Source organism: Siniperca chuatsi, linkage group LG1, assembly GCF_020085105.1.
Source record: "Siniperca chuatsi isolate FFG_IHB_CAS linkage group LG1, ASM2008510v1, whole genome shotgun sequence".
Classification (NCBI taxonomy): domain Eukaryota; kingdom Metazoa; phylum Chordata; class Actinopteri; order Centrarchiformes; family Sinipercidae; genus Siniperca; species Siniperca chuatsi.
The window spans coordinates 19511358-19655536 of NC_058042.1; positions in this window are offsets into that span (position 1 = coordinate 19511358).

A 144179-nucleotide genomic window follows, 5' to 3' on the forward strand; every position below is an offset into this window, starting at 1 on the left:
GTTGTGAGTTTGCTTTCTTCTCTCTTGCACTATAAATTGACCCAAGTTTCTGATGAACTGATCACATTTAGTACTTTAACAGTGAAGTCAAATCTTTCAACACAATGTGATCAAAACTACTTTTTATTGCAATAAATTTAAAAACACCTGCGATACCTTGGTGGTCCTTATTGAGAGATTCTTTTTTATGCCTCCAGGCAGGTCGGAGGAGCTACACTGTGAGTGTGAAGGGATTATTTTTGTTGCTCAAGATTACTCACTTAAACAGACAACTTTTTCTTGTTGGGCAGCACTTGCCATACTCAAAGCATCCTGTGTGTCGTCATCATCACAGTTTTTGGAACAATACAAAGGGACTTTACAAAATATACATTAAACCTAATACAGACTGTCTTGTTTGGCCTAAATCATTTGGACTACTGGGATTTTAGTCTCTGTAAAAATCCCTAAATTGAATATAATTACCCAAATTAAAATGTAACATATGACACATAGCTCTGCATCCTTGGAAGAGGAAAGACACGTTTAAGCGTAGTGTCCAATAGAGGGCAGACAAGTGCTACAAATTTAAATCACAGAGTGTTTCACTTTGCTCATCCACTTATACAGACTACATTGTTTTCATGAGATGAATTCAGCTTTGGATATCCAGTAATTGTGTATATATGTTTAGCTTCAAGAACACTGTGTGTGGATATTTCCATTCACTGTAATTTTATTAATTGGTATCTTGTGGTCTTGAGAGCCTAATTGTCTACTTAAGCATGACCTTAACTGGAATAGGAAATATTGTGATTGTCCAATCAACACAATGATCCTAAATCCAATTAGTCACCATTCTACTGTGCAAGAGTTCAACTCTGCCACATCCAGCTCACCTTTTCAGGTCCCTGTACTCCAGAACAGTAAGGATTAATTATTCAGCTACAATTAGCGTGATGTCAATAGTAATTGCCACCAGTGCAGTGCTCCTCTGACATTGAGGCGGCCTGTTGTGAGACTGAGATTGCACTTCTCTCATGTTAAAAATCCCCATTTCAATCAAGTTACTGTATGTGTTCAAGCTCTTACGTGCAAACACACTCAGACACACACGCACACAGAGACAAATCCCCACACCCACCCAGGGGCAGGCATGCATGACTGCACTCAAATAACTACACTAATGCACACATAGGTACACACACAGAATACACACACAAGTACGTTAAGTTAAATTTGAGGAAAATGACTGTAAAACATAGATAAGTGTTGCTCATTTTTCGTTTAACATTTTTAATGTTTATTAATGGACACATATTTACTAGACTGCTTGCTGACGTGTGGTAATTGCCCAGAGTCCTTCCCATTACAAACAGGAGATTGAGGAGGTTTATTCACAGACTAAAATATGCTACTGCTGTTATTGACATGAATTGAAATTACATGCCAAGAAACTCAAAAAATCCCAGTTACATTATACATTTAAACTAAAATAACCCTTCTGCAGGGTTGCAGTAGACAGGCCTTACATGCACTGCTAACTTGTTGAGATTGCTTTATATTGGAGAGAGCAGCATCAGTATTCAGTAGTAGTAATTTGAATGATTAAAACATTGACAATGTTACAAAACTATAAGTAATATTGAAAGTGAACATTTTTAACATCAAGAAATGTTCTTCCCTAAATTGGGTTATTGGGGTTTTCTTTCTCAAGGAAAAAATAATCTATTTTAATTCTAATAAAATGCATTTGATATTGAAATAGAACATCTACCATAAGTGTCTGTAAGGAAAAACATTACCTTAAGTGAAACATAGAAATACTGTGTTATTGTACGTGTCCACAGGGGCATTTTTGGACGCTTGATGGGCGTGTCTCTGGCGGTGTCATGATAGATGATTGGCAGGTGCTCTCCTTCCCTGAAACAGGAAACACTTCCTGGCTGCACCTGATTGGATGAACCCTTTCACTCGTGGGCTGTCTGCTCCCGGATTTCAAACCAGACCAACAAGGTGGCTTGTTTGGAAACTTTCTCTTATATTATATTATATAAATAGTTCCCCGAAATGTGTTTCTGAAAACATTTGAGGCAAGAAATTAGCTATGCAGTTGCTGAATCTGTTTTTATCTTAGATTGACGACAGTTAGTTAAAAGAAATTTCGGGAGTTTCCAGATGCGGTGAGTCACGCTGGACGCCCCTGATTTGCATAAAGTACCCTAGACCTCAACTTCATACAAATGAGGAGCTGCCATCATGACGACCCATCTCTCGAAAACGCACCGCAGCGCTACCAGAATGCATTGAACAACTGTGTGGAAATGACGGATCCTGTGGAAATGTACCATTACAGTGTTGGCAGTTCATGACAAATGTACAAGACAAATCTCACTTCCACTTCGCAGTCTGGCAAAGGCTTTTGGGGAAATTAATGCTTGCCATTGTGCAAGAAAAACTGCATCAATAATATCTTTGTGACTACCACCTCTGGTCAGGAATCCACAACCACAAGTGTCACATTTTAATATGCTTTGAAACATATACCTCTGTATGTACATACACTGAAAGTGTACTCAAGGTAAAATCTGACCTTGGAGTTACAAAATGGGCTACAATTGTCTGTAATATTGATGAATGCAGTTGATACTAGTGTTGAGACAATATAGTACCCACTTAAGTGTCTGTATTATGGACTGAATGTTTGCTGTGATTAGAGTTTTGCCTTAATTTCAACTCTCTTGCCTCATAATCATCATCTCTGAGTAGAAGTTTAGTTTAACTGTCTTGATTTAGAGAAAATATTTAAGGTCTTGAAGAGTGTACAGAGATGAAAATGAGAAAGAGCCCAAAAGAATAATGGTGGTTAGTGAGTGGTAAAGATTAATAAAAATACCCATTTTCAAAATAGGAAGAATATATTCTTACACTAAAAATAAAATGTCATTACACACAGTACAGTAGTGTACAACCCAGTACAGATATAGAGATGTCTTCTTCCCTGCTACTTTTTATTATCTCACCCTCTTTTTCCATTGTCCTTCTGTGTGACTTAATTTCACCACTTCTACATGTTTAATCTATTAGACTTGGTGAAATAGGAACTACTGCATTGTTTCCATTGATTTCAAACTGAATTTCGTTTTGAGTTAGAGGATTATGAATCTCATTACACATTTCACGCATGCTTGGTTAGTCAAACTATTGGACTTCTGTTATAACAGTCAAGTTTGTGCATCCTGACAGAAAAAAATTATATCCCAGGCTGAGCAGAGTAGGTCTGGAGAAGTAACTACTACTTATAAATGCAGTGTCATCATGTTGATTTTGTTAAATTGATAATACATTAACTAAGTTAAACTTCTATTGCTTCAGGTCTGTGTCCAACTAACACTAATGCTGTGTGTGTTGAAGATTTGTGGGCCAAGCTTATGGTGTTTGTGCCTTGTCTGGACGGGGGGTTGAAACATCTCACCATGGGGCCAGGAGTATTGATGGCGGTGATAAAGACATGTAATAATGTCATAAAGCCAGGGAAGACAAAGAGCTGTAAGTGGAGATTGGCTGAACGGTGTAACCAGTAATCAGTCAGTGGGGTGAAAAATGACAGGGCCAATGTGTGTGGACAGAAATGGGGAATAAAACATTGGGCTCATGAAGGCTGAACAGCCCAAAACAGGAAGAGGGCGGGGGAGTAGAGGTGACCTGCTCTTGGAGGGGACAGGCCTGTCGCATTTCCTGATTACAACCAATAGGTCTCAATTTCAAATGACAACACCAACTACTCATTTGGGGCAGCGTCTGTATTATAGAGCTTGGAGGAGAGAGGGAAGGTGGGGTTAATGTCCTAGTGGGTTTGTAATACCTTCCTAAAAGAGTAACCTCTATGGTGAAGAATATTTTTTGTGCCAGCACTTTTCTGACTGTTCTCCTCCTCCGTCTTTTAGCTCATTTCAAGCTGGTTGGAATGCAGCTTGGATTTGGACATAGTTCATTTTTGTTTTTTCATTTAGATGTCTTTTCTATTGCAAATTACTACTTAATTATTCTTTATGAGGTTAATAGGAGTGGTGACTAAATTAAGTTGAGTTCACTCACTGGAATTTTCACCTATTTTCACTGACAGCTTTTGATGCAATGTGACAACATGGTCTGTGGTTTGAGGGTGGTAAACAATGGAATTTATCAATGCAAAAGGTCTGCAAATGGTTCTAGCTGGTGCTACTGCTAATGGACTATAAAGGTGATTAAAAGTAATTGGCTACAATAGGTTTTCTGTGTACCAGCTTTAGACTATAAGCTGCTGATAGTGATATCACAGCTAAACATAATATTTCAGATGTACTGTCTAGCACACAAAATTACTTGAAGATGCAATCACCTTTCACCATTTCACCCTTGAATGAAATAAAATAAAACTAAAATATATCACCTACATGGCTGGCCTTCTCTTTGCAGATCTCTAGACAAAAGTCCGGGGGGCATCACACTACCACCACCATATTTTATAGTTGGTATGATCATTTTCTGAAATGCGGTGTTACTTTTACGCCAGATGTAATGGGACACACACTTTCCAAAAAGTTCAACTTTTGTCTTGTCTGTTCACAGAGTATTTTCCAAAAGGTCTTGGGGATCATCAAGACTTTTTGGAAAATACTCTGTGGACAAAAATGTTACTTTTCGGAAGGTGTGTGCCCCATTACATCTGGCGTAAAAGTAACTCCGCATTTCAGAAAAAGAACATCATACCAACAGTAAAATATGGTGGTGGTAGTGTGATGGTCTGGGGCTGTTTTGCTGCTTCAGGACCTGGAAGACTTGCTGTGATAAATGGAACCATGAATTCTGCTGTCTACCAAAAAACTCCTGAAGGAGAATGTCTGGCCATCTGTTCGTGACCTCAAGCTGAAGCGAACTTGGGTTCTGCAGCAGGACAATGATCCAAAACACACTAGCAAGTCCACCTCTGAATGGCTGAAGAACAAAATGAAGACTTTGGAGTGGCCTAGTCAAAGTCCTGACCTGAATCCTATTGAGATGCTGTGGCATGACCAGTTCATGCTCGAAAACCCTCCAATGTGGCTGAATTACAACAATTCTGCAAAGATGAGTGGGCCAAAATTCCTCCACAGCGCTGTAAAAGACTCATTGCAAGTTATTGCAAACGCTTGATTGCAGTTGTTGCTGCTAAGGGCGGCCCAACCAGTTATTAGGTTTAGCAATCACTTTTTCACACAGGGCCATGTAGGTTTGGATTTTGTTTTCCCTTAATAATAACAACCTTAATTTAAAAATTGTATTTTGTGTTTACTTGTGTTATCTTTGACTAATATTTAAATTTGTTTAATGATCTGAAACATTTAAGTGTGACAAACATGCAAAAAAATAAGAAATCAGGAAGGGGGCAAACACTTTTTCACACCACTGTAACTTCAGAAATGCAAATAGGAACTACTAATAGCTAATTCAACATACTTTTAATGGTGACAATTTGGCAAAATGTAAAACAAATATAGGCTAAAAAATGGGACTGAACTTGTAGCCCACGGCGTAACTATGGGGTGTTTGTTGCACCTCTGCAAATTAAACAGAAACTACCTGTATGGCTTTGTGCTATTAGTGGTGACTGAGAAAATGTTTTTGTGATTTAAGTGGACCCTTTAAGATTGTATTGATTATTCTTCAAGCTGGAGTGCGGAACTTTTGTCTCCCCCTTCTGGCAGTGAGAGTAATTACACAAACACTGTTGACGCATGCTTATGATATATGCCTACAGTGAGTTCGCACTAGGCTCGTGTTCAGAAATAGTTACAAAAATACAGAGACATTTCCCCAGTTCCAAAACAGTAATCTATTATTTAGGTAGAGTAAATGTAATAGCTACATAGCCTACTCCAGATATTTTACTAACCTGTCCAAGAGCAGTAACGTGACATCTATGTCTGCCCTCAGTCCCTTCTCTCAGCACTCTCTAACACGGAAAAGCTAAAGCTACACCAATGGTTATCCGTGTTTGTCCTCGCTGTCGATCGCTTTCTTTTTTTGTCTGTAATCCTTCCTCTGAACGCTAAGTGTCTTTTGTTATCTGGAGCATCAGAAACGTTTCTTGGACACTTCTTAGGTTATACTCCTAGTTGCTATAGCCTACTCTGTTGCTATGGTTGCTCCAGAGCCATGTAGAGAGAGAATTGCATCATCTATGTTCAATTTTAATTCAAGTGGCTTTATTGGCATGACTGCATACAATACAACGTTGCCAAAGCATTTTAACACAATCATAATAAACAATAAACAATTCTCAATCATAAACATTTTCTCCATTGGACCTTTTTTTTTTTGCTGCAGCAGCAGCAATGGCGGATCGTGGTGCTCTCTACATGGCTCTGGGTTGCTCCCTGCTTCCGCTTTGGCAAACCAATCATTGCTGATTGGCGCAAAATGCATCATTACTGGTGCACCAGTTTGGGAATGTCACCACAGATACCAGATGAACTTGTTTGGCAAGGGCTTAAATGTAACAGATGTTCATATATATGTAAAAGTCCTGCATTCTAGCTTTAAGGTTATACGCAGCACCAATTTCAAGTTAGACATTGCATGTTATGAATCACAGTGCAGCTGAGATCTCCAGATAGGCCTCCCTGGTTGTTTCAACAACTTGCCTGATAACTAAGGGTCAGTCCCTTTTACTTTTGATCCTTTCATGCCAGTCCCTACCACACCTGATGAAAAGGGGCTCAGCTTTGGCCTAAGCTTCTCAGGCTGGCCAGGTTAGTTTCATCTTTTAAATCACTTCTTAAAACTCACTTATATTTGAAGCCCTTGTCCAACATTTATCAGGTCTTTTAATTGTTTTTTTTTACTCTCTTTCTTTTGTCTTTGTAATCTTGTTATTTATCACATTATATTACCCTCTGTTTTACTGTCCTTTTTATTTTAAAGCACTTTGTTATTCTGTTTAGAGGAACTAGTTTGATTTCTGGCATCTATGAGCAAAGACATCTGTTACCAGTGATATTGCTTATTTTTTGCTGCTACACATTCACTACTATTGCATTGTGTACTGTTTAGCTGCTACCAGTTTGGTTGAATCAGTTATATTACTTAGCTAAATTATGTCTTAAACTTAAGTCTGATTGATGCATTGAGGAGTAGGTTTGCACTTGTTCTTCCTGGGAAAATGCTCTTAATTCAATCATCTTAAATTCATGTTTTGGAAGTTGGATTATTAGTGAACTTCACAGGCAATTTCACTGACACCACTCTTTCTACACTTGTTCCCCCCACCCCCCACCTCAAGTTTTATGCAGATAAGACTGAAGGCTTTTCCCTCCCAGAGCTGGGCGGGTGCCCAGTATGCAGGAGTTTATCTGGCACACATGTCCCTCCCTCCATATTTCACTTCTGGTTCTACTCTCTCTTTCTGATAGCTTTATCACTGCGGAGGGGTCAGATGCTGACACCAGCATAAGGGCCGCTTAAATCGCTCTAAACAACATCTATCATGGACCCTATAAAATAAGCTTCATGGCACGCACAATACCCTGGCCTCGTGCTTGGAAATGCTCGTCTATCATATGGCTGCTTGACACCAGGAAGCCTTTTTTTTTGATGATATGTACAGGATTCAGAGGAGGAAGGTTCTGATTTGGCCGTAATCAGTCTTTATGAGTAATTTTAGATTACAGACTGCATTGGAGATCTATCACTCATCAGGAGAGGCAGGTAGGCTATTTTGGAGGTGATAAATGGCACTAGCCTACAGTTCTATTTATTGATCAGGAAGAAGCTTGATATCAGTAAAAACCCCTTTGAATAGCTAAAAAATGTCATAAAAAGGTAGTAACGGTTGTTCTGAAGCTTCAAAGGCATGGCAGGGGGAAGGCAGAGGGACTAGGTGCAGAAGGGAGGGGAGGCGGATATTAATTGACTTTGATTATTGTCCTAATATTATGACATGCTGACAGGTTGCTTATAACTTCTTGGAAAAACTGAAACAAATGGAATGCAGGTGCAGGAATGCAGAGAGAGAAGACTGTGTTCTGGCCCTTAAATCACAACAATCCTGCCGGCTGTTCAGCAACCACTAGATTAATAGCTGGATGCTAACAGATTGCAGCAAATTGTTAGTTCTCTGAGGTCAAAAAAAGAAAAGAAAAATGAACATGTAATAAAAAGAAAAAGCTTTCTGTGATGTGACCAATTTTCCTGTTTTGACAGTCTCAGTGTGTTAAACAAATCTGAGCTATTTTGACTGGCTTAAATAATTAAACATTTTAGATACCATAACAGCTGCTTGTTTCTGTTTTCTGTTTCTATGAAGGGGGTATTTAGGTTTGTATAGTCCCGTGGCAATAGTGTTTTAAGATTTGTAGCGTGAAGTGACAATTCTGTGGAACAGCCTATCACTTTAAAGATTAAACACAGGCATTAGCAGGATACAAGTGCTACTCATGACAGAAATATATCATTCAAATCAAGAGTGAAAATCTCCAGAATTTGATGGATAGGTGTATCTACATATTCAGATTGTGATTTAATGTGATTGATGTTAAACATTTTTATCTTGATAGATGTGACTGTAAAATGACAGAAACTGTGTGCATTTAATAGAATTGTGTCTGATATTAACTTATATCTCTGTACATAGCATAGATGTAAACATTTAATATTTGTGTTATTTAGTGAACAAGTGGACATAATAAATACACGTCTACACTTGTGCTCTAGATGGTGTTAGTCTCCCTTCTTTTGTAGTTTCTTTAGTGACTATCTCTTCCACCTACAAATAGTGCTAAATGGCAAAATCTACCCACAGAAATACCTATTTTAATTTACTGTAGTTATCTATTATTTTTCTTGAACAATTACAGTGGTTGAGTGAATTACTTGTCTCTGAAACAAAGTAAGAAATCCAAAGAAATTTAAGTTCTTGGTAAATAAGTAACAACTGTGACAGCTCAGCCTCATGGATTGCTTTACTGCCTTGACTGGTTTGAGGTTATAGGGATAAGACAAGAGTCCCGGAATGCAAATCTTAAGTAGAGGAGCAAAATGGGTCTGGATGAGCCAAAAAAGAGAACAATCAATGATCCAGAAAAGAGAAATTATTGTCCAAGCCCATCACTTAATTTCTTTAAAAGCTTATTGAGAAGTCAGAACCGCTCAATGTGCATCCACTAAAGTTAACACTCTCTGTATGCCATACAATTTAATTATTAGGACATGATTCATTCAGTGAGTGGTCACCCATTCGATGGGACCATTTATGGGCCAGCGTATTCTTTACAGCTCAAGAATCCTCCTTTTGGTCAGTAATCACTGAACTGTACAAATGTAATTTAGATACTTGATTGAGGAAGAGATTTTGCTAATTAAGAGTTTTTGTAGAGTGCATAATCATTTTGGCTGGCTATTCATCAGGAACAATGTGATGATTAGCCCTTGTGGCAGTCTAAGTGCTGCTTATCTGCTGGAAAGAAAGTTAAGTCTCTCATCTTAAAGGATCCTTTAGTATATACAATAAATAAGGGTTTGTAAGCCCAAGGAGTGTTTTTTTTTTTTGGCAAGCTGCATAATGAAATCATATCAAAAACATAACATAGTTTTAATTGAACATACGACTCTTCCAAACATCTGGGCCAGATGTATAAATGATTCATATGCACAAAAACATGCATACACTATTTCCACACATAAATTGGTATTAATAAAAACGATAACATGTGGTGAGAATGTGCACAACTCACGCATACTTCATACTGTACGTACACATGCATAGGCACATTCTAGAGTGAGCTAAGTGTGATATGGAAAAGACACACTACTGTACTTTTATGGTCTCTGTAAGGCTAGGGTGGGAACTTGCAATAATATTATGGTGAATCCCATGTAGAACGTCTCATTGGAGGAGGTGGTGCAAGTTCAGCCCTCCAATTCTCTGAAGTGAGTGGTGGGCATTATGTTTCATTCATTTGGCAGATGCTTTTGTACATTAAGTCCATTCAAACTCAAAAGGAACAAGAGCTAGATGTCATCAAGAATTGGAAGCCCAACCCTTCCAAATAAATAGCTAAAAGCGTGGTAAAGAACTACATTGCAGGTGCCTTTTTTAAACTTTTTTTTAATTATGAAGTGAGATGTGAAATGGATGTGCTAGTGTGGGGTGTTGAGGTGCAGTCTGCAAAGGTGGTTTTCAGCCTGCAGGGAAAGCTGGGCAGTGACTCTGCTGTCCCGACTTCAGTGGGGAGTTCATTCCACGGCAACCTTCGGGTCTGAAAAGTGAAGCCAAGGCGGAAGTGCCCTAAACTTGCATTATTTCTAATGACCAGCAGGGGGCGATTCCACTGGAAGATGTCCGATTGTATAGAAGTCTATGAGAAAATGACCCTACTTGATTTAATACCTCAGTAAACACTTTCATAATGAGTTAATGGTCTCAATTAGGGCTGCAGCTATCAATTATTTTAGCAAGATTATCCCATCGATTAATCAGATAAGAAATACTTTTGCTTTATTAAAGAGCAATAGTAAATATGCAAAATAGAAAATAAGGCAGGTCTCTTAAAATGAACAACTAATTGGTTTCCTTAAAAATCTACGTTTTTATTGCTTAAATTGCATACAATATTATCTATCAAAACTAAACCAGTTCAGTGCATTTAAGTGGCATATTACATTCTGGGTTTTTAATGAAAAATCCTGAAATGCAAAAACAAACAACTTTTGCTTTGAAAAAGGTATATATACTTAAGTTTCAGAACTACAAGTTTCAACCTAACCACAGCTCAGGCATAACATAACCCTTTACTGTCTTCTTTGTGGCATTTGTAGGAGGCAAAAAACGAGTGGACAGGAACAGTGACTATCATCATAATAACATGAATAAAGCTCAGGCTTTCACAAATTGGCCGCAGCATTTTATTTTCTGTGGTTATTTTCTTGAGCAAATCCTAGCTAAATTAGGGAGATCATAACTAGCCACCAATTTGATTGATGTTTTTAACTAGCCATTACATATAGCCATAATTACTGTAGCCTACATTCTTTACTAGCCTTCATATACCTTGAGTTGGGTCTGCTCTGTGGACTAGATGCATAGACTACGTTATGCTTTCTGCTGAGATGCTGAAGCATAGACGTCGTGCTACTGTGGTAGGCTTGTTCAGTTTTACAGTAGACACACTATACAGAGTTTTCGTGGACACTTTCTGTCGCTTTCTCTGGCCTGTCTCTTCTCTGTGCCACTCGCTATTTATTTTCGTCTTCCTCTTTGTAATCTGCGCTGTCAAATCACACCAAAGACGCTCTGAACCATATCTGATCACACACAGTGTATGCTTTAGGGCGTGGCTACCTTGTGATTGACAAGTCGCTACCACGGGGACCTGTCAGTCAGGATAGAGATGATGCCTATCAACTGCACTGTGTACATTTAACTAGCCATGAACTTGTTTTTGGGAGCTGTCGGTGTTTTCGTTCAAGAATTTGGACCCTTTCACAGCGTGTTTTCAGTTCATGAAAGGTAATTGTAACATTTCGGTCGTCTAAAAATGTCTTCAGTGTTCGCTTGTACTAAAAGACACTCTAGGAGTCAGTTGTTAATTTTTTCCGGTAAGTACATACGGTAGTATTTGCTAGCCAAAATTAGCATCCCAATTAATATCACAGTTAACGTGAATTACAGATGCACCTTGCTAACCTAGCTAGTGCTAGCGTTAGCTGATAGCTTAGCGTTTGCTATGCTCCCCAGCTCCACCCCCTCGTCCAGATATGGTCACTTCCAGTTACTGGTTGCAAAAAAACAAGATGGCGATGGCCATCTCGAGGCTTCAAAACCTGTGTGAAATAAAACAGTAGCTAAATATTGTAACTGTAGTGCTATGATTGAAAATAGAGAGCAGATGAAGAGCAGGGTTGATGCTGGCATTTAAAAGGGCAGCCCCATAGGGTAATATGTGGTCATCCTTATTGACTGAGCATTCATATGCAAATCGTCAGTGCACAGATATGCAAATATTAGGGGCTGAGCATATACATTTCTACATACATTTTTTGCCGTGTAATGACAAGCGTTCATATTAATGGTGTAGAGAATTGGCACAATCAAGTTAGTTTGCAATCGAATGAAGTACTGCAGAATTTCAGGCATAGTAACTGAAATTAGCTAAGACGTCAAAGTAATTTTCAATAACAGACTTTTAAGGGCTGATGGCATTTCAGTACTTTGATGAAACTTTGTGTTGATACTTTTGAACAGTTATTATAGATTTGTTCCACATTTTTATGGATTTTTTTTTTTATTCAGTGTTGTGCCTAAAATGTTTACTTACATCAGCTGGTTTAGAAAGGTTTCTGCCAGACAGTTCAGAAATGGGCAACCTAACATATACTTGACATAAGCTTCTACAATCACTAGTGACTTAAACAGACTCTCTGGGACCAAGTGGTAGATTGAGCTGCTTTCCCTGCTTGTAAGCATAATAGGCAATGAAGTAGCATTATTTTACACAACTTGCTAACTTGTTTAAAATGTTCAACCCAAATCAATCAATCAATAAGTCACACTTTATTTATATAGCACCTTTCAGACAAATCAAATGCAAAGTGCTTTACAAGGGACTGACAAAATTTAGGATATAAAAAAAATGGATTTAGGGACTAATGCACACCAAAACAATAAAAAACAAAAAGTTAAATGAATAAAACAACAATAAAAGATATAGTATATAGTTAAGATAATACAAAATCAATATGATAATAAAATATTAATAAAAAAATAAATAGATAAGGTTAAAATATGTATAAATAATATAACCAAAAAATTAGAAAAATACTCACACATGAGCCTCAAAATTGAAATTAGAGTCAAAAATCAAAAAAGTAAATCCTAGGTTTCTTGCTTCATGGCTTGGGTTGAGTCCTAGTGTATTTAGTTTGGAGGCCAGTTTCTCTCTCTGAGCCTTTGAATCAATGATCAGTACGTCTGTTTTATCCTGGTTGAGCTGTAAGAAATTCTGTGACATCCTGGCCTTAATATCTAAAATACAGTTAAAAAGTGAGTCAATCGGCCCAGTGTCATCAGGAAACATGGCCATATAGAGCTGAGTGTCATCAGCATAGTTGTGGAAAGACATATAGTGCCTCCTGATGAAACTGCCCAGGGTTAGCATGTACAAGTTAAAAAGTAACAGTCCTAAAATTGATCCTTGTGGTACCCCACAGGTAACCTCATAGTGTTTGGAGGAGTGGTCATCTATAGATACAAAAACATTTCTTCTATAAAGATATGAGGTAAACCAGTTAAAAGCAATTCCAGACAGGCCAACATGCTCACTTAATCTATTTAAAAGAATCTGGTGGTCCACAGTATCAAAGGCAGCACTCAGGTCAAGTAGCACTGGAACTGAAGGCTTGTTGTTGTCAAGATTTATTCTGATATCGTTTACTACTTTTAGCAGGGCTGTCTCTGTGCTGTGATGCGTCCTAAAACCTGATTAAAACATTTCCAATTTAGTGTCTGAGTTTAAAAATGTACTTTAAAATTTAGCTTAAAAATGTGAGATTTGAAATTGGTCTAAAATTGCTGGGTGTTAAAATATCCAGGTTCCCTTTCTTTAAAAGAGGTTTTACTAAATAAGTGGGGAAGACACCAAGATGTAGGGAGTGATTTACTATTGCAAGGATGTCTTCAGATACTGAATTAAAAATAGGTTTAAAAAGGGAGGTAGGAATCAGGTTGGGAACACGTGGAGGGCTTCAGTTCTGTTACTATTTTCAGCATGAACCAGGTCAAAACCATCCAACTTGACATCACTCTGTACACAGGATATAGGTAAAAGTGCAGTGTGCTTGTTCTGCTGGCAGATACCAGATCTAATGATGATTATTTTCTCCCTGAAGTAGCCAGCAAACTCTTCACATTTAGAACCTGGAAGCTCAATACTATAGTTAGTTGTGGGATTTACCAAAGAATCTGTTGTACTAAAAAGCAGTCTGGGATTGTGAATGTTGGTGTTTATCAGTTTTAAGAAGTATGCATGCTGTGATTTTCAAATTGCCTTGTTGTAATTTTTCAGTTTTTCTGTATATTGTGATGTTTTACTAATTTGGTTTTTCGCCATCGGCGCTCAGCAATTCTGCAGACTCTTTTTAGTTCCATGGGGCAACCTTTTCTGTATTTGTTTTCAGGGTTTTAATTGGAACGACTATCAAGCACTTTTCATTTTATCATTAAAATCATAAAGTCTTTACAAGACGTTATTTTTGTTAGTTGCAATATGTGATGTGAGAGTTGTGGCTACTTCAGGGTTAATGTAGCATTTTCTGACAATATGTTCTTTGGTACTTGGCAGAAAAAGATCAAAACTTTAAAGCCATACATTCCAACAATTCAAAAAGCTCTTTGGCTCTAGTATCTGCCAGATTATCAACATGTATGTTAAAATCACCAATTAAAATGCAGGTATCATAGCTCATGTGAGTGACAGATAGTAGGTCTGAAGAGTTCACCAGTGGTTTTCCTCCTGATGTGATTCAATGAACTGTAGATTTACCCTTTAAATATCTGCAAAGCAGATTAGTGAAGGAGGTCCCAGGACCCACCACTCTGAATCCTTAGCCAACCAGGACTCTGATCCTCTTTCATATTGCCTTTCATAGGAAAATATTTAAAGAATCAACAGTCATGTTCAGGACCCCACAGTGATATTAGTTGGGACAATATAGCAGGTTGTTTTTTACTTTCTCAGTTTGTGTTTTCATTTCACGGTAGTCCCTCTACTTCGGATAGGCCCAACACAAATTTTGTGGTAAGGACATGGTTGAGACTTTCATTTGTTCCACATGGGGCTGTTAACAGGCCATTCTTTTTTTATTTTTGAGTAAAGCCAGACCTCTGCCAAACTGGGAAGATTTTCTCTGATGATTACTTCCACATGTAAACTATAATGAACAAATAGAACTGGGCATAAAAAATTAATTTGCACCACATAACTGAAAAAAAAAATCCCCTTAGGAGTATCCTGCAATGAAAAGCTGTTAATACTAGTGTTCATGAATGTTTTCAGGATAAATCCTTCATGTACATTGGGTTACGTTATTTTACCTTTACCTATTTTATTTTTAATGCAGCTCATCCCTATGTAGTGATTGTGTTAACATGGACTATATAGGCAGTCAAAGTTTTATTCACCTATACTGTTGCATAAAAGGATGTCCCTTGATTAATATGTACCATCTAATTGCCAAAACAATGGCCAGAGATATATACTACCTTGATCACATTAGTAAAATAGGATCAACAGCTGTCCACTTCCACCATCTCATTTCCAGCCACTAATCTGACATGTGAGAACTAGGATTATGAGAAGAGAATGGGATACCATCCTAGAAGTAGTGAAGCACTGGGAGGCAGTCAGAAATCAAGTGCTAAAATAAATGGAGCCGAGTTCTTAAGATTGAAATCTTTATGCATTATGCATATTTAAGCATTTCTGTCTTGACATTGATACCAGCTAGGGCTGCAACGAACGATTGTTTTCAGTGTTGATTAATCTGCCAATTATTTTCATCGGCATCAAATTGCTTTATTTATTCGACCAATAGTCCAAAACCCACAGATATTCAGTTCGCTATCATATATGACAAAGAAAAGCAGCAAATCCTCACATTTGAGAAGCTGGAACTTCAGAGTGTTTGGCATTTGTGCTTGAAAGGTTACTTAAATGATTAATTGGTTGTAAAAAGAGTTGGCAGTTAATTTTGTGATGATTGACTAATTGTTTAATCAAGTAATTGTTTCTATTACCAACATTGTGTTTTGTTACAGAAGAGGGTACTTATTAAGTCTCTGTGTTTGGTTATTGTGAAAGAAATGTTTGACATTGTGAATATAAGGGGCTGCCCAGTGTACGTAAGTTATACCTTAGAAGGGAAGCCCTCTGAATTCACTACACCAGTTGAGAAAAAGGAGAGAGAGAGTGAAGACTTGAAAAAGGAGAGTGTGTCTTGGCACCAGACCTCTGATTCTATTTACGGCTTTTAACAGAAATCTGATTAACGGAGGCATTTTAAGCAGAGTGACCTGGAGGAGGAGTGAGGAATGGGGGAGAGGAACAGACGCTTTCATTAAATCAGCAATCGATGCCAGCACTCCTCTGAGACCAGCGCACAGGAATAAAGGAATAAAATAAAATGAAATAAAGGAGCCATTTCCCACATTTATCTAGACTGTTTGGGTTTGAAGTGCACTGTGGATGCAAAATTGCTTTACAGTAGGGAGTTTTTCTGTCTCTTTCTTTGATCTTGTCTGCTTACACTGTCTCTCGTTGTTTTGTACTGTAGTAGTGACAAGATTATATAAATTACAAGATAACCACAAGATGTCTATTTTTCCATTATAAGCAGGAATCATTTTAAGGATGAACAAAGCTGATGATCCGGGATGTCAAACAGCCAGCTAACTGCTGAAAAGACATAATGCTATGGCTCAGTAATCAAAACAAGCCATTTATGAGTGGAAATTATGAAACACTTGAGATTTTCCTCTGAAATGGACCTGAGGCGATGGCCTAAGGGGCTGCTGAGGGCTGTCTCTCCCCAGCAGATAGAGCCATTCAACCCTGCATTATAGCCCCATTAGACATGGCTATTGCGCAGAATGGTTTGCCTACCACTGACGCAGTTTCTTATTACGGCCGTACAAAAGCAAGGAGACATATCAATTTCCAGGATTAGAGCTCATTATATGATGCCTCAAAAAACAAACACATACAGTAGAGCTAGTATTGCAAGGTACATCTATTTTTAAGGGCACTTGCTGATCATTAAAGGTTAGTGACGGGTTAGTGGTTTGAATTCAGCCTACTAGCTCAATGGACAGATGCACTTGAGTATCGTGAAGTTCCACAGTGTAATTCACCTGCTTCAGCACTTTAGTGTTGAGGAGTGAAGAAGGAAGAATGGTAATGATAACAATGCTGATTAAACAATACACGTGTGGGTCCAAAATTACCAAACCTCTGAGGCAGCAGCTCTGAGGAGTCTGTATAATGCATCATAATGAGACAATTTTGTCTGTTTCAGAATGTCCCATTACGCTGGTTTCTAACTTTTCCCCATATTCTCTTTTCAGTACGATACAGTGGTAATGGTAAGGAAGGGAGGCGATTACTTGTACACACCACAATCATTCATTTACTTTAACATATCATGCATAATTACTCTTGATCTTAATACCACTTTGGAAAAGTAAAAAAGAAATTCTGCAAACTGTAGTGGAGCACAGTACCTTTATCCCTGTGACTAACGCCATTGTAACGCAGACAAATTGCCCCCTGGAGAGGGTAAGTCTGGTGAAAATAATCTGTCTCGCACTTTGTGTGTGTGTTGGAAAATCTGCCACAGGGGAGCAGCGTCAGTGATACACAGTAGCAGCAGGAATCACTCTTTGAGCTCTGACAAGGATTTAGCTGTTGGCTCCCCACATGATGAATGGAGCGTAGAAATCACCTCACTATTGCAAGGATGAGGCACGGAGATGGACATGGAGGAGCAGGGGAACCACCAGTGGTTACTGTTGACCAAACAATGACGTGTTTTTAGATAGTATTTGTGATTTTTGATGGTCTGTTTCATCCTGAGGAAAACCTAGTGACTTTCTTAGGAAGCAGTAGTGATTGGATAACAGTGTGGTTTCCATGTCATTCTAAAGTGTTTGGTCAGACCTTCATTGACACAAATGTTCTATACAATGGGAATGCCCTTTACAAATAGTAACAAACAGGCATAGCTTTTAAAGTTGGTGTGGTTCAACATAATCCAAAGTGCAATGAAAGTCAAATAGCAACACTCAAGTGGTGTCCAACCCTATATATTAATTTGTCCTCTCGGCCAGCTGGAGAAGTAATTTTTGGCTTACTTCAGCTATACTGCTCGTCCTGATTCATGCATCTGATTTGCTTTGTGTGGGCTGATAGCACTGCCGTGAATGAATGCTTGAATGGAGAGGAGGCAGGGTGAGGAGTGACAAGTCGAGTGGCTGCTACACTGATAAATTGCCTTGGTTTTATTTAGCTTCATCTGTTTAAGAGAGGCTCAGTACTGCCTTCCTTTCAGCTTAAGAGTCCCAGGGAGATTCTTATCCCTGGGCAGGTGGGCTTGGTACACAGTTCTCCTCTTTGGGTAAGCACCTCTCCTTTTAGCCACACGCCTAATGATCCTAGCCAGCATCTGGCGCAGGTGGCCTCAGTGATTCTTTATACTGGAAGAGGAATTGACAGCAAGACACTGCTTCCTCTCTCTCCTTTCCTTTTACTCCTCCTTCCACTGTCACTTTTTTGTGCCTTTTTTCTTTCATTGTTTCCTAATTTCTCCTGCTATCTGTCTTACCCCCAGTCTCAGTGTGTTCTTCCTATCCCCTGTCTGTACCTAACCTTGAACACCACTTTTGAGTTTTGCCAGCCAATGGGATTTTAGAGTTAAGACAAAAAAAGATATTTACGTCATTAGTTCCTTTACAATAGAAGTGCTGTTCCTCTTGTTTGGATGAGTATGCAGGTGCAACTCTGGTCTGTACTGAGACCTCCATAAACTCTGGTGGAGCATTAAAGGAGCAGATGTGCTCCTAAGGGGAGAGCAAGGCAGCTCGGAGCCATGCCAGGTAACAGGTTGAGGAGATTGCACATATCAAAAGAGCTGGATGGCTTGGGTATCTGTAGCATACTATTGTGGTGCAGTCTGCAAATAGTCACAAATTAACCCCTCCTTTCCTCAGGGGCGGAGAGAGTAGGATAGATTAGGAAGCTACAAAATGTTTGGCTGTCTATGGTAAAACAAGACAACCTAAACAGAATGATAGACCATTCAATCACATGTCCAAATGCCTGTTGAATCACCCAGTGTTTTGCAGAGTCCATTAATTTGGTCCCCTATCACCTGTCAGGAAAGAGGCTTCGGGATTCCTGAGAGAGTTGTTCTTGCTCACAGTGTACACTGAGCTGTGTGAGATAATAGTTATAGCATCTGTAAATTAGGTTTATAGGATACTCCCACAGCACCTGATACCCTATATTTTTGGCCAATTAGCACAAATACAATGTGCAACAACAGTGGTACAAGGAAAAAGTCTCAGTGATGCCTTCATCATATTACCCCATAACTAACCCAAATGTCACCAGTTATCATCCTTCTCCCACTGTTGTCATTGTAGAACAGCTCATCATTCCCACCAGCAGACAGTCAGGCATCGTGTGATAGTAGTGCAGCTGCCGTGCAACCTTTCATGGGAACAAATCACTCCAGCTGTTATCTTTGTATGACTCCTAATCTCACCTCATGTCTTGAGAGTTTTTCCCTTGTGTTACCTTCTATCAAACAAGAAATAATCTCCCCCCCAAAAAAACTTGTAATTTTGTATGTAAAATGTATTAATGTGTATATTGTAGGTAAGGTAGATTTCTTCACAGTACACATGGAGCTAATAAAGTCACAGAAACTAAACTATTTTCCAAAACAATCATATGGTAAGATGAACTTGCAATGAAAATCTTTTAACTTCTCTCTTGCTGCACTGATGTAGAAGTGTACTCCAGGATGTGTCAGTACACCCTGACATAACTGTTGGATGTTGTTACAGTGCAACAGAGCACACTTCTGACCATGCCCAGCATCACTCGTTGGTGTGTGGAGGTGAAACTGTCGTAATGTACGATCTTCAAACCCACAGATGCAGAACACAAATGGAAAAGTTTAATGACAGAGTCAGTCTTTATTTGAATATATGTAGTTTCAGTGGGAAGGGGTGTAGCTCTCCTGAGTGGTGACTTCGGCACCGTTCGTAGCAGCTCCGGGGAAGCAGCGATGGTTCAGGACCGGAGACTGCGCAGAGCAGGCGGTGGAGTGTCGGCCTTGCCTGGCAGCAGATCCGCGGTGATGTGTGGATCCAGACAGACAGCAGGCCCCGAGGCGAGGAGCAGGTTGTGCGGTGTAAACCTGCACTGGCAGTGGATCCGTTGGCGGAGAGGTGGCGGCAAGGCAGTGTGTAGAAATCCGAAAGGAGACTGGAGCTGCGATCACCGGCACAGGATAATCCTGAGGCAGAAGTAGAGCAGGATCAACAAACAACGTAACGAGCAATACTAGCAAAAGGTACTTAACTTTCTCAAATGAGGAGCCTTAACATAGTGGTCGTACAAGTGTATGAAGACGATCAGCGCTGGTGGTGTGGGAGAGCCTGGTATTTGAGCTTTGGAGACTGATGATTGACTGGTTGATTGAGGACAGGTGTGCTGGTGATCAGCAGCAGGCGGGAAACCATAGAGACAGACCAGAAGAGAGACACACACACATACACGTTTAGAGACGAGTTGAGGACACACAAGGGAAGCGCTGCTTCAACATCAAGTGCAGCTGCAACAACTTAAATTGAAATAATTCTTGTGGATAAACTGGATAAAATGATATTGATGGGGAAGTACTTTGGCTACTTAAAGTCTGACATAAAACATATTGGGGATGTACTGTAAATTGTAGACTCCTTGCCAACAAAGACATGAAATACTACAAAATTTGTTCAACACCCAAATCTTTGGCATCAGCATGCAGAGAGCAGCCCCTTACAGTCTCTTACAGCACCATCTACCTTTCCCAACATTGCACCCCAAGACAAAAAATGAATTTACTTTTTAAAATTTTAATTTTAAAATGCTTTTTTAATTGCAAAATATGGTTCTGATATGTATTGTCAAAAATTGGGGATTCACTGTGATGAAAGGAACTGACCCAAGATATGAGCTTCCTGTCTGCAAACTATGCTCAATTGGTACTAAGTGGCCCAAAGTGTGCCAAGAAAATATCCCCCACACCCAGGGTCCACAATTAATATTAATTAACATCCGCAAAGCGCCATATGCGGATTGATTTTCCGTTTGGCGAGTAAGTCTCAGAAGGCTATCCGCCACACTGGCGGGTAAATGTTTGTACCAAAATAGTCATGTAATAAACTAGCTAGGAGTCTCTACCAAGTTTTGGTGTCATTTACAGGCACGATGCTTCTGTCCTCTGCTGTCTGTCGGAGTTTGACACATGCACACTACCATATGTGTTTTTATACGTGTCTAAACAGTGCCGTGAAACTGACTGTCTCAAGTGCTCCTATTTTCATGTCACTGTTTACTGTACTGGACATCTGCTACTCCTCTAATATCACGATGTTGGCCAACAGGGAACAGGAAAGGACCCAAATGCAGACAGAGGAAGTAGCACAATGATTTAAGTGATTTTAATAGAGCTTACTGGCAGGTACAGGTAACAGGCAGATATAAGTCCAAACATCAGAGAAGCCAAAACTAACATAGCAACTGGGACGAATTGACAAAGAACAGCGGAATCACCAAGACTATATATACTGGTGAGGGCAGGACAACTAGACACAGGTGAACTTAATTAGGGCTGGACAAACAATCCAAACTGGCTGGAAAAGCAATCAAAGACAGGAAGTAAAACTATCAGACACATGAGGCAAGCAGAATATTTCAAAATAAAACAGGAAATAACCAAACACAGACCCTCAAACCATGACAGCTAAACTATCACTTGCCGCCGGTCTGCTGCTGCAACCCGGTATTACGCCAAAGCGTGTAATACACATGGCACTCCACCGTGACAGTGTCACGTTTTGCCTCATCTAGGCATGGCAGTGTCACGTTTTCAACATGTTCTCATTCCGTGGTCAAGGTAGCAATAATAAATATGCAACGTCCCATTAGTCTTTCAAAATAAAGCTTGCCTAGAAACATTTCAGGTAGGTCTGGGCAATTTCTTGAAGATATTTGATATATCCAAATATTAATTAATGTGCGATATAGCAGATGACCATATCGTCATATTCAAGTTTTCTGTGTTTCTGCTGGTCGCCACTGAGGGGTAGTTACGTGACTTTAGTCAGCCATAAAGTGTGTAGATAAGCTCCGGTTGCAATATAATAGTTACTGAAAGGCTGTGTGTTGTTTGCTGGCACAGAAAATAAGTAAACAGTCCCTGTTTATCTAACATTACTACGCCGTCTTCTACTCTTTGCAGCATTTGGTCCAGACTGTGAACAGCTAACTAGCTAGTTAGCAGCTAACTTCATTACGACAATAGAAAACATGATCAATCATCTTATCGCTGTGATTACTCTACCCAGCTCTGCAGCTCCAAAATGTATTTGGGAGACCTCTGGTTTTAGGCTATTTTAATTGATGTTAGCCTGATTCAAAGCTGCAAATTAGCTAACTGTTCAGTCTGTAGCAACTGTAAAATAAGACACCGTAGCACAGTTACATAAACAGAGACTTTTTATTAATTTTCTGTGGCAGCAAACACAACATACAGCCGTCCAGTAAATATTATACTGCAACCTTAGCTCATCTACAGACTGGCTGACTGAAGTAACAAAAGGGAAAGGCTCACTTTCCCAACAACACCACTGGTTACCCACAAGGCTACCTTCCTTAAAGGGGAAGGCTCGGCCGGTAATGCAGGTGCAGTTAGACTGTGGGTGTGCTAACCAGAGGTGGAAGAAGTATTCAGGTCCATTACTTAAGTAAAAGTACTAATACCAACTTTGAAAATACTCCATTACTAGTAAAGGTTCTGCATTTTAAACCTTACTAAGGTAAAAGTATGTAATTATTATAGCAAAATTTACTTAATTACCTAATTAAAATGGTCCCTGTTAAGTGTTTTACTATTATATATGATGTTTCTGTATGTGTGTGTTGCATTTTACTGCTGTAGATGTTTGAGGTTGAGCTAATTTTGACTACTTTATATACTTTTGGGTACAGCAATGCATCATATTCTACAAGATCATCATATGTTTGCACTATTTGAGAATTTACAGTATGTTACTTTAAAGAAAATGTGTATCGAGATATATATCGTATATTGCAGCATAGCCTAAAAATATCGAGATATTATTTATAAGCCATATCGACCAGCCCTAATTTCAGGTGACGCTCGTAGTTTGGTTAGGTTTAGGCACCAAAACTACTTGGTTAGGTTTAGGAAAAGATCATGGTTTGGGTTAGAATAACTACTTCCTTAAAACAATCAATGTTGACTATCGGTTTCACATGGGAAATGAACCCTGGTCCTGTGTTTGACCCATTACTTTTATGTTTGATCCTTAAGTACATTTAATAGCAAATACATCAGTAGAATTTTGAGATCAAGACTTCTTGAGTTGCATTCAAGCTGGAATTGTCGTATGGTCCCTGTATAGTGATAAGTGGACCCAAAAGCAGATGACGAGGAAGTGGATAAGTTACCGGCTAGCAGAGGTGAAAGCAGGGGCGTGAATCCAAGGTGAAAAAACAGTACACAAGGGAGCAGGCAAAATCCAAAAATCCAAAATCCAAACAAGGTCCACGGGAGAACAAAGAATCCAATACAAACTCACGGTAAACACGCTTGGCAGGAACAACACCATGTGTACAACGATGATCCCAGCTAAACTACCACAGGAATTGATTAACCTTTGATTAATATATTAAAATAATTGTGCTTCAAATTTTGCTCTGGCAAAAGTTTGAATTCAACATAATACCTTATCTCAATGAAATGTACTAAAACGAATGTATATGTGACACAAAAAGCCAATTTATAATTTTGGCCTGTAAAAAATATGCTTGGCCGGTGGATTCTTTCATCCACCAGTTCCCTTGGCTGGTGAGTTAAAAAGTTAATTTCAGACCATTCACACCATTACACCACCAGCCTGAACCTTTGATACAAGGCAGGATGGATCCATGCTTTCATGTTGTTTATGCCAAATTCTGACCCTAACATCTGAATTTTGCAGAAGAAATCGAGACTCAGACCAGGCAATGTTTTTTTCCAATCTACTCAGGGATAGATGCTAATATTTTTAAGCACTGGCCCCATGGGCCACCAAGCCCTAAATTTGGTGGCCAAAGTACATTTAACTGACACTTGTTTATAATAATTTATTTTTAATTGAAAACTCAAGTTATTTGTAAACATATACACACAGTCTAGCCCCCCATGCCTCCGCTTCTGCCTTATACACGCTCTCTCTTGCTCGCTCTCTCCCTCCTTCTCCGTGTTATGAGCCAATCGTGTCTGCAAAAAAAAGTGGCTAAATAGCCATGGAGGTGAAGTCATCTAGTTAGTTAGCTAGCTGCTCTACTTACTAACATCAGCAGTATGTTAATTTGCATCTATCTACCTCCTGCTCATATGAACCTAACCAGCTAGCTAACATTAGCTTCCTCACACCTCCATAACGTTAGCTAGCAGGTTAGGTTTATATGAGCAGGAGGTAGATAGCTGCAAATTAACGTAACGTTACTGCTAATGCTAGTAAACAGAGCAGCAAGCTAGCTAACAAGATTATAAGGAAACCAACCCACCTTGCCGTGGCGCTGCGTATTCGTCCACCATGAAAAACAAGCTAGACTTCTCGGCTACTTGAGGAAACTGGCGGCACACACCGCAGTAAGTTACATTATGTTCTTAGATATGTCATATTCTAGCCACTTAAACTCATGCTTCCATTTACTCCTACATTTTCGTTGCCATTTAGTTTTTTCATAGTCCACCTTTTGTGTTTCTCTTTCTTCTGTAAGAATCGCGTTAGCACTTTAAGTAGGCTTAGTAAACCCATACTTTAGTAAACCCTGCATAGCTCGCTAGCAGGCCAGCAACAACTGTTCGCTGGCTACTGCTCAATGCAGATAGAATAATAGAATGTTGAACTAAAAGGCATGAAGAAATCAGGATGCTTGTGGAACTGTAACGTTATATTGGAGAAGGCTTGTAGTGTAGGGATAAAACTCGGTGGCCACAGGTGGACACCTACATGGAGTATTTGGTGGCCACAGAGTAACTTTTTGTGGCCACGGGCCATTGGGCCATGGTTAATGTTGAACCCTGCTACTATTGTCCAATTTTGGTGAGCCCGTGCCAATTTTAGCCTCAGTTTCCTGTTCTTAGCTGACAGGAGTAACACCAGGTGGGGTCTTCTGCTGCAAGGTTTGACGTGTTCTGAGATGCTCTAATTATTATTTGAGTTACTGTGGCCTTTCTATCAGCTTGAATTCATTCTCCTCTCTCCTCTGCCATCAACAAGGCATTTTTGCCCAGAGAATTGCCGCTCACTGGATATTTTCTCTTTTTCAGACCATTATCTGTAAACCCTAGAGATGGTTGTGTGTGAAAATCCCAGCAGACCAGCAGTGTCTGAAATACTCAAACCAGCCCGTCTGTCACCAACAACCACGTTCAAAGTCACTTAACTTACCTTTCTTCCCCGTTCTGATGCTTGGTTTGAACTTCAGCAGATGGTCTTGACCATGTCTACATGCCTAAATGCATTGAGTTGCTGCCAAGTGATTGGCTGATTAGATATTTGCATTAACAAGCAGCTGAACAGGTGTACCCAATGACGTGATTGGTGAGTGTATGTCTCCATTGACAGGGAAAAAATGACTGTGATAACATTTTTTGCCATATTGCCCAGCCCTTACACTCAACTCTGTCAGAGTTCTTAAGCACTTTACTCTGTGTCAGTCTTCTCCAAGAATTCTGGGCACTTTAGACAAAATTTTGAGTTCATGTTGTCATTTATGACTGTAATTCCCCCCCAACCCTGTCCAATTTACCCCTATCTCTCCCTCAGCTTAGTTTGATATGTGTAAAGAATGCAAATTAGCCACTTAGTAACCACATCAATTACCCACCTGGCCTCTTATCAGCCCCTTTGTGTTGTTTGCAAAACACTCGTTACGGTCCTGTGGTGATGAAGGCGGACAGTCGTTGGTGGAGTCCGTGTTATGGTTCGCCCTGGAACCAATTAGTACTCAATGCCCACTGTCCTCTGAGACCAGTAAAACAGAGCAAGAGGCCGAGGCTTAAAACCATAATGTGCAACCAGGCCAAACCTATATAATATGTGTATGTAAGTATATTGTTAAACAAGGATCATGGTCAACACTACTAGACTTTATCAACACACATTTAACAGATTTGTACAGATCACATTTGTATACTGTATGTATCACACTATGGAGATGGGTCGCATGGAGAAAAACAGTCAACAAAAAGCATACAGAGACAGAGAGATATAATAAGGGAGGTTGGAGAACAGAAGCCATATTTCAATTTTATTTTTAGACCCAGTAATCTACTCGCTACTTCTCCCCTGTGTCCCCTGCTCTCGATAAGGTGACGTCAGCAAACAGGAGTCTTTTTCCGGCCCTCCTCTATTTCTAGAGGGATGATTGGCCTGGTATGATCCGGTTTTGCACTAAGATAGGCCTGGGTATAGGTTCTGTATCTCAGAATGGCAGAGCAGAGAGATGGGAAGACTTAACAAGGGAAGGAAGAGGATGGAGGTGAAACTGATCTGTCTCTCATTATGTCCTCTGTCTTTGTCAGATAACCCAGGAAACATCTCAGACTCATATGCAGCTTTTAGAAGCTTGATTTAGATTCCCTCTGCTTCACAACCTTGCTCGATGAAACAAAAGAATTATGGTGGTATTGTTAGACACAGGAACTTGTGTGCAAAGTATGTGAGTATCAATGAGAGGGAGCCATGTGTCTGCACCTGTGTGTGCATGTCATACAATCTGCTATGGAAGCTGTTTCTATCCTATGAAAGGAACATAGCCTCGGTGAGCCCTCAAGAGGTCTAATGTAACCTCTGGTGTCAAACTCCCATCCCATGACTTCTACTTCCCTGTGTGACCACCTTCATGCAATGCGCACAAAAGGTGAATGCTTATAGTGTGTGTGCAACTGTCAGTGTATTTGTAATAACAGGCTGATAGCCTTTCAAAACACCAACCTTACCTTTGGTGATATACAGCTGTACGTAATAGCAACATCCACCAGCTGATTATAAGATACAGTCAACTTTCCTTAAAATTGTCTGATACAAGTCTATAAAATTTGTATAATTAAAGGTTATAATGACATCACCAGTAACCATGCATTAATGCATGTCAGCGTAGCATCAGTTGTCCCCTGCAGGGCTCCAGACTGCGACCATTTAGTTGCATTTTGTGACCATTTTTGGAGACAGTGCTACTAAATTTTATAACTAGGAGCACCAGTGCGACTTGCAAATATTACCCCGTTTTTGTTTTGCTTTTTAAAATCATCATTGTATATCATGTGAAACACCAGAGGGAGGGAGAATTGGTGTGTGAGCGTGTATTACTCATGTTGTGGAGACATAATCTGTTTACACAGTCACATTGTGGGGACTCGCCTTCATTGTGTGTGTGTGTGTGTGTGTGTGTGTGTAGCTACCTCTGTCAGGTCCGTAAGGGCCCTCGCTTGGCCCTTTGGTGGCAATGAAACAAACTATCGATTAATTTTTCAAAAGAAAAGATTATTCAGACCCTCCCATAATCGGACTGGCCATCGCGAGCACTGGGAGAAATCCTGGTGGGCCGGTCACGCTATGGGCTTGAGCAGCCCATTATACAAAAACAAGATCGAGAGAGATGTGTCGTTGGCCAACTTTGATTATGCACCAGCCCACATCCTCCTCCAATATCAGTTCAACTGTTTTGCAGCTGAAGCCGTAAGACCGAAGACAACGGGGTTGATAGCAACATTTGGGTTTGGTTAGTTGGCTATTTAGCTATATCGGGTGCCTTTTGTTGAAACATGTTCAACTTTTCATAAAGTTGATGGGCTCGTCAATGTCACTTTTCGTGAACCGACCAATCACAGCCTGGATGGGGTGGGACATTATAAAGAGGCTGAGGTGCTACAGTCAACTTTAATTGTTGAACTCATTGTTATGCATGAATGGTTATGGTTATTGACAAGGTAGTACTTAGCATTAACAAATTAGAGAATAACCACCAACCATTTTTCTTGCACAAGGATTTAATGAAAGAACAAAAACTACAAAAATTATTAACGTTGGTTGTGTGTTTCTTAAACTGCTGTATTGTCCAATTGGAATTTAATACTAGTGGTAGGCTATATAGTATACTATTATAATGAATATACTAACATTATATAATTTTTATATTTATATAATATTGACATTATACTATTATATTATACATTGATTAAATATAATGTTATTATACTAATACTATACTGATACACAAATTTATACTTACTCATCCAGGTTGTGGAAAGTGCATCTGCAGTGGACAGTAGATTTAGCCAGAGCCAGAATGCCAGTGCCATTGTGCCAATATGTGTGCTCCTTCTAGCCAGCCGCCTTCCCCTTGTTATATTTTACATCTATTTTACTGAGTTATTGTTATAAATATTGTTCAGTAATCTTGATTAGGCTACATGAAGTGTGGCGTGGGTTGTGTGGGTGGTGGTATATCGGCGGGTTATATGTATGACCGAAGCATTTATCTATAATACATTTAAGATGGGAAAAAATAGAATGTGTTGCGAAGTGGTGCTCCTAAATTTTGTGCTGGTACTCCTATAATTTTCTGTAGTGAGCGTTACTATTAGTGGAAAAAGTTAGTCTGGAGCCCTGCCCTACCAGTTTGCATTAATATATGCCAGTGTAGCATCAGTTGTCCCCTGCCAAATTTATATATTCAATGCAAACATTTGAGGAGGTGAGGAGTTTCTGTATTTATGACCTGTTTTTTCCCCAAAGCCTGCTGTGTTAGAGTCATGGCATTGGAAACATTATTTTTCAAACATATTTTTTTAAATACACACAATTACATAACAGTGAAATTTCTGTCTCTAATAAAAATCATATACCTTTTTAACTACCTAACTGGTTAATAATAATAATAAAAGAACATTTTGATTTTTGAACAATCTTGATTTCGTTTTTATAGATTCGGCAATAGGGCTGCAACTAACAATTAATTTCACCATTGCTTAATCTGCCGATTATTTTCTTGATTAATTGATTTATTGTTTGGTCTATAAAATATCAGAAAACTGTGAAATATTCCCTTCACAGTATCCTAGAGCAAAAGGTGACATCATAAAATGTCTTGTTTTGTTTGACCAACACTCCAAACCCCAACCGCCAGCCAGTGCATCGCCTTTGGCTTCCCATTTCAACTGCACAGTCGTCAGACAAGGCGTCAGATGAGTTGTCATGACGTACACTAAGCATGTGATTTATTTGTAACCCAAGCTGTGTGGACTGATGAGGAGACTGTAACTTTCCTCAAATTAATACATGGAGTAAACATAAATGCCATATTCATCCATCACGATTTTTACATGGTTTTGACAGGCGCTCTCTTCTTCTGCCATGGTGTAATGGCACCAAGTCCGAGTGGAGAATTAGCTCCACTAGCTATGTATTTCAATGCACTCAATTGAATATTCACTTAATGGTAGTGGATGGAAATGCACGTAAATTTGCAATTTTGTATTTTTTGGAAGAATTTGTGCTACATTTGGATGGAAACCTGACTATTGCAACATGGGGCAAATCTGGTTGAACCCAACCACAACATCACCTACCACCTCTGACTGCTGCCAAAATAGTAGAGGGTGGATACAGGAGCCCATTGCACATGCATGTCGCTCCCTGCCCACCAAGGCTTCAGGTATATACGCTGTATCCTGGGAAAGACTACCATATGCACAAGAAGCCCGCTTTCATGTGGTAGTAAGCTAATCAGCCAATAATCAGCTCTCTTCTATATGTAGCAATTAGCGTTTGCAATGGTTAGAAGAAAATCTTTTCGGGACCCCACTAGAAGATCTGTACTACTTTGTTGAACTACACCCATGAATGTTCAGTTTATTTAGAGATACTTACTCTGTACCAAATATCAGCAAAAGATTTGACCTTTCCAGCACTACTGCCACTAAGGGGGTCAAAGTTGTGAAGCTACAGAGAAGCAGCCATCACTGGAAGAGTGAGAGAGCGCTTTATTTCCCACTTTTAAGTCAACATTGTCAGATGAGGGCTGGAGAAAGCTTCAAACGGAAACAGGAGCGGTAGAGTCGGAAGGGGAAACTTGATGCCATCGTCCTGAACACTTGCAGCACACATCACAGGCAGTAAGACCAGCAATACTATGAAACCAGGGCAGCAGGGTCAGTGCAGCATCAGAGTGGAGAGACTGAAGTTAAGTCTGATTTGTCGTGCTGAGAAAAAGAGTATCCTGGGTTAGGGTACAATGGACTTTATACAGCTGAGAGAGATTGCTGGTACTATCCTGATTGGCCAAACAAGGATATGCATATTTCACTGCCCTGCTCCAGAGGAGTGGGTGGGCAAGCAAGTGTTTAGAACCTGTGAGAGGGCCAAGCCTGTGCAAAATAGACAGGATGGCTCCTGTTCAAAACAATGATGATTTAAGATGTGATGAAGTTAGTCAGAATAAATACCACTGCCACCAAGAAATACCATATTACAAAAAACCATTGGCTGAATACAGCCAAGATATTTCCCAGCCAGCAATTTGATGGCTAATACACAGAGCTTTGGCAAGAAAGTTTTTTTTCTCTCACTCTTGGCTTGTTAAAAAGTGAAAAATGTTGACCTGCTACTGTACATTTCCCCTTACCTTTCCTACAACTTCGTTAGCTGCACCTGTACATTGGAAGTCACACTCCATTCAGCCTCCTTTTTTCTTTTCCGCTTATGCTTCAAATAAAACACAGTTTCAAAGACCATGCCATATGTGTATTTTCCACACTTTGGAATATGTAATATATTTAGTTTGGTGGTAATCACTCACACATTGGGACAACAGAGGCAAAGTACTGACTGAGAGAACGGAGCGAGGAGAGTCGCTGATGTTTTAAAACATGTATGGATGATTAATTACCTGGAGCTGCTGGAGGAAAATACAGGTTTTCGAGAACACAGAGAGAGACCGCCACAAAACGAGTGTGTTTCCTCTCCATTGGAATAATTGAAATTTGATTAAAAGGGAAACCAGAACCTTCTTTTGCCTGGTAAGCAGAATATCCAGTGAAATGCAAAAGTATCCTTTCCCCCTTCAATATGGTAAAGTGTCCATCAGTTTGTACAGGGTCATTTGCCAAAGGACAAGAAGGGAAGTCATTACTGCCTTTCCCTTTACCTGTAACCTCCAACAAATGCATATTACATTGAGTGAGGCACAGTCAATCAATTGCGACCATACCATTACAATCTATCAACAAGGCTGTCAGGTTGAGCAGATCCCCAGGCTTGAGTTGGTAATGATGAGTTCAAACACCTGAAACAGGTCTTTCAAGTCCCTTGTACTTTGTGTGTGTGTGTGTGTGTGTGTGTGTGTGTGTGTGTGTGTGTGTGTGTGTGTGTGTGTGTGTGTGTGTGTGTGCGGAGTGTGTGTGTGTGAGAGAGAGAGAGAGGAGAAAGAGAGAAGGCTCGTGTGAAGGGAAGTAGGAAACAGAAAGGGTGTGACAGATACAGTCCCCTTAGTTAGCCTTTTTCCTTGCCTCCCCATGCATTGACAAAGGCCCCCGTGCATTTCAGTAATGAAAGAAAGGTCTGAGCAGCTGCTGTCCAGCCAATAAACCTCAGCTTTCTGTAGTGTAAATAATTTGGTGATTCATCCTCAGACAGGTTTTTCCTTCTATGATTGTCTTCTTTTGTCTGAGAAGTGCTGTGGAACAAATAACATACATCATCCACTGAAGACAGACAAAAGATGAGCCTTCTTCACCGCAGAGAACACGTGACTGGCTGCGTTTCATTAGTCGTTCAACATGCTCTCGTTGACTTCCCCCTTGGGGGAAGCCCCGCCGCCATGACAAGTGTTGTTCCAATATTCTGGAAAACTGAAGTGAACTTTGTGAGATCGACCCTTGGAGGGCTGAGGGAGCGAGTCAACAACAATGTTCACTCAGAAGTGTATCACTCACAATACATTGCAGTTATGCATTTGGTGCAAGAAAATACATCCATGGTTACGTGGCAGTGATGTAGGACCTATATAAAACCCTAGTTGCCAAGTTAGCAGATAGTTTCTTAAGAAAATCTCATTGATAGCTTGATATTTTACTGAAAACTGTTCTAACTAACTGCAGTTAATATTTACCTGGATTGTTGTTCAGCTTGTGTGATTTCTTTATTCCCAACATTATTTGTAAACGCATGGAAAAATTGCCATTTTGCAAGATATCACAAAACCGTGGCAACAATAGTTATTGAAATGAGTCTGCAGGTATTTCTGAAGCAGTATAGGTCTACAGCTGGCAGTCGATCCATGATAGTTTGCTCTAAAGTGTACAAGGGCAGGTGCGTCCCATTTAAATCCTTCGCTCCTTCCCCGCCCCCTCTGCTCTCCAAGTGGCCTCTGTACGACGTAGGCTGTTACGTAATATCAAGGGCTGAGGGGAAGTGGAGCTACTAATGAAACACAGCCACTATAAACATACTAGTCATTTAACATCGATCATGTGTTCATTTCCTTGCAGCTGACACGCCATGAACTTCCCAAAATGCACTTTTTTATATATTACAAAGTGGAATACATGAGATGATTTGCTTTCATTCTGTGTGTCTATCATATTTATTTGAAGTGTTTTTGTGTTTGGAATGGATGTTTTTCTATCAGTCTTAAGATCTTTTCAGAAAGAAAGATATATACCATTTGAGACAGAGCCTCCACTCTATGTGCTGTGGATGTGGACTTAACAGTATATGTTTCTGGGGTGTAGGCGGAATTTTCTAACTTTGGAATAACAACACCCCACCTAACCCTGGCATGTCTTGAAGCAAATTCCACTCCATTTGTAAATCTTTATTTCCTGTCACAAACCCACAAGAACATATCAGACACTCCACTAGAGACCCTACGTTTGAAACCAGGCTCCACAAAATCCCAAATTAGTTTTTGCAATGGCCCAAACTGCACAGGATAGCAATGCTAAATAAATAAATGTCTGACCTAGGCAATTGGTGGGGTAGGGCTTCAGGAAATGGTTTACTTTGGGGTGTGAGTGCTTCCAGGTTGACATTCCCTGTGATGGATCAGTGTGTCTTGGATTGTTCAAGTGGTGATCTGAAGTGTAGCACTAGTTTCAGATGGGGCAATAATAATAGACAGGATTGGGCCCAACTGTAACCATGCCCACATGGCCTTAATCATTGGAGCTCTGTGCATGCTATATCAAATCACTGGACCCCACCTATGGATTAAAGGGTGTGACCATAGACTTGCTAATGGTTGTCCGTTTTTTCACTAAGAACTTGAAAAGATTGTTGTATAAGCAGAAACATCAACAAGGCTGTTCCCTCAATCAACCCTTGTAAACATTACATTATTTACCACTTCTTTAATATTACTTGGCATCTTCCCCTAACACCTTGCATATGACACATCTCCCCCAGAGGTCATATGATTATACAATAAATGAAAAGAAAACTGTTATCTTAGGATTGTCACAGTCTTTGAGAAATAGTAATAGAATGTTGAATAAACTTTCGCTTCTTAAAAAGCAGCTCAATTCCATCCAAACTGGAACATCAATTTGTGTATTTCTGCTACAAAATAAGCAATATTATAGTAAATCTGTCTAATTATGGCCTGAGGGTAAAATCAATACAGAAACAGAGTCAGAAAATATTATTCTCTCAGGCGAGTGTCTTATTTAAGAGGTTGTAAAGTTAACATCTTGTTAACACCTGCAGTGATTCCACATTAATTCTGACTGTACATTACCTTACAGAGTGAAAGAAAGACTGAATGAGCTAATGTAAAAACAGGTATAGACTTAATATACCTGATGCTTATAGATGTAAACTGCCTCAGGCAAAGTCATCACTGTGTGTGTGTGTGTGTGTGTGTGTGTGTTTTTCAATACTTGAGCTTTTCTGCCTGTAATATCATGGGAAGGTGTTTTTAAAGACTTTATGAGCTACTGTATTAGCATACATATTTACTGTTGCAGACTGAAGGAGACGCTCTGCCATAAGAATCAGAAAAAAAACTCTATGTATCACCCAGCTTACAAGTTAATCCACATTTTATTATGGCTGCTGAGCCGGCGAGGGGTAGATTAAAAACAACATGTTTTTGAGCAGGTTCGTGAATCAACTATATTAAAGGGGAGATTAGTTTTTCTTAGAGATTAAGTGTGGATTCACCACAGTATCATCTGCAGATTTAAATGTGTGCAGGGCGAGTTCGACCTAATGTTTCTGCTTCCTAAAGCATAGTTATATCTCTTCATGTAGAAACCATATCTGTGAACAGATTTTCTGGCTCACTCTAGCGTGATCACTTTCCTTTAGACAATGTTATGCATGCCCATCAATTAGGGGTGGGCGGCATACCGGTTTCGTCACCATCACTGGTGTCACGTTCTGCCACGACATAAATTTTGCAATACTGTCATTACCGTGCTAAATCTTTTAGTATATTAAAACAAATGTGCTATACTGTGGTTGCAATAACATGCAGGTAGAGGGCTACGCACATACTCATAGAACTGGAATTACATCCAGGAACTACTATTTTGCTTTTTGTGGAACTTCATACTGCAACGCTAGCTAGCTCAGCTGGCTTTGTTGTTGCATGAAAGACACCTCTGCTCTCACTATGTTATACTGGTTTTCAAACTAACTGGTTCCTGTACATGTGCATGTGTTGTGTTAACCTAATAGCAGATTACATTTATTTTTTTTGTAGGTTGCTGTGATGTAGTGCTCACTTATACAATCATATTTGCCACAGTAGATGAGATGACGAGATGCGACTTGAAAATTGCTAGTAATATTTTGCGAATGTTTGACGAATCTGGTGACAGAGGCAGACCACAAGTGCTGCTGTATGTTGTCTGTTGCTGCTGTATGATAGACATGACTATTGTACTTTTATAATATATTTTGGGTTTTCTGCCAAATAAATGCTGTTGATATGCCTAATCCTACCCCTGGTCTAACTCTGACAATGAATCACATTATATTTACTAATTAACCTACATTATGGGGCAGGCTACTCCTCCCAAAACACATGTAGGCCTATACCTTATTTTCATTCCTATTTGGTGCCAATTTTAAAATAATATTTTCTGTCTTAAGATATGTTCTCTTACATGCCCAATTGAGTGAAAAGAGGTAGAGCCAAAAAATACTGTGATATAAATTTTGGGTAATATCACCCACTCTACCATCCACTCAAACAAGGCTGCAGGCCCCGATGGTGTTTGCCCCAGGGTGCTAAAAGCCTGTGCCCCCCAGCTATGTGGAGTCCTTCGCCATGTCTTTAACCTGAGTTTGAGTCTTCAAAGGGTCCCTGTTCTGTGGAAGACATCTTGCCTCATTCCTGTGCCAAAGACGCTGCGTCCCAGTGGCTCCAAGGACTACAGACCGGTGGCACTGACCTCCCACATAATGAAGACCCTGGAGAGACTGGTGCTGGATCAGCTGCGGCCCATGGTCAGACCCCTCCTGGACCCCCTTCAGTTCGCCTACCAGCCCCGGCTGGGAGTTGAGGATGCCATCATCTTCCTGCTGAACTGCATCCACACCCACCTGGACAAGCTGGCAAGCACAGTGAGGATCATGTTTTTGGACTTCTCCAGTGCTTTCAACACCATCCAGCCAGCCCTGCTGCGGGAGAAGATGGCACCAATGCAGGTGGATGCCCCCTTTGTGTCCTGGATTGTTGACTACCTGACTGGCAGAACACAGCATGTGTGTCTGCAGCACAGTGTGTCAGACAGCGTGGTCAGCAACACTGGGGCCCCTCAGGGGACTGTCCTCTCTCCCTTCCTCTTCACCATCTACACCACAGACTTCAGTTACCACACGGAGTCCTGCCACCTTCAGAAGTTTTCTGATGACTCTGCTGTGGTGGGATGTATCAGCGGTGGTGATGAGACTGAGTACAGAGCTGTGGTAGGTAACTTTGTCTCATGGTGTGAGCAGAACCATCTACAGCTCAATGTGACAAAGTCAAAGGAGCTGGTTGTAGATCTACGAAGGGCCAAAGCACCAGTGACCCCTGTTTCCATCCAGGGGGTCAGTGTGGACATTGTTGAGGACTACAAGTACCTGGGAGTACACATGGACAATAAACTGGAATGGGCTAAGAACACTCAAGCTGTTTTCAGGAAGGGCCAGAGCCACCTCTATTTTCTGAGAAGGCTGAGGTCTTTCAACTGCCGGACAATGCTGAGGATGTTTTATGCGTCTGTGTTGGCCAGTGCTATCCTGTATGCTGTTGCATGCTGGAGCAGCAGGTTGAGGGTAGCGGACGCCAACAGACTCAATAAACTGATCCGTAAGGCCAGTGACATTGTGGGGGTGGAGCTGGACTCGTCGTTGGTGTCAGAGAGGAGGATGCTGGCCAAACTACATGCCATCTTGGACAGTGTCTCCCACCCACTCCTTGACGTGCTGGTCAAACAAAGGAGTACCTTCAGCGGAAGACTCATCCCCCCAAAATGCACCACAGAGCGCCACAGGAAGTCATTCCTGCCTGTGGCCATCAAACTTTTTAACTCCTCCCTCTAACATCACTGCAATACTTGAAATATTGTGCAATATTCTCAGTTTAATACTCCTGTGCAATATACTCTGTTTTCAGTTTAATATTCCCTATTTATTGATATTTATTAATACTTACATTACTGCTGTGCAATATCCACTGTCTAATAAGCTGGTTAATCTGCTACACTTAACTTGACAGCACTCATTATTGCATTATTAATTATTACTTATATTATTACATTGTATTATACTGTACATACTTATCAACCTGTAAATCTACTTTTGTACTTAGACTTATTTTAGCTTTTATACTTTATATCCACTTTGTACTTGTATTTATCTTAGCTGTATTATAGTGTATTATATTTTGATTTTCTTAGTACTTCTATTCCTGTGTGCATTGATGTGATAGTGAGCAGCTGTAACAAAAGAGTTTCCCCTCGGGGATCAATAAAGTATTTCTGATTCTGATTCTGAATAAATATGCTGCATCCAGTACCCTCAATACAAGGGAAAGCAGGACTCAAGATACACCCAACTAACTCAACTCATGGAGGACGTAACACACGCCCAATGAGGTGGAAAAGAACTACTTTCCTTAGTTTGGAGGCTTAGCGAGTGTTGACACAGCACAAGTCTGGAGGTCAGCTTCACCAAGGCAAGAGGAGGAGATCCTGTCCACGGCAATGCGAGGACCAGAGAAGATCCAGTCCACGGCGAGGCGAGACAGAAGTAGCTTTCAGCAGCTCGGAGAACATCCAACCAGATTTTTTTCCCGCTCTAAGAAATCTGACGTCTTTATTGGGAGTGGGATCAGCAGCTGGCGAATGAGATTGCTGATGTAATAGGGTTCAGCCGGTGCGTCACTTAGCAACATGTGCCTTTGTTTTGACAGTTCGTGAAAGACAGGTAAACAACGTGCCCACTATGCCACAGCAAACAATTCAATCATTTGTCAATTGCTCCCATAGTGCACAGCAACGTTATTAAAAATCACACCATTAAATATTATACAAAATTCACAATATAAAGTTTACCATAAGTCACACTGCTTAAACACAGTGGTGTTCTGCACTCTATGACACTCCTCCCCCCTTTAACAGTTGTTGTCCCGACAAAGTCCTAATATCCATACCTGGATGTCTGCTGGTCTGTGTGCTTTATAAAATGATGATTTCTTGACAAGAAAAAAAAAAAGGAATTCGGATTTTATCTACCTGGTCTTGATCTACCTGAGCGGGCCGCCCAAGTAGATCCTATATATGGGAAACGATGCACCAAGTGCAGGTGTAGATCATCTTGTAGCATCAAGTTCAGAAAGTCTTGATTCTGGTAGTGGTAATGGTGATAGCACAGTATAGACCTAGCCTGAAGTCTCTGTTTTGGAATTTACTTTATAAACTGGCAGTTGAGCCATCTGGCGGGTACAGTGTGTATCTAAGCACTGTTTGCTGTTTAAACAGTCACTGTGTAGCACCTCTGCAATAACAGTCCACACACTTTCATCGCTGTGACTGCTGCTTTAGGAGCCCAGCCAAAATTATAACAATCCAAAGCAGGCCAGCACATGGACAAACCACTGTATGTGTGTGTTTTCTGCAGACTTTGTCTTCGTAAAAAGAAAAAAATATTAGGCACATTAGCTTAGAAGAACTTTTCAACTATGATGATGTCCGTCAGGAGAAATGGATATTAAATCTTCTACAGTTAGAAAAAGTCTGGAATGCTTCCCCTGAAGCATGTGCAGACCGAAACCCACACACACTGGAACGTGCACATTTCCACCTCTCTCTCTCCCAAACCAACCCTAAACAAACCTGCTCTAACACCTCTCTGGGGGACTTGTCGGTTGGCAGCTTATGGACCACACACAGGCATATACACACACACTCACAGACTCGCACAAACACAAGTGCACACACAAGCAAATCCACACACTCTAATTTAATATCCATAACAACATAACCTTGAAGGATAAAATGCAGGACTCATTTAAATGCTAATTTGTTTGTTAACATAACATCAAGATTCCGCGCGGGACAGGTTACGGAACTAGGCTGTCACTTGATATGTATATTTTATTCTACTTTGTTATTTTTATTGGAACTTTGATTATGATAATACAAAACACTAAATAAAACATTAATATAAACAGGAAGGACTTGAGCAACATCTTTTATGTATTCAGGTGCTTATTACCAGGCGGGAAATAAGGATAGAGAGAAAGAAAGAGAAGAGAAAGTGTGTGTGTGTGTGTGTGTGGGGGGGGGGGGAATTCTGTGGATATGTCAATATTGAGACTGATGGGCCAAATCATATTTATTTGTTTGGTATCTCATATGCACACACTTTAACCTGAGTTTATGAACAAGCACACAGTTCCATCAACTCCTTTGGTGGATGAGCATGGAAAATGAAGAGAATACAGAGCAAGCTATGATGATGGTAATGCATATTCCATCTATTTAGTACAAATGGGGCTTATGCAAGTATCTCAGCGTAGTTTTTCTTAATCCTCTTTCCCAGCACTTGTTCTCATTTATGCTATTTCATTCTTCACTAATTTATAGCAGGGGGGAATTTCCCAGTAGGACAGGAAACCAACTTAGTCCCTAGTACCAACCTGCTCAACTCAATTGATGACTACGCAGTCATTGATACTGGTGTAAGCACAACTCATGTCTTTAATCTCTCTCTCTCTTTAATCAAAAACATTTTGGGTTTTTCTGCAGTGTGTAAAGGTACCCTGTGGAGTTTTTTGATCACTAGTAGCTCTATGGGGCAATGGTTTCATGATGAGGTCCCTATTTTGTTTTTATCTCACTCACATGCACAGGGACGCACAAGCACACAGTAAATGCAGTACATATTCCTGCCTATAATTCATCTCTATTCTACTGTTCAACATTTAGTGGTGGTAACACAGCAGGAAACATAGCAATGCTGCAACAAAAGTAGGGAAGAAGATTGTCAGCTAGCAAACATGGGTGTAAACAATGCAGGTCTCAATGTTTTATGAGGAAGGAAATGCATTCAACACACTTGTTAGGCCTCAGGGATACACATGAACTTTGGTGAGAAATATAAAATTTCTTCAATATAATTTACCTCAGAATGTTTTGGGGATTTGATCTCACATTTCCATGTTTTCATGCAGAGGCAAAAGTCTTGACCACTGAAGTGGTGATCAACCCTCACAATCAGGGAAAGTAGAAGTTTCATCGCTAATTTAACTGGTTAATCTAAAAGAAGTGTGGCCCCTGTGGCTTAAGTGTTTCTGGGCCCCTCTTTCCAAAAAATAATCTTAAGGCTAAAATAATGGTAGAATCAGTTTTTTTTAGATTATCGTAGATTACCAAGTGCTCCCAGTCCTCTTGTCGAAGGCTGAGAGCTTCTTCAGAAGGTCAATCTCTTGCGTGAGTCACTGTGCGTGTATGTCTTTTGTGTAGACTTTGTTTTTGTTCATTCCAGATTTTTGTGGTAGTTTAGGTGTATCACTTCCTGGTTTATTTTGTAGTAGTCTCCTTCCCTTGTGTGTCCTGTGTTTTTAGTTCCTGTCTGTGTTTTCCCTCCAGTTTTGATTGTTGGTCCTCCCTTGATTGTTGGCACCTGTGTCTTGTTATCTCACCTCCCCTAGGGTCTTTAGTCTTTTCTTTGTTCTGTGTCGGATCATTGTTGTACTCATGGTGTTGTTCCTTGCCAAGCCCTTGACTGTGATTGTGTTATCTTGGATTCTTTGTTCTCCTGTGGACCTTGTTTGGATTTCGGATTCTGGATTCTGGATTTTGCCTGCTCCCTTGTGTACTGTTTTTCTTCCTTGGACTCACGCCACTGCTTTCACCCATGCTATCCGGTACTCATCTGCATTTTGTCTGCTCATTACCTGTCTGCTCACCTCTGCCTGTTGTTGCCTGCATTCCACCCCACAATAAAAACGGTAGTCATCCGGCTACTTCACCCTAAGACCGCTTCCTCATCATCTGCTTTTGGGTCCACATACCGCCATATAGCACCTCGCCTTACGACAGAATGATCCGACCAAACATGGACCCAGCAGGTAAAGACCCGGAGGTAGCACATTACCACTTAACGCTAGCTAAGTGAGATTCTGCTAGGAAAGCATGAACAATTACTCCGGACTCTGACAGACAGCAAACATGCCATGGTTTCCCAAATCGCACAGCTAACCCAGCAGGTCTCTCGACTCACCACCCAGCTCTCGACAACCGGCACCACCTCCCCTACAGATTCTGGTCACTCTCCACCACTCCGTGTCTCCGCTGGATGGCAGCAGCCATCGCTCCCTGTCGCCGCTGGATGGCAGCAGCCATCACTCCCTGTCGCCGCTGGATCGCAGCCGCACCCTGTCCTCGCCTCCGCCGCTGGATCGCAGCCGCACCCTGTCCTCGCCTCCGCCGCTGGATCGCAGCCGCACCCTCTCCTCGCCTCCGCCGCTGGATCGCAGCAGCCTGCGCTCACTGCCTTTGCCGAACCGCAGCCGCACCCTGTCCTCGCCTCCGCCGCTGGATCGCATCAGCCTGCGCTCACTGCCTTTGCCGGACCGCAGCCGCACCCTGTCCTCACCGCCGCTGGATCACAGCAGCTTGCGCTCACCGCCTTTGCCAGACCTCAGCAGCTCCCTGAACTCTCTGCTGGATCGCAGCCGACTCGTTTCCCGGCTGGATCGCAGCAGTTCCCTGAACTCTCTGCTGGATCGCAGCCGACTCGTTTCCCGGCTGGATCGCAGCAGCTCCTTACTCCCAGCCCTGAGGTTCCGAAAACGGCGCCATGTCCGGAGGTCCAGTCGCCAGTGCCATGTCCTGCTGCCACGCCAGCTCCAGTCCCTGCTGGGTCGCAGCAGCCCCTTGCTCCAGTCCCTGCTGGATCGCAGCAGCTCCTTGTCCCAAGCCCTGAAGTTCCGAAGCCGGCTCCCAGTCTAGCGGTCCCGTCGCTAGCTCCAGTCCCTACTGGATCACAGCAGCTCCTTGGTCCGGCTCCGGCTCCCCGTCTTGCTGTCCAGACGCCGGCTCCATGTCCAGCCGCCTTGCTACCGGCTCCAGGCCCAACCGCCTCGCCGCCCTGCCTTGATGTCCCGCCGTTGCTGGCTCCCGGCTCTGCCGCCTCGCTGCCCTGTCTTGATGTCCCGCCGTCGCAGGCTCCCCGTCCTGACGTCTCATTGCCAGTTCCCGGCCCCGCTGTACCGCCATTGGTCCCTGAGTGGATGGGCAGGCCTCCCGGAAGGTTCAGCGTCCGCCGCCGGCCTCCAGAGACTCTTGGTCTTCGCCACCGGCCTCCCGGAGGGTTCAGCGTCCGTCGCCGGCCTCCAGTGACTCTCTGTCTTCGTCGCCGGCCTCCAGAAGGGCTCCGCCTTCGTCGCCGGCCTCCTGTGACACTCAGTGTTCGCCGCCGGTCTTCTGTCTGGTCTTTGGATGGTGTCAGTCTCCATCACAGACCTCGGGAGATCAGCTCCGAGGTCCCCAGCTCCGCACCTGTCCAGCCCCCGGGCCGTCCGCCCCAAGTCTCTCACCTGGCCCTTGTGTACTGTTTTTCTTCCTTGGACTCACGCCACTGCTTTCACCCATGCTATCCGGTACTCATCTGCATTTTGTCTGCTCATTACCTGTCTGCTCACCTCTGCCTGTTGTTGCCTGCATTCCACCCCACAATAAAAACGGTAGTCATCCGGCTACTTCACCCTAAGACCGCTTCCTCATCATCTGCTTTTGGGTCCACATACCGCCATATAGCACCTCGCCTTACGACAATTTTAGCCTATAGTTTTTTCATGCCTATCAGCATTAGAAACAAATGCAACCTCTTGACTCAAAACTGTTTTGTGAAAGATTGGCCAAATCATTGTAGCACCTGTGATTGTGGTCCTTGTATGTGCAGGGCATACTGTGTGTTTTGTACTGTGTGTTTTAGGGCAAAAAGAGATATCTCTCAGTTTTGGAAACGATATTGCTTCCAGCCGGTATGGGTGGTGTCAGTTGGGACAAAATTGGTGTCAATGAAATGGCCTACAAGGAACAAAACTATAATGAAAAAACACAGGTTGGTATTTTTTTCTTTTACAAAATTGCCCATCTACTTTATTGTCTCAAAATTAAGCCAGTGTATCACAGCCTTTCATGGTTGTAGTCTCTCAGTGAGTTATGGGGCATCCGATGCATTGGTGGCAGAAATCATTTGGGGTATTGTGTGTATGTGTGTGTGTGTGTGTGTTTGCCAGTGAGAGCTTATCCAATCTATGTTCACCCCTCTGTCTGTCTGTCTGTCTACTCCTCTGTCTGTTTAAAATGCTCTAGTGACACAAAGCCGTCCAGTGTGCTCTCATCAAAGATGGACAGCTTTGGTTGGTGGCAGTATAAACTCCACTCCTGCCTCCAGTAGCAACGATACCGCTGTTGTGAGTGTCAACAGGATGAACACTTTAGCGGGAGACTGGTGGTGGTAATGGGGAGGGGGTTGATCTGGCAGGGGCATGACTCCTCATTACCAGTCTCTGCCTTCAGAAATGGAATCTGTTTATTTGGCTGAGTCTCCCCTAAGGGCGTTGAGCTGGCAGGGCAATATGGGCAAGTGTTCTGGCAAACGCGTGTGATTATTATATCACTTACCACAGCTGATCAAAGAGACATCACTTCTGAAAGCGTTTAACTAGCGCACCCAGCTGTGGAAAATATTGAGGCTCGTTTGCTCTCTCTGTTGCTGGAAGGGGATACAGCAACAGTGTAGGCCTGTGGTTGTCATTTTGTGTTGTTTGGGTGTTAAAATGTGTCTAAGTGAGCGCATGTGTGTGTTTATGCATGTGTGGATGTTAATGCGCATGTAGATGTTTATGTATGTGTGCATGATTATTTTTGTGTGCATGTGTGTGGTCTAAGTAAGAAGTACTGGCCCACCCTTCTGCTCCTATGTCTGTATGAGTTTCATACCACACACATAATTGCACTCAAACTCCAAAGCCGTTTCTCTTTTTTTTCATTTCTGACTGAATGGGCTCACTTCAGGAGCGCGTACAGGCTGAGGGAGAGCTCTCTGTCTCTGATGATCTATAGAGTAAGTGGTTTGGATGAGCCTCCTCTTGATGTGAGCCCCACTCCAACTTGACTCGCAGTTCGTCAATGTCGGCTGCAATACACTGAACCATATGTCGGCTCATGGGTCTGTTACACTGAATCAAAGACTGCCTTGTCACAGTGGCAGAACATTTTCATCATTATACATTAGGAGGATCTCCCTGTGTCATCGTATACAATGGGAGTACGGGGGGATTTTCACGCAAGGTGATTTGTCCCTGTTGCCATATATTGTGCCTGAGGTGTTAAGTTGTTGGCAAGTAGGACTATGAATCATGTGACTACCTGAGAGGACAGTGATATAGTGAAGTTCTTTTCTATTCTGTAGCCAAGCTCTCTGGCTCTATAGCCCTTTTCGGACATGGAATATGCAACATTGCTGTCTTCATCTGTCTGTTAAAGTTTTGTAATTCAGACATAATTATCCTTTACGTTAATGTCCCTAACGGCTACATTCAGACATTACCAGACATTTATGGAGAGAGCCACGTGCTTGCATGATATTTTGAACCTGGTGTTATGAGGAAGGAGTGTCACAGTGGTAAGATGAAAAGTTATAATATGAAGGAAGAAGAGTGTTGGTATCTCAATTTCATCATTTAACATTATTAGCAAATTCTGCTGGCTATTTTTAAAGTCAGACACTGCACAAGCATAGAATGACAAGACAGTGATTTGAAACTATTTTTGCTTGTATGCTATATTTTAAGCATTTTGCTGGATATTCATTAATTCATCCATGCAGTTGGCATGAATTAACGTTGAAATATAGAGAGGGAGTACTCATTTGATCATTGTTGTGGTTGTACGAAAGTTCTTTTTTTACTCTCTGTTTCCCGCACCATGAGTGGAAAAATTATTTTTATAGATTGATCTGACATGGTAAGAATCTCCTGGGCAACTTAAAATTGGCACATTCGCAGGGTTTTGTGGCTTATTAAACAGAATTTATTTTCTTTGTCCATAAACGATAATAATTACATATTATATACATTTAATATTATATACATTAAATGTTACAGCGCTCTTCATAAGGAAGAACAAGACGCACATTTAATCGTTGTCTGTGCATATTTAACCTTATGCTGCAGCAGTCTTTATGTTAATCCAATGGCATTAAATTCAGACTTGTTCCGTGTTTTCAGAGTTACAGAGATATTACTAAGTCGGACCTGCCTAGTGAGATTGCCGTCATGACTTTTACATAAAAGTGAGTCAGGTGCTTAGTCAGACATGAGACTAACCTGACACAGTTACGTAACCAGATGCACGTGTGAAAGGAGCTTATGAGTGTAATTACTACATTTATACAGTCTGGTGTAAATATTCAGACTGTGGCATGGTTAGATTTTTCAGGCAGTGGTGGGCAAAGATCAAGGCTGGGAGTGAGGGCATGAAATAACAGGAGTAGTGCATCCTGCCAATGTTATCAGTTTCAAGTCTGTATGCACAGTCACGCCAAAGTTACAATAGGAATACCTTGGCAGACCCACATTTACATGCATCTATGCGTTAAGCACACAAGCGCACACATACATGTGTTTTAAATGAAGCAGACAGGCAGGAGTATAATAGTAAGTGGCAGGAATGGGGTTAGGTTTCCCATAGGTCCGGCTGCACCATGGTGGGCAATGGGTTTAGAAGTGGGTCCAGGAGTGTGTATGTGTGTATTTACACATGGGTCTGCCAGAGTGAGAGTGTGTTTGAGATTGGGTTGTTTTCACAGTAATGCGGGTGGAAGGAGCAGGACCCACCCTGTTACGAACAGAGGACTGATTGTGCTGCAGACAGAGTGGGCTGGATGGCCCGAGCCAGCTTTGGGGAGAACGTAGGTCAGAATGTTTCCCTTAAAGCTGCACCGTGACAGGTGGCAGAGAGACTGCTGTCACATTATATCCCTCCCTACCTCTCAAACCGAAACCACCAAAGATAAAATCATATAGAAATAAACATAGATGTTGATATCTTCATTTTTTCAATATGTAACTGCTCGCTTCAATTAGTGATGCTATAAGGAGTATCATGTTTGGAAGTATAGTCGTGAAAACTGAAAAATTTACCCTGCTCTTGTGGTTCCGTGATCTAAACTGCCATCTTTCATCGGCTATGCTCAAAATCACATCTCTCCCTCCTCACCTCTCAGGCCTGAAGTGTAATTTCCCAGCTCTAAATCCAGAAGTGCTACCTGGGGACACGTTGGGTAGATTACGAGGTTAAGGCTTCATTTTGTCCCTGAGCTGTGGAGAAAACGAAAAGCAACAAACTTGAGTGTGACCTGTGCTGGTTTGTGGTTCCAGGGAGAGCCCAGAGCAGCCCCAAGGCCCTGAGGTGTCTGAACCACCTTCACTCACTTCTCTCACAGCCTCAAACTGTTATTGAGCTGGGGGCCTGGAGGGGCTGGCTGGAAATATTGTTTAATGTTTTTGAACAGAGAAAGGCAAGATGCAGTACAGCTGCACAGGGCCAAAAGCCACAACCCTGATCGTACAAGGTAATGAATGCAATTCACACTTTGTGTGTGTGTGTGAGAGAGATCCATACATGGGCCACTGAGCAAAACTGAAACTAAACATTGATCAACAGTTATTTCCCTTAGACTCTCTATTATTATATAGACTCTCTCTATTCAAAGGAACTCTTTTCCTATGTAGCTGTTAAACAGAGTACATTGCTTTCAAGTCAGGTTAAGTGAACTTATTCTAACTTTGGTTTCTATGAAAATGACTTTTCACGGTTTGTGGAAACAGACCATATCAGAAACAGATATGTTGACCACATCAGGAGAGAAAAACAGAGTGGTTTTATAGTGTATCTGCTGAGACGATCTTTGAAAAATGTTGTTACTGGCGCCATGCAATCTCTGTTAAAAAAATCAAACGGAGATTTTTAGTAGTAGTAGTAGGAAAGGATATTAGTAGTAGAAGTAGGTTTATTTTCTTTTATTTTTAAATCTTTTCTTCGTAAAATAGCAAGACACTAACTACTATTTTTCTATCAATTAATATATTGACTATTTTAGTGATTTAATCTAAACAATTAATTTTCCTCCAATAAATCAAATAGACCATTTAATTTGACTTAATTTTATTTTGATAAATATGTATAATGCATAAAACAAAATGTAAACAAAGGTTTACATATTAAAGTTCAAAACTGTAGGTTTAAACTGCAACTCCAACATGATAAAAATAAACACACACACACTGGCACTCAATTAACGTAAATTAAGCTCAGATTCTAACCTAAACATTTTCTGAAACACGTATTCAATTGAATTTCTAAGGTAGCAGGCAGATTATTTTATGGCTTTAAATTAATCAGCTACACGGACAAGATATATTAAAAACTCTTCTTACTAATGAATAGACAACACTGGTTTCAGAAATGCAACCCGTCACGCTGCGGTGGCCAATCTGGCCATCATCTACGTCTATGCTGAAAAATAGTGATATCACGAAGCATTCTTTGGTTTGTGTTTGTTCGTGTGTGTGTGTGTGTGAGACAGAGTGTGAGTGAGTGAGCTAGCTAGCTAGCTGTGGTCGAGCGACATAAAGATGGAGAGGGAGAGCTGTTAGGAGAAAGCCGGTGAATCAGAGAAATAAAACATTATTTTCTGAATATTTCACAGTGGTACTAAAGCACAAAAACATGCCTGCACTGGCGCGCTGTCATCATGATGCAGCAATTACTTAGTGATATTGAAGAAAAACCATGAAAAACCACGTGTCGGTTAAAAATATTGATGTTGACGCATTTTCAGCGTCAACGTCATTGATTATGTCGACTACTTGCGGCAGCCCTAAAAGGAATAGATCAGGTATCAAGAATCAAATCGACAGGTAAAAAAAAGAATTGTCAGCAATAAAAATATAAATACAATGAATAATCAGTCAGCAGAAATGTATCAATCTGCATAAAACAAATTCAAAGCTAAACATTGTATTGAAAAATGATGTGCAAGACTTAATTTTGGAGAATCCTGACGAATACAACACAGTGGAATGACAATGAAACTATAAGAAAGCATTTTGATAAAAATGTATTTTCAGAAGTGATTTAACGAAGACAACCCTGAGTTCCTCAGGCAGGGCAGGTTGGTCTAGAGCTGGAACAGGAAAGCTTCAGTCCTGTTTAGTCTTCGACCTTATCATGGGAACAGCCAGCAGGTTACTGCCTCAGGACATCAGGCTGTGTACAGTTTGGTAGAGGGGAATAAATCACAAATATAACCAGGGGTGAGGCAATTAAGTGCTAACGCTAATGAGTAAATCTTAAAATCTTACAACAAATAGCCAAAATAAAAACATTACATGTTTTTGTTAGGAGTCGAGCTGCTTTGTGTGTAAAATGTTTCATTTTTTTCTGATTTACTCCTAATAGGAGGACCCCTACAGTAGTTACAGTGTAAGGAAATGAAAGCGTTAATGATAGTTAAGTTAAGCTTACCTTGCCTTGTTTTGACCCCAGTGCATACGCTATGCTATCTTGGCTGCAGGATTTCACAGAGCTTTAGAACGATGTCATATTACTATCTCTTTTGCATAAGGAATTAATTTTCCTTAAGTAAAGGCCCTGTTGACAACCCTAAGCAGTCTGTTTAACTGTATTACCTATCCTGTGTTCGTCTGATCAAGTGTAATCATATCTAGCCTGCCATGGCCCTATTTGCTAAAACTTCTTAGCACTACTTTCATCATTGCTGCAATTGGCATTGTTCAGTTGGATGCATCACTAAGGACAAATGAACCAAATGATTCAGAGGAATCATGCATCATAAATGAGATTCAAAACGATTTCCACCCTTAACAGTGTTTTGTATAGAGTTAAAGAGAAAACTGTTACTGACAGCAGGACATTACACACCAATTCCCCTGGTCTCTCCCTAGCCTTCCCCTGCATTCATAAATATCCCCTCGCCTGCTTCCCCTAATTACCTAGCATGAGCATGGCTGTTTCCACTTCCATCTCACACATAATAGAAACTGCTTTTTAATATCCAGGCATCATAAAATGTCATGCTGACTTAACAGACATGAGGAGTAGGAGTAGCAATAACAGAAGGGGAGGCAGGCCGGGGGGTGGGGGGCAGAATGGGCACTGTTAAGTGTTGCGATACGTGTCAAGCAGGGTAGCAGGAGAAACAGGGGATTGGACCCAAACGCAGACGCAGAGGCAGAGCAGGTACAGTTCAATGATTTAATGAAACAAAATGGCTTACACAGTTTTCAGACAGGCAGTGGCCAAAATCAGGGAAGTAGTTCAGCCAAGGCAAACAATCCAACAGGTAGCAGGCAAACTCCAAAATCCATGTAAGGTCCAAGGGAAACAGAAGATAATTCCAACAGAACACACAGGTAATCAAGGCCGGGATAATTGACAAACGACAAAAACGATCTGGCAAAGACACAAGGGAAGCACACAGACTAAATACAGTCAAGTGAAGGGAGATAACGATACGAGACACAGGTGAAACACAGGGTGGAGCAAACAATCAAAACTGGCGGGAAAGGCAAAGAAAGACAGGAAAAGAGCATTTCAAAATAAAACAGGAAATACTATACATAAACCCTCAAACCATGACAGAGTGGATGGAGTAGATGTTCTAGATCCTGAAGTTAACTCTCCATACTTTCTTTCTTCCTTGCATCTTCTGTCATTCCTTCATCTGTTTTTCTTTTCTTTTGTAATGTGTTACTTCAGTCATTCCTTTCCTTTTACTTTTAATACTAAAATGTTAGGAAACAGATGGAAGGACCAGTAATGTTAACTTTTTCTTCCAGTGGAATAAAAAGAACTTAGGAAAAGTAGCTATTGTACCGGGGTTTGATAGCATTTAATCCAATCCGAATCCAGTATCCAATCCATTTATCAAATCTGAATCCTTTCAAATCTCGTTAAGTTTAGCTTTCATCATTTGCAAGTAACTAAAGTTATAAATAACTACAACTCAGAGATTCAGTTTAGATCTGTGATCACCTATTGTTTGGTAAGAAGCCAGAAATACTCCAGTCTTTAGTGGTAGCTACTAAATTAATCAACATTAACATTATTTAAGGTATTCAATTTTCACAACCTGTAGCTACAGTCTGAAAATGAGATGAGCAGCAGAAGATATGAAATGTTGATTGTTGATCTATCTATCTATCTATCTATCTATCTATCTATCTATCTATCTATCTATCTATCTATCTATCTATCTATCTATCTATCTATCTATCTATCTATCTATCTATCTATCTATCTATCTATCTCTAAAATACTAGAGGTCCTGATTTACAACTATGAGGTTAATGAGCTCGAAATATTAATTTGATATGCATAAAATGTTTAACTGGAACTCTCCTATAACCTGCCACAATGAGCTATATCATTTCTCTAGAGAAGAGTTGCCACTCTGTTGAACAACAAAAACACAGTTCACTCACGTAGAGAGTGATGTTACAGAGTGATGTCTCTTTTCACTCACAAACAATGTTTGGTGAGTACAGTCAGCGGCTTGGAGAGAGCACATTAACCAGCAGACAAAGTTTCAGTGTAGCTGTTACGGAATTAACATTATTAATCTACCTCCGGTGACGTTGGTCATTTCAACCGGTGAAAGCAACGTTCAGCACCGGCTATAAATGAGAAACCTGCTAACATTTTGTGCATTATGTGTGTGTGTGTGTTTCTTTGCTAATAAGAAATAACAAGGAGAGATAAAAGGTTTGATAAAAGATTTATTTGCGTCTGAGCTTAATTAATCTAGGTATTTTGCCGACTAGGAACCTGTTCCAAAATGGAACATGCTATCGGGACCCAACCGTACCGTTAACTTCTTATTTGTAGTTTCAGTTTGCTTAATTTTGAGGGATTTTTTTTCTCATCATCAACGGACCACTAAATAAGGGCCAAGATCCAAGATCCCTCTCTAACCTTAGCCTCCATATTTTTATGACATTTCCTTATTCTAAAACTTTAGCAGCTCTCATCAATCCAAAACAGTCAGTAGATTTCAGATTAGTTGACTTTATAGTCAGCTTAGCTTTTATAGCTTGTCATTACTCAGACATCTGAAGCATTTCAACAAGACCATTAGTCAACCTGTAGCCAGCACCACCCACTGGGACAACAGAGACGAATGACCTGCCAGTTTTGGCTGCATTTTTCACCATCCTAAGGAAAGACAGAGATGGCTTTCAGAAGTGAGAAAAATCAAGTTGCACCCCATGTTAGACCTTGTTTGGACTGAAATGATATGAAGTCATAATTTAAAAGAGCACCTGCTTGTTACCTGCTCTGATTCTGACATGTATTTTCACTGAGTCTGTCAGTTCTCAGGTGCTCTGGTCTTGTTTGGCATAAAGGGCATAAGTGGGACATTGTGATGGCTGTTGAATTTCACTTTTTAAAAGATAAAGTATAATAATATCCACTCTTCCCGTTGGCTAGGCCCAGCCTCCTTCCTGCCTCTGTGGGCTTTCAGTAATTTTTCACTGGGCAGTGTGTGATGGATAGGTTGTATTTATTCACTTCTGGGCGTCTGCTATGTGAATATGACTCATTCTGGGCCATTACGTATTCATGGCTTGGGATAGGCTGTATACAGGAAGTTATAATTAATGTGTCACAGTAGGAGGTGTTGGTAGAAGGCAGGTTTGTTGGAGGGCGTTGTGGAGCATAATGTGATTTACAGTACAAACAACTGGGAGGATGTTTGTCTGCTGTCCAAAAAATGAAAGGCAGTGCTTCCATCTCAATTCAGTCCCTGATAGGTCTTTCAGCTTAATAATGTCCTGCAGAACACAACCCGCACTGAAAACACTACAAAGGATCTTGAATGTCGATAATATGATTCTTTGTGCAAGTGTCAGGAATTACTGGAGTGTTATGTCTCTCCATAATTTGTTCTTTTACCGATCATTATTGGGGGAGGTTCATGGAATCAACTATATCCTGCATAAATGGCCACAAGTCAAGCAGCTGTTTCACATATCCAAGATTTTTCTCCTCTTGGCAGACACATTCTGTGGGCATTCACAAGCAATTTCAGCTAGGCCAGGCAGAGGCCTGGTACTCACGCGAGGAATTATATTGTTTGATTGTCTTCATCCGTGGTGATGGTAGAACTAACCTCAGTGAGCTTTATGCTCTTCCTTTAATGTGTATTGAAGATCACATATTGTAGTCTAGACCTTCTTTTAGACACGTCTAATATTTGATTCTCACAGATTTATAAGTATATTTATGTATTTGTTCTTTATTTTTTCAATTCAAGTTTAGCATATTTATTTTATTTACATGTTTTATTTGCATTTTCCTAATTATTTTTAGAAAAATTTCCAGTCAAGTTTACTGTTTAAAATGTATTACCTTTTTCTGTCATCTTTGTTTATAAGGTTTAATTTAATGATTATTGTCATTATTGATTTTTCTTTTATTAATCAATTCATTGTTTGGTCATAAAACTGTAAAAATTGCCCAGCACAAGGAGCACCAAATCCTCACATTTGATAAGCTGCAACCAGAGAATGGTTGGAGTTTTTGCTTGACTAAAATGACTTAAATGATTAAGCGATTACCCATCAACCCATTCATTTTATTACTATTATTTATTATCACAACTTTTTAATAACCATAGTTGAACTTGAGTTGTGTTTATGTTAAAGAAAAAAAAAAAAAAAAAAAAAACCCTAAATATTCCGATCACTGTCAGCCTCAAATATCCAGTATTGGTCAGTATTAGTCACCATCCTCCCCTGACCAACAGGGGAGTTGGCAGTGCCAGGGACATACGGCAAACAGCGACAATAAAAAGCAAATTTCCAGTAATGGATGTGTTATGAAACATCAGCATCATATCTTGTACAAAAAAGCACGGGGTTACCTGTGTTCATGTAAGTGTGTACCTCTGAGGTCCACTTCAATTCTACCAATGAAATATTTTACGGTGTCAGTCTGGGTGTGCTTCCCAACACCTGTGTTTATAGTACTCTGTGTGTGTGTGTGTGTGTGTGTGTGTGTGTGTTTCTCTGGTCTTTAGTTTTTTTGAGTTGGGTTTGGCTCTTTGCTTATATTAATAATTCGTCCCTCCTGATAATGTATGTAGTCCATCCCTCCTCTCCCAGCGCACAGTGCTCCCTATCTCCACCTCCGTCTGGCTCTGGTGTGGGCCAAGGTCCTGAGTAATAGCCAACCTTAATCACAAACCATTTGTTAGTGTTTGTGGCTCTGACCATTTCCAGGTGCATGACCTGATTTTCCTGCTGGGTAGGTGGTCCTGAGGAGGCACGGGACCGTTTATCACAGAGCAATAGTCCATTAGAGGGAAGACCTGTGTGAATGTGTGTATTTACTGGAGTAATTTATTTTCTAATGCAAAATGTCAGACACAGTTATGGTTGTCCTTTCTATCTTTTTCATTCACTCATTCTTCTGCACAGCTCTCTGCTGTAAAGGGTTCTTTCCTTCTCTGCGCCAGTTTGTGTAAATATGACTGCTGCCCTGTATTTGTGGATGTCAGCAGATCTAGATCCCTCCACTGAGCATTATAACCTTGTAGGCAGAAGCAGGTTTCAGGCCAAGGCAAACATGGTAAAACCAGTGTGAGACCAGTGCTGAAGTTAAATGGCAACATAATCAACAGTTGAAGCACAAATTGGCATTTAACAGGGTCAAGATCATTTTAAAACCATTTGGAAAGCAGGTTATGCAATAGGAACACCCAGATTTGTTAATTATTTAACATTTTTATGGACACTGCAATGGACATTTGCAGGACAAAGGTCATTTGGTCACCAGACAGCTTATTGTTCGGCTTCAGCTGAGACTTGAGGAATGTTTCAGAGACCCACAAAATAAACGCACTGCTGTTTGAAGCCACAACCCAGCACTCAGCCATGGGCCAGAAGGAATTAGCCCTGATCCACAGTTTGGAAAACTTGTAGTCCTTCACAAGTCTTGACCCTCTATTCATGCTTTCTTTTGAGTGTTTGAAAGTTGTAAAGGTACCCCACCTATCTCTCTCAGTCTTTCCTCCTCCCTCTCTCCCCCATGTCTCCATCCTTCTTCTCGCCAACATATTTTCACTGGCCATAATCCTATTAGCCGCATTTATGCCGTTTATTGTCTGACAGGATTCGATTTGGAGAGGAATAATAAGAAGAGGTTGAGATTCTGAATGGGGTCTCTGTCCCTCCTGTTAGCTTTAACCAGATTTGTTATTGTATTATGTTATATAATCATATCTGTTTCCATATCGTGCAGTAGTTTTGCTTAAGCTGCTAAGGAGACATTGGTTTTACTGTAAATCGGCTCTGGTACAGATGGTGGTTAGTTGACATAGATTTTGGGTCTTAGTAACAGTTTGTTTTGGGGATTTTGCAGAGGCTACACCATATGTGAACCTCAATTTGATAACTAGTAAAATATTACATTAGGGGTGAGCTAAAAGGATTTCTAAGCATTCTGGGTCCTGTATTGAGAACACTGCTTGAGAAATACCTTCTCTTTGTGGTTCAAAGCTGTTTCCTGTTTACTTCTTCTATGAATACATTCACTTTGAACACCTACAGTGATATTGTGGAAGCTGTGATGCTAATCTTGTTTTCTTTCTCCTCCTTACTTCAATTCGTTTGAGTGAATTGTAGAGCAAAAACAAGCTGCAAAGATGTAATAAAATGTGTGCTATGTTACATAAGCTGTGGTGTTAATTGAAAGGGAAGATTATGACAATTGTCATATAATAAGTTTTAGATAGTAGGGATAGGAGTGAGTTGATTCCTTTTACAGTCAATTTACATTTACATCTCAATTACTTTCATGTTAATATATATACATTTTTAAAATTCCTGTTGACATTAGTCTTTGCAGTCATTATTATTGCAGTTGTTACCTCCCTCACAACTCCAGATATATAGAAAATCAATGCAAAATATTAAGATATTAAAAACAAGAGAAAAAAGAAAACTTTTGATTTCAAGAACTGTAAATTCTGAGGAATTTAGTGCCTTCTTCTTTCTTTCAAATGCAAAACAGCTTGTTATTTTGGGGAGATTTTTAAATGCATTCTGCCCAACGAATCTTAAAGGCTCAGCAGTGCCCTTTTAGGTTATATGTTTAAAGATTTCTGTAGTGTTTATGGTGTGTGAAATGCACTTTTGGAAAATGTCCAGTTTGCTCAGGCAGAGCGCACGTTTTAATTTAATTCCAACACATTTCAGAGGCTCCTCAAAACTCAGCCTCAAATGTAATGTGAAAGCCAGATGCTGCATTGAGCGTGTGCTGTGTTGGTTTGAGTTATAGGCAAACGCAGATAGACTCTGGTCCAACAGGCTCGGTTATTGCTCAAGTCAAACACAATCAAAGTGACTTCAAACAAAATATGTGCTGGACTATAATGAGATGCTGAGTTGGTGAATGCTATACATGTTGTGATAATTATCTACAGTTATGTGGTTCACTTGCTTGTTTTAAGCTGCCAGGCACTTTCAAGTCGCCTTTTTCACCCGTTTCTTTTCCTGTTCTGTGCATTTACTCTGTTTTTTCCTTTATGTGCTTGAAAAATATATATGCATTCACTCTCTTCCCACCACACACACACACACACACACATGCACGCATGCATGCAGGCACACACACACATACATACATACACACACCTTGAAACAAAATAAAGCGAAATAGGTATTTTGATGCTGTCTCATAATCTACACTAAAACGTTGCCCTGATTGCTATTGCAAGATTTTTTTACGATTCATATTTACATTTAAAAATTGTCTATGATAATGCCAGTTAAGTCCTTAACTGTTTTGAGTCTGTCTGAGTTTGCCATCACAAACTTTTGTGGCTTACCATCACATTGTTTGTGACCTTGAAACCTCACAATACTTTCAGTATCGGCAGTGTAGGCATTATTGTGTACATATAAACATAGCTAGGAATAACTGAATATAACCCTTTCAGTCCCTTACTGTAAGTAAAACAAGTAAGAGCCAACTGCCAAAGTCAGCTCTACAGGATCTGCACGAGGTACTGTGTGAATAATTGCCCTCTGTCATAAAACAGCAAAATAGCCCTCTGACATCTTGCTGACACGGGACATCATTATACAGTATGTCCTTGACATGATAGTTGGGGTAGTGTAGAACTGGTTTCGCTGGGAATCAGATAGTGACTTGATTATCAGCTTATACTTTCGAAGTTTCTCCCATAGCACAACCCTATATTGGTGTTACATACTTCTAAATAGTTTCCTTTAGACTACAATGACTAAATGCTAGGAAACAAAGAAGCTTGGGTTTAACTCAAATTGTAATATTTTGCGCAGATAATAAGGTGACAAAATAAATAGATATTGCTTGATGCTCTGGCTTTTTCAAAAAAATAGTTTAATGACAGTAGCGGCAGTGAGGAGAAAATTACACTGGTCTAGGCTTGTGCACCCTATGTCACTTGTAAAACCACCTTCTACAACAAGCCTTATACTTTTTAATTTATTTTCTAATCCAACCCTGGTAACAACACCCCTGTGCTAGCACCTGTGGTGCAATTATACCAAATCTTTGTTGGATACGCAAACTCACTGATGTTGTCGACCTACTGTAGCTCCTGTGCTTGCATGTTGATTCACAAAAAATAGGAATCTTCACCTTGAGCCAAGCAGTAACTGATTAGTAGCCATATAGTCTCGTAATACTGATTGATTATTTTGCATGAGAAAGTGGCTTTTGCCTTCTCACACTGCAGAGGTGAATCAATCGATCAATCAATTGGTTGTACAGGTAGTCACATCAGAAAATGTACACATACAGTGGTGTGAAAAAGTGTTTGCCCCCTTCCTGATTTTCTTTTTTTTTTTGTTTGTCACACTTAAATGTTTCAGATCATCAAACAAATTTAAATATTAGTCAAAGATAACACAAGTAAACACAAAATGCAGTTTTTAAATGAAGGTTGTTATTATTAAGGGAAAACAAAATCCAAACCTACATGGCCCTGTGTGAAAAAGTGATTGCCCCACCTGTTAAAACATAACTTAACTGTGATTTATTACACCTGAGTTAACTTTATCCAGCCACACCCAGGCCTGATTACTGCCACACCTGTTCTCAATCAAGAAATCACTTAAATAGGACTTGCCTGACAAAGTGAAGTAAACCAAAAGATCTTCAAAAGCTAGACATCATGTTACAAATACAGTTGGAAAGAGTGTACATGCTGTTAGCATAGTTTCTCCTTTTGGTCGTATCAAAGCTAAAGAGAGGCGATCAACAGCCTGTATAACTAGATGCAGTTTAACTGGCTTTGATGTCCTGTTTTGAAACACAACATATGACAAGTTGCTTTGTGTGACACTTTCTGTATAATATTCTAAAAATATAAAATGTAATATTGTTTATTTTCTTAGTTTAATTTTGTGAATGTTCTGGTACTTAATTGTAATCAGTCATATATCAACATTTTTCATTAAAGTTTTCATTAAAGTAATATCTTGTTTTGCACTCTTTTGAATAAATCTTAATTCTGTTTGCACAAAAATATCACGCAGGATGGCAAAGATTTGAGAATTGTCATTTTTGGCTTTTACTGAAATATCTTGAAAACTGCTAGTTGGATTGCCATGACATTTGGTACAGACATTCATAGTCCCCAGAGGATGAATCTTAAAGACTTTGGTGATCCTCTGACTTTTCTTCTATCACCACCATGAGGATTGCAATGAAATTTGGTACACACATTCATGTCCCCCTGACTTTTCATCTCGTACCATCTTCTGGTCAAAATTCCAATGTGTCAGATACTTTGGTTTATGACCAAAGCATCAGCTCTACTTTGTGTTTATTGCTAATTTGCAAATCTTAGCATGCTAACATGCCAAACTAAGTTTATGATCATGGTAAACATCATACCAGCTTAACATCAGCATGTTAGCCTTGTCATTGTGTGCATGTTAGCATACTACATTAGCATTTAGCTCAGAGCTCAGCCTCACAATGCAGCTAGCATGGCTGTAGACTCTCACTCTTGTTATTTGTACACAGAAATGTACAGTTTATGTATATTTCCTTTCCTTTCATAAAGGATGCTAAGGCATTTCATAGGCTAAAGGATATAGGGAATGAAGCACTTAGAGAATTCTTCTGACTACTGCACAAATTAGGAACCTTCCTAATCATGCATAAGATCATAAATGCCATAGGCCAAATTAATTTTTTTAGTCACATGTCTTGCCAAAGTTAGCATGAGAATGATACTCAACCTGTTCACATGCTGTCAGGCACTCTAGTTGAAACTGTCGTTTGCCTTTAAATGTAAATGGCCTTACATGCAATTATAATAAGAATGGAGTTCCAATTTTGTAAAACTGATATTTCCCTTTTTTTTATCACCCATACTTATCAATGAATATGAAATTTATGTCAGTTTCACCTTTCACAAATATCCTAAATATGGTGCTAAACCTCAAGCTAAATCCCTTGCCCCTCCTTTTCCCATGTCATCTTAAATCATATATAGTAGTTTAACTCTCCATCATTAATCACAGGTGCTTTGAGTTCTCCTGTTTCTGAGTGGACAGGCTGCTGGGAGAAATACAGTACTCGTATTTCTCTCTGGCTGGAGCACAGCACACTACAGACCTGATGTGGATGATGCAGCCGGCAGGATTAATTGGGCCCAGTTACAGAGGATCAGCAAATTTGGTGCTCTTCACATGCTGCTCCTCCATATGGCAGCACAGAAGTCACACACTATGATTAATAGTTCAGGTAAGAATGTTTCAGATTGTGGCAATCATAATTGAAAACTTTTCAGATAACAGGTTTTTATTCTTACACAGAAATGCTTAAGCTCAAATTCACATAAGTAAGACTTTACTGGTGATTTCACCAGTTAAGCAGATATGCAAAGCATTCATTTACAAGTGGAACATGTAAGCTACTTTGCAACATTGTCAAGGCCAACTCTATCAAAGTTGCTCCAAGAAAAGGTAGCCTTGACATTAAGTTAACTCCTAACACCCAGCTCCAATTTTAGTTCAGAAAACAAAATTTGGCCTCATTAGTTTTGGTATTTATCATATTTTTATTTTACATGACTTGGCCTAAAAGTGTGTCTCCTAGCAAAAGGGTCTGCAAATTGCCCCAGGTCTTATTTGCCTCAGTGGGCCCGTGGAGGCGTTAGTGTTGTGGTCAGCACTCCTCAGATTCTTTGAATTGCAAATCACCTCCGTAAACTCAAAAGTAATGCAGCGGGGAACGTCACCTCCTGTCATTTTTCTGCATTTGGGTGCATGGGGGCACCATTGTAGAGGAAGTGCAGTTATTGTTTCTGTCTCTGGTGTGACTCTTCCTTATTGTAGGAATGACTAGGGCCTGCTCTCTCAAACTCCACATCTCTAATGTTCCAGATGGCTCCCTTAGCTGTAATATTGCCCGTCTGCAAGCATTACAGCTTTGTGCAGCGGGACTTCTTCCTGATTAAAGGAAAAAGAAGCATAGAACTGATGCTTTGGCCTAGTACACACCAACAGCAACAAAACTTTCTGTAGCACAGTATGTGCACTAAAAGTTCAGTAGAGCTTCCATTGAGTTTGTCATACTAAGTGTCTTTGAACTAACCATTTGTGTATTTAGTTAATGTGTCAAGGGGAGGGGGAGATGTGTAGTTAATCAAACTGTTAAAATATAGCCACATGACACTGTTTAGACATTTTAATGTATTATATATTTTGCTTAGTGTATTATTTATTGAATGTCTTTAATCCAATAATATACTTTCATTTATATGTTATCAGATAGAGGGATAGATGTGATATTATCAGGAGAAAAGCCATATAAAACAAAAAAAATGTATAAGCAACATGAGACATGAGATTAGGCTATGCATTTAATACCCTACATTGTATGGTATAAGAAACATTGTAAACTATAGACATCAGTTCTTGGTATCTGAAAAGATTTTACATTCTATTCCAAATCTAAGCTTAAATATTACAGTAGGTAGGAAAATACAGTAATATAGGCACACTCTGCATTTGTCAGTAAATTTATCAATCTATTTTCTGTCAGAGACTATTCCAGCTCCAGCTAGTGTCACCTTTGAACTCCATATGGATGTGTAAGCACCAAATGGATTACCAGCTTTTATTATCACCCTCTGCTCCACTGGTGATGTTATTATAGATGTGTGTGTGTGTGTGTGTGTGTGTGTGTGTGTTTGTGTGTGTGTATGTGTGTATAAAATCATATTGTTTGTTTATGTATGCTATTCTTTAATGAAAAAATGCTTACTTTATAGTCACAATGTACTCCAACACAGACCACGAAATACAAAAATAAAACTGAAAAAATATAACTTAAATCTACAGTCAGAATGAAGTGGGGTTTTTTATAAGGTGTGCTCATATTTAGGCAGTGACTGTACACCATTTCCACTTTTAATTCAGGGGTTTGTCTGATGGAAGATACTAAGCAATCTGAACTGGTATTTCTTAATTAGTGACACTGCTGATTGTGTGGCTGGCAGAGAGGTGGAGGGAGAAAACCACTGAGGGGTCAATACAAGGTGCCTCTCTATTTGCCAGGCTAATTAATTCACCATGTCTTTCCTCTCATTGCCTGCAGCCCATTTTGACTTTAACACTGTGAAGCTCCTTGGATTTGAAATAGAAATTATTGTCTCACCATTTTGGGTTTTTTCTCCACAAATGTATCCACTCCAAAACACCTTGTTTTTTTTCCACCAAATGAAATAACCAGAGATAAGACAAGCACATGCATTCATACAAGCAATGTTTTTTGGAACATGATATGGTTCAAAATAAGGGGTGTCTTTGCATTTTGAATGCGGTCTAATCCGTTCATAATTACACAGTAAGGAAGTGAAATAGTGGTCCGACTGTTTGAATGTGTAATCTCCTTCATGTGCATAAACATGAGCACATTTCATCAATGGGGCTGGACTAAGACGTCTGGATAATTACCTGGGGCAAGGAGTATTTCGATAGACCTTCCCTACCCCCCTTTTTCTCTGTAAATAATGCATACAAAGTTGAAATCAGAGAGGCCTAGGCAATGTAAAATTACCTTCAAAGGCTAGCGTAAAATTGGGCAGCTCATCCGTGTAGACAGGAAATAAACCAATGTTTCTATTGTGAAAGAACAAGAGCATAGATTCCATATCTCTAAACGACAACCTCAGTGAAAGCTGTCAGATAGGATTTATTTATCTCTAATGATACTGCATGCCTACTTAACAAGTTCTATTAAATATAGAGGAGAGGCAACCCTTGGTGTTTCTCATAAGCATGGACTGAGGGACTTCCACACAGCTCCATGGACAACAGTATTGTTGCCTATTATGTGCCCTTGCCCACACACATATAAACCCCCTTGTCTTGATATATTTTTTAATTGAATTCCACAGTCTACCCCATGACAATCATATTGAGGAGCAAGCTTGTTATAGATCCATATTCCTCAAGTATGTTACAATCTATTTATAATTTTGTCATCATGATTGTCCATACGATAATTTCATTATGTTGGTCTATTCTGTACACACGACATCTATAGCATGTCTGTCCGTCCTGGGAGAGAGACCCCTCCTCTGTTGCTCTTCCTGAGGTTCCTTCCATTTTTTCCCCTCTTCAAAATGTTTTTTGGGGGAGTTTTTCCTTATCCAAATCGAGGGTCTAAGGACAGAGGGTGTTGTATGCTCTACAGATTGTAACGCCCCCTGAGGCAAATTTATAATTTGTGATATTGGTCTATATAAATAAAATTGACTGTAGAGGCCATTTCTTGTGTTGCAGTGGAGCCTTGAATTCAACAATGGAGATGAAGAACTGTGTCCTCCCTCAACAGCTCTCACTTGATACACTACTTCTCCTGTCAGAAAACATTGACATCGATTTATTTTTGTAAATTGCTGTTATTATGTTATTGAAACCTTGCACAAATTAGACAATTAGATCAAATTTTCAAATGACTATCGTGAAAATATACCAAATGTGCAAAGGTAATGTATTATTATCTTGTACAACCAGTCAATACTGGCACATAGTCACACATATTGTTGCCAAAAGACATACTCTAATACTCTGTTTTCTTAAGCTTTAGGCCAACAGAGGCCTATGCTGATTTTCAGTGAAACCATCATGGTGGTGGTACTTCTTATGTTAATAATACCTTTCTGCTAACTTTTGAAATTACACAATTGTCATTTAAACTTTTCCCCAATCCCATTTTTTTGCAAGACAAGGGAAAAATAACATGTGTTTATACCTTTTTAACTGTGCTGGAGAATTATTTTGTATCTTTACAAATTGGAGCATTACAGTTAAATGTCTTTGCTGAATTGCATAATGAGGCCTACATAATTGTTTGAGATCTAAAAGCTTACTTTGCAGCACAGATACATCCTAAGATAACATTATGAGTGCCACCATTAAACTATCCTTGGAGAAGGTAGGTAGTCTGTGAAACTGCAAAAATATGCATTATTTGCAAATATAAAATAAGCAGTGAGTTCAATAATTTCCACCTTTTATAATAAAACAAAACCTAGGACAACTGTGTTTGAATTGTTTTGGTGTTAGTTTTGTTGTTAGTGGCATACAATGGAAAATGTGGAGGAAACTGTTGGTATATGAAGTTCATTATGACTAATGGAGTGCAAGTTATTGTAGATTGATGACAGTCAGGAAGAGACTTGATACTAAAAGCAATATTTATGAAGCTTCCAATTCTTCCTCGTGTAATCAACACGTAAATGACCCTCTGTACGGAGCAGAATACTCCTAGTCTTAGCCCATGTGTAATAAGCTCAATAAGGTCTCTCATAAATCACTCTAATTGAAAGGATTCCTCCCTGGCCGCTCCTTACAAGACAACTCACAGACACAGACAGGGTGAACAATCCCTCATTCTCCATTTGAACTCCAGATGAACTGGATACTAAAACCTCCTCTGGCTGAATGAAACAGAAATGACACAACAGAAAGATGAGTTTAGAGATGTCACATGCAGAGAAATTCTAATTTGTAATAATTTCATCTCAGGGTACTGATTGTGCTTAAATGCAGCTACTTGAACATGGAACTAAAAGAATTGGCTCACTGAACCCACACACTGAAAGCTTTTGCAGCTTTTGCTCAATATTTTGCAGGTGTATATTCTCCAGTTCACCAGATTCAGTCAGACATCTGACCTCAGGTTACAGCACGAAATGACTGAGCTTTTATAGCAAGTGTTCTGCTTGGAGGTAATTCTGGTAAAAACTGATTTAACAGGTGGGCTTGGTAGTTTAAATGTCTGGGTAGTGCCAGTGAAATCACACTAGGCTGAAACAATTAGTTTAATTGATTAGGCAATCAGCAGAAGATACATTTTTTGAAAACCTGTTAACTGTCTAAGTCATTTATTGAAGATCCCCTTCAGACATGTTATAAAAATAATTTGTGTCAGTTTTTTCCACAAAAATGACCTCAATACAAATTCTTGAAATCTACTCCTTTTCCCTCAGTAAAAATACTGAATCTATGAATATGCAAATATTTTTCATTTCACAAGTTTAGCTGCTGAACACAAGATGTCTCCTACTTCACTAAAAGTCCATTTTCAGTGTATGTGCACTGGAGGCTTCAGGTTTCCACATCAGACTGGTGTAAGTTGCATATTGGACCACGATTGGCTTCCAAACTAGTTTTGATGTACTTTCTATCTGGCATCTCTGGGCAGGTAGACAGAAACACAACAAAATACAATAGATACAATGTGCAATGTACAACGAATAATCATACACTATCTTAAAGGGTCCACTTAAATCACAAAAACATATTTTCTCAATCACCACTAACAGCACAAAGCCATACAGGTAGTTTCTGTTTAATTTGCAGAGGTGCAACGAAACCCCATACATATGCTGTGGGCTACAAGTTCAGTCCCATTTTTTAAGCCTGTATTTGTTTTACATTTTGCCAGATTGTCACTATTAAAAGTATGTAGAATTAGCTATTAGCAGTTCCTGTTGGCATTGTACCCATGGATGTACAGACAACTACAATTGGATCACTTTGATGCTTAAGAAATATTTAAAAATCGTGATTCTGATGCATTTCTCTGTATTTTGTTACTATTTCTGATCGCGAGCCTGGAACAAGCTCACTGTAGGCATACATCATAAGCACACGTCAACAGTGTTTGTGTAATTTCCTTCACAGACAGAAGGGAGAGACAAAAGTTCTGCACTCCAGCTTTAAGGTGATCACATACATCATTGTGCACAGTGAAGGTCAAACATCCAAATGAAGTAACAATAAAAAAAAAACAATTTTGAGTGGATGGGAACTTTAAGAAAGTGGGAAAATGTGCTTGTTTTGTATCATTGTAAAGCCTTGACTTAAAGCAACAACAGTAACTTCTGATGGGCGCGTGTTGCTATTTTTGACACTTTATAGGCTAAACAATATAAATAATCATTAGTTTCAGCCCTAAACCACACTGCATTGTCTAGAGGTATGCTGACCCTGATTATACAAGGTCTCCAGCTAGCCCATGAGGTGGCAGGAGGTTTTGATCACATAATGGTAGCTTTCCCTGGAGCCTTAAGGAGAGGTGAGAGACCCCAGCATTAAGTCACTACATTAAATCTGTCTCACACCAGTCCCATTAAAGACCATTTTATCACCATTAAGCAGGTCATAGTGTCTCTCCTTGCTCATTTGAGTGAAAAGAGTGGGTCTCAGCTTGGCTGCTCTTAATTTGATTGAGTTCTATGGTGAAGCTTGACATGAGACAAGGTGAAAGCAAGTGTGGGTCTGAATTTTCAGTCAATACCATGATAGTTGTGCACCTCTCTTTTTCCTCTCTTCATTGTTCTGAGTTTTCAGTGCATTTTAAGCCCCTTGAACACTCAAGAAGCTCCAAAGGTAGTTTTTAACTTGAACTTTCATACTGTCTTTATTAGTACCCACTTCAACACATTCCAGTTCAGATAATATTGTACATTTTCAGAATAATGAATTGAAAAGAGACTCCTTCATACCAGAAACATATTAGAGATACTCTTCAGATGCAACACTTGCAGTACAGAGAACAAATACATATTAAAACAGTGTATATATCATCTTCAACATTTTCCAGCTTCAGGCAAATTAAAAGCATGCATCCTGTCCAAAAATCAATCCATTAATGTGGAATCCATTCAAATCCACAAACCATACAATATGAAATATCACTGCATCCATTTGCATTTTTAGTGTTTTTACTTTGGTGTCTCCATATTCACCACATATGAAGGCGTGTTCCAAAGTGACTTGTGGTCTACACTGAGTCACAGTATTTCCATGACCTGTGTGTACTGCTGAAGCTGCTGTGTTAAGAGTGAGACACCTGTGAGGCTGTCCTCATCCTGGGAATGCTCAGAGATTTATTACCTATTGATACACACCCTCGCTGAACACACCCCCAAAGACACCCACAGTACATTGTTGACTCATGAGTTGCACAGCCTCGAGCCCATGAATCATTTTCTTAAAAAGAATATTTCCCCCCTTTCTCCACTCTCCTCTTCTGTGATTTCACATCCTCTGTCAAATAGATAAAGTACTCCTTACTCGCAGCCAAATAAAGAAACTGTGTTTTTCCCCGCCATCATGTGTTTCTCTTGTTGGGAGAGAAAGGGAATAAAATGATGGTGGATGTTCTTTTGCCACTGCTTGTACGCTTGGCCTTCGTAGTCTTGTTTCGGTATTCAGTCAGTCATTGGGTATACAGAAGACTTTGTTTTGTCTCAATTCAACATGGGTCTTCCAGAGCGTCGTACATATTTAAAACTACTCTATTTGTATATTAACCTTACATTTCTCTATTTCATTCTCCTCTGCTTCCTAACATCTCATCCCTCAGTGTTGTCTTTGAGAAAATACAACAGAAATTGGCTATATTCATTGATGTGATTCCTTTGATCAAGACTTATTCTATGCAACATTCTGAGATGCAAGGGATGATATAGAATATTTTCTGAAAGCATGATGTTTGTAGCAACCAAAAGATATAATGGAAGCTCTACACAGTCTTCAGTGTGATTCAAGACTACTTTCTTGTTGTGGTATAGCATATAAAGTGTATGTGTGTTTGCTGTGGAGACATTGCAAAGGTACGATGACAGACGTAATAAAAATAAACTTGCCTGTCGGGGCGCGCTTCTACATTCATCAACCCATCTGAGTGAGCCTTCTGGGCTGGTTCAGCCTGGGAAACTCCATTTGTCACCTGCTAAATGCTGCCAGTGTGCACGGAGTTCCCACTGCCTGTGTCCTTTTAGTAGAAAGTAGATGCAGGTTTTATATATGTCTTTGGGAATATACACAAGTATAAGTGTGGAGAAATGGGGCAGTGCTGAAACAATGAGTTGATTGATTGATAACTAACTCTGATTTTCTGTGTGTTATATCATTGTGTGTTAAATAGCTTTACATTTTGGACTTTTGGTCAAGCAAAACAAGTCATTGTAACAATTTAAATATTTTTTTAACATTTTATAGAGTAAACGAATAATCACTTCATTGAAGAAAATTGTCAGATTAATAGATAATGAAAAGTAATTGCAGCTTTAATTTCATCTGTATGTAGGGATTTCCTGATTTATCTATCATCATCTCTTCCCTTGTAAAGGACAAAGGTATTCTTGTAGGTACAATTTATCATAGATTTAGTCAGGGGAACATTAGGGTTGATAAGTAGTCAGCGAGTTCAACAAGTGAGCATAATGGTACTGTCACAGACACGCCAGGCTCCACGATCACCCAATCACAGTGCACTCCCTCACCAGAGTTCTAACCACACACCTGTTCCCTATCACGCACACCTACTCCCCATCAGCACCTCATCACCAGCAGTATAAAGCACCCTACACACCTCAGCCAGTTGTCTGGTCTTGTTTGTACTAAGGACTCTCCCCATCGATGAAAAGATGGTGTTTGGATTCCTTCCCTACGCAGGTGTGCGCTTCCACTCCAGTCTTTCTTCCTCCAGTTGAGTGTTCACCAGTCTCCAGTGTATGTGTGTGGCTCCAGCTCCCAATCTCCAACCCCATTCTACAAAAGATGGTATCAGTACTCCACTCACTAGTCTAGACTGCTCCATCACTTACCACTTACTGTGTTCTCATTGCTGTGTTGAATAAAAACCACCTCTGTCTCCACCTCGGTGTCTCCTGCCCTTCTGTCCGTAACAGGTACCTCAGTGCATGAAATATAAAATAAACTTTGGCATCTTATAAACATCTATCTATCCCCCATCTGAGCTTTATCTGAGCACTGTTAGTCTGTCCATCTCCTCAATCCCTTGCCTTACATTTCCTTAAACACATTACACCTATGTGTATAAAAAGAGTCTGTGCAGTGTTACTTTATGATAAGATTCTTAGGTATAGAAAAGTTAACGTTGGGACAGGCAAAACCACATTGTCTGGCTCTAAGTACAATAAAAGAGAAGTAGATTTTCCCAAATGAAAAAAAGAGGAAAACAAAAACCTTACAAAGCATTATAATTGTCAGAGCAAGAAATAAGAGGCACTCTTACATTTTTTTTCAATAGTGCAGTCATGCATTATTTATCTGGAGAGTTTATATCAGATCACAGATACTGAGGCTGAGCAGAGCAGCCATTTTACATCCCAGTCCCTTCCCTGTGTTTTATGATAAATGTTCTCAAAGTGCTCTGCATTTTGCCCAGAGTGCACATAAACTACAGGCTAGCTAAAGCCATAACTCTGCTAGACCCACTCTCACGATTGCAAGCACCACTCCACAGATTCTTATTCAGAGTCCCAAAACATCTTCAAAGTTAGTCTCAGTTTTCCTCCTTTTAAAAAGAATCCAAACTGCATTATAAACCTCATCAGGGGTAATAATACTACTGACATTATACTGTATTCTTTTCCTTCAAGTGATACAAATTAATAAATTAATATGACAACCACTTACTCACACTTTGCTTAATTTTCTAATGTTCGAAACACATAGTATGTAAAATTATCCTGCAGTATATTTTACAGAGTTGGGACAAGCCTTCCCATTGCAGCAGTTTGTATAAAGTTCCATAGGAGGATAATGTAATGTGCTGAGCTTGTTTAGACAGTTACTGTAGATTGCTGCATTATTTGCTTTTGTGCTTCTGTACAACATAACAAGGATGTAGTTAGTTGTTGGATGTAGTTAGCTCATGTTCAGTGAATCTGTCCACTTTCAAAAAATAAGTTTTTACTGGTTAGTAGTGATTGCTAAATAGATTCTTCAACAACTATACAAAATGAAATGGACTTGATCCATAGAGGACTGAAGAGGCACCTATAAAAAATGTACGGACCCTCAAGTGCTCCATGTTGAACTTTGAGAATGTATATACATGCAGAACCAGGTATAACTCCATACTATGCAGGGGGTTTAAGGTTGTATCTGACCGAAGAGAAACTTTGAGTGTTTTTTGCTGAAGCCTTTGTAGGGACTACAGAAGTAACCTGTACTAAACTGCCTGATGTTGCACAGGATGTTGATTAATGCCACTGAGAAGTTTCCAAGGCTAATGTTTTAAAGGGTCCTCCAACGATGATAAGTAAAAAAAAAAACAAATAAAATCTTTTCCCCTGCTTTAGGGGAAAAGAGTGCAAGTGCACTCAGCCCAGGTTCAGAACTGTGCTTTGGTCATTTGAACCATGTTACAGTTTTAATAATACAGTTCTCAGTGGGTTTTTTCTAGAAAATTTTGCTTCTCTCTTTCTCACTCAGACACACACACACACACACACACACACACACACACACACACACACACACACACACACACACACTAAAATGATGCATTTCAATAAACAACAGAGGCTTAAAATACTTTTATTAGTCACAGTGGACATTGTACATGGCCATTGTGACCAATATGAGAGGTTTGATAGTGACAGAGGCCAAGGGTCTGCTCTCACTATTATCATGTAGGGATGTAGGGTCAGAGTTCATCTGACCTGCAGCTGCAAAATAATCACATCAAACTGGTGTCTAGAGGATCTTTGACTATTCCATAAACCCGCACTTAAGCCAATCAAGACGAAACCTTGATTAAGGTTTGTTGTCTCTCTCTTTTAATGAGAGAGGGAGAGAAAAAGAGAGGGAGAGGTCGCTCTCACTCTATGAAAAAAACCTTTATTAACTTCCCTAGCTTCCAAATCCATGCAGAGACCAGTGCATAAATCATAATAAGCCACAATTAGCTCCGCTATCTATATCCATGGGCAGAAAATTAAAAACAAAGAAAAAGCCAAAATGCAAACAATGGATAAGAAATTTAAACGTTAACAAGTACCATCTGAAAACGTATACAGTACATAACAGTTCCAGTGCTCCATGTGAACATTATCTCAACTCGTTTTCCACCAGTCTACCAGGTTTCCACTCACTTACCAGTGCATTTTGTGATAGATGAAGGCCTAAACAATAGCCACTTTCATTAAATGTATGCAATTTATTAGGCGAAGTAGTGCCTCTGCTTTTTTTTGTAATGTTTTATGCTGTAAAAATGTATTCATTTGTTTGATGTAATCAGTGGTGCTTTTTGTTTTGAAGGAGTTAGACCACCTCTGCTATAAAACACTGTGGGAGGAATGGTTACCATATCATATAGATGAGCTAAGTGAGACCCAGAGAGTTTGCATTAGGTTTTAGGTCTAGCTTGGTTATGTGCAGATTATTATTTTTTTTATATAAAAAAGATATTGAGATCTGTAGCTCATCACTCAAATTTTCATCTTCACTTCCAGATTATTTTTACAGGAACTGAACCATTTGGTGAAGGGCATTTAAAAAAACAACTGAAACTTACCTTTGTTTGTATAACTAGTATAAGGCTGGAGGATGTAACATGGAAAAGGTACACAGTACAGTATATGTATTAATGCTGTATAGTGTTTGACCAATATGGAGTAAGAAACTAGAGCCTTCTGTCATGTATAGCTTGTTCTGTCTGGGCATGTTTGCTCAGCTGGAAGTAATGTTTGCCCACAGGATGACCGGGTAAGAGTGTTTCTCATCTGCATACATGTTTGACAGGGGACTTTGAAGGGATTGTTTTGACAAAAATGTGTGGGAAATTTTAATGGAGGATGAAAGTGCAACTTCTGTCCAAACATTGGAGCCTAAGAAGAAAGCACCTCCTTCACGTTCTGTGTGACTGTTCTGCTGTGCATGTTAACAGATTTTTACAAATGGAATTGGTGGTATAGAGAAGCGAACATGTTTTTTAAGGAATAGATTATTTCAAAGAAGTAAAATTGGTCTACACAGTTTTTATCTGTTGTCCAGTTATTCAATGGCAAAAGTTTGCAGCATGTGAATTAATTATAAAAAGTATTTTTGATGGTTGTGAGTGACAACAGTTTGTTTTAAAATAAATCAGGAAAAAAATTCCAGTTGAAGACTTGGCTGAATGGCAAACCTTATTTTATAAAAGGACGCCTGTAGCTAGGGAGCAGATAATTAAATCTGAACTTGGAAAAATGTTTCTCCATAGGTTCAGTGAAAATGCTTGTATTTCAAGGCTTTTCATTGTGAGTGAAAGGGATGGTCTGAGTGGCCACCGTGACTTTCCATGGATGCAGTTACACTGTAATTTTCAGGGATTAGTGGCAGAGCTGAATTCAGACAGGGATATTCTGGCAACGAGTGTTGCTGTGCCACTACTGAGCAGCTGTTTAAAAAGTAGTTGAAATGAACTTCAAATTGGCTATTGCGCAATAGCAAAAAGACAGGCATCTGGTCACTTTGACAGCCCCAACTGGCTTCATCACAGGGCATTCTCCGACGTTGGAGAATGGACAGAAGGACATGCGGGTAGAGCTTGTGGATGTGCTAATGATAGATGTTGGTTACACTGACGTCACATGGTCACACGCCTGGAATTCTGTCTGGCTTAGCTCTTACCGCCATTTCCTGGTGGTTTGTAGATGGCTAGTCAACATCATGAGGGGATCCAGAGGCTGCTGGTCCTCCTGGCAGTGGTCCCAGTGTACTCTGTTCTCTGCCTTGGTCCTCTACTGAACCTGTGGGAGCACCTCAACTGTACTGGCCCCAGGCACCCCCATACTGGAGTCAAAGCCCTGGGTCTCATTTATAGTCAACAACTGAATGTACTGTGCAGACATCTTCATCCCACAACACCCCCACTCCTTGTTTGCCATCATTACTACATCTGTCTGTCTTGTTTTTTTTCTCTTCCTGGTGGTCAGACTTTCATATTGAGTCTTTATTTCAGAATTTCAGTCTCCTCTGAGATTAGAAACTCTGCCTGCCTCACTCGTGAAAGTCACACTGTTTGCCAAGAGTGGTGGAGCACTGGAAATCTAATGTGCTGCTTTTTGTTTCAGGGAGACAGATTGAGGGAAGGATGGGAGGGAGTGATGAGCAAATGAGGGATTTAGGGAGAGAAAGGGCTGAGGTTGAAGGATTGGAATACTTGTTTTTACCTCCTGCCCTGACTTTGTGGTCTATGGAGAGCTAGGCTGGACAAATATACCAATATGCTTTACCATCTGTCCCTTTAGAGATGTACAAGTCACCCTGAATTTAAAGGAAAGCATTTTTAATTGGTATTTGGATGATACATCACTTGGGATCCAAATAGATTGAGCATAATGACTAATACTTAAATCCAAAACACAGGTAATTTTTAGATAGGCCATATGTGACCTTTTCTATGACACAGATGACCCAAAAAGGTTGGTCCTTTAACCTTGCTGGGAGGTCAGAAAATCTAACCTGCAGGCAATTGGTTCATTCTCAAGAGTTGTAAAGAAATATGATTGATTATTAGGTTTTTAATGAGCTGGTGAGAAATTTCCAGCATATGTCGGTGACACTTTCTGCATGTTTAATTAACACAGCAAGGTAGATCAGCATAAGGATGAACATCTGAGGCTCACACTGTATCTGTGGAAAAAAAAACATAACAAAAGTATACAAGCCCAAGAATAATCTCAGTCTTTCTGCTCTCACTCCCACATATCCTTGTTCTATGTCTCCTCTGTCTATCCATGCCCTCGCTATATGCCCTCTCCTGGGGCCTGAGGGAGCCTTTTGATATGCCCCCTCTCTCTTGGCAAGGTTGTATTTCTTCATTAGGCCCTCTGGGGGCTGCCAGAGTCCCAGAGGATGTCAGAGTACATTAATTCTCATCAGGACATGGGTCCTCTCAGGTGTGAATGGCAGCCAGCAGCTGTCGACAGGGCTCTCTCAATCCTACTGCAACTCATATATCACCCACTGCATGCACACACAGATGTATACACACACACCCACACACACACACACACACACACACACACACAAACGTAGATAACAGAGTATGTAAAATGAAATGCCAGAAGCACATGCAAGTTTGCTGTTGAAAGAATCATCACAGACAGAGGAAGATTTACACTGAAATCACTGGTATATGAACATATCTCAATTTAGGACCTGACCCATGATAATTACAAAAGCAGCCATATATCTTAAAGTCTTTAGGGGGACAGAATGCCGTCTCTGCTTAATTTTCCATGTGAGTAAATTTGCCGGGTGCATTTGAAGAGCTTTTGTGATTGCCTCATAGCCTCTCCACAGAGCACCCTAACCACCACAGGGATAGATCACTTAATCTCTCTCTCGCTTTCTTTCTCTCTCTGTCTCCTCCTCTGTTTTTCTCTTTCATAGCATGACATAGCCTTGCATGTGTCTTACCAAGATATTTTCTCAAGTAATTACATAAAGTAATTCTTCCCAGTGCGGTTGTTATGGCTCCCAGCAGACGTGTATACAAATTACTCATATTTGCTCTGTGGTCAAAGCCGTGAGCTGTCCCACAAGACTATGGGTTTACATTATGAAGGTCTGCCTATTAAAGCCATTTGTTAAGGTCTTCACTCCTGGGAAGAGGCAGCTTCGAAGGACATTGAATGAAAGAGGTTAGCCTTAGAAGTGAGCTGTTAATTACTTCAGTTTGTTAGAGAAGGCTCCACATTGGATTCTGACTCGACAGCCAAACCTTAATCCTCATGTAAACCCAGACAGTGCTCCAAAGCAGTGGAAATTGCTCCTTCTGCTTATGGCAGTTTGTACATGTTAAAAGATATGATGGGGGTAAATCTAGGGGGCTTTAAGGTCTGTTCAGGATGATTCCTCTTTCCTATTATTATTTTGTCATCCTGTGATTATTTTGTCATCGTGGGGTCATATTTTCCAATGTCTAAGGTTGTTCCATGAATTAGTTATCTGTACTCTTCATTACTGGACTCAGTGTTACTGTATCGCTGTGAGCTGTAGCGCTTTCTCACTTCCAAGCCGCTTCCTGTGGTCTCTTAGCACCCTTTATTCAGTAATTGTCTCTTTATTAGGGAATGGCTGGATTGGAATAAGGATTTATCCAGTTGAGGCTGAAGGACTCAGAAGTAGCATGTTCAGTCTTCATAGCTAGAAGATCAAGAATTTTATATTAAACACACACAATTTTATATTTGTCATATGATTATTACTGTAAAAGCGGAGTTAAATCCTTGCAGAAAAAACACATGAAAAGTCTTGCTCTCTGATGGCCTCAAGTCCATCTTTTACAGGGGGCTGGGTTGAAGTTCCTCCTCTTCACCCCCACATTTGCTGTTGTCCTTGGAGCTGTGTGCCTCCCCAATTTCTGACAGGGACTTTGTTTTGCCAGTGGTCTGGTGAAGAGTAAGAGGAGACTCTCTGCCCAGATGCAACCACTCTCTTACAGAGTTAAACATAAGGAACTCTAATATGTGGCTATTCTCAATACTTTGTTCATGTCAGGAAAAATAATCCTTGTCAGAATGAGTTAAATGATATTTATTACCAAAAGGAACTGAGTATCCCTGATAGGCATTGTTGTGCTGTTCTCTATGCTTACTTGCTCCTAGATGTTGAACACAGTGCTGGAGCAGGATGACAGGATTGAAGGCATAAAGACACAGTAGGAGTAAGGACACTAGCCTCATTCATCGAAACAGCCCTGGTTTGGGCAGCTTGTAATTTCTCTGAAGCTCTTGTGTTGATGGTGGCTTGGCAAAGCTTTCATTCCCTAGACAGAGGGAGGGAAAAGATGGTTTAGGGAGTAGAGCAGGAACGAAAGAGGAGCGCTGTCTCACTCAAGGTCACTCTTCAAATCAAGCAAACCATACATGGAAGCCAAGTGAGGGTGTACTGGCTCAGAGCACCCAATCACACTGGAGCCCAGCTAGCACACCCCATCACTCTCTCCACTGCACCCACCAGGGAAACCAGGCTTTGGGTTACAAATGAGCAATTACCGTGGTCTGAGTTACGCTCCTTTTACCCCTTTTCATTTAACTTTGTTTATCTTGTATCTCACAGTTTGCTTTAAGAGTGAACTGCCTTTCCCAGCCAAAAACAATCTGTTACTCAATACAGTCGTGATATGAGGGAGAAGTGGAGGACCGTTAAACAATAGCTCTTGTTATGAATTTTTGATAGTTATAGTAAAATGTGTTATGTATTTTGCCTAACCTGTCTGGAACAGAAAAAACACAGTGTCTGTCTTTTTTAAAGAATGGTGCGTCAAGGCTCAGCACTGTGGTGCCACACCTTAACCTTCATCATTCCCAGCTGTCAGTGAACCTGCACTGGGCCGCCCAGTCACCTCATGCATTTCATCTGTTCACTGGAGCTCAGCATTCTGCGTTTAGACTCAGGAAAGGGAAAATCAAAGTGGCCAAATTAGCCATCTACATGCCCACACTTTAAATAGTTGTGTAATTGTTTGAGCGTGTGGCACCATGATTATATTTGGTGGTTAAAATTCCAGCTTGCATAGTGTACCGTTCCTGTTTGTTTTTCTGTTCACACTAAGTCACTTTTTGCGGCGTAATGAATGAAAATATTGTTTAAAGAAGATACTGTTTGTTATTTAACAAAATTTACTCTGTGGCAAAGGCATTCAAGTAGAGAACAAGCACAGTGGCTACAACGGAAATGTGTTTGATTACATCCAGCCTCTCTGGTTACATAGGCCATCTTACTGGTAACAGTTGTATTGTACGGTAAAGTGCTGTCTCACCTGCAGTTTATTTTAAAGACTAATTGCCTAAGTCTAATTGTATTATTCACACAGAGTGTAAGTGAGGAATTGAGTTTTGGGAAGTGTCTTAGTGAAGCAGCTGTATGATCCTCACCTTCTTCTTGTTACTTTAGTGCAGTGTCAGTAATGCTTTGGACCATGGCCCAGACACCCATGCAATGTGACAGGGTAGTCCCATTAAGGTTTCCTAATCAAGTCTCCTCTCCTACTCCCTTCCTATCCCCCTTGTTTTCTGCCTTCACAGAGAACTAGTGTTTTGGCAGAGAGCTCTGTGCTAAGGATTCAAGGCTGTGTTTGTGTTGGATATGGGCCAATAGCCTCTTCTATCTGCCCTCCTTCCCCATATGGGATGGTTGCTGCACAGCAGCTAAATCAGGGGCAGTGATTACCTTGCCTCAAAGAGACTTCTCCGTCTTTCCATCACTTCATCATCACTGTCGGAGATAGAGAAAGATATTGCAGATATGCAGAAAATTAAAGGATATAAAAAGGAATACTATTTAAGGACCATACTCATCATACTCACAGATTTAAAAGGAGCACATGGGTTTAACTTGATTTTGACTACTTGATTTTATGTCCCCATACATGCAAAAGTTGTTGTTGACTGTTACGAGACAACACCGTTTACTGATGTTTACAGAAAATGAGGTGTGAACAGCTCACAATACAATGTATCTATACTTTAAAATGGGGAGTGGCTGATTATGCACCAAAGAATTGGATAAATAAACAAATATGCACATACAGAATGGTATTTTTATTATTTTTATTTATTTTCTTATTTCTGATTGTTTTCATCCAAATTTTCATTAAAAGTTCTTTATATTCAAAATAAACAAGGATTACGGCTTTATGTTAAGGAGTAACTTGGACTGATCTTTGAAACTGTGTGAAAAAGTATGAATGCACAAGCACTAACACTAATTTAACAAACCAGTCATTACTAAGGTTATAGTTGTCAGAGCAGCTGGTTAGAGCCCTTATCCAGGCCTTCGCCTGTAGTTTCAGCTTTGGTCCAGGCTCAGAGTTGCAGCCTGTGGTGGAGGCCCTGCTGCTGCATGGTTATCTCATAACCCTGAGCATTGGAGCATGAACACTAGCCACTTCCAACTCTCTTAAAGAACTCATTAAGTAGGCCTAATATTTTTTCAGCTGCCAGGTGCTTGCCGGTGGCTGTGGACTGGGATGAAGAGGCCAGTGTGTCCACACCAGGCAGGGGTGGAAACTACAAGGTTACTACAAGGAAACTACACGGTTGGGGGGAGAGCATTGCTTGAGGAAATAGGCCTGGCTAGAACTACATACATACTATTGAAAGTACAGAGACTGTGTTTCAAAGCATGTCAGTTTGCAACTTCAAGGCTTTAATTTCTAGTGCATTTATTTAGTTTATCACAGAAGCACTGATTAAGGTGTCAAAATAAGGAAAACTTAGCAAATTTTAGAGCATGCTCCCAAACAAAATGTCTTCATCTGAAATAATTTTGTCAAAATGTAATTGATGTTTGTGGGAGCTGCACCTCAACAAGATTGAGTGGGGGAGGATACGTGGGTGATATTCAGGGACCACTCTTTATTGATGGATGACTTCAGCAGCCAGTTCATTTACTCATTGTTTCCAAATTAGGGGCAGTCTGACCTTTCTCTGTGACTTTGTGTGTTTCCAACTCGTGAGCATTCTAATGGTCACTATTTTTTAAAAAGGTTAGAAAGGTGAAAGCAATAGAAAAAATATCATCAGTCTACAAAAAATGTGTGTGATGACAAATCAGTCATACAAATTTTAGCTAGCAAGTAGGCAGGAGACAAATTGCATGAAAAAATATTATAGCAGGAGAAAGCATGCATATATTTTGCGTAGCAGATTATTAAATTATGACCAAACTGACCTGCTGGTAAGTCTGATAGAAAGCAATAGCACAAAAAGAGGCTTGATTGCCTTTGTTCACTGTGTTGGGGTGTAAGTATTCACCCAAACAGCAAGAGTTTGTTGCAGAGTTTCGACTAACATGCTTACTGTGTAAAACATAGCTGAGAAACAAGCTGAGAAAAATGTCAAAATGTCGTGACCAACCAAAGTAAGCTACCATTTTTAGCTACCACTTGACTTTAAGTGAAGACTATAGTAGTATAACAACCTTAACTAATTCCTTTCACTGATGGCTTTGACTGTGAGCCACCTGCAGGATGTGTTGACAACATATGAATGTAATTTAGTAGTAGTAATTTAAATTAATATTATATAATAGATACACTGAAACATTGTCCTTTTCCCAAAGAAAAACATGTCTCCTGGTCTACTAGTAAAGATAGCAGGCATCTGTGGATTCATTTTAATATGACACAACACTTTGATGCAAAATGCTAATTGTAACTTTAAGTATTTTGCATGAATTTGATCTATGTTATGAAAATTGTTAAGCCTGCGTTGAAATACACTTCATATAGCATTGTCTATAATTTGATGAATAGTAGCAAGTACATTTATAGTGACCTAATTCTTGCTACTGAATACTAAAACAAACAAAAACACAAATATACAAAAAAAAAGGGGGGGGGGGGAACAATGTTTTGTGATAAACCACAACTGCTTTGCTGTGATGTCACAAAAATAATAGAAAGCATGATTGTCTGATCAAAGGCAAAGGACTGGTCCTACACATTACACTGTCTACTGGGTAAGGGAACCCTTTCAGAGTGTTGAGATATAGCTGTAGCATGGAGTACCCTGCCTGACTCTGTGCCTCCCCACATTTTAACCAGGCATCCCAGGTGGAGTGCAATTGATTTTGGCAGTGGACAGAATAAAGATTCATTGAATCAGAATGGAAAGGACCTCGCTGGAGGATCGACCATGCAGTAACCCTTGAGCGGTGGACGCCTTTGCCAAGAAAGTACTCACAGTTATTCTAGCGTAAGGGGCAATGCGATTAAAGCCCATAGCTTCCACACACAGAACACTAGGGGTGGAGATTGTGTCCTATGGAGAAATTACACATGTGACCACTAGACTGTGGTTTTACTGTTAATTAGAAGATTGTCTAATATCTACCTCACTGTGGTCTGGGATGATGAGGGAATGGAAATGGGCACAGAGAGACGAGATGTATTGAATTGAACATACAGTAATAACAGACACTGAGAAAATACTCAATATATGTGGTCTGGTCTGTTCTTCCTGTATGGCGTCTGTTTAGTGTAAACCTGCTCTCATCAAATCGATATTAAACAGGTTTTGGCTCTTATTGTTGGTGCAGTGAAGCAGTGAGGCTTGCCAAAAGAGGGAAATGTTACTTATCCAATACACAGCCAGCGTTTTTTTGAATGCTGCTAAGAAGTAGCTGGGGTTTGTATTTAGTTTCATTCAAACATTTTGCAAGCTGTAGCTCAGGGGAATTCAACTGTTAACAAGTGTGCTTGGTAAATTCTTGACACTGTTATATTTCTACAATTATCCGATTGCAGTATAACTGGCATATCAATTGTGTTGACTTCACAAACTTTACCTCAACATAAACATCATCAGGGAGGTCCCTGTCATCTCTCTATTTGCCAAGTGCGTGATGTGTCATTATGAGTGTGTACAGCATGCTCGCCTTTCTACCCAGGGACCTCATCTAACACCTGTCAGAAAGCAACTTCACCAGAGACAGTCAAAGAGTGACGCGTGGCATGTTTGATGTGTACTCAAGCATAATGTGCTGTGAAAACATCCCTATGCTCTGCCAACGCTGCCAAGTCTTGCTCTGTCTGGCACTGGTTCCTCTCCACTCGTGTGCCTGTAAGGCTTGTGTTTATCTGTTTTATACTTCTTCATGCTCACACATAGAAGTGATACTGTGAACAGATGAACAAGCCTAGAGCTACTAAACAGATCCATCTGTTGCATATACACAGCGAGTTCTCTGTTTTATGTTTGTGACTTATACAAGTCTATCGTCTAGTTGTATTTGTCATAGTTCTATTGGTTACACATTTTTGTCAATATATGAAAAACAAACACGGAAATTGTAGGAATTGACATTGCAATTATGTCAAGAATGAAAAGCCCTTCCTAAGCTTTAGTTATGAGCAGTACTGTAGTGCAGGATAAAACCCACCTTTCAAAATCTGAAATGGTGTCTATGCACATTTCTTGGGAAGCACAAGTTTATTTTGTAAATTCTGGGATCACTCATCATGTCCTTTTGGATCATGGTATCCTCAGGTGAGTACGGAATAGTCATCAACCCGACATGTTGTTGCGTTAGGCTGGAATAAAGATTACCAAACGCCCCTCACTTGCCTCGAAGCCAACAATTTTGCATTGACTGGTGCCAGTTCTGTTGGAAAGATGAGAAATGAGACAGTGATATTCAGACATGATGGACATCCATCCAGTATTTAAATCTGCTGAAGACCACATCAAATAATATGTTTCATGAAAGACCATAAAGAGACTACTCTAGTTATCAGCTCTTATGCACAGAAAGTGTTCTCAATCCATATCATTATATCTCCTTATCTCTCCAGGTACGCCAAGTGGATGTTTAGACCATAAATGGCACTGTGTTAAAAAAGAACGCAAGGGGCTGCGTTGTTCCTAAAGGTACTGGTGAGAAGAAATGCGATACAGTATGGTTAGTTTGCATAGTAGATCCATGAGTACGAAGGTGCCCAAATGCTGCACAGCGTTTTATAATACTATGAGAGAGAATTCTGGAAAGTGATCACAGTGACAATTAGAGCCCAACCGATTTATTGGTCAGCCAATATTATTGGCCTATATTAGCCTATCGCAAATATATTGGTATCGGCATATATGTTAATCAATATGAGCCGACATAAAACTGTTTACTTTTCAGTATATTTGCCAGAAAGTAAGGCCTGTGTTAATACATTTGTGTGACTACAAAGTGTATCCGCCATAGTGACTGTCACTACAGTGGCAAGCAGTGTAACATAAGCAAAAAGAAGCCATTCTTTATAACTCTTGTGAGTAAAATACAGCTGGTCTCATGAAATGTAACAGTCACCTCACTAATGGTTAAAACTATAAACTAGCAGAAAAATGACAACTACCAACCTACCCACTATGTTCTGAACAGACAGATTACAAACACTAACAAAAAGTAACATTTGCATTTTGGAAAATAAGGCAGCAAACTTAAAAACTGCTGTCAGCACTAGTCACTGCATGCTGGGAAATGTGGGCTGTCGCTATGGCTACAATCCTCTCAGCACCGTGCAGCACATGTACACGTAGCAGAGTGCTGTGTGCACAGCTGAGTAGACGTAGTGGAGTCAAAGCGGTGTGTTTGCAGTAAATTGCTAACTAGTTTGTAAAATACATTGCTGGAGAGTTAATAAACAATGAACCCATCATTTTCATCTTTCAATATAACTCTAATATAACCCTGTCCCTGACAACCATCATGTCACTCATGCTTATCACAACTGTTTACTTTATTAGCGAGTTAGCTAGCCAGCCATAGTTTGTCAGTCAGTAGCAGACTGAAAGGTAAGCGTCACAGCATCTCTTCATCATTTTGCAGCTTAGCAGACGACAGTGCGGTGGTGGTTTGAGTCTGTTGAGTGTTGTCTTCATGCTACGTTGTTACTTAGTTGGAGAGATGCAATGCTGGAAAATAATTAAATCACGTCAGGAGCCTGATTTTTCACCGGATACGTTGAATGTTTACCCTGAATGTTTATAGCAGAGGCGTTATTTATCTCTTGACTCGGCAGCAGCGAACCATGAGTTAATGTTTATGACCATTACATTAACAGCAAAATGTTTTGATAAGCAAGAAAAAAGTGTTTCTGATTGGAGTTCCATTCATTGGAATAATGGTTCAAGCTGTAGCATGAATCTCATAGCATAGAGTAAGTTAAAAAAATATGTGGTTTAATAGAGAGCATTGGTGGAATGTAACTAAGTACATTTAGTACTGTACTTTAGTACAGTTTAGAGGTACTTGTACTTTACTTGAGTATTTCCATGGCCTTTTCTGGTACTTCAGCATTTGACTGATACTGAACATACAGTACTGATGTTTAATAGCTATTTATTTTAATTAATCTTTATTCAAATGGTCAGCAATAGACTGATACTGAAGATACAGTACTGATGTTTATTTAGCTATTTATTATTGCTATATTAATTATTTAACATGTTATGAATATTTAGCACTTAAATATTCTTTAATAAAGTGATTTGTTTAAGAAAGCAGCCTTCTGAGTACCTTTGCATAGGCATATCAGTGCAAAATCGGTGCACAATCCACATAGAAAAGGTCTATTTTCATTCCAGCTCAAAAATTCAATATATCGGCCACCGGCAATCAGTGGATGTTTCCCCTCTAATATCGGTATCTGTCTCAAAAATCCCATATCGGTCAGGTTCTAGTGACAATCATTTTATCCTCTACAAAGACAAAGTAATCTACCAGGAATGTTTGCTTGCACGTATTTAATTGGCTAAAGCAGTGCATTGCTGGATGATGTATTGCATACATTTTTTGCCAGGTTCAACTTTTTTCCCAGGCAACGCCACGTTTTTTTCTGAAGCCCTCTGCATTGGCACCCCCACTGTGTGCATTGGTCTCACTGAAATGTTCTTTCACACCTAATTTTAATAAGAACACTTTTACAGCTTTGTGGCACCTTTGGCTTTATACTGAACTCCATATATTTCAAGGATAACAAATACATATTCTATTCATATTCAAGTTTACCCAACACGATTCTGTATCCGTGTTTTTAATAGTTCTGGTATTTTCAAAAGTTTTTGAAAATATCATATCCGAGTCATAGGGTAGATAATGTTTTTTTTTCATTTCATACAAAAGATTCTATTTAATATAAAGGGTTTACTCTTTTATGTACCACTATAGCCAAGTTTTAAGATAACACTTGAAAAGAGGCCATGTAGAATATCAATGGAAAACAAGAGTTAACTCATAAAAGTAAAGCAGGCCTCTGTGCTACATCCGTTATTCAGAATAAAAATATTTTCCCTGGCAGCACTGACTGTGTGAGGAACAGCACTTTCCCAGTGCTGAGGTCCTTGAGCAAAAAGCTGAGCTATTCCCAGTGCTTCCTTTCATGACCCTCCTACTTTCCACCTGTCTTCTGCTGTTTCTGTTACTTGAAAACATTCTCTGCTCTGTGTAAGAAGCCTTGCAAATATTCATTCACATTTCACACAGGCTTTACCTTGCGTGTGGTGGGCTCTCTAGACCTGACCACCTCTTTGCAACACACATGCTCTGCCAATTAGAGTGAGTCCATTCACCCGTATAGGTATGGATGTGCTCATCTTGCTCCTTCTACACTTTCGTCAGTGACAATGACATCAATCACAAACAGCCAAGGATAGCTAGTCCACACAACTGTTCCTCTCTTGCCCCGGCATTAGTAACATAATGGAAATGTGATGATGTATAGATTGACATGGATTTGTCAACACAGAGCATGTTGCTGCTGGCATGGAAGACCCGGTTAACTGCTTGGACTACTGGGATCTTGTTATTTGTTGTTCATGATGTGAATTATTTTAACAATCTCCTCTTATAAAGTTGGATGTAGAAAACAACAGCACTGAGCGCAAGTGTGCCTGGCTTGGTAGGCTCTTTCTTAAAACACTGTTTGCCCTGGTGGCCTACTTGTTATTGGTGAACACCATGGTGCTATTTGGTGTGTCCTTGTTTTCAGAGGTGGCAGGCAAGACCCTTATTTTACCTTATTTCCAGAACAGCGTAGCAGATTAATTTTCTTGTGAACTTTGTTGCTACTAACCTACTTACTATTCATGAGATCACTCACTATAGAGGTCCAGCAGGTTTTGCTCCTGATGATCCATTTGAAATGATCAGACGTTCTCTTCAGGTAGTTATGCTGGCAGCTCAGTGTTGTGTCATGATTTGTTTGGTGCACCAGGAGACCAGCCAGAGATTATAGCTGCTGGAGAAAGAGGCTGCATTGCCCTTTTCCTTTTGCAGTGAAAAGGCTCACTTCCCAACCAGAATAACAAAACCACCAGTGTTTAACCAATTTCTGACTTGAAGTAAACTTTTGCTTGAGCACAGTCAGTCCCAAAAACCTGCTCTGACCACCCTTGGAAGGGAGGACCGGACTACGATTTCAAAGACAAGCCCGTGACTAAGCCTTCTTTAGAGAAAAAGAAGCCGTGTCTTGTAGGGCTGCCCCCTAATAATCGACTGAACCGTTAGTCGGTGAGAAGAGTCTTAGTCGACAAAGTTTTCATTAGTCTGGTAGTCGCTGAAAAATAAACAAGACAAAAGCATTAGAACAGTAAGTCGCTTCTTGTATTCTTGACCGACCTCTACTTGGCCAAAATAGGAGTTCCAAACTGGCTGCTGCTGTTAATGTTTCTCTAGCCTTTTTCATAGCATGAGGCAGGTGCTAAAGACAAGCCCAGCTGAAAATGAAACAGTTTGGCACCACTTCTTCCTCTATACCAAAACAGATTTGCGGTGATTTGAAAACTGTGTAACTGATGGCGACATTACAGACCTTTTCTAACTTAGAAGAATGTCAACTCTCTGTTTTTTTGGTAGCCCTTAATGGGACAACGGCTTCTTGGTAAATAGAAAAAACTCTGCTGACATACAGTAGGTGAGGCTGTATCACCTAATACTGGAGTGTAGGGCACCACTGTAGCTCACCTGGTAGAGCGTGTCACGTATCAAGGCTGAGTCCTTGCAGGCTTGTGGTTTAGATGGTTCATCTCGATGCTTTATATCCTCCACCCCACATGGAAGATAAGTAGTAGAAACTACACCTTCTGTGCCCTTTGCATGTCTTGGCATAGTATGTGGAGTGCAAAGTCGCAATGAGATTTAAACAGGCTCATTGTGTGTTATGCTGACAAGTAGTAAGTTGGTAAAATGAAACAGGTCTTTCCTGAGTTCATTGCTTTGAATTCTGTAGAGTTCAGTTGTTGTGTTGCAACAGTGTTTTGCAGCCTGTGTTTTGTGCTGTGATGCACCAAAACCAGCTCTGTCACCACACTTTTTGGATGGCCACAAGTACAAGTGGGTTGGTGAAGTTACTCAAACTGATACCATGTATAATTGACAGTGATTCAGGTCCTTGAAATGAGTGGGATACTGCTACCTTTTCTTTCACCTATTGCTTAGCAGCTACTTGGGTCCAGTTATTTAACTTCATTTGGGTATCTTTTAGCTCAAGGGCTAGTCTTACAATACTTCATATTAAAATAAATATAAACATAAATACTACATATATAAAGCTGTTTAGCACACATAGGCACACGCATACCCTATATGCATATAATGTAAACCTGTACATACACACAAAAGAAGAAAACACACAAGAAAGAGGCAAGGTTTTTAGAACATGATGGAGTTCGATACATCAGCACAGAAAGAACAAACGGCGGTTTAGTTGTGACATGGATGAGGGTTTAGACAAAATCTTTTAGTTTAGTTCACTCTTCAAGATTTGCTCCTCAGTCTGTCTTGACTAACTTTTCTGTCACATTCTGTTCATTCCCTGAGGGTTCGTTGGAGCTCAGTTTGGCTAGCTCTTCCCATAACTTAAGCAGAAGATTGCATAACCTGGCCTTGGAAGCTGTGGAGTCTGTCTCCTTGCCCAGAACAGAACCTGGAACATTGTGTGTGTGTGTGTGTGTGTGTGTGTGTGTGTGTGTGTGTGTAAATTTCACATATACTATTTTCAATTTTCTAACTCTCCCTCTCTAAGTCTCTTTCATTCTACTCTTACCCAATTTTATACTGACCCTGGTGCTAGGTTGGGGTTCTGTTTGCCCAGCTGCATGGCTTATTTACCTGGGGTAAAGGAAAGTCCCATCAGACCTTTCGTAAAACACAGAATAAAATGTAATCTGAAAAGGAAAGAGAGAATATGGTGAGGGCAAATCCATGGTCTGCCAGAGTAAGAGGAAACTGAAGGTACTGGACCACTCCCAGGACAGCACTATTAAACCTTTGGGGCAAGGCCAATGAAAGCAGCATATTAGGAATCTGAGATGTGGTCCTACGCACTTGATGTCTCTCTCCTCTCAACAACACTAGTACACTCTCCTTTTCTCTCTCTCCTTCCATACACCATGTACACTGTCCCCCAATGCTTTTCTCTTCTTATTGTCAGGATTTAGCAGGAAAAATGTACTGACTCATGGAAAGGACTTCCTTGCCCTTGGGCTTGTGGTGCAGTTGAGCAGAGGGAAGTTCTCAGGTTCAGACCCAGATGGCACCTGTGGCCGTGTGGGATCCCATTGCTCTCTTGCTCCCCTCCAGAGGTTAAGGCTGGAGATTCCCTTGCCAGTGCCCAGTCAGCATCACAAAAGTTCAACAACCATTTCTGGTTAGATCCCAGGCCTCAGGCTATTCAAATTGATTGCAAAGCTGAGCCCTTGGATGTTGTTCATATACATTGATCATAAGCTGTTATGTCACCCTTGATCCTTTTTACACTTAGACGGCTTAATATCTAGCCTGTATGGCAGTAGACTGAAGAAAACAGGAAGTTGCACTTGTTTTAAAGCTTGCTTTGGTTAATTAAGTGGTAGAAATAACTACATTTAAGATCCCTTCAAAAATAACTTCACTTTTAAGAACTGTCTCAAGACACCTACAGTGTAGAATGAGTGTTGATAAATATACCTCAATTTAAATTGGATTCTCTCAGAATTTACACCCTAACTTCAGTGTGTTGTCTTGGTTATGTATTTGATATTATTTCCTCAGAGTCTCTTTAATAAAGTGCATGCATTTCTTTAAACCTTCTTTATGGTGGGGTATTAAAAGCACAGAGCTGTGTTCTAATCCAGCTGGGGTATTGCCCCAGACACCAAGTGTCTTTATAGAGCAGTGACATTAGCTTGTTTATTGGTTGCAGGGGCGTAAAGATGCTATTGTTTTAATTGCTTGTACATGCTCCTGGGATCCATGGAGATTACAGAGACTGCAGATGCCAGCATATTGGAAATGGGATAACAAAATGAAACTAAAGAAAGCCAAAATATACATTAGTTATATTTGATTTGTTTTGCACTCACTCCACAAAATAGCTTACAGTGATTGTATATCCTTAATACATTCAAGAAAGCCATGGTAGTCCTGGAAGTCAAGCATAATACGTTAAGACATAACACACATAATTAAAGCAGCATAATTGTGTTGTGTGTCAATTTCATACCAGTCATGTTATTCATGCACTTCCACTGTGACAGCAAGTTGGTCAAATTTTCCTGATCCTCCAACAAGCTTGATAGATGGGGAGCAGCAACAAAAGGCAACGGAAAAGCAGCCTTGACATTGCTTGACATAGAAGCAACCATTGATTAAAATAGTCGCTAAGTGGCCTTGGTATAACTGGTTGAAATGTAAGTGGACTGTTTCCTACCTGCATTAGGCTTGTCATACTCATACACAGAATCACCCACCCAGCCATGTAGACACATGTACACACAAACACATGCATTGTTCAATGGCATCTGCACCATCCCCATCTAATTCCTTGTCTGCTGCCTTTGGCACTCACCTGCCTTTTTACATATGCACGTGCTGAACTTTTGACCAAGGCCCACTGGTGTGACATTAGCCAAGAAAGCGGGGAGGAGGGGGAGAGGGAGCCAGCAGCTTTAACAAGTTCCTGAGAGCTTTGGGCCTTGTCTTGCATGCCAGTGGGGTAATTTCACAATGTTGCTAAGGGGCTGTTTAGTGCTTTGAATGTGACTCAGTCCCTGCTCCTTTTCTCATCAAACTCCTTCCCCAGCTCCCCACCATCCCTCTACCTCTGGCTGTCCTGAGTTTCCCCCTGTTCCCCACAAGCCTTCTCAGGCAGCTGGCACTGGGGCTGCAAGCCATCTCCCAGCTCTTGAAGGATGTCTCCCTGCTCAGTTAATAAGGGTCCCAGACTTGCCTTGACTGTCCTCTAGTTGCTCCCCCCTTGCCTCCCTCTCGCATCTCCTGCTTCCCTCCATCCTCAGAGGGAGAGTCTCCAGTGTGAGAGAGGATTTCACTGGCCAAGCATTGTTAGGCAGGAAGTGGTGAGGGAGGAGGAAAGGGACTTTCATTTGTGGAACAGGGAGACATGGTGGCAGTGTTACCCCGTGACAGCCGTGTGGTACTGTGGTCGCTGGGGCGGAACACAGTGGGCAGAGGTCCCACACACCAGGCCCCCTCAGCCGCCTTCAGAGCAAATGAGCTGCCAGGCCAGACTAATGGAGTCCTAATTGGTGATTAGGAGAGAGGGAAAGGTGAGGGGGTGTCTACAGGCAGTCTGCTGTTAGTAGGATGAAGCAGCAGGCTGCTGTATTCACTGTTTTAGTGAAACAAAACAGCCATGACTGTTTTTTGCAGATGTGTCACTGTTTACTGCACTAGCTGCATCCCATAAACAGATGTTGAAAAATACAACAATTAACTGTTGTAATATAAACACATTAATAAATAATTACAAATTTTCTTGCAACACAAATGGAACAAGATGTAATTTTTTTAAATATATAATTTCCTCCTCAACAGTTACTTGTGTGATGTGACTTGAGTGTTGTCATGTATTTTTGTCATCTGGAGCAAATGAGGTTGGAGCCAAACCAAGAGCTGTAGAGAGGTATCCATCAATCAGACCTGATTGTAAAAGACAGAGCTTTTGTGAGCATTATGTGATTAAATCTAAGGAAAAATGGGCACTTTAGCCCTGATCTCTTACCATCAACCTCTATATAAACATGAAGAAAGGGCCCTTAGGTGTGGATAGTGTTACACACTTACTTTATATGGTGCAACAAAAAGAGAAGGGAAAGTAACATCCTGACAGAATATCAACTACTGAAACAGGACCCTTTCTCTACTTTATGAATGACACGATGGGGCTGAGAGTTGTATGGGGCTGCTTTTGTGAATGGACGAGGCCCCAGGCTGATACTGATTTGGTAGATAGGGTGACGTCTGCTGGGATCCAGGGCCTGGTGGGCTAAGGAGGACAAGGGCTGTGATGACTGCCTGTCTGCTTCCTGCTACTAATCCACCACATTAGCTGTGTGTGTTACCCTATTTATAGCCAGGCCAGGATGTGAATAGACTGTCTAGTTTCGCTTTTCATACAGATGGTAATTTTAGTCTTCTTTTGCTCCACATCTCTTCCCTCTCCTTCACTGAGAGTGCTGATGGGATGTAGGATAGAGCACTCAACGTTGTCCCTTCATGGTGTGTTGTCTGGATAAAGTTATTTTAATTGCTTTTTATAGAAGAGATCCATAATGTGTATCTAACTGATGCGTAAATTATATTTGAATAGCACGTGGTTTGCCATGGTATAAATATGTTTGTGTACATACAGTAAAAAACAGAAACCCTTGTACAATCCTTTTGTCAACACAGTCCTTTTTGTCTTAACTTAACATTTTTAATTGTTGACATTGTTTTACACACATTTGTGCCACACCCTAAAAAGTATAGGAGTGACAGAAACCTTTTAATTAATGTTACTGAACACTTAAGTGCCTCCAAACTGAACTGTGAACTGCGATGCGTAAGACTGCCACTGTGGCAGCTATTCTGGGGATACCAAGTAGCGGGGTAGCTAATGTCTGTGTTAACTGGCCAGATATTTATTGTACAGCTTTTATTTTATGCACCTCTTTTCTGTCGGCACAGCATCTTCTTTTCTTTTTTTTTTACACCCCTGTCTTGGAACAACCCCTCTTGGCGCATCTGTGGCAGATTAATCAAAAACTTCTGAGGAACTTCAGGGGGGCTTATATCCTCTTATCGTGTAGGTGTGGGGAAATGTTATGGGTCTCCACCCGCAGCCTTGAGGTCCAGCCAGAACACTCTTATTTTTGTGTTCCACTTAAAACCTAGGTGGAGGAGCAATGAGAGAGCACTTTTACACAGATGGGCACACAGGTATGAGAGCTTTCAGACACTATGTGTGTATGTGTGTGTGTGTGTGTGTGTGTGTGTGTGTGTGTGTGCACAAACACGAAAAGCCAGCAATCCCATTTGCTAATATTGACATGCGTGTCCCCGTTCAATCTTGTTACAAGGATTATTGTCTATTGAGATCCCATTTCATTAGGCTAAAACCCACACCTCAGGGCGCACACTGGGGCTGCTGCAGGGGCCCCAGCCTTTTAGCCTCTTTGCTGGGCCGATTGGGAGGGGGACTCCTGTAAGTGGTTTTACTGAGGATCACTGTACTTCCAAGTGTGTCCCAGTCAATACATAACGTAAACTTCATATGTGGCTGTAGCATGAGACATGTTATGCCTTCCAAGAAAACACCACAGGGTGGGGAGACCCCCGTTCATGCCCAGTGGGTGGAGTAATGTGGCCAGATATCTTGTGAACTGCTCTATAGAAATGCCTGTTCTTGAATTAAATCCAAAATGCATATGAGAAAGCAACCCACCACCCTCCCCATGGCCCCACTCCAGATTACGTATTGATTCTTGATATGAAAAGCTCATTACATAAACAGAAACAGCAACACAAAAAAGCCAGTGAACCTTTGCATAAATCCTTTAATTGAATTTCCAGTGCCAGTGGTTGGGGGTTCTCTTTTTAATTGAATCCATTGCTGGTGTTGTGATTTGCATGCACGGGAGTGGGTCCTGTCCCAGATAAAGTGCCATTGATCCTTATTAAAGCTCACCTCTGGCCGCGCTGTGGACTAACAGGGAAAATTAAATGTGTTCATGTTGCATATACTTAGTGGCCGCAAGGCAGGAATGTGAGAACCAGCACAGAGAAGAGGAGAATGAAAGCGAAAGAAAGAAAGAAAATAGAATTATCATGAAATTAATTTGCTAAATTATCTTGGCTTTGGTCATTTTTATCAAGCCATTATACATAAGGCATTCTTTGGAGCTATCCCTGGCAGCTTATAAATAGCAACTGACCTCTTGTTACGGGTTTGGCAGCCGATCAGATATCATACAAACAATAGTGCCTCGCAAAAACTACAAAATCTACAAGTCATGATTGAATTACAAATTATATTTTGTCTCTCTTAGCTTCTTAACAAGTTTTAGGTTAAAATCTCAACAGTATCTTCATCTAATTATTGGGGATGTGAAAAACCACCTGTTGGCTCAGCAGCACATTGAGAAACGAAGGGAAGTATGTTATCTATCTTGATTTGGCCAGTGATATCATGTGTGATCAATCTGCTGATTGTTGAGGATTGATCAGTGTTTTCTCTTGGTTTGATGGAGGGCATTAATGACACTGAGCATTCCTATTGGATTTCCCATGGAGGAGGATACAACAACAGGCAGGCCTTGCAAAGCCTTTCATGAATGCTTGTAAAACTGCAATGTACTTCTGTGGTCTTTTGGGGTCTTTTGATATCACAAAAGATCATTTAAAATAGCTACAATATACTGTAATATACATCCAAATAAATTCTTATGGGTTACTGTGCAATGAGTAATTGAACATGACCTTAAAATGTACAGTATCACGCCATGTCCATGCTTTTGGCTGTTGGAACACATTAGGGTGTAATGGTACACAAAATTCACAGTTTGGTATGTACCTCTGGTTTAAGGGTCACGGTTTGGGAGGTTTTTGGTACAGCAGGAAAACAAAAAAAAATGTATGTTTGTAATTTATTTTGAAAAATGTAAACATTCAATAGTGGCTCATTGACCATAATTCTTACTGTAACAGTTAATGCACTCAAATATTGCCATATTGTCAATAAGAAAAAATAAATAACAAATAAACAACACAAATGTCAGTAATGCTCCATCGTAAGACTGTTAATTCCTGAACAACTGCAGCTTGCGCTGGTTTATACAGAGCAGCACAACGGACTAAAATGCACAGCTGAAGGCACATTGTAGCGGGGCTCAAGCACTTTGACCAAATGCTTAAATCCTGTATTCTCTACGACTGAGTATGGTTGCATATCTGCAGCGATAAACACTCCTATAACATTAGTTATTACTTTGGTCTGAATCTGCAGTGAGAGGCTGCCTGAACGCTGTGGGGAGAAGGACTCGCCATCCAGTCTGTTTTTGTCTTGTTCCGCTAATCAACATATTCAGGTGATGCTGTTGTAAATGACATGTTTGAAGTGTTTCCAAAGACATAACTGACTTCAGTTGAACAATGTTGGTATACAGTTCGATACTCATAGGTACCCATCATAAATAACTGGGAAACCGTAATGCTCTCATACAGAGGATCTGAATGTCACAGGAGGATCCTCAAGCTCTGGTCTGATAGACAGCAACTTGTGCGCTGTCAAAATGTTCCGGGTAAAACTCACGCGCTACAATTTCTGTTCTGTGCGTGCAAGTAGTCGACCTAAATAGACTATTTTGACAGTAATAGTTTGGGTCATAGGGCGTACCGATCCAAGGAAGTCGCATACCAATCGTCCTGTACCGAACGGTTCGGGATGAATACACATACCGCTTACACCCCTAGAAGACATACAACAAATGCGAAGACCCAGTCATTGCTCTACAGCGCCACCAGTGGTTAAAAACTCCTCAGGATACCTTTAACCTCTAGCCCATTCCACATTATCTGCAAGCAACACATTTCATCACCTTTCAGCCCAAATCTTGACACTTTCTCAATAAGACAGGCTATGCTAATATCATCTCAAAAATCACTCAAATACAGTACACAAACATGTCCTTCGTTGAAAACATGTTATCATACTGATATGAAACAGACAAGACAAACAAAGACATCCAAACTATCAGTTTAGATTTGTGTTTCAAAGCTTTTTGCAGCTTTATCTTTAAGATCTAAGTCAATCTTACTCTCCGAATTACACACACAAGCAGACATGCACAAACACACACATACACACACACACACACACACCAACAGGCATGGTCCTCTATCCCATGGGCCAAGTGCTAATCCCCATGCACAGTAATGTCCACTCAGCAGAAATGTTTAACTGTATCGACTTGAATGTTGTCCTTTCCTTTGGGCATCTGCTTCTTTTATGGGTATGGGTGGTGTGTATGTGTGTGTGTGTGTGTTCACCTAAAGTTGATACATTTTGACTTGAGAGCTTGTGTTATGAATTCTTGAGCATGTTAGAGAGTGATAGGAAGTCCATTCTGTCTGTCAAGTGGTCACCGACAAGCCAGCAGTAATGTGGAACACATAGGTTTACATAATACCCTTTGTAATTGCACTCAAACATGTACAGCAGTAGGACTTTTATGGTGCCATATATACAGCGTGCCCACCTGCAAATGGCTCCATGCGGTGGCCTTTGAGTTGTCGAACACTATAAAGTAAAACAACAAAGAGACATACAGTAGACGTACAAACATTATTATAAGCTAATTGTCAACCTGACTTACAACTAAGTGGGCTTAATAAAGGTTTATTGTTTATCTGAGAGTTGAATTAGCCACTGCACTTCCTGTAGACAAAGAATTGTCTGTATGTCAATATTCTTATATTCTTTCTGCAAGTTCTCTCACTTTTTGCTTTTGTTTGTTTTTGTGTCCTCCATGATGCGTGTGTGATATAATATTTAATGGCCTAATGCCAAGGATGGAGGATGGTTAAGGATCCTTGCCAACCACAAAGTATCAAAAACACATCGAATGGTGGCATGACAGAAATGCATCAAAACATATATAGCTGACACACATCAACATCAACTGCAATTTGGTCAATACATACTGATTACTGAAACAGCTGGGGAAATGGACACCCGTGTCAAAGAAAATAGCAGTAGTGAGAATAAAGTATTATGTAAAATATGTAAACTCAAATTAGCCAATGTGTAGTGCATAAATGCTAATGAATGTGCTATATGAAACAAATGTTATATTTTGTCATTGCTGTTTTGGTTTAGGTTCGTGAAAGTGCTTTGGTGGACACAGACCCTTATGGGTCTTAAATGAGCTTCAATATGCAATTGTCTTGGGCATCAATGTTTTGTTAATACCATTGATTTCTTTCTTTTTTTTTTTTTTTAATCACCAGCTCTCCCGGCTCTCCTTCAGTGTACAGGCAGTTTCATTTGTGGGAGTTGAAAGCTCATTTTTATTAACTGTGATGACATAACTTTTGATGTGAATAGCTGGATCCAGTGGACATTCATTTGGTCAGTCCATGTTGTCATATTGACCTTTGGAATTTGTTCTAGTGCCTTTCTATAATGATTTTTACAAGAAAATGTACAAAATATTCTTTAATTTGTCCATGAAAGCGAGGATCAGTCTTGTGAGACACTGATAATTTTACACGAGTCCCTCTTTTTTTTTTCACGTGCCTTCATTGTAAATATGGAAATCTCAGTCTCAGTATCTGGGGGTAGTGCAAACTTTTTAGTGACTGAATTCCACCTCTGGGACATATTCATTATTCCAGTAGCCCCACCTGGCACAGAGTGGCAGCAGTTGGCTGATAGAATAAGAGAAAAAAGGCATACCTAATGGAGGCAAATAGTGGAAACATGTTCCATCAGAAGTGATTGCTACAAATTAAGCTGTTTTCACAGCTGGCTGCCTTACTTTAATATGCATGCTTGCATCATATAAAGCACTGAGAGAAAAGGCATGAAAATGCTTAGTGATCCAGTTGAGTCACAGAACACTGATTAAATGGATTAATATTACTCACAACAGACAAACACCAGAATTATCAAAATGATGTGTTAATTATTTCCTTATGCAGAGAACAAAGGGAGAGGTAGAAGACACTTGAATAAACAGCAGTTAAGAGAGAGAAAGAAAGGTAAAAGCACACATGACAGGACCCATAAGAGTGAATGTGAATGTCTGGTCCCCTGTCTGTCTGTGGCCAGTTGAGTGACCCTTCTTTGGTACTGAGGCCTACTTGTACCTTTCTAACAGATGACTGATTGTGTTGTTCTACTGTGTGGCAGCACCGCTCAACAGCACATCAAAGAACATCCAGGCTTCCGGGGAGCAACTGTTGTTTGCTGGGGCTCCAACATGGTGCACACTGATGTTTTTCTTTCATACAAAAGCAGTTAGCAGCCCATAATCCTTCACTCTGAGTGGAGAAAATACCCACAATCCCTCAAAATGTGGCTGTCATGTAGCTGTTCCTGCATGCCCTGGTGGTCCATAGAGAGGATCAAAGTGTGTGTTGTAGCAGCCCACAATGGGATTTAACTATACCTTCAAGAATCAGTGAAGTGTGACGTCAGTGTATCGTAAATAAGATGGAAGTTTAGAGGAGTTAAGAGAAACTCTGTTTTCAGTACATACAACTATTAAGTTTTTTTTTTCTTGGATCACATTTTCTTTTATTTCAGAAGACATGATTGACATGCCAAAACATAGTTGATATTATAATGTCAGCTTTCCAACAAGCACTCTTAAGTTCAGTTTTTTTTCTTGCAGGGGACTCACATAGATTATAAAACAATTCAGGACTATTTCAGGGTTAACTTTGAATTCCCTTTAAGATCCAGCAGCCTTTTGATTTAATTTGTCAGTGTTCACTTATTCACTTTTGTCTTTTGAGGTTGTGTTTTCCTTCCTCTCTGCATATTCAGACACTTGATTAATCACATTTGGGGAAGTGAGATTCAGAATGAAAGAAAGCCTGTCAGCCCCTTACAGGCTGTGTTGGTTTTTTTTTCTTTCTCATAGTGGATTGTTTTGTTCACTACTGCCAAACCAGGCGTGAGGTCTTTTAAGTACCCCTGTGCCAGTTAAAACCACAGCAGGGAAAGAAGTCGTCCCCTGTTCTGGAATTACAACTTTCTTTTCCACCCGTTTAAAGAGACTCTTATTTTCCTGTCTGTCCAATGGTTAGGAGATCAAAGACACTTTAGATTTGGATGCCTTTGAATCAAAGAGAGAACTTTAATTGAAATAAAAAGGGGGATGGGACAGGCTAATGGCTCTGCTCAGGTATGTATCATAACGTCTTCTGGCGGCATTGCATGGCTTCTCTCTCAAGGCTTTCAAACTGGCAATGAAAGATACCTTCTATAATTTTCCTCACGGTATTTGAAAATGAAGTGTAACAAAATTATTCATGAACATTGTCAACAGAGTGGGCTTCCTTTCGCTTATTGGCAAATTATTCTCCAAGAGATTTGTTAAACTTTGCCAAAACCATTTGTAAAAGCAGCAGCTGCAAATCTTTGCTATAATCCCATTTAACATTGTGCAGCTATTACCATTTCTCTCAATCTATTCTTGCTTTGCCTTGTTGCCCCCACCCCTGCCCCCTGTCTGCAAGTGTTTTATGGTTTTCTGAGAGGTGGGAGAGTGGTTGTTTGCCAGGGTGGTGTAAGCATACCAAAAGATATACATTTTTCATCCACACAAGCAGCAGACAATGTGCAAAAGCAAAAACAGCAGGGAATAGAGTTCAGTGGTGAAAGTGAAGTAGAAAAATACTGTATAATTCTAATTCTAACTAATTATGATAAATGAAATGAAAAACAAAACAAAAAACTCTTCTTGCTTCTGCTATAGGCTATGTGCATTTACAAATTAGGGTTATTTGATATTGTCATATCAGATCACAATATGTAAAGATGGCATGGATAATTTTTTACCCTCCAATAAATTCCTTGATCATTACCTAGAAGATGGGCTTCAAGTTAATGCGTAAAGCACTTATTTTGCAAAAGTTGCCCCTTCTGTGTCTATGCCCCACACTGCCCCCACCCCATTCTACATTTTCTACACTCGACCCTGATGTCATGCACTTACAATGTTTAAAACTACAATTAAGACTGTTTTGGTTTTGCTAATGACCACTGTAAGCAACATAATGCCAATCACTCACAATTCAAAACTCCTTCACCTGTCTAGAATCCAGTTCAGTATTTCTAAGTGGCATGTGTTTGATCTGCTATGATGCTTCCACAGATGTACAGTGTAGGACATTTTCTTCACCCTGAACCAGCAGTTGAGAAAGTGTAGCTGTCATATTAAACCTCCGTGCTCACTCACTTAGCTCGCCACACTCTCCGGGGCGCCCCTGTTTGTCTACACCACTGTTCCGGTTCAGTAGAGAGAGCAACAGGGAGACGAGAGGCTCAATGTGCATTCCTGTCAAGAACTCCTTCACTGATCCTGTAAACCATCCTCATTCACACACACACACACACACACACACACACACACACACACACACACACACACACACACACACACACACACAGGGCTCTTACCTTTGAGAAGCAGTCTGCAGACTTCTAATGCTGGAGGCATGCTGGCTACACTTGCACTTACCTACTGTGGTTTCATTCATTATTGTCCTAATTAATGTTTTAAGTCCTAATAAGGCCCCCTGATTATGGCAGCAATGACTGTTTTAATTGAATAACGTTTGTAAATTAATAATAAAGCATCCTGTGGTAGTTAGTAGGTTAATACAGACAGTCTTTGAGGTTTGAGGTGATTGCACTTCAATGTGATATTTCTGCTGAGTGTGCTGGAAAACACATCAGTCCGCTTTTTAGTCCGATGGCCTTTGTTGGGGAAACGGATGCAATGTCACACCAATAGAGGGCATTGTTGTTTAACTGCAGGCAAAAAGAGCATGTTCTTTGTTTATGTAGGCATCCATGGGTGCTGTTGTTTTTCTATCAGTCTTTCCTCTTTTCTCCATTTAAGCTGACTGAATTTGATGGTTTTGTTTGAATACTAATTTGAGCATCAATGTATCAATGTCGTATTTTTTCACATCCTGTCAACAAATGCAATGGCTAAACACACTCAATCTTTTGATTTTCTCCACCAATTTAAATGACTTCATATTATGGTTTATATGAGATGCAAATTAAAAGGATTCATTTCATCAAGCTGCAGCCAATTCTCCTCTAAAGGGAATAAGTGAAATACGGTTTTTCTTTCACATATTCCCAGGGAGATATTTTGCTTAAATATGTAAATAAAATTAACTTCCTCCTTTTGGCACGGATTTTATTGTAGATATGCAGTTTTTTTTATTGCAATTTAACTGAAACACTGAAATGGGAAATATAACTGGCTTTGCAGATGGCATGCTAAAGCCTGGATAAGTTCTGAACTACAGACAAGTTCTTCTCTTTAAATGGGGCTGCTTGTTTCAGGTGAAGGAACTCAAAACAGATTTCACAGAAAGGTACTGATTTGATCTCATGTCAGCTTAATTCATCTCAGTCTGCGGTCAAATAATCCTTAGACTTCTGAAGACATTGTAGTGGAAAGTCATCATGTAAGGTATTTTTACAGTGTCCTCTGATAAAGTAAATGATTTGTGTCTCTTTATGTGCACACACTTGAGCTGTGTGCACAGAGTTGAAACAATTCAAGCTTGCATAAAAACTACTTGCAGGACTGGTAACCATACAGTATAGTTCTCTATCACCTTTTTTTTGATTTTGCAATCACGCATATATATAAATGCATGCAGGCACACACATATATATTAGAACAAGCTAACCAACCTGACAGTTAACCTTGGCAAAACAAGCAAAAGTGCTGTGATAGCATGAAAATGATTAAATTAGTCAAATACAGAACAGTTCAGCTTGCTTTTGCCATCAAATTTATGATATACAATAAATTTTTTTCTCTCTGATTTTTCATAATTATTTTATATGACTCTTCTGTTTGCCCTTTTAAGAGGACAGTCTGTCTTCACTATATCATTGCAGTTTGGATATATAATCATTCATATTGCTTAATATATATTGATCATTTAAGATCATATGGAAAGTTGGGAAAAGGGCATACCGATTATGATCAAATTGGAATGCTTAGGGATAGAAGTTGATTTTAAGTTTGTTCTTAACATTTCTGTTCCATTATTGCTGACAAATGAATATTTGATTAACCAAAACCATGTTTTTCATAAATGGATGCCTAAACCGTACTTTAGTGAAAAGCCATTGTACTTAAAACAAACTCTTTGGTCAAAGGACAAAACTCATTCAGCTTCATTTTAACACAATGGATGAGCATTCAATCAAATGGATGCCAATTTATTGATTTAAGGGAATGTGCAAAAGAAAGGATTTAAATCTCGGCCGATAGCCCTTAACAGCGAATCTGAAGATAGACAGGCAATTGGTCATAGATCACAAATGGCAGGAAATCCATCTTTCCATGCTTATTTCTCCTTTTTATTTGTCCATCCTCCCATTCTAAGATTTTTCACTCCAGATTACCATACAGCCCAGTCAAATACTTAAATTCATACACTCCATACACCATGTCTCTTTCTCAGAACTGCATGAGGAAATCAGCTCTTCCTGCTCTTTACCATGTAGCTTGCTATAGTCCTTGGCAAAAGAGCTGTCAATAAAGTTTATTGTCAAGGACTAAGTGGCAATACATTGGGTTGTCCTGTCTTGGGGGAAGGATGTGGAAAGATTGGGGTAGAGGGGTAATTAATATGCTGCAGTCATGACAGACGTGAATATTTGAGTCTAAATTGATTTCCGATTTATCATGAATTCTATCTGCTCCTAAACAGTCCACCCAAAAGTGTTTAATAATTCTGACAAAATGGGGGATCGAAGATGGAATCAGTTACAAATATAAGCCATCTTTCAAAAAGCCCTGACTTTACTTTAGACCATATCGATCACTATTGATTAACAAACAAATAAATAACTAACTCAATAAATAAAATAAATAAATAAATGGTGATCATTACACCGTGCATGAAATGCATGTAAGTTCAGACCCATACATGTCTTATTATTTTTAGATTTACACTATATTAGAAATGTACCTTTTGTTTCTTGTTATGAAATTGGAGGATGAAGTGACCAGTTGTAACTAAGACTGCATGTTGATGTGACTTACATGTATACAGGAGCAGCAGCACAGAGGTGATTCATTCTTTAGGCATACATTTTTTATTCTACCACTGAGTTCAGCAAGCAATTGATATGTGATCTGGGCGAGGGCAGTTTATTGATTACTGTGGGGACTTAAGCAGTAGTATGGTTGTGTGTGGACAGAACATTCCAGGGTCCTGTACACTTAAGCCCCTGTCTTACTCATATGGAGCCACATAAGGTATCCACTTTTGACACGTTGATAGCAAGTGCTCATTGGAAAAGAGCAAACATCAAACATGCACATAGGCAGGACAAGATAAAAAGACTATTATGTTACACCGCAAACAATTAGCCTGAACAGTCTTTTAAAGGCATATATTTAGACTGGACACTGTTGACACCAAAGACCCTTATTTTTTTCTCAATGGGTTGACAAAGAAATCTGTCTCTCATTCATTTTATTTCATCAGCTCTAATCTACAAATTGTAACAAAAAATGTATTCAGGAATTTGAGGCCATTTCTTTGAATAATACCTTGAAAGTGTATTGACTTATACAATAAACAGAGATCACCATAAAAAAAGACAGTATTTTCAAATTGGTGTGAGGACGTCCAGAGGGGTTGGAATGTGAGCTTAGCTGCGGTCTGTGTTTTCAGGTGATGGATAGGGTAGGGGAGTTGGTGGTGGGGCGGGCAGGCTTTGACCTTGGCCATGCAACAGTAAGCGCTAGCTCAGATATCTCACATGATACCCATACATAGCGGCTCATTACGGAAGAGCCCCCTTATGCAAAGTGCAGAGCTCAACACTGGCTGGCTGACAACGGCTAGCTTAGCACTGCTGACCTAACAATAAGACAGCAGGGCCATCCCCACCTCCCAAAAACAAAGCTCTAGCAGTGTTCTGGTTCCTTCGTCAGCATGAGCCAGAAGCAGCTCATTTCAAAATAAGATGATGAGAACTTAATACAAAATTAGATCCAGACTGTTTTTTTCCGGTCCCCAAAACGCACAGAGAATTGTAAAGATTCATGCGTAATCGTACTTATCTTTCACCAAGTTTAAAGGTTTAAAGTTTAACATTTTTGGAAATACCTTTATTCACTTTCTTGCCGAGAGTTACATGAGAAGATTGATGCTATTCACATGTCTATATGCTAAGTATGAAGCTACCGCCAGCAGCAAGCTAAGTTAGCTTAGCATACAAACTGGAAATGGGGAAGCAGCTAGCTTGACTCTGTCTAAAGGTAACACATTTTGCCTACTAACACCTATAAAGCTTTCTAATTAATATGCTAATCTCGTTTGTTTGTTCTGTACAAAAATTGAAGTGTAAAAATAATTCACTGTTTTATGGGAGGTTATATACTGTGCTATTTCTTGATTGAAACCATTAACTTCCTGGAATCTCACTGGTTGCCTAGCAACTGGTCCTGGCCAAGAAATAGTTAGGCACATGAACCATAAAAACAACAACAAAAAAAAACTGATTAAACAAACTAGATACAACATGTTATTAGTGAACTTTATAAGTGATGGTAGGTGGATTTTGTTATCTTTGTTACAGAGCCAGGCTATTTGTTTCTGCCTGTTTCTGGCTTTTTCTGCTAAGTCAAGTTAGCAGGCAGCTGGTGGTAGCTTCATATTTATAGTACAGACATGAGAGTGGCATCAATCTTCTCATCTAGCTCTGAGCAAGAAAGCAAATAAGCCTATTTCCCAAAATGGTGAAGTAGTCCTTTAAGTGAATTCAGACCCAAGCAATAGTAAGTGCTACACACTGTGTCTACACATGCCTACTTATTATTTGATGTGTTTAAATCTTTCCACTCCAACTTTAAAAATCAAATGGCATACTCCAGTGTGCAAGTTGTAGCTCTGGTAATTGTAAGTCATGGATACTGTGTTATTGACAGTTTTGATTGACTCACTCTCTCTTTAATAACGGCCCTGCTGTAAACGTTTTTATCATCAGGCTTTACAGCACAGGACAACAACCCCACAGGCTTGAGAGCATTTGCTAGGGATAAAAAATATCCTGAAACTGTTTGTTTTTCTTTCTTTTTTTTTACCAACATGGTCCATGTATACCATTCAACAATCATTAAAGAATATATTACATAGGTTGAGGTAATTTGCTTTTATGTCCCATGTTCACTGTAAGTGTGAAGATAGGATATTTGCGATGATGTAACATGATCTCTCTCTGTAGTGTAGTTACACTTTTAAGACTGTTTGTTACTGATACTCTGTGGATTTTCATTTTAGCTTTTCAGGCAATAAGCTGCCCAAAATATACTAGCAAACATTTAAAAACAGCTTTTATTTTTTGAGAAATCACAGGACGTCCTCTCTCCCATTAGCGCTACTGTCACAGCAGAGCGTTCAGGCCTAGCCAAAACAATTCAGTTTAGCTGGCTTCCAGTGTCAGCCGCATGTGTGGTAAAATATAGCAGCTCTGTGGATGAGAGGGGAGTTGACTGCTGTGTCATATTTAAAGCTGGAGTGCGGAACCTTTGTCTCCCCCTTTTGGCAGTGAGAGTAATTACACAAACAATGTCGATACGTGCTTATGATGTATGTCTACAGTAAGCTTGCACCAGGCCCGTGTTAAGAAATAGTTACAAAAATACAGATACATTTCTACAGTTCCAAGGCTATAATCCATTATTTAGGTAGAGTATATGTAATAGCTACATAGCTTACTCCAGATTTTTTACTAACCTGTCCAAGAACAGTAACGTGACATCTATGTCTGCCCTCAGTCCCTTCTCTCAGCACTCTCTAACAAGGAAAAGCTAAAGCTACACCAATGGTTATCCATGTTTTTTCCTTGCTGTCGACCGCTTTCTTTTTTTTTGACAGTAATCTTTCCTCTGAACGCTAAATTTCTTTTTTTATCTGAATCATCAGAAACTTTTCTTGGACTCTTCTTAGGTTTTATTCCTAGTTGCTGTAGTCTACTCCGTCTGTGGTTGCTCCAGAGCCATGTAGAGAGAGAGTTGCATCATTTCTGTTTAATTTCAATAAAAGTGGCTTTATTGGTGCGACTGCATACAATACTACGTTGCCAAAGTATATTAACGCAAACTATACAATCATAATAAACAAAATAAACAAACAATGCTCAATAATAAACATTCTCTCCAATGGACCTTTTTTTTTTACAGCAATGGCGGATCGCGGAGCTCTCTACATGGCTCTGGGTTGTTCCCCGCTTCTGCTCTAGCAAGCAATTATTGCTGGTTGGTGTAAAATGCATCATTACCAGTGCGCCAGCATGGGAATGTTGCCACAGACATCAGATTTTAAAAATCTGTATACCGCTAAATACTGGTGGTGATGGGCTTAATCAGCATTGTGTGAACTTATTAAATACATTTGGACAGGATTTTAATTATTTTGTTTATTTAGTTATTTTTACTGTCATATCTTATCATTTTGGCACTGGTGATTTTCCTTTGGCGCTTGCTAAATCCTCTTTGGGGGGGTGGGCGCCAAAAATGTATCTATGCAGAAAAAACCCTGTATTGTTGATATGTTTGGATATGTTTGATTGTTTCTTCAACCCAGTAAAACAAAGTGAGGGGTATCCTTGCTCCACTGTTGCCAACAAGACAACATTCTAATTATGTTTAGGAAAAGCTGTATGTAGTTATATGCTATATGTTCACAGTGATGAAATTTCAAGATGGCCACTGGGCACACTGCAGGAACAGATGGTGTGTTAATTTCAGTGTTTAGGTCTCAGATGAGCAGACATCACCCCGTGTCAACAGAGAGTAGTAATGTCCTCAGTCTTTGTGTGTTAATGAGTGAATACATAAGGGTGTGTGTGTTTGAGAAAGAAAGAGAAAGACGTTGTACTTCTGTGAATCCATTGTAGGAGCAGAGCCCATATTGTGTGTGTGTCCAGTAGCCTGGTGGACAGGCCTATTTGCTCCAGGGTAACCTCTTATCAGAGCCATTGGCATATCTTGAATGGGATGACATAATCAATAATCAGAACTGTTAATCAATGGTATTCTAAATAAGCATTGATTGGACCCACAAGGTTAGCCAGCTTTATCGGTTTACATTAAGCAAAGCAACACAATAGACAAAGGCCCACGACTGGGACAGACCAGTTTAACCCCTACCCATCCGTCTTTTGGAGGCACAAAGAACATGGGTGGGAGGGAGTGTGTATTAGCTCTCTTTCTGTTTCTCTTTCTCAGTCATGTAGCTCTTTATTGCCTTTTTCACACTTCTACATTTATTATTCTCAGAGAAGTTAATGTTGGTCTGTCTCGACTGGCATATCTTCAACATTATTGTCACGCACAGCCTCATTTGAATACAATGAAGCTCCAGTTGCATCTCATTATCGACATGGTCAGGTAGACAGAGGTCACTGATTTGTATCACCTTTCACAAAACGGCCATCTCTCTCGGGAGCCTGTTGGATGAAGAGGGAGGAGTATGGCAGCACGCTGTGTGCGTGTAACCCATGGGGGCTCCACATCTCCCTAATTACCAGGTAGTGGAACACAGTCACAGCTGTCTGCAGGTTAGTTGAATATGACCCATGAGGATATACAGTTTTGCATTCCCCATTAAATCAGCTTATTGTTCTTTACATGCTAGGTATTGTAAACAGTTGTCAGCTTTAAACTGTCAGAGTGTTTTTTTTAAGTGATAACAGTAGACTGCCTGCCTCATATGTGTGTGCCTTCATTTCACAGTTTTCAGCAAGCTAACATGCTTCCCATATTCTCCCCTAAACCTGACAATTGTCAATGTGCTTGAATCACCTACTAAGAGTAAGACTAGTAGGCAAACATTAGAAAATTAGCTGAAATAAACCTTTTAGTTTCCCCTCACCGCAACTAAGCTAAGTTACATGATAACCATGTTATGGAAAGCCAAGTGGATCATAAACATCTCAGAAATGTAGTGTACCATCCAAGAGGCACATTACAAAAACTCCTGCCAAGGCTACAATGAACCCCTTGCTGAGGCTACAATTGTCACCTACAAAGGCGACAATTGTCACCTGCCGAGGCAACAATTTGAGCCTGCAGAGGCAACAATTGTAGCCTCACAAGAACTGCCCAACGCAGGACTCAAACTGCAGTCTCCAGCACCAAAGATCAGTGGGCTAACACTGAGCTATCTGCGTTGGGGAATTGTAAAGGGAGATATCAGTGGAGACAGTTAAACCTGTGATCAAAGACTAAGGTACGTATGAACCGTGCAGCCAGAAACCAGAAACAAAACAAAAAGCACAAATTTAGCTTGATTTCTTGTTCTTTTCTAGTGTGCTCTATTAGTGTGCTCTACTAGTGTTTGCGCTATACTTTTGAAAATAAAGGTTCTACCTCTTTGCCTTTCTAGACAGTACAATGTCAACACAAACATGTTTATATATATATATATCAGTAAGAGCATAATAGTAAATTATTGTACAATTATAATCATAAAGGCTAAAGGTCATATAACTTTGTCCTTCACCCTCTCATCCTTCGAGCTCGGGTCCTCTACCAGAGGCCTGGGGGCTTGAGGGTTCCGCGCAGTATCTTTGCTGTTCCCAGTACTGCACTCTTCTGGACCGAGATGTCTGGTGTTCTTCCAGGGATCTGCTGTAGCCACTCCTCCAGTTTGGGGGTCATTGCCCCGAGTGCTCCGATGACCACGGGCACCACTGTTGCCTTCACCTTCCAGGCCTTCTCCAGCTCTTCTCTGAGCCCTTGGTACTTCTCTAGTTTCTCATGTTCCTTTTTCCTGATGTTGCCATCGCTTGGTATTGCCACGTCAACCACAACGGCTTTCCTCTGCTGTTTGTCAACCACCACGATGTCAGGCTGGTTCGCCATTACCATTCTGTCAGTCTGGATCTGGAAGTCCCACAGGATCTTGGCTCGGTCATTCTCTACCACCTTTGGAGGTGTTTCCCACTTTGACCTCGGGGTTTCCAGTCCATACTCAGTGCAGATGTTCCTGTACACTATGCCAGCCACTTGGTTATGGCGCTCCATGTATGCTTTTCCTGCCAGCATCTTACACCCTGCCGTTATGTGCTGGGTTGTCTCAGGGGCCTCTTTGCACAGCCTACACCTTGGGTCTTGTCTGGTGTGGTAGATCTGGGCCTCTATTGCTCTGGTGCTCAGGGCCTGCTCCTGCGCAGCCATGATGAGTGCCTCTGTGCTGTCCTTCAATCCAGCCCGCTCTAGCCATTGGTAGGACTTCTTGATATCAGCCACTTCAGTTATGTTCCGGTGGTACATCCCGTGTAGGGGTTTGTCCTCCCATGATGGTCCCTCCTCCAGCACGTCTTCCTCTGTTCCCCATTGCCTGAGACATTCCCTGAGCACGTCATCTGTTGGGGCCTTATCTTGGATGTACTTGTGGAGCTTGGATGTTTCATCCTGGATAGTGGTTCTCACACTCACTAGTCCACAGTCTCAGGGTGCTGGATTTGGGATGGAACCCTCCATGCATGGTGAGGAGCTTTCGCGTCTTAACGTCTGTGGTCTGTATCTCTTCCTTTGGCCACCTTATTATTCCCACAGGGTATCTGATCACTGGCAGGGCGTAGCTGTTTATTGCCTGGGCCTTGTTCTTGCCATTGAGCTGACTTCTTAGGACTTGCCTTACTCGTTGGAGGTATTTGGCCGTTGCTGTCTTTCCTGTTACCTCTTCGAGGTTGCCATTTGCCTGTGGTATTCCAAGGTACTTGTAACCATCCTCAATGTCTGCTATTGTTCCTTCTGGGAGTGAGACCCCTTCTGTGTGGACTACCTTCCCTCTCTTTGTCACCATTCGACTGCACTTCTCAAGCCCGAATGACATCTCAATGTCAGAGCTGTAGATCCTGGTGGTGTGGATCAGTGAGTCGATGTCCCGCTCGCTCTTAGCGTATAGCTTGATGTCATCCATGTAGAGGAGGTGACTGATGGTGGCCCCGTTCCTGAGTTGGTATCCATAGCCAGTCTTATATATATATATATATATATATATATATATATTTGACCTTTAACCTTTATGATTATAATTGTACAATAATTTACTATTATGCTCTTACTGAGAGGTGCCACACATAATTTTGTTTTATGACCTACAATAAATAAAAATGTTTTTAATTTCATATGTTGTTGATGCATGGATTGCCTATTCATGTGCAGCTGAGTGACCCTAACGCATAATGTTTATTTTGAAAATGAAAGCACTTTTATTTCAGTTTTTCCTCGGGATGTACTTTGGACAGTAAAGTCTGTTCTCAATAATTAGAAAGATCAAGGGCATAAAACCCAACAGCAAGCACTCCAAAAGTTGTTACAGTAGTTTTTTTTTTTTTTTTTTTGCCTGCCAACAATTGTAGCCTCGGCAGGCGTTTTTGTAACGTGCCTGTTGGATGGTAAACTACATTTCTGAGATGTTTATGGTACACTTGGCTTTCTATACCATGTTGCCAACTTGGATACTCCAATCATGTTTCCCCCCTGGCAGTGGCTCAGTGCCAGAGACAGGCTTAGATTTGGCCCATGAGAGAAACGCCTTTCACTGCTCATACAGACCACCTGGCATCATACATTTTGTCTTTAGAAGGATAATAAAATGCTTGTTAAAACCGTAACATCTCTCTTTTTTCTACATCTCCTACTCACACTCACACAGTCACACAGTCAAATATTTGTCACTGCCGATAAGCAAAGAAAATTATTAAGCTAAATTGGCTATATGTATGGTTTGTTATCTATTATTCATACTTAAAGTTTCACATAAGGCTATCTTCAACCCTTGCAAGTGCACAAAATGGGTAGTGAGAGGCAATGATGCTTCTTTGATCTTCCCTTTGCTCCACCTCTCTGAAGAGCTCTGTATCAGTGCAGTCTCTTCGTCGATTTCCACACACCTCATGTCTTCGCTCCACCTCTCTTCCTGCCTATCTATCCCTCTCTCTCATTCTCTTTGTCCCTTGTGAAAGCCCCTGTCACCTCTGGTCCTCCTCCTCTCCTCCCCCTCTGTGAGGCTATTACAGGCAGCACTCCTCCCTCTCTGCCTTCCCCATGTATTACCATTAGAAGACATGCATCTTGGGAGCTGCCACACTCCTCTGTGTTTTGATTAATATTTTAGCAGCCTCAGGGAGGAAATGGGTCTTCCTCTGAGCTAATCTGTTATGGGGTGGATGCTTGGAGCAGAGGAAAGGGAAGATGATAGAAGAGGAAGGTCAAGACTGTTTTTATTTTCCATGTACAAACCAATACCTCAAAAATATGAATAATGCACCAGTGCAGAGTTCTGGGGAGATTCAAAGCTAACTGAATTTCATGTAGATTAAAGTTCACAATCATAAAGACTATTTCTGGCAACAAATTAACCAAAATTAGGCACCACCAGTGTATTTCTCCCCAGTCCACCCCTTTAAACCTAAATTAATCAGACTTTTGCCATGTCAAGCTAGTCTAGTGCGTATTAGTTTTGAACTTCTCAGTTCATTTTCGATTTCCAAGGTGCGTTATCAACTGGCGCAGACCAAAATGCCTCTGGACACAATTGGATAGACCTACAACCAGAGCAAAGAAACCTGAGAAGGTGGGGTGGTAAAAAAACTTTCTCAAATTATAGCTAAACAGTATACTAAAATGTGTTTCTGAAAACATCTGAGATGGGAAATAGGCATTGCAGTAAAATAATCTTGATTCATATTTGATCAGCACTGCCTAGTTTGAAAGTTTGATCTGAGTTTCATGAGCTTGGTGCATTGTGCTAGACATACTTGCAGACTGGACGCAGGTCCAAACCTACAACCAAACAGAGCAGCGAAATGTGTGACGTGTAATGCCAGGGACACACAGGAAGCGGAAGCGCCACGATGCACTGTGAAACGCTGTGAAACGCTGTGAAGCGCTGCACGCTTCCTTTCTGCGCCCATGTTAACCAATTGGGCTGTACAGACAGAGTGGCTCGCGCTCAGCAGTGATAGTTTTGGTGTCTGGTCTATTTTTTCCATGTGCTGTGAGTGAATCTGGCAAGAAAAGACACCGATAATCTATTATAAACAATATAAACTGATATTAGATATGATATAAATTATCTGATTCTGATAAATAATATTCCATGCTTGCCAACCCTTTTGATTTCTCTGCCCCTCTCCCTCTTGTACTCCTGGAGTGACCCCTCCCCCCGATAAAATATCAATGATCTGCCCATCCACTGTATTTGCTAGAAATAGTATCACTGCTGTTTGTGATTGTGTATTTTAAATGACATACTTATTTCACATATTTGTCAGTTATCTCTAAACAGAGTGCGAGAGACACACAGGCGTCCGCTAATCTGTGTGTGTGTGCCCCTCCCCGCAGATCATCACACAAGGTGATACTTTTAACTTCATTGTTGCAGAAGAAGCAATGCCTCACAGAAACACAAAGCTTTAAGTTATAAATTCACAAGGTTATTATAAAGATCAGCTCTTTATTGTGATTACAAAAGAGAAGAAGAGCAGAATTGTTTGTTGACCGGTGCAGAGAAATGCGCTCCTGGTCTGAACAACGTAACTTTTCAAATCTGGACCAGTGAAGCTCCTCTGTCAGTCATCGTATCAAACCCACAGGACGGGTACTTCACTCACTACTGATTCAGATATTTTACTACAGGGCTATTCAATTACAAATTCAATTGAGCCAGATTTTAAAACCAAGAAATGTAGATGGGTCAGACATTTTCGGCAGCCTATTTAAAAAAAAACCTGTAGTTTTTGGTAATGACAAATTTTAAACAAATGCAAATGAATGTAATAAAAAAATAGCTGGTGTTTGGAGATGGCTGTAAAATAAACAAATACTTGCTAGTCCAGGCAAGGTTAAACTAATGGTTTTCATTGTCAAATTTATGTTTCAGGGTTGACAGAGACATATTTTCAGTAGAGCACTTCCCTACTTAGGGTTAGGGTTAGCCATATGTTTTGAAAAGCTACTAATCATGGTCAGAACTCACATAAGAAAACGTTCATTTGTGAAAGATATGATTGCCGTGACGCTACATCTGTAAACATCCTGCCCAATTGGTACTGTGCATGTGGATTTCTCAACAGAGAGGAGAAGGAACCGAGATGGCTCACTCGTTAAGTATTTTCATACACTATATATGTAGCTTACTTATTTTGTCATATATCAGTTTTATGTATGCTGGGCCACTTTGGAGGTTGCTTCTGGGCCGGATGTGGCCCGTGGGCCGCCAATTACATAGGCCTGCTTTACTGGCTACTTATTGGTTAGGCAAAGGTTTGGAAAGACAAAACAAAATCTCGCTCCCATCAAAAAAATAAATCAGCTAACATGGTCAGTGCTGTAGGAATGAAGTGAAATGGCAATTCAGTCTGATTCCTTTATTAGGCTAAGCCCAAAGGCAATATTTAAACTGAAAACGCTCACTCTCGCGCTCTTTCTGTCACATACACATCCCTACACAGACGCTGGTACACTCTTGCTAGGTTATTGGCCTATCTATCATGAAGTATCTACTAATTAGTAAACCAACTGCAAATATAGGATACATAGACAGGCCAGTGTTACTACAGACACAATTATTAACCTTCTCCCCACTGAGAAAGCACACCTTTAAACAATCAAAACTTGCTTGTTGATCTCAGTTGGTTTTATATGTCGCTCTGGGTTTCAGACCTGTAGCCGATGTCCAAGTCCCACGAGTAAGAAATTTATCTGTGGAAACTAAACATCCATGCCACAAAAGTCCATCCAAAAACTGTACATGTGAAAGTAAAGAGAAAAAAAGTATGGATACATTCACTAAATGTTTTTGAAATTATGAGATGATGAGAGGCATTTAGCAAAATTATATGTAGAAACAAGGTATTGTGGGGTCCAGTAATGCAAGGTAATGATGTTCATAGGTAACAAGCTGGCTGACTGTTTTAGAAAATGTTGGCGCTTATATTTAAACTAATAGGTCTCTTTAAGGTTTTTCCTTCTCAGTTTTATTGATAAGGTAAATAAAATCACTAGTGCAATGATATTAAAAACTAAATGATGATGATGTCATAAATAGTGAGTGAAGAACAAGTAAATAAGACCAATGAAGAAACAAAAAGGCAATCTTTATTTATTCCAGAAACGTTCACTTTGCATGCACTGCATGAAAAAATATGCCTTCATGCTCTTAAAATAAAAATGTTGTCATAGTCTAAAGTTACAGGTATGGGGGACTATATGTCTCAAAATGATATTTGCATTAAATAATACTGTACAGTATTACAAATAAATATGCATAGCTGTGTAAATTTCTTTGTTGTACTGGTGGTAATAGGTGAGCGTTAGTGTATCAGCTTCTAGGTCTGTGTGCTGCTTTTCTATGCTTCCTCTTTCATTGATTCCCACTCTCTTTTATTTATGTTTGTTTACTGCGCTGCTTGACTCAAGAACTGCCTATTGCTTTTATTGTCGAACGCAATGAAGGGTGCTTTTATCACCATTTGCCTGCAGGTCAAAGGTGAGAATGGAGACAAATGGGCCAACTGTACAATGATGAACAGGGTGTTCTGAACCTGGAAACATACATACAGTTCATGGATCCCAACAGTCCATTATTTTGTAACTGGAGACGATCCTGTGAGGACTTTTAAGAATACAAATAGGTAGGACTTATATTTAAAAGCTCAAATAGATTATGGCAACAAGTGTCTATGAATTAATAAAACAAATTAATAAAAAAAACTATATATACAGAATTAAAGGCTACATTGTCTTTGTAAGTACAGTGTTTATATTAAAAAAATAAGAGTTACTGAAATCGCTCCATCATTAGATCAAATATAAGCAAAGCAAAGTATGAGCCTTAGACTTTGGCTCATAACGTGTTCTTTTTCTTCTTCCTTAGCTCCATTGGTATTTTTCTCAGATAACATACAGTAACCTTGGTTCTGAATCATGTGACACCTTGACGCTATGCAGCACTTTGCACATTAGTTCTGTTGACCAATATATGAATTATTCTGGCTGTATTGTTCGTGAATTTATCCCCATGGTGTTACCATGTTGATTAAGTGCAGTATGGAGGTCGAGTGTTAGCAATTACTCACCATGTGTTTGGAGCAGCGGGCCATGTACGGTGAGTGAAGCTGGCACATTAGGAACATACAAATGAAGGCTAGTCTTTGTGGTGTGTGGGCTTATTTTAAGCTCTGCCAGCCCATTTAGCGGTGTGTCCTTGGGGCTGGGGGTATTTTGTATGCGTCCGATAGGTGTTGGCTTGCTAATGAAGGTGGTGTTTAATTTGGTTAAATGCTGCAGGGATCAGCCATTTGATATCTGTATGGATGGGATAGTAATACAATGGCGGATGGGAACCACTGCCTTAGATAGGCCTAGTCTTTTATTCTCTATATATAGAGGGTATTATGTACAGAAGGACGTGGCAGCTAGCAGGGAGCTAATGTGAGCATAAGGAGGATACACCTGCCCTTAGGTATTTTTCTTCACAGGTATAATAGCAATGTATTTCCACACATGATATTCCCTAATGTTTGTTGAGGGAATATCTGCAAGCGCAAGTCGGGCTTGAGCTTCGAACCCTGTGGCAAACCATTGCACAGTAAGACATTGGTGCTATTAATGGGATGACATGCTGTAAGTAAGTTCAACAGTAGGAAACACATTCAATTAATTTTTTGCTATTGAGAATATATTTTACTCTCTTATGATTCCAGTCTACAGATTTTGGGACAGTTGAAGCCCCTGTAGCTCCTGCTGACCTTGAATTGTATTTATTTTTTTTTATTTTTAAACAAAGTAACAATTCACAGTCATTGCACCAAATTTGAGAATCAGTGAACAAAACCTCCCCACTGTCTGTCTCCCTCACTCTGTGTAGTGTGGAGAGGTTTCTTCATTAAAACTGACAGAGAAGCCAGAGGCAGGGGAAGTGTTATAGCTCTGCAGACCTGTCACCACTTTCTCCACAAACTATAATTTAATGCTGTACAATAATTGAAATAATTCTTTCATTTACTGACGAGGCTGCCAAATGTTGAACCAGAAAACTGCCGACAGCAAAGATAATGTGTTCCCTCATGGCGTTTTCTTTTTAAATTCATTTTCTATTTTAATGTATTAAATGCATAAATTCTCTCACTAATGGTTTGTGTGTGGCAGAGCAACAGTCTATTCAATGATGCAGTTTAGAGGGGGTTTTACACTTAAAACAAGAACAACCGTAATAAATGCCAATAAATCTGGACATGTCCATTTTTCCATAGCCGTAAATGTATGCTTAGTTAATCCCTTTCTCTGCATTGACCATTTGCAGAAGGTAATGGGGATGTTTTGCTGCAATATACTGCAGGAGTCTATTGGGAAAATGAGGAGAAACATTTTCTAGGAACCTAAAAAATATGTAGAAAAACAACTTTTGACTATTTTCACTTTCTCCATTAAAATGTCTTGTAATGGATTAACATTAATAATAGACATCAGCTTTAAATCATCATACACAAAATGTCTCACAGTGTCAATGTGTGTGCACAAAATCACGGTATATTGTTTACACAGACTACCTAGTTAGCATAGTAAGTATGGACATGACATTCAATCCCAGCCTATAGCGATGAAGTATTCCAGTGGAGGGAGGCATGTGTGGAATGGTGTCCAATCAATCTAAAAATCAAAAGTGACAACAAAAGGAAACTCATACCAGGTTTTTGGGTAATTCAACTGAATTCTTTCTACCTTAAAGTTCATCATAAAATATATCCAGGATGCCACATGACAACTCAAACTCAGTGACACAGCTAAACTTCAAAACAAAAAGCAGTCACCTTCTATGCTGTGGGTCATGTGCTCCAAGAAATAAGCAATTTAGGCAATTATAAGTTTTCCTGACACTCATAGTGAATTAGCATTTCATTTTGCTTATTATTCATAGAACTGCCATCTTTAAGGCTGTTTTCCACATGTCAAAATTGAGGCACGTTTTGCAAACTGAATGCATCAGGCATCAGATTGTCTTTAAGAAAAATAATTTAAAAATAACTCCCAACCCAGATTCTCCCCTTGCTGTAGCGGTATTAGATAAATGTCCAAGCTTCAATTTGGGACATTAGTATTCAATTGCAAAGCACTCAGCTATTTAAGTTCTTGATGAAAGCTTCAGAGGAATTTCTGATGGCAGCTGAATTTTTGTTCACTGGTTGAAAATGCTCACACCATTTTCCACCAGTTTATATTAATAAAGCATTTTGCTCATGAGATCTATCAGTGCCCAATATGAATACTTTAGGTTGTTCACTTTATTTTGAAACTGTTTATACACTTGTGTGCATGGAGAGTGTGTTTGGTCATTCTTTTCAATCTACAGTAGCGCTGATCTAAATGACTCACAAAATTGTCAGGTCCTACCTCAGTGCTCAACACTTGCAGAATTCCATCACACCATCACAGGAGAGCCAAGCAGGAAGCTCAATGTGCTCAGAAACTTTAAAGGAATGTTCAAAAGTAATTCAGGAGGCTGGAAGCAGTAAAACTACAGCTGGTTTGTGCTCTACGACGGTATGTAATTGTAAAAGCGAGCAGTCAGAAGGAATACCCTCTACAGCCTCAAGCAGTTACTCAATTGCTGTGTTGAGAAATAAACTCTTCTTGTTCTTGCCTTTCTCTCATCCCTTTTTATAATATTTAATAAATGTGATGATTTAGTGTTTGGCAAGTTCACCTCTTTCTCTTTCAGTCATTTCCCCGGCGTGATGTCCAGGGAGGGTCACAGTGGCCACCGTGAAAACTCCATTGTGTTGATTACAGCAATGATAGATAGGTTGTGCTATAAGATGAGTGGCGAGAGAGAGGGAGAGGCTGAGACACAGGAAAAGCTGAGCCAAGAAATAGAGAGCAGAGAAGAAAACTGTACATACGAGAATGGAAGTTTGGCATATGAATTCAGAGGAGATGAGATGGAGCAAGACAAAAGAGAACGTGGAGGTGACTGAATGGAAGTTAGATAGAGAGAAGAGTGAGGAGAAAATTGGACATCAGTAAATGACGTTGAATGAAATGAAATTTGGAAATATTTTCTTCTACAACTGGAAACATTTAGGGAAATTGTAAGATCTAAACTCATAAAATTTGAAATTCTAGTAAGTTTATCATTTTTTATGCAACATGCATGAATTAATTCTGTAAACCTAAAAGCCTAAAAAATTAACATTGTCCTACCTTACACAGCAGTAGTGCAGTCTTGAATACATGATATAAAGTTGTGAATCTGTGAAGATGTGTTGAAATTTCATTGTAAGAATATGTGGGATTCCTGAGGAGAGGAGAGGTACCTTAGTCTTTGCCTGAGCAACTTAAAGATGAGTGCACCATTTACAGTGAGTGCTCCCTACATCAAGCCCCATGCAGTCTTTTGGTTTATAACCCAAACACACTCCTGCATTCTGCTAAAATGCCTGCACCCTCAAACAGATATCATCTCCATTCATCCCTGTGTACAACTTCCAGAAACACATGTATCTGTATGTTGCATGCAGACACACATTAGTTGTGGAAGAGATACAGAGTTGTACCAACGTTTTGTTTTGTACACTAGTATATTTTGCTAATATTACTTACTTTATTTCTAGGGATAGTAATGTTGGTCGATTTGTTGGTTGGTCCACCACTTTTGGTCCAGACTGAATTATCTCAACAACTATGGATGGATGGACTGCCATGGAATTTTGTGCCGACATTCATAGGGCATTTAAGTTGAAGGAGAGTAATTATATGCACATCACGTAGGTGCAAGGCTATCAGAGAACTGCTTCAATGAAAAAAGGTAGCGCCTGCACACTCACTCCATGCCACAAAAGTTTAATAAACTTTGAAACTTTTGTGGCATGGAGTAAGTGTGCAGGCGTTACCTTTTTTCATTCATAGGGTACATCCCAATTCCCTTAATTGCATTCAAGTTTCCCTCACTTGCATCTTTTCCTTGCATCTTAGTCCCTCCCACTGAGGAGGAGAGAGGAATCGAGGAAACAGTTGTCAGTTAGCTTTGTTCTGTTTTGAACTTTTGATGGTTTGGAGTTTGTATTTGCCCATATATGTACTGTACAAATACTAATAAGCCGCTGTACTTAGTATTATTTTTTTCTTTTATAAATCTTTCTGTATGTTTGAATATGTTTGAACTGTTTGACCAACAGTTGCACATTTATTAAAAACCTGCATTCTGTATTTATACTGTGCTCAGATTAGTCAAACCACAGTGTGTAAATGGCCTTCACTGCTCAGACACTGAAGCACATGAACAGTTTCTACTAGCAGCAACGCTTTTTTAAAACGTAATAATTATTTGCAACTGCATTTATTGATATTCTGTTTTTAAATTCATTATTCAATAATCCAGGTTATGATGAGAACATTCTTTATTGTTTTGTAGGAATGATTTATTAGCCCAAATTTAGACACTGTCTAAATTATGTAAATATATCTCACATAAAACTATATATTTCTACCCGACACACAGGGATTTTCAGCCTCACGTGACTGACTTGAGATGACGATAGATAATTAAAATGTGTTTATTGCTGAAAGACAATCCCTGTCTATATTAATCATGATACAGATTGAAAGGGGAAATAACAGATCACGAAGAGAAAAAACTCTCTAATGAATTAAGAAAGTCAATCAGACCTAAAGATCCATTATTTTTTAAGTAGATGGCGAGTATAAAAACAAATGAAATCTAAACTTTGAGTTGAGTTTGGTTCTGTTATTTGTCTGTTAACAAAACTGCAGTGATTTTGTGATTTCCAATAAAGGGGTGTGTCAGTCCAGTAAAAGCAGATCTGCCAACACTCACGTTTTTCCAGGGTTTCTCCCGTCATCTGTATATAGCCATCTGTGGACATTATATACAGCCATCTGTATAAAATGTCCATAGTACCACTTGTAAAATATTTTCATAATATTGCTCTATCCTGCACCTACTTAATATCCTGCACTTGCTTATTGCACTTCTGGTTAGACCTAAACTGCATTTCGTTGCCTTGTACTTGTACATGTGTAATGACAATAAAGTTGAATCTAATCGAATCTAATTTCAAGGCCATCTCCCAGCACCCTCCCGTTTTGTTGTTTCTCCAGGGAAACTACTGTTATTTGCATGGCCCTCAAACTTTATTATGAATAATCGTCATACACGATTAAAAATTTTGTATGCTTGTCTGACTTCACCCAAGTTGCAGATTGTCTATGAAACACAGTCTACACATGTAGTCCTCACACACCATACAATTTCAACCCATCTGTCACCGCAACTTGGCAACCCACAGCTCGATCCAAGGGGCGTGTGCGCAGCTGCTCTCTACGCAGGCAGATGGGCCAGCTAACTTTAGCTGTTCTCATGTCAGGATAGGATGGTGTTCCACCTAAAAATTGTAAATACATGTATACATAATACATAAGCAGACCTGGACTGAACAGTTTGAACTAACTAACAAACTTTCAATTCGTCCAACACTGCGGTTCATGACCAAATACCTGCAAAACTAATGAGATTCCTGTCAACCTCATGTGTACTTTGTGTTTTGTGATAATTAGGAAATGTTATCATGCTAACATGCTAAACTAAGATGGTCAGCATCATCTCAGCATGTTAGCATGCTGAAATTAGCATTTTGTTCAAAGCACCGCTGTGCCTGAGTACAGCCTCACAGAGCTGCTTGCCTGGCTGTAGTCTCTTAGTCTTGTGTCGCTGTGTCTCTCATAACTGACATTGTTCTTCTCTAAATGGGATTTTTCTCAAGATGCAAGTGGGTTCAAATGTATTTCAGGAATATGCGAGTTCCTGCTGATGTTAGTTTCCAAACAAGCCTCATTGGCTGACATTATCATTATTTAAATTTGGCCATTTGGCCATTTGATAAATATCCTCATTGCTTTTTGTCACCATCATGATCTCCATGTACATCTCAGGTTAGATTAATTAGATGTTTTGCTGAGATATGCAACATCTCCAACCTGCTATTTGTAATTTACTGTTAGGAGAATCTTGTTTCGTGTTCATTTTGTGATGGTTTAAGCCAAAGTTTTTCACATGTGCACACACGGAAACAGACAAAATCACATAGCTGCACTTCATCATGACCATCAATGGAAAGAGATGTATGATTGATTAATGAAGCTTTTATCAATACAAGGATAGGAAAACGATCCCTGAAATCCACTTACATATCAGCAAGGCACTTTTATCCCTCCTCCCATGAACATGATTTACGAAGGCAGTCAGTGCGTAGCACTGCTTACACGTGACTACATAATGAAATGGTGAGCTAACTTGGGAAAGCACAAACCCCTTACTGAGGAGCATTTAGTTAAGTGTACAGCTTAGCAAAGGAAAAGCAATCTCATAACATGAGACATCTCTAATTGAGCTATTGTTCATGTAAGCAGTGTGATTTTCTATTAGCCCAGATCTCTCCAGCCCACGCTTCTTCTTCTGCTTCTGGATGGGCTATGATGTTATGTGTGTCTACTTGAGTGTGTGTGTGTGTGTGTGTGTGTGTGTGAAGGGGAATGCATCCCTCCAAATTGATCACCACTCCTTAACAGGGGGGCGTTAGCGAGCAGACGCTAACTCAGCCAATAATGAACAGGGTGGTTATAATGCGAAATCCATTGCCTCTCGATCGAGGCCATTGATCAAATGTGCCTCCTGTATGTTTGATTCGCCACCTGGCTTATATAGTTTGAAGCAGTGTCTTGCTCTATAAGCTGGTGGTGAAGGAAAGTGGCTCTTTTGCAGTTGTTAATGTAGGTGGTGCAAAGTTCATATGTGCACAGTGCATAGTTCTATCAGATTCAACAATTGCTACCTGGACAGAGAAGAATGAGTTGAGTTAGTACAAGCTCCCACTAAACTCTGACTTTGACTGGACGTCTCCCTCAAAGCTTTTAACAGGCAGATGTAATAGGCCTGTGGTTTTGAAGAGGCCATGGTTAAAGCGCCTCTGGAAGAGCAAGCTGGTGTCTCTTGTGACTTCAGATGGGGTCTAAGTTGTACTTAATGCACTGACAGGTAATCCATCTGAAGGGAAGATGCTTTATGCCGATTTAGACAGGAAATCAGAAACCTAGTGTGGTATTAGCCCCAGTGTCTCCTCCTCTTATCCCAGCCCATCCATGTTCCTCTAAATAATAGCACCAGATACCTGGTTTAATTTGCAATGTGGTGTTCAGAGAAGGAAAATGGAGGGATTGAATACTTAAGTATTTAAAGGCTAGTACAAGTAGTTACTTGATCTGGGTCAATTATTTGAGTCGTTCTTCTTTGCTTGATGATTAAGTTGTGTGTTTACCTTTTTGTTTTTACTGTAATTGGGGTATATTTTAACTAGTCTCTGTAAAAAGCAATTACATGACTCAATGACTTTTGTAAACAACCATTTTCAGTGTGCCTTAAAGTATTTGGCCCCATGGAACCTGGATTCTAGAGATACATCAGGAGCTTTCCTGCTACAGAAATGGAGTAGGGATTTCTGGCACAAATTCACTTACTTCCAAGGTGCATGGAGAAGGGAAAAAGTCTGAAGAGGTTAAAAACTCCAGCAACACTTGTTGAGAAGGAACTTTATTGGTAGATAGACATATTTCGGCCTGTGGCCTTCATCGGGGTCATCATAAAACAGCTCTCTGCACCACCAACATCAAACCACCAAATGAGGGAATATATTTTGGAAGAATGGTGTTCAGCCCTCCAGTAGAGTTCTAGAGGTGGTTAGGATCTATGCCAAGCTGCACTAGAGCTGTTCTGGTGGCTAATGGTGGCCCAACACCTCACAATGACATTTTATCTTGTTTTTTCCTTTAAAATCATGGTCAGCTGCTGTCAGCTGCCCAGCATCAAATGGTGAAGATCTAAGTCAAATGAGCGACTCGAAGTCAAACATCTACATCTGTCAAGGCCTTCTTGCTGTGAGTTTGTGTGTCTGTTTGCTTCTTGGTCGTGACAATTTGGTAATGATTTGGTAATGCAGCTTTAAAATTAGGCTGGCTGATGGGCTGGAAGGGAAAGAGGGTTGGGTGTGGTCATAAATTTGTTTTGTTGCACCTGTAACCACACCCTAATACATTTTACTCCCTGCTCAAAATTTAGTTCACTATTTAAAATTTGTTGACATTTGGCATTTTATCCTATGTTGAGTGCTTTTTCTGGAACAAGTTGTCTCCATGACTTCAACAGCTGCTCAAATCTTGATATTAAAAGGGTCTTAACTGACAGTTGATGAGATCATGTAGCTTTTCAGTCCAAGATATGACCGGTCTAGACTTACCGTTGGAAAGTGATTGGGTACTGAACTCTGTACTTTTAAGGGTACCGACCAAATTACGTTGATACTACAGAGTACAGATTCACATTAAATCAATCAGTGGCAAATTTCAGTACCTGAGAGCGCATCTGGGTAAGAGAGCAAGGTATAAAGAACGTGTGTTGGGACATGTGAGTGTGTGGTTGAACGAGAGAGAGAGAGAGAGCAGCAGAGAGTGACGTGAATGCGAGCGGTGCAGAGGTAAAGGTGAGCAATGAAGCTGTCAATCTGGCAGTAAATGTACAGTGTAGGTTACGGTTTGTCAGTTTCCTAACTGCTGGGCTATAGCGATGAACAGCTCTGCCTACGTTGAGGGGGTACTTTCCGCTATCTAAATCACACACTGGAGCAACATTATGCCGGCATTGTTTGGTTCAGTGTAAAAATAACAAAGCAGGCCTAATGACAGCTCCTCTTTATGGCAATATTGCGGGATCTCTGTGTAAAAAGGGCTGCTGTGTCAGGGCAGTAGTGAGCCAACAGCGGTGGGGTCACAATTTTTTAAAACTCGAGGCAGACAACACTCGCTGCGATATTTGTAATGCGAACTTCAAAGCTGGCTAGGGCAACACGTCTAACCTGAGCAAACACCTGGTCAAACACAAAATATATCTAAAAGTGTGGGGTACCGTGTTTGATAGCCTGAAAGCCAAGTCCCCCAGAGCAGCCGCAGCTAACGTTAGTACGCTAGCAGCCAGCAGTTATTTTAGCATCCATGGACGACCTTTAAGTGAGGCAGTGAGGTAAAATGTTTTAAATAAATAATAATGTTGAAATTGAGAAATTTGGAATTATTTTTTACAACTGAAATTACATTTTTGTTATTACAGAGAGAGTAAAGTACCGAAAAATACCATTGGGTAGCGGTACTGGTTCAAATGTGAACAGTACCCAACCCTATCTTTAACAAATGTGACCATCAAAAGGGAATCACATCACTGGATGGAGATGATGAAGTGGATTGATTCCATGTCTGAAAATATAGCTGCTGTTTAGAGCCACAAAAACCACCTCTATATATAAACAATGTGCTCTACTTGCTAGGACATCTCTATTGTATGTTTACAGCTCCCTTTTTGAGCTAAAATTAAGAGGAGAATAAAGTCGAATAAAAGGCCGTGCATAATTAATGGCATGTATTTTCTTGAATTTAGCTGCTCTGTTTGTGTTCCACCTCATAATGGTGAGATGAAACCAATGCTGGAAAATTAATTAATCTGCCGTATCTAATATACACAGATTACAGAAACACACAGTCCCAATCAGTCCTCTCCAGTGATACTTTAAAGCCATCGTTCCCACAGACTTACTCTCCTGAGACCACCAAGCTCTTGCATCCCAGGAAAGACAGCAGCTTCCAGGGGCAGCGACAACACTTTTCTCCCTGAAACAGTGGAACCCCATTACCTCTTTTCATTTGTCAATCCCTCCTCCCCCCTTGCCTTCCTTGCTCCCTCTCTCTTTCTGTCTCTTTTTCCATCCTTGTCTTTTTTTCTCTCCCAACAGTACATCACTGTGGCTTTATCCATTTCATGTTTAGTGAAACTCCCCAGGCGAGCCAACACAAGGCAATGAGATGCTGCAAATCTTTGATATCTTAAACAGAGGGCATAGTGCCAGCACTCTTGCCAGATAGGAAAAACGGTAATCCAAGGGAGGAACATCATCCTGAATCAAACGAAATGAATAAATAATCGGGGCTGCAGACACACTTTCATACTTGCGGTGCATGTCCATGGAGGATTGGTTTACCAGCCCAAGTGATTAGTCTGTTGGCAGAATTGTTTGGTTTCTGTGGCTCAACCATTTACAGTATGATATAACAGCAGATCAGATCCAGTTCTTAACACAGCCTTCTGTGGAGCTGCTGATATTTAGCCAAAGGTAAAAAACAAAACAAAGACGAACCTCAGCTTGCTGTTACTCAACTGTCACTTCAAATTTGTGTCATAATGTGTGATGATTTAAATCATAATCGATGCTGTTTGGTCCTGTTGGGTCATATATCATTAGTGTTATTATACTGCTAATATAATTTTTTGGTGTGTCACCTAATTTACATCTCACACACAGCAGTAAAAATACTGTTTAGCAGTAAGAAATAATGATACTCTTCTAATATGTTATTTTTTCTCTGCAACAGTTACAATATTATTTCTGTTTGGTCGAGATAAGGACTTTTTATTCATGAATTTTGATCATAATCTTTTTCAAAACAATACTGCAAATGCAAATGTTTTTATCTGAAGTAACTTTATAGTACCTTTTGCCACAGCCTCTTCTTCTCCCATATGACATAAAAATAAAATAAGGGGATTTTCTCATTGATAGTGGCTACATGCCTGAAGTTGCATTAATAAACAACCAGGCAGAGATAATATTTTTCAATGCCAAATCGATTTTCATAAGGTTACATTCCTAATGTTTATATTTCAGCAACCTCTCTCCTGTTTATACAATAGAGGGTATTAAAAGGAAGATTAAATTTTACCCGCCTGAATATAATACAAACAAAAAATGATTCTTCTATTTCCAGGGCAAGCTGTGCATTGTCATTTATTTATGAGGGTTTTTTTTGTGCTCTCCCCTCCTTTTTCTTTTCTCACCCAACAGTAAATATGGAAATTGTGTTTGTCAGTTTGTGTGTATACACACACGCATGCATGCATCTATACATATCCTTTGTGTAGGGATCTTTTAATGTGTGTCTTTTATACTGCATTGAATGCAAACTTGTGCTGTGCTCCTGCGTGAATGCAGTGGGTGTAGGAGGGTCATGTGGCTCCTGCAGAGAAAACTTCTCCATCCCCCATCAATAAACGCACTCCCTCATCCTGTTGGAGTATCGACAGTCAATCTTCTGTCTTTACACACTTGTTCTCAGTGGCTCTCTCTCATCCTTCTGAAGATGCAGCCAGACTTTTATTGCCACTATTACAGTGAGCTGCCATTATCCTTTTGAATGGGAGGGGGCCTACATCGTCTAGGTTCTTCCCACAGTAATAGTACTTTAAGGTTAAAGAGAGCCTGTTGAGGAGGGAAAATATTTCATTCTCAATTGTTCAAATTATACGTAGAAAAACACTTCTTTCATAATTATTGGTTTCCAGTGGTCATAATCACTTCAATTCTGATATCTCTCCATTTCCATTCTAAATGGATAATAGTGCTGAAACAGCGTCTGATATTTCTGTCTTATGTGTGTTCATCTATCAAATTGATTCTAAGAAATCTTATCATACCATAATAATGATAGCTCATCACAAATCAAAAATGAAGCAGTATCAAAGTTCTTTCTTACAGTAAAACTGTAATAAAATCATGGCTGTCTGGCAATGATACATGAGAGTTTTACTGAAATCTTTTGTATTGATTTTTAAAATGCTTAATTTTGGCCCTATATCTGAAATGTATTTTATTTGATGGTTCTTTTAATTTCCTCTCTCCTCTAAGTTTTTTTAATGTTTTTATCTTAATAGCCCACAGATTAGATCTAATGGATTGGTAGTTCCTGACTAAACACTCTATCTAAATACATGCAAGGAGTGTTCTGAAAACTGTGTCCCTCTTGTAGATTATGTACAGTATGTTTTCCAAATTATCAATATCAAATGACCCGCATGCAGACCAAAATGACTGTTAGATAGTTGGGTAACATGACAAACAGACAACTTTTGCAAACTTGTGGAATGCAGAAGAAATAAAAGTGTTTGTGATACAGGATAAATCAAAGGGCTGTGTTTTCATAAAATGGCATTTTCCTGAGGCGCAGATGTGCATCTGTCAGATGTGCTAGCGTGATATTTTGGAGATTTAAGATTAGGGATGGGGTTCGGTAGTATTTTATCGATTTCAAATCCAGTATTGAGCTACAAAAACACACAGTCCACTCGTGTTCGTACACTGGTGTTACAGACTGATGTGTCTTTTCATTCACAACCATAGGCTGAAAACAGACACAAGCTGCAGAAAGAGCACAGCACTTGTCTTAGCAGTGTTTGAAAGCTGTGTTTGTTCTGTGTTGTGCCCTGTTAACATGGGTCGATTTTGGAGCAAACGCATCCTTTACAGAGTGGTTGATTAGAATATGAAAGGGAATCTCAGCCCGGTCGGCTGCTATGTTCGCTTCTTATAGATGCCCCAGCATGAATTAGGCATGGGGGCTGCAGTCCACTCCACACCATGTGTAAAACTCCCTTATTTACAACTACTCAAGGGCTTTAGTTGGCATACTAAGAAACAAATATATAATTTGGAACTTTTATGATCTTCTACAGAATGGCCATCCAATCAGAGGAGATTTTTTTTTCCACTGCAGGGTGCCGTGGGTTCAGGAAGTTATCACAAAGTTTAAAAGAGTGTAATGAGCGGCCTGAATTCTAGTTTAAAACATTTTTAACTGCCAAATGTGATGGACAATAATGCATATTAAATTAACACATATACACTATTTCTTACTGACAGATTTATAACAAAATATCAGTGGCCTGTGATAAATGCATATTGTTTTCATGTCACTTAGTTGAAAATAATTGTACACATTACAGATCAACCTACATGCATACTGCAGGTGTGATAGTGAATTAAGTGTATTCACTGACATGTTAGTAGAAATAGTTTGGATAACCATGTAGTTTAGAGCTTTATTTTCAGAATTTGAATCATCAGTCGAGAAGCTCCCCAGTCAACTCACATTTTGTCAGTCGTAGCATTGCACTTTTTTTGTTATGTCATTGTACACAGGGGGGAAAGATAACAGCATGGCAGGCTGTAAACTTTTACAGAGTAATGTCTTAAAGTGACCTTACTACAAAAAAACTGATGTAAATGTAGAGGGCAGATGTAAACGGAGGGCACTGCGATGCAGAGCAGTGCGATTTATTTCTGTTCTGCGACGCTCTGAGACTTCACTGACATTCAGTACCAGAACTAAAACTACTTTTGAACCAGATGCTGGTACAACCTCCTCTACTGTTTCAGTGTGATTGACGCTTTGGCTGACAGCGCTTGAGCGACTTTCTAAATAACAATAGTTTATTTGAGGATTTTCAGTCAGGATTTAGAGTGCATCATAGTACAGAGACAGCACTGGTGAAATTTAAAAATTACCTTTTAATTGCATCATACAATGAACTTATCCCTATACTTGTCTTGTTAGATCTTAGTGCTGCGTTCGACACCATTGACCATCACATCCTATTACAGAGACTGGAACATGTAATTGGCATTACAGGAACCGCACTAAGCTGGTTTAAATCCTATCTATCAGATCGATCTCAGTTTGTACATGTTATGTGAGTCCTCCATGCATGCCAAAGTTAGTCACGGCGTTTCACAAGGTTCTGTGCTTGCACCGATTGTATTCATCTTATATATGCTTCCTCTAGGCAATATTATTAGGAAACACTTTAAAACTTTCATTTTTATAAGGATGATACCCAAAAAATCCTCACCTACAAAGCTCTTAATGGTCAGACATCATCATATCTTAAAGATCTCATAATACCATATTACCCGACTAGAACACTGCGCTCCCAGAATGCAGGGTTACTTGTCGTTCCTAGAGTCTCCAAAAGTGGAATGGGAGCCAGAGCCTTCAGTTATCAAGCTCCTCTCCTGTGGAATCAGATCCCAATTTGGGTTCGGGAGGCAGACACTATCTCCACATTTAAGAGTAGGCTAAGGACTTTACTCTTTGACAAAGCTTATAGTTAGGGCTGGCTTGGGTGAGCCCTGAACCATCCCTTAAGTATGCTGCTATAGACCTAGACTGCAGGGAGACTTCCCATAATGCACCTCTTTTCTCTCTCCTTCTCTCCCTCTCTATCTGTATGCATTTTTATCCCATCACTGCATGTTACTAACTCGACATCTTCTCTCTCCCGTAGTTATGTGCTTTCTCGTTTCTCTCCTCTCTCCTGTCTATTTCAGCAGGTATTTCTGCCTCCGGAGCTGCAGAGACTGGATCTGTGGTTGTGGGCCACTTGCTGCCCCTGTGTTCCTGCTTGACAACTGTTAATATAAGTTGTTGTTATTGGCTCTGTTACTAATACTGTCATTATTATTCCTATAGCTGTCATTCCTATTATTATATTTATTATTATTATATATTATATTATATTATTTATTAATATTAATGTTACCACTACAATTACATTATTACTATTTAAAAAATTCTAGGTGGTATTTGTATTGTGCCTCCCTCTCCCCCACTCCCCCATTGAGCGCTGTCAGTAGCCAGGCAGGAGAGACGCTCCGTGGTTTTCTAGGATTTTATAACCGACCTGACCAGGAAGCGTGTGGAAAACTGATATTGTCACATCACAGATGTTGAACAAAGACATTAAAATGTGAATCTGTTACTGTACTGTAACTAGGCGGAGGAGTAAATTATATATTTCTCATAATTGTACGTGTCAGGTGTATTGAAGAACATTAGTAATAATAACATTTATTTATAGTATTTATAGAGTAGAGTATTTATAAAAAACAAAAATATGTATAGATAAGGAAACAACAAACAAATGACAAATTAAATAACAAAGTTGACACCCCAGTCAATATCCTGATTTGGGTACAGCCATAGTGGTTGGTGATTAAAGTCAAAACAGAATTAGAACCACAGTAATGGTTTAATCTTAATTGACATTTCTGAATCCGACAATACCTATTACATAACAAAACAGTAACAAATATATGTATAAACATACATCTAATACTTTTATCATTAGCTCCTGTATAACCCTTACAAGCTATAAACTGTTCTTCCTTCTTCCCTTTTATGCACTCTTCTCTCTCTGCTCTCATTCCAGCTGTGAGGTACAATTACTGCCATGAGTAAAATTCTACATTTCCGCAGGGCCAGATAATTTAAACCACAATGCCAGTCCTCAGTAACTTCAGATCCCCTGTGGGCTTACTCCAATAGACCCCCGGCCCTAGGTGTGAACCTGGTAACTTGTTCAGCAATACACACAGATTGTGGTGACTGTGAAAGCATCAGGATAATGCACCACTAATGTTGCAGATGTGTTAGACCAATAATGTCCCTGTCAAAGGAACGTTATACGTAAAACCAATTGGTTTACTCTTAGTCTTGAAATATGAGCAGACACCGAAGCACACACTAAAAAGATGAGGTTCTGGAGGTTAAAACAATGTGAGATCTGCCTAAAACTACATCAAATTACATGTTTCATTCTGCAACACCCTTTCATGAACTCAAACATTAACAGAGAGACCTAGAAGCTCCAGATTTATTCTCTCTTTCGCCCTGATGCCTTTCATCAGGAAGGCACTCCAAAATGAGAACATGAAGAAATTGCAAGTCTTCATTCTCCCAACTCTGAGATAATATTAACCATGTTCATTAAGTCCACTTCCTGATGAGGTAGCAGGGTCCTCGCATGCAGAGATCTCAGTTTAGTTTGTCTGTGTCCCCATTCACTTTAAGTGTGTCATATCCAGATAAAATCCAATGTGCTTTTGTTTATATGTTGGCAAGATCACAGATCTAATTTCCAATCCATTTTGTTTTTTGCAGGGTCAGGGTCAGCCCCACTCCAATCCAGAAGGTGGTGGTAGTGCACCTGAAGCTGTATGGCAACTTTATTGCAAAATTATGCATCTGCAGCAATGTCTTAAATTTCGTACGTAGAAGGCTATATGATCCTAAGACAGTCCAGTACATGGGCTTGCGCATCTGCATAATTTTCATTAAAAATCTCTTGCTTAATTTCTCCCAGATGCTCTTTGATATAATGCAAGGGAAGTTTGTCAGTGCATGAGTGAGATTGTCTGTACTATTCATCTTTATAAATACAATACACACAGGTTTTTTAGCTCTTTGTTGAATAATTTTGTGTAAATAATAGGCTATTGTTACCTCTATAATATCGCAAACAGTTGTGGTATCGTGATCAGAGTAGTCCAGAGTGTCCAAACAATTGCCATTAATATGTGTCTCTTTGCAGGTATCGTCTCCTCCTCTTTTCCAAGGTCATCCACCCAGGAGTTGTCATTGCCATCATCCGTGGATTTTGGAAAATATTTAGGCATTTTATAAGTTGGCGGCACATCACACCATGCATAAGTCCTCTCACCGGTACAAAACATATGCTAATTTAGAACAATCAATATATTCAACATTTACATTTTTTCTTTTTGCATATCCTTCTGCACAAATCTTTAGAAAAGCCCCATATACGGGGAGAGGTTTGAAATATTTGAGTTCATCAGTGCTTCCGTGCTGGTCTGGGGCAAAGGTCTGCTTGTGCCAGGGTGTCCCCGCTCCGGTTTGTTCTCCATATCATCCTCTGGAGTCTGCTCATTTATCAGTGTGTCAAAAAGTTTTCTTTTGAGACCTTCATAGCGTTTGTAAGTCTTATACCATCTGAATAATGTGTCGACACACGAGAAAACATCAAGAGTTCTCCCCCAATCACCCCACTGGACTACAAAACCAGTAGAAAACCATGTCTCCCATTCTTTAAATGTAATGGGACACGGTTTATCCGCATCAGGGGTCCCTCTCCGAGCCTTTTGAATAACACTGTTATCCATGTATAGTCTGAAAAAGATGTAGGATTCGGGGTCGTAGACCTCAAGGTTTCTTTCTACACGATAGGTCTCTCTGGACACAGTTCCATCCCATTGTGCTGTGTACACCCCCTTTGAGTTACTTAGTGTCAGCAGGTAGACACGGGACACGGAGGTTAGTACAATGACGAGGGAGTTTATTTGAACAACCAGACAGAGAAAAGCAATGACGGTGGATATGAGGGGCTGAAGCTAGGAAAGTCTATGATTCTTATCTGATGTAGGTAGTTCAATCCACTGGAGGAGACAGGAAACAGGAGAGCCAGGAGTAGACGACACACACAACGGAGGAGTCCAAAGTCCTTAGGGAGTTGTCAGGAGATACGGTGGTCGTGTAGAATCTCATAAGAGGTTTGAGACCAGACAGTGAGTGAACCGAGGGAGTGAGACTATATAGTGTGGAGTTGATGATTAGTGGCAGGTGTGTGATCAGTACTCAGGTGAGTGAGATCTGTTGATTGCAGTGGGTGGAGCTGGTGGTGTCTGTGGTGGCTCTCTGACAGTACCCCCTCCTCCAGGGGCGGCTCCTGACGCCCGCTGACGGCGACGGGGTCAGCCTCGGCCTTTGGGTGCTGGACGATCTGGATGAGCACTGTGAAAGTCCGTCAGTAGCGCCAGGTCGAGGATGTCGTCTCGCGGAACCCAAGATCTTTCTTCGGGCCCGTATCCTTCCCAGTCTACCAGGTACTCTAGCCGGCCACCCCGTCGCCTAGAATCCATAATGGCCTCCACCCGGTAAATTAGGGGTTCCTCGATCACATCTGGAGGAGGAGTTAGGGGTAGCTCCTCGGGTTCTGTGGAAGATGGAGACACAGGTTTTAGGAGTGAGACATGAAAAAAAGGGTGAATGCGGTACCTCGGGGGGAGTTGGAGCCGGTAGGTGACGTCATTAATCTGCCTCTCGATGGGGAAGGGACCTATGTAGCGGGGACTCAGCTTACGGCAAGGCTGACGGAGACGCAGATCCCGAGTGGGAAGCCAGACGCGATCCCCTGGATGATAGACTGGGGTAGGGGATCGTCGGGCATCTGCAAATTGCTTGTGTCTCCGTACAGCATGCTGCAGCTGGATATGGGCTGAGTCCCTAACTCTCTCGCTCGCTCGAAACCAATGGTCAATGGCTGGGACTTCAGATGGTTCCTCAGTCCAGGAGAACAACGGGGGTTGGTAGCCGAGTACGCACTGGAACGGGTGAGACCCGTGGTGTTCTGTTTTAGCGAGTTCGGTGCGTACTCAGTAGGTCCGAAGATATCTCCCTATCTCCTGTATCTTCCGCTCAGTCTGGTCGTTGGTCTGAGGGTGATAACCGGAGGAGAGCTTGACTGCTACTTGGAGGAGTTTGAAGAAAGCCTTCCACACACGTGAGGTGAACTGTGGTCCATGGTCCGAGACGATTTCTTCCGGGATACCAAAGTTGCGGAATACCTGTTGGAAAAGGGCCTCTGCGGTTTCTAGAACGGTAGGCAAACCCCGCAAGGGAATGAGCCTGCAGGCCTTGGAGAAACGGTCCACCGCGATGAGTATGCAGGTGAAACCGTCTGATTTGACGAAATCGACTCCGACGTGGGACCAGGGTCTACGTGGTATAGGAAGGGGTACCAGTTTGCCAGCAGGAAGTTGACGTGGCGTGCGGGAGATGGCGCAGACTGAGCATCCTTCCACGAATTGGGAGACATCCCGGACCATACTGGGCCACCAGTAACAAATCAGGAGGAGCGAGAGAGTACGCTGGCTGCCTGGGTGTCCAGAGCTCGGGGAAACATGCGCTGAGCCCAGAAGGTCCTTACGCAGGTTGGTAGGAACGTAGACCTTACCCTCTGGGCTGACGATATACCCGAGGAACTGGACCGTGGGGCGATGGAACTCGCACTTCTCACGTTTCAGGTAGAGTTGATGTTTCTGGAGCTGTTGGAGAACCTGCGTGACGTGGTGGCGATGTTCAGCCAAGTCCCGGGAGTAAATGAGGATATCATCAATGTAGACGATCACGAAATGATGGAGATACTCCCGGAACACCTCGTTCATGAAGCCCTGGAAACGGCTGGAGCATTAGACAGTCTGTACGGCATCACCAGGTATTCGTAGTGGCCTGAAGGGGTGATGAACGCCGTCTTCCATTCGTCCCCCTCCCGGATTCGAACGAGGTTGTAGGCACTCTGCAAATCCAGCTTGGTGAAGATGCGAGCCCCACAGAGTTTCTCGAGAGCGGCAGGGACCAGAGGAAGAGGATAGGGGAGCTTGACAGTTTGGCTGTTGAGGGTCCGATAGTCGATGCAGGGCCGCAAGCCACCGTCCTTCTTACCCACGAAGAAGAAGCTCGAGGCCGCGGGTGAGGTAGAAGGTCGAATGAAGTTCTGTCGGAGAGCCTCCTCGATGTAATCCTCCATTGCCGTGCGCTCCAGGATGGACAAAGGATACACACGTCCTTTAGGTGGTGTAGCCCCAGGCAGCAGGTCAATGGCACAGTCCCATGGCCGATGTGGTGGTAAGAGGGTGGCAGCCTGTTTGCTGAAGACATCCTGGAATGCCACATAGTCAGATGGGACGTCGAGATCTGGCGGTGGATCAGGACTCTCCACACGAGTGGCATGTACCTGGACGGGAGAGTGACTGACCGGAGGTTTGGGAACCGAGGAGATACACTGTCGAAGGCAGGCTGGACTCCATCGCAGAATCTCGCTGGACTCCCATCTGACTTCCGGAGAGTGTTGAGCGAGCCATGGGCGTCCCAGGATGATGTCGACGGTGGGGTCCTCCAGTACCAGGAAGGAGATCTGTTCTCTGTGCAAGCAACCGACACGTAGGATGATGGGTGGTGTTTGATATTTCACTCTACCACGTCCCAGCAGTTTTCCCTGGATGGTTTCTACCTTAAGTTCAGCATGAGGCAGAAAGGGCTTTCTTTGGACTTTGGAGTGGGTGGAGCTGGTGGTGTCTGTGGTGGCTCTCTGACACTTAGCTCTTCACAAATTTTGTTTCTAAAATGATCCCAGTCTCTGGCCAAAAACAAATGTGTGGGATAGTTCCGCGAAGGAACATTTTGTCAGCTTCTCTTGTGTAAAGATGGACCGCTCCTTGGTCAAACAAGTATCCCGATACCCTAAAATCTTCCACATCCCATTCATACTGTGGAGCCCAATGCCTTTTGATCCAGAAAATCAGTCAGGTTTTTAGGGGAGGACTTTTTCTTTCTAGGAGCCATAAGCAGATCAGCATCAGCAAGATTTATGCTGCGCTTTGGTGTCAAGACCCCTGAATGATTACGTGTATTCTCCATGGCCATGATGTTGACAGAATCAGTGCAAAATGGAAAAGATGTGCGGCATATCAGACACTCAATGGAGATACTGCAGTCGTCCAGAAACAATGCAAAAATCTGTCCAAATGTAGCAACCGTCGGCCCTACTCACTGTTTAGTATATGATCTGTCCCCCACAACAAAACTATATAGCTTTACCATGTCAAAAGCCACTCCCAAAACACTTACACCATTTTATCAACATCCGTGCCCCATATTAGGGGTCAACAAATGGTCTTGGGGAGGGGTGTAAAAGGAAGGTGTGACCGGACATGTCCGCATCCCCCATCACTCAAGGATGCTCGTGCACCATTGATCATACGTGTGCACGTTAAAGTCATCGGGGGTACTGCATGTACATGTGAAGGTCATGCGCGCCCCCGAAACAGGTCCCCCTTATATTCTTCTGTGATACCAAACACCTTGTGTATAATTGTATGTGTTGAAACTGCTAGAGCCGCTTTTGTCTGTGGCTTTAATGAGATGGGGAGAACAATGTGTAGTGTAAGTCCACTGTAACTTCAGCTGCCATTATCACAGGGACAGGCACTGACTGCTTACAGATGTAGTTAGAGTGCTTATGTGTCTTGGAGAGATGGATGCATCTGCAGCTTTTTAACATTTGGCAAGAATGCAATTTCAGTCTGTCTCTAATGCTTCTTCTCTTCTAATGCTTTACCAATAGCTTTGTTAAATATTCAGTTTGATCCATCCAAGACGCATGAAGTGACTAAGCGTAAATGGGCTTAAACTTGCAGCCATGTAACCACCAGCTGCAAGTTCATGTCTGTCAAACTATAGAAATTGGAGAGAGTGACTTTCCATTGCTAGTGAGATGGAACAGAACTAAATTTTAATTTAATTAAAAAAAAAAAATCATATAAACACCCTGGTTATGCTTTTCAATATGGCAGTATGCCGTTAATGTTTCACACTTAGATACTGCATATTCCTGCAATTACTGATGAGGATACAGCATCTTCAGGAGAAATGCCATGGAAGTCTGACCAGTACTCCTTTACGAAATGCCACTGATACTTACTGCCTACCTGGATACATGTTTTCTGCTCCCTGTCCTACAATGCTGTTTTTGCTCATAAATTCAAATGTGGAACTTAATACATTCCACTTTCAGTTTGCTTTTAGAATAGCTACAATCTATTTACCCTCCCGTACAAGCGTTGGAGTGATGTAAAAATGACCTTTATTTGGGAGGTAATTGTGCAGGCCCTGTGCAAATGCCTGATTGTGATCTCTCTCTGCAGAGTGCTGGTTCAGCAAGGTTCCATCCTGTTCCTCAGCATGGTCCTCTCTTTCCTCCCAAGGTGTCCTCTGGCTGCGCTGGCCTCTTTGAAAGCTGCCTCTCTATAATGGAATCACTACATACACTTCCTGGATGAAGCACGAAGAAGCACTAATTCCACACTGATAAAGATCCCCCTTCCTCTTATTTCATAAGTCTTCCACCAGATACGAAGCTGTGCTAGATTAGATGTGTCACTCCACCCCCCATCCCCTGTAACACAAAAGTCCTCACAAGACCCCAAAAAAGAGAATTAATTTAATTGCTATTCAAGTGTGGGTGAACAAGGGGGAGAGCTGCAGATTGGGGTGGAGACTCTTTCCTTTTTTCTTCATAACTACAAAAGAAAGATTCTTCCTTTAAAATCAGGAAATGTGTATCATATTGGGGAAGACAGGCCGGAGGTCATCTCTAATATCTGTTAAATTCAGGGTGTAACTGTCAGATGTGTCAGAGATTCCCCTCTTCCTGTCTAAACTAACACAGGAGGGGGTTAGTTATGATAATGAAACCCTGACTGAGTGTATGCCTATATGCATGCAGGTGTGAGCACGCTTCTAGTCTAATGAAGAGGTTATAAAAGACACCGGGGGTTTAGCTGCGTATCATCCACCATGAGGGGTCTGCTATCAAGTTCTCATGCACATAACACATCACATAACATTTATATACATGTATAGTATATGTAATATCTGTCCAAGTGCTAGTAGTGTTTTAAATCTTAAAGGGGACATATTCTGCTTTTTGTCATTTTCTCTCATTTATGTTCTATTATAATGTCGATGTCCATGTTAAACATAGTCAAAATTTAACTTCTGCAACAAAAATGGACTAAGACATGATGACATTGCCTGCGTTGACATCTATATCTTATTTACCTGTTAATAGTGATAATAAATAATAAAAATGATATCTTCTACTTATATAGGATTGTAAGAATATGGGGATCTGCAGCCCATCAGGTTTTAGTGTTTTTGTTGCTAAAGGACAATTTGTGAGGAAAACTTGTCGACATTGAAGCTTTAACCTAATAACCCTCCTATTAAAGGGCAATATCCTAATATATCCACTTTATTGTAAATTATCAACAATCACTCAAACAATATATATCTGCTATATCTGTCCCACAGCTCTGTTGTGTTTTAAGTGAGGAAGTGGCACGTTTATGCTAGTTTGATTGAAATGTTGTGTCATTCGTGTCTAAGTCTCTCTGCTTTCTTTTCCTTCTTCCTGTATCTTTGTGCCGGTTAAAGGGGACTTCCCTCCAGATGTGGGGGCTGCTCTTTCTGAACCTTTTCATCTTCTCTAACAGCAGTTTGATCAAAGCTTAAGAATGGAGACAACAGGCCTGTGTCCATGGCCCTGTCATAGCAGTAGTAAAAATACCCTTTATCACATGTCTGTGTTTTGTCACAGCACGTGAGATTCAAATGTAACCATCACTTTGTCAGTTTTATTATGAAACTTTTAAAATGGTAGCATTTAAGTCACAGTAAAAGAAAAAGAAAAGGTAGAGACATTTCTCGTGAGGCATCCAATTTCATTTTCCACACATCTTCATCTGTGAACCCCTCTTGACTCTGATGGCTTCTGTTGAAGCACATGTTACATTTTATTGTGGCACCATGCAATGTGAAACTAAATTACTATTACAGACTTACATGTTCTTTCACATGCCAATGAAAGAAAAGCATCTTAGAAATTTAACATGTTTAAATATACAAGTGTTGAAAATATCTTTTTTTGCATATGTAAAAAACATTTCTTGTGTCCAGAGTCTAATACAATTAAATAACTGAAATTGCTTAAATTTGCATGCAGGACTTCATTGAGAGTTTACATTGACTTTCCATACCTTGAGCTACCTTGTTGACCGCAACCGCAGAGCGATCTATAACGTCTAGCAGGTGTAGGGTTGCGTGTTGGTACGTAGGATAGATTTTGATTTATTTATTTATTTAGTTTGTGCCTGGTCACCAATAATTGTGAAACTTCAGCTAGTTTTTCTGGCTGGACACAGGAGCTGTCAGGCATCATATTTCCCTCAGGTTCAAATGTGCTGTGTGCTTTGATAATAAATGGAGAGAGCTCAGGTGACCAGGCTTGATAGGCTTGTAGGTAATAGTGGGACCTTACAGTAGTCTGATATGAAAACAGCAGTTCTTGTATTTGAATTTGGCTGTAATTTTGGTTATCTCTGCCGCATTTCAGCATATTGACTTAAAGTACTTTAGCTCAGTGATAACCTTTTTTTAATGAGAGGACTAATTCAGTTACATTTTTCATAAAGTCTCTTAAGGACTGCTGACCAGGACAGAGATTTAAATGTTTCATCAGTTGTTGGGCATCAGTTTTACTTGACCTAAAATCTGAATATGACAAAATAAAGCAAAAAAACTTTTTTTTCACTCTGTTAATTTTACAGATATGTTCATAACCCAGATATTTTAATACATTCTTTTATTGTATGTAACCTAGATCATCAAGCCAGGAATATCTTCTGTAGAACTGATGGAGGGAGGCAAAACCAGGACATTGTTGTGCAGACCAATTTTCTACAGATATGAATTCACAACTAAATGTTGCACCGTACAGACAAACAAAACAACAGAAAAATCCTGGTCTGCTTTTGTTTGTTTGTTGTATTTTCAGTTTGCACACAGATTAAACATTGTAAATGAATGTGGTAATTAACGCAGGGTGTGTAAGTGTAGGCGCTGGTTTATCTACTTGTTTGTCTCAGATGAAAGGAGCATATTTTCTATAATACAAAAAGTGGGATTGTGCATCATACCCACTTGTTTACAATGGTCTCCCAAGGGGGCTCCCCTCTCTGTTTGTTAGTGTATTTGCAAGGGGAGACTTAAAATAACCCACCAGCTCAAGCAGAGCACCATCTATAGGCAGACTGTGCTGTGTATGTGTTCACAGCAGCCAGCTTTACTGATCTTTAAACAGCATAAGCTTTATTCAGAAGGTCTCTTCTTTCTGTGTTTGATCTTTGCTGCATCGGCTTGGAAAGAAAAGAAAAAAATACGTAACAAATCCTCCATATATAGGCATGCACATATGCAATTGTTGGAACATGAATAGCCATTGAAAGCAATGGAGTAATTTTCATTTCAGCTACTGCTCAAGCCAATATGGTGTGTTCTTAATTCACTATTGCATGTATTCCATTAAATTTAAAATAACATACTGACCTAAACAAATGCATGACTATGGCTTTGTAGTTACCAAGGCTGCGTCAGAAATCACTCCCTTGTTCACTCATTCACCACTCCCCATATAATATACACTCAATAGTTTACTCAATAGTGAGCAGTAAACTCAGACTTCAGACACTTAGAATCATTTTGCGTCATCACTGACAGCTGTAGACGGAAGGCTGTAGACACAGTAATTTTCTCATCTATAAATTGTGGCGCGTTGAATTGTAGGATTGTTAGCAGAAAGTAGCATGCTATGGACACTACGTTTTTCGTTCAGTTGTGGAAGTTTTGAGGGCACTATATAATGGATGAATTTACTCACAAATAAAATAGCGGACAATAAATTTAGTGCACTATATATTAAATAGGGAGTGATTTTGGACACAGCCCAAGAGGTTACCAAGAGGTAACCAAGTAGCTTAAGATAGCTTAAGTTAACCATATTTTAACCATAGAGGTGGCAAAAAAAGTCTAGTCAAAGCAACCATCACAGCTGAAAAAAATGGACAAACAAATAACCTAAAAAAAACAAACAACTCTAATTATTACATAAGTCACAGAATAAAATAAGCCAAAAAAGAAAAAAAAAACTATTAAGTAGCCCTAGAAGCCTAAAAGTAAAAAAAAAAGAAGAAAAGTACTCAAAGTACTTAAAGTGAAAGTAATTTCTTAAATAGAGAACATTTTGGATGTGGTTCAGAGACAGCAGACTTCACATTAAACTGTTTTTAATATTTTTGTCCAACCTGTCCAACCACTGAGGTAAGATAACATGTGCATAAAATCAGATTGGAAGTATTACAAGTGTATAAAGGAAGAAGCACTGAATACTACACACACACATAAAATGAAGGTTGTGTGCGTAAAACTATAGAACGGGTCAGAGAAGGATTTTTTTTTAGCTACTGGCAGCTTCTCCAAAAAAAAAAAATCATAGAAACATGCACCCACCACCATTCCTGACAACTTGCCAGTCATTAATATATTAAAAGCTGCAACACTAGGCAAACCATGAGCCACTAATTACCAGAGAAGAATTAAGCAGATCCGTGCGTAAGTATACCAGTCCCACCCTTTTTTTTATGGAGTTAAAAGGTGCAAAGAATCTTGTAGAGCAACATCTCCCCTGGGTTAGCAGTGTGTCTTACAGTACGTTCACTGACTCGACATAAGGAAATAAGCCATGTTAAATAACTGAATGCAGATTAAAAGGGATGGAAATAGAGTTAAACAAGCCTCCCTTGGTACACTTCATATGATGTTCCGTTAGGCCGAGTTAGTGACCTTTATAATCAAAGCATATGCTAATTACAGAGATATTATTAGATGGGTGGGAGTCTGTGCTCAAAGCTATGCTATCTCTGCCTGCATAGAATTCACAAATCAGGGAATTGTCACTGAGAAGGTTTACTGATAAATGTCACATTGCCACTGTTATGTCTCCACCACACTTTATATAATTGAAGAGAGAAAAAGCAGCTCTCAAATGATTAGGCTGTTGTCTCTGTTTTTAAAGCTCCCTACCCTCTCCTCTCCTGACCTGTGATTTTTAGACGCACAGTCATTTTGAGGGGTGAAAAATACATTAATATTTATCACTCTGCCACCTCTGCAAAGTACGCACCCCAAGCCAACGCATGAAGAATTGATTTTTCCAAGTGTATTTTAGATTTCATTTGCAGGTTGCATTTTTTTTCTCCAAGTACGCTTCATCCCTTTCCCTGTGACACGCAGCACCATCCCTTTGCTTTGTGTTCCCCATCAGTAAATTTGCATAGAAATAATTCCTAGGTGAGGCATGTTCACAGGGCGTTCAGAAGTTACCTGAGTGGGACTACATGACTGTAGTGACACAACACAGGGTACAAGGTAGATTTATTTATAATTTTACAACACAGGGTTGTGAAACAAGATTTAAGTGACAGTTCCCTTTATGATACTCACAGAAATAGACAAGATACTAACATCTCAACTTTCATATCTTCTGTTTCTCTTTAATTGACATTATAGATCTTTTTGTTTTTGTCATTTCTTGTTTGCCTAATGTCATTTTGCTTTAGTTATGTTCCTTGCGATGCATTTTTGTCATGCTGACCATGCTGAGGTACAGATATCACTAAAGGGTAGATCAACTAAGTGCTTTAGTACAAAACCCTTGATTGAATGCAAACCCAAGGATATTTTAGTCTTGTACTATGTGAGTAACCAACTGAACAATCAGGATGCCCAAGCCACGTGTAGGTGAATATTTCAGTGTGCTGTTTATCTTGAAAGATGGATTCTGGTTCTTGCTTTGTAGAACTTGTGGTCCAATGGATTTGTTTTACACTGATGTTCAACATGGGCTTTGTTTCCTATTTGTTTCATTGGTGTATATAGTGCACACTTTACTTTGTCTATCAATGTCTCTTATTTTTCAAGCCATCCAACACATATCTTTGCACACACACACACACACACACACACACGCCAAAATCTAAATTGAACAGACCAGCATGGAGTAGGCCAATTACATCACTGCCCCAATTAAAATAAAACAACAGGACTCTTTCAAGCTGTCCTGCAGGGGAGAGAAAATGAGACGGGGAGAGAGAATGAAATAGCAATAACAAATCCCAATCCAGTCAGATCGTCATGATGTTCATTTTAATTAAAAAATTGGATTCACTGCAATTAACTCCAAACTAGTCCCCTGTGGCTCAATGAAGACGAAAATGATTGGCTCTCAGTTTCCAAGCAACTCTGAGAGTTCCACAACATCCTCTGGTAATCTCTCTTTAAATAGCATTAAGTGTTTCTTCTGAATATTTGGATGTCTGACAAAAGAAAATGCTGCTTGATTTTGTTTATGTTGACATGACTCATACAGCAGCGATATCACAAATCTGTTAACTATGTCTCCTTGGCTTTCTGAAATTGAGGTGAACTGGGGGTGTGTCTTAAAGCTGAAGAAGTGGCAGTTGAGAGGACACAGGATTGTGGCCTGTCTGAAACTTAGAGTTACAGTGATTGATATCTTCACTGATCAATTTAAGCATTCACTTATTATATTTTATATTTTTACCTGTCAGCCTCAATCGACCTTGTTGTAAGTCAAATGTCATGTCATCTGGAGTATGATGTGCATATGTGTTACTGTGTCTGTGTATAGTGTATGTATTCAAATGTGTAGAGTAGCCATCTGAGGGTATGGATTACTGTAGTGATAAGGGTTGAGTGGCTAAAGCCGTATGACTAATAGCCTGTCAGAGTGGTACTCAACTCTACTTGGTCACAGAGATCAACGCCTCTCTCTCTTTTTCTCTCAAGCATGCACACACACACATACACAGTATATATAATAATATTCAGAGGATATCTACGCATATTCAGGTGAATTTTTTTTTTTCTCCAAATGTATTTATTGATCATTTTAAATTGACGTTAATTGATCTCACAATAAAACATATTAAAAATGAAAATGGAATGTTTTTAACTTTCAGACTAGATTTGTTTTTTTGTATTTTGTATTTTGAATGACAAAGATACATACTGAGCGGGACATTTTAGAGTAGAAAACTATGTAATTACAAACTATGTAATGGTGATGCTGTTTCTAAAGTACCTCAAGCCTAGTTTGGCATTTCTGTACTTCAATTTTTTGTTACTTATCAACCGATATATACACCAACATGATATACAGTATATCTACAATAAGCTAATATCGGCCGATATATATCGGCCTGGCCAATTTATCAGTCTACATGTAGCTCTACCTTGAGAATTGCACTTCCATAAAGTTGTCAGACTTACAAGGGACTCATAAAACAAAGAGTGACCAAAAGCAAGAGACAGACATATCCTGATTTTTGCCGCAATATGGCTTGAGCCCTCACAACACTGGATCTTGAATTTCCCATGGTGCAACTAGTACCATAATTTCATTTGACCCATCCTACCTGGTAAATGCCCACATCTTTAAACTCCATATTGCAATTTGTAACACAGGCGTGTTAAAATTCGAAGACTCCAAGCCCAAGCCAAGATTACCCTGATGACATCATCATTGTTGGAGTGACCCTTTAAATGAGTGACATGGCAGGGTAGTATCTCCTGTAGGACTGTATACTGATACTTCAATGTGAACTCAGAACCTTGCACGAGCACACCAGCTTTGTTGCTGATGATGAATAAACCTAATTCCAACCTAAAGGCTCTCACTTGCAAACATGAAAAGGAACAAGTAAACTACACCAAAACAAAAGTACACACACATGCATGCACACATGAAGAGAGATAAGAACAATTCTGGTACTTCTGTCTTCATTTTTTTCTTGCCTGTTCTTTTTTTCTTGGAGAGCAGGCTAAGATAAATATTCACTTATTAAAGCGTAACTGGAATTGACTGTGTCATGCATCAGACTAATAGCTGAAAGCCATGGTTCAATACGGCAGAGTTGGGACAGGCTTTGCTAATGGAAGAAGTGACGTGGTTGCAGCCCAAATGTCATTCATCAGACCACACACTGTTCGTTAGGGGCTACAAAGCCCTGCCATCTCACACACTCAGGCTCATCTATTAACCCTAGGCAATGGCACCCGCCGGATTATGGAAATAACAGATTCAGGAAAATAGGACACCGATAGGCCATCCATGTGGAAAAGATTGGTGTCAGGAGAGTGTCGCAAATAAGCCTGACTGCAAGGGATGTGGCCGTTTTTCATTTCTCTAAAGATCTATCTAGGTGCTGTTGCGCCTGGAGAGCGAAGGGTTGCATCAGGGGGAACCTATGCCAAACGTTATGGTCCCACTTATTGCATTCCTGCCCACCACTAATAGGGCACACTGACTGTGGTCTCCATGTTCTGCGTCATTGAATGAACTCAGTGTTATTCACAAAGATCTAATATGAGGTTTAATGTCTTTTCATTTTTTGGAATGGAAAGTGCAGTAAAACTGAGATCAGACAAAAAGAAAATGACAGAAGGAGGACTGACAGAGTAGAAGAAGATGGCAGGAGTAAGCCTATGGGCAGTAAATTGGTCCTCAAAGATTAAGACACATAATACTCTATGGTTAAATTCCAAGATAACCACAAAATCAGACTATATGGCCTGATTCCCTTAGTTTTCAGATTAACCAAGCCCTAGAAACCTCAAAAGACAGGGGTTTGGTGTATTTAGGCAGGGTAGTGAGTATTTGTTGAAAGGATTTGTGTAAGGCAAAAATCATCTAAAATCACCAAAATTGTTCTGTGGCTTTTAAAGAAATTAAAGAAGTCATCTTGACACCGTTATGTACGTATGTTTAGCAGTTTTGATAAAGAGTTATGATTTGTTCTACTGTAGTTTTTATGTGTCACAGGCCAAATGTCCTTCTCTTTGGGGAAACCTCTGGACCATGACAAGCAGAGGATGTTTCTCCCACACTACCTCATAGTGTGAGAATGCCAGGGTAGTGCATCCAGACCTGTGGACAATAGAGGTGACATGGCAGGATGATCCAGGACGCGTGTACAGGGTGCTCTGGCTCTGGACACACAAAGAGCTTGAGCCTGCCCTAGATCCCGCACAGCCCCAGGGGATGACGTGATGTCACATGCACCCACCGTGCAACAAAGATTGTGTTTAGTCAGCAGTTTGTAATGTCCAGGGCTTGGCCTGCTCCTCCATCCACAAAGGGCCAGAATGCCCAGAGGGCTGCTGGGGATAGCCCAGACCGCTGTTAGGCATCAGGTGTGCTGTGACAAGATGGAGGGATGTGGGGAAAAAGTGGTTGGAAAGAATCCATTTAGAGATAAATCGGTATCTTCACTTTAATCAAACAATTCATATGAACCACGCAGTACAGGTCACAAATATTTTTCTTTTCGCAAGCTGTGACTGTGCTTGTCTTGAGTCAGTTGACAAAACTTGCACCACTTTCATCTCACTCATGCCTCATTGTTTAAAATAGAACTGGTTTAATAAATTCAGTTTGGAGATAAGGGAATGAACGCTCTCTTTGCTCACACCTATGATGGATGTTTATTACATCTTCTTGCTGCCATAATGGTTTTTGGTGCTGAAATTGTTCTCTCTTGCCAATAAGAAGGTCCAATTTTTCTGGTCCAAATTAACACTGACCAAAAACTCTAATTGCTCCATGATGTTTGGATTGAAGACACAGGCACCATTCAGCACTAGTGCAGAACATTATGACAGGGGCTCTTATAAAACTATTAGTTAAAGATTGACTGGCAGCCACTGGGATAAAAATTACTCTTAAATAATATGTTTATGAGGTTGGTTTGGGGAAGCAAATTATTGGTGTTTAGGCTGGATATCCAGTATAGATGAGACATTATAAACACCAGGGGACACTGTCTCCCACAGTGTCCCCTGGTGTAAGTCTCATTCAGCAATCATTCTGTCAACTGCTGCAATGACTTTCTCTTTAAAAGATTTGAGTTTACACCATTTGACTTGAGGATAAGAAAAGGACAGATTGAAAAAAATAGAATGATACCCAGAAAAAACAATTATCTGCTTAAAAACAAAAACTTCTTCTTCTACTTCTTTGGAAATCGACCAATTTCCTATATCCACTTCATATTCTGAATCATAATAACTAATCACTGAGCAAATCCCAGTGTCACCAGTTTTTACACATGTATTTCTCTCCTTTCATTTTCCATCTTCCATCTTCTTACATGAATTGTCAGTTTTTTCCCATCAAAGTAACAGCATTTGTGGATCACACATGGTCACCATGGTGATGAGCACTGATGGGGGGTGGAGCTTAGAGTGGTCTGCTTGGGTGAGCATAAGGAAGTATCACTGACTGAATTATCTCAACAACTATTTGATGGATTGCCATGAAATTTTGTACAGACATTCTAATCCCCAGGTGATGAAATATAAGAAGTGATAAGAAACTTGGTCTTTGCTCACCGTGAGGTAGGGCGCAGAGCATAGTGCAGAAATTTGCAGAGACAAAGCGCAGCGCAAGTATATGTCATGAAAAAGTGTACTAAGCTAACTTTAGCATTGGATTTAGCTAAGTTTGTAAACCATATGCCTAGTCACAAATGTAGTAGCCCCATCTGACTTCTGACATTTCGCCATGCATTACTTTTTCTTGCAAGATCATGATATGTTTTTAAATGTTGTGTTGTAGAGTTCAGGGAGCTGTGAAACAGAGAGTATGAGAGAATGTATCAGCAATTGCCAGTTGTTGAGCTGATGGTGGCCAGGCTTAATGTCAAACTTTGGATGGATTGCCATAGAATTTAGTACAGATATCCATGGTGCTGAGGATGTGGGCTATCCCACTCACTTTGGTGATCTCCTGACATTTCCTCTAGTGCCACTTACAGGTCAAAGGTTTCACTTAACCAGTAAAATAACACAACATCTTCTCAATCGACGTGCACAAAATTTTGTACAGACATTCACGGTTCCCGGATGATGATTCCTAATGACTGCAGTGATCGCTTGATTAAACCTTTTGCTCCACCATGAAGTTGACATTTGTGGTTTTGAGTGAAATGTCTCGACAACTATTGCATTATCATAAAATTTGATGGAGACATTCATGTCTGTGCAAAATACTTTTGCTACAACAATAGGCAAACAAAAAAAATGTTCAAGACCCTCCGTTTCCCATTCCTCCTTCAGCTGAACATCCCTTTAGATTTGATTTGGGGATGGAATAAGTCCCTGGGGAGAGATTTTACTGTGCGTAAATGAATCAGATTTCATGGCATGTACTGTCTGTGTATTAGAGCACAGCAGTGTGATTTAAACTATGCTTAGCAATTGAATATCAAAAGACACTGAAACACTTGCCAGATGCTGCCAGATGCATCCGATCTGCTTACTCTGAGGAAGTGGTGGGAGACTTGTAGCTACCAGCATCACTCTTCCAGTAGCAGTGTGGATTTCACTGACTGAGCCAAGCTTGGATTCTAAATGGCTCTGTGACTCCCTCCCTGCTCATTGCCAGGATTCTCCTGTGTTGGCAAGCTTGTAGCAGGGTTATTAGATAAAGAGACAGACTCTCTGGCCCCTCTTAACATCCCTCTCAGCAGGAGAAAATAAAATGATTTTACTCCCTCCGTGTTTACCCGTAAGTGGAAATAGAACAAGACAAAGCAAATGACTATACACAGAGAGCAGTGCAGCAGTAGACCTGTGGTCCGGTCTCATCCAATTCAAGATTTAGGCTAAATGAGGTTTCAGTTTTTCTCATCTTGCTAGTGGTTCACACAGTCACATAATCATTTAGCATGCATGTTTTACAAGCCTTTGTAGTCACTGAGCGTCATCAGAGAGATAAGAATGGTCTATGATCTTTTCTATTGTGAAATGCTGTTTAACATATACTGGTCATGTTTTCTACTTGGCTAACTGAAAACCACCTATAATGAAAGTGTGTTAACCTATTTAACTGAGGTATGTGTTCCTTGGGTGTACCGGCTGCTCATTCAGCTTCAACACATTATTTAAATTAAAACAACTTTTATGTTTTAAATTCTGTATACAAGGAATAGCACTAAATGAAATGAAATGAAACCTGATTTGCAATCAGTATTTCAGCTGTAATATTCCAGTCTCCTGTAATTACCTGGAATGCCAGCTGCAGGCCTCCTGGTAATACAAAGCCTCAACAAACAGGCTTTCTCCTGACCCAGCTAGCCTGGACTAATTATCATCTTATGGAAATGTGGCTATTTCTGCAACTTCCATATCCCTAATTATTTCTGTTATTCCAATATCAGCCTGGCTTTGATGTCCCAAATCCTGTATTTAAATAGTGTATGATTCCTATTCTTTGTGCCCTCTGAGGATTGTTCATGTAAAATACATGGACTAAGAGTGGGTATTACCGGGGCCTCCAGGGGCTGGACATACCAGGTCCAAAGTCTCCTTGTGTTCCCTCTTTTTTTCCCTTGTTCTCTCCTCCTTATGGGGGCGTCTCCTAGGAGACAGCAGACAAAGGTAATATACATGTGAGTTATAAGAATATGAGCTTATGGAAATGCATCTTTGTCTGATATCTGTGGACCCGTTAACAAGGGAGGAGAAA